The 144,179-nt window shown below is 38.4% G+C and overlaps 1 protein-coding gene across 1 annotated transcript; it reads left to right on the forward strand.

Moving 5' to 3' along the window:
• Positions 1-26,733: 26,733 nt before the first annotated feature.
• LOC129248800 (protein dachsous-like) lies at positions 26,734-108,873 on the forward strand. The gene is made up of 3 exons (XM_054888415.1): positions 26,734-27,363; positions 88,249-90,399; positions 108,844-108,873. Exons 2-3 carry the CDS (start codon positions 88,423-88,425, stop codon positions 108,871-108,873), a joined length of 2,007 nt encoding a protein of 668 aa, XP_054744390.1. The 5' UTR covers positions 26,734-27,363; positions 88,249-88,422.
• The last annotated feature ends 35,306 nt before the right edge of the window (positions 108,874-144,179 follow it).

Raw genomic sequence — 144,179 nt, forward strand, 5'->3', positions numbered from 1 at the left:
TACCCATTCTACTATTTGCTATCCCAAATACTCATAATTAAAATATCGTTGACATCATAGTCAAATTAGTAAAACATCTGAATGTATCTGAACACTTTCCAAATGCCATTGCTCACAGCCGATGTTACATGGTCCATTTTTTGACTACTTATTCCAATAAATTTGGCCGTATGGCGTCAATGCTGGCTTGAATATTGCAATAAATCGATTGTAAAGTGTGCTGTATGACAAGTGCCGCCTTCTTGTTAGAACCAAATACCGGCGGTGTTTGCCTGATAATTTTTGGAAACAAAAATTCGTTGTTCTGGCGTTAAACGATTCATGACGACTTGCCAAACCTTACTGAACAAAATTATCAAACAGTTTGCCATTCTCAGCTCTCAAACCATAATTATCGATATCGATAGTCCTCATGTAGCTAGAAAAACACCCTTTATATTATATTAACTCACGTTTATTAAATATTTGTTAGGAAATGATATTATTTTGTAGCATTGAACTAATGAAAATCTTTCGTATCTGTGATGTTGCACTATAAATCAACAACTTTGGCATTTTTTCTAATAGCCCGATAAGTCTGACGGCACATGCTTATGTACCTACATACATATATTGTATGTATATGTATATATCTCTTTGTTAGATCCGTCGACGTAGGCGTAAGGCAAATATAATTGCAAATCAATAAGTCAACTACAGAACAAACAACAACAATAACTGCTGATGCAGATAACCAAGAACATCGAATCAAACAGAGACAAATACACGCATACATATGTATGTATGTATGCAAGTATGCATGTATGAACGTAGGTACGTATAGAATTATTTGCGCTTAGATGAAACTCGTACCAAAAGTGCGAGATCTCAAGGAGAAAGAAAGAAACGCAGCATAGCAAGAAAAATGATTTGTGAATTGCTGACATTGCGAGATGACGTTCTGGAAACAAAACGAAGTATTGCCAGTAAAAAAGACAAAAACAAAGAAAAACATTAGCTTCACAACAAAAGCCACAACAAAGCAGATTTTATAAGCAGTAAAATATCAACATTATGAATGCAGCGACGAGTAAAAAAATAGGCGAATGTATAAATGCGGCAAGACACCGATCACAACAACAACATTCAACAATAAATACCAGCGAAAAACAGCAACAAACACAATAAAAGTAATCAAATATGGTAGAAACAACATGCAACGCCCAACCACGCGATTTGTATGCGACCAATGGGCAATGCATAGCTCGAAGTGGAGGGAAGGCCACTGAAGGCCATGGAGAGCGCGGAGAGTGAGTAAACAAAGGGAAAATGCAAAGAAGCTGCCATGAAGGGTAACTGCAATGGCAAGAACAACAGCAAAGCCAACAACAACCGCCGGTGAGGCATAACAGCAGAGTCTGCGCAGCTCAACAACAGCATCAATACACCACTAAGCAAATATGTACATATATCAGCAACAACAAATCAACGAAAACATGTTGCAATAACAATTTATGATGTTGTCGAAGACAGGCGAGGACGTCACAACAACAACAGCAGCAAACAAGCAATGCAAAGCATTCAATGTTTAGATGTATGTGTGTCCGTATGCGTGTGTGTGTGTGTGTGTAAAGGCGGAACATTTTCAGGATGTTGCCGCCAAGGACCAGCAGGCAGCGGCCAGATTGAGGGCACAGCTTACCGATGACGCAATGTTGCAGCTACGATTCTCTGGTTTAGAGTTTTTATGTGAAACACATTTTTGGCAACCACTGTGAAGCAACAACATGTCAACTATTTTTTCCCCCAGATTTTCTGTCTTTGAGTGATTTCCTTGAGTTGGCGATCATTTAAATTGTTGCAACAAACCATATTTATGCAATCGCCATATGACATTTCTAATTAAATATGCAACTCTACAACAACAACTATTAGGTAGAATATTTCACAGCGCAGCTGTCAGTACGGCCAAGAGTTGTGTGTCAGTGGTGGGCGTCTCCAATAAAAACAAAACAAAGAACAAAGATCTTATAGTGTACTGGTTGTTGCTTTGATTACATGGTTGCACAAACAACAACAATAAACAACTCCAACAATGCCAAAAAGGAGAACCATAAATTTTTATTTGCGGCATGGGTAATTTTCGGCGAGGCGGTCATGGTCACCATGCAGCGCTTGTGTTGTTGGCAGCTAAGGTGGTAGCAATGGTGGCAATTACTTGCATTTCAACAACAATTGCAAGTTGCGCGCTGATCCATCAAATTGCTGCAAAATTATGTCAGCATGTTGGAGATATTTTCCACCAAAGCCACATATGAATTTGCTCGAGGACGGTCTACACCTTTGCATACTCATTGCATACCCATATGTATGTATGCATGTATGTACCTATACGTATATATGTTTGCGCGCATTTTGCGGATTGGGCGTTACAGTTTGGTTGGTCGTCTATCCGTCCGGTAGGGTGATCGGTTATTTGGCCACACATATTCGATTGTGTGTGGGTGGTGATTGCCATTATTTGTTCGTAGCCAATATGACGACGTGCAGTGTAACAAATTGAACATTACACCACTGAAATATTTTACTAAAACATATAGCTATTTCCCCTCATCATGTGTTGTTTGATAGGTAAGGTTGACTTACTGGCGCGTACATAGAAATTTCAATATTGAAAATCGGAAGTCCAAACTAGTACTTATTCCATTGTTGAGATTTAAAAAATTCATCCGAATTATCGAAGAAATTATAAAAGTACCTTCGTAATAATAAGCATTTCTTTTTATTGACTCCATTATTTATGGACTCTGTTAATTAACATTTACAATATTTGAAAACTTATTTTAAAATATTTTTTTTGCTGTTTACAATCCATATTTTTACAAGTTAAAGGCCTTACAAAATGTTTGATATTTTTTATTGTTTTCTAACTTAAAACCAGAGCTGGCCTACATTAAACAATCCAATACAGTTATTTATTGTATAGAATATAGATAATACAAAGAAAATTGTATATTGTAAAGTGGACAAAAAGTAAGGTGAATTTATTTGTCAAACTTCGCGGGATTAAAATTTCGCTCTAGTTATTTTTTTCTTGAGTTAGCAGCACTGTTAATAATATCTGGGCCAACTTTCATGTGATGTCATTATCAGTAATATATTTACGCTTGTGTTTACCAAACGACCAAGAGTGCATTTTTCGATTTTTACAATGTCTGATGTGATTGAGTAGAGAAGTGCCATCAAATTTTGCTTGCGGAATGAAATTTCGGCTGCGGAAACGTTTAGTATGTTGCAGAAGGCATTTGGTGATTCGACCATGTCGCAGAAAAATATTTATAAGTGGTACAAAGACTTCAAAGAGGGTCGAGAACGTGTTGATGACTTGGAGTGCTCCGACGACCATCGACGCCAACAGATGACCAACACGTCAATGAAGTGAAGGAGATAGTGCTCAAAAATCGTCGGTTGACTGTTAAAGACCTTACTGATATATATATGATCGGAATATCAGAAGGATCTGTGAAAACCATTTTGAAAGACCATTTGGGCCTACGAAAAGTCAAATCTCGTTTGGTACCGAAAACTCTCAATTTCTTGGAAAAAAGTCGTCGTGTTGATGTGTGTGACACAATGCTTTCAGACTATCAGAACAAGCTCAAATGCATCATTACGGGAGATGAGACTTGGATTTATGCTAACGACCCTGAAACAACCGACCAATCAAGCGAATATCGTGCTAAAGGCGAGGCCAGACCGAAAAGAGCACGTCAAAGTCGTTCAAAAATAAAGGTCATGATGACAGTTTTTTTCGATTTTCGTGGTGTGGTGCACTATGAATTCTTTCCACCTGGACAAATTGTTAATAAGGAATATTATTTGAGCGTTATGCGTCATTTACGTGAAGCAATTCGTCAAAAAAGACCAGAATTAGGGGCCAACTATTCTTGGTTTTTGCATCACAATAATGCACCGTCTCACACTCGTTCTTCATTACCATTTCGCCAAAAATTCCACGCATATCGTTCCGCAACCACCGTATTCGCCTGATTTGGCTCCGTGTGACTTCTGGTTATTCCCAGAACTCAAGATACCACTCCGGAACGCGTTTCGAGTCGATTGAGGAGATAAAAGCTGAATCGAAGAAGGTGCCGATGGCTATACCGGAAATGGACTATTTGGCATATTTCGGGGATTGGAAAAATCGTTGGCATAAGTGTATTTCATCGAGAGGGGATTACTTTGAAGGGGATGGAATTAATTTACAAGAATAAATAAAGATTTTTCATTTTACAACCAAATTCACCTTACTTTTTGCCCACAGACCACCACGTCTCGATCGCAAACAAGTTAAATTAAGCAGCGTCACTGTTCAATTTGGCAAACATTGTCGAGGCCAAGCTGACGCAATTGGTGAATCCCACCATATCTAGAGTTTGCCTTAAAAGTCATGGAACAAAAAACCTAACTATTACATTTATATATTTTATTTTTAAGAGGAAAGTTGGAGTCACAATTAGCACACCGATTAATTGCAATTTCAATCCCAAAATAAAATCTTTGGAGAAATTGAAAAATGTCTTCGTACTGATAATTATTATATAAAACCCTTTACAATTTCAGTCTCACTTAAATGTTTCTTCCATACTTTGGCAGTTGTTGCCTGACTTACTTCTTCTATAGCATTCCACAGCCACAAGACGCAAAGAAGCTGTGAAATTTTATTCCGAAAATAACTCTTCGAATATCTTAACTCAGTGTGCGTAAAGACGAAAATACCACAATCGCCAATTGCTATTAACCCTGCGTCGCTACTTAGTAAAAAATACCACAGAGGTAATAAAACCACTTCTAATTTTCTTTCTACAAAATATGGTGACCTGCCGCTTCAAGTATCTTTCTGCATAGAAACAAATGACGCGCTCCCGACGTAAAATAAATATTTAATTAATTATATACACCTATATATTATGTGGTAATTTTTACCCGGCTGCGAACGTTTGTGTTTGCATTTGCCTAGCGACAAGCCCCGGGTTAAGAAAATCAATTAAAGGATTATTGGAATTATGAATTTCGATAGGTGGATAATTGGCACGTACATCCTTTGTTAGGTGTTTGGCTGAGCTTCTCTTCCAATTTGAGTCGAGTGTCTTAACGTTTTATGCCGTCTTTGAATGACATATAGGATGATGAAAAGATTTTTCTTGGAATTATTAATTTATTGAAGGTAATATTCCCGCAGCCGCCGTATCCAAACATTTTGGAGTGTCACGTACCATTTGGAAGTGCATAGCTTCGAGTCTCCCTGCATGAAACACGAAATGATAGAAACGTTTTTTCTAATTTTCCGAGTGTATTTCTGGCATGACAAAGGGCCTAACAAAAAAATATCTGCCGTTTGGAATTGATTTAAAACTATAGGTTATTTCATTGGTGAAACAACATCAAGACGCACACTAACGAGAGAGAGCTCGGTCAAACATCCAATAAAAGGTGTAATTTTCCCTCGGTGGCTCATTTCTAAGAACCGCAATTTCGACTAATCCTTCGCTCGACCGATTTGACCGCACCGTGCTTTTTTGTAATGCTACAAACGGGTGGGCCATATAGCGTTTGCTTTTTGAACCACCTTTTTTTTGAGAATGGTAACACAAATGACATGTCAAATGTCTTCAATATTTACGAAATGGGACGCTATACGCTTGAACAAAATTGGGAAATATTGAAAACCTATTTCCAAAGTGGTGAGTCTTGTTCTTCTTTTCTGATTTTCACATCGTGGCTACGTCAATAAGCAAAATTGTCGAACTTGGGTCTCAGAAAATCCACACGTTACTGTAGAGAAGCAAATGCATCCACAACGAGTCACTGTTTGGTGAGGTTTTTGGTCTGGCGGCATCATCGGGCCATTTTTTTTTTCGAAAATGAGCGAGGAGCCACGGTTACAGTAAATGGCGAGCGTTACCATGACATGCTCAACGAGTTGTTTCCAAAAATTGAAGAGGATGACATGGATGACATTTGGTTTCAACAGGTCGGTGCAACTTGCCACACTGCCAAAGTTACACTCGAACTTTTGGCTACCGTTTTTGAAAACCGAATAATCAGTCGAAATTCCGATATCAATTGGCCGCCTCGGAGCTGTGATTTAAGCCCGTTGGACTATTTTTTGTGGGGGCCATTAAGGACAAATGCTATGCGAACCAGCCAGAGACGATTGATGCTTTAAAACACGAAATCGAAGTTGCCATTCAAGAAATTGGAGTCCAAACAATCGAAAATGTGCTTAAAAATTGATCAAATGGCCTACTGTAAAGCCAGTCGTGGCAGTCATTTGAACGATATTATTTTTCATTCATAAATGACAATGTTCAATCTTCAAAATAAGAAAACAAGTTTGAAAAACTATTGATTGGTTTTTTTATAGCCGATTCAAAAAGCAAATTTTACATGGCCCACCCTATATAAGAAAAGGTATACACCAATAAATTCAAGGAATCGACTTTCTGATGGCCAATATCCGTAATAATATCTGATGGCCAATATCCGTCGTCACTGGAAATGGCGACTATTTGTTCGACTTTGAATCGAATGAATTGAATTGCATCACACAAAAAATGTAACCCCAGAATATTGAAATTGAAGAATTTCTCACTTAGTTATTCATAGTTTTCACGTGCGAAATATATGTGGATGAAATAGCCTTTACATATTTTATTAATAACCCTTATAAATAAAAGCAGGCTTGCGTATATTCAGTTAAGGTTTTTTTATTATTTTCTCCTTACTACACAAACGTCTCCTTCGGCACTTCAATCGCTACTGACTCACTTCGCTCGAACAATGAGTTATTGTTAAAGAATTTTAATTTGCGTTCAATGCCACTTTTGATTTGGATTAATTAGTATTACCATATATAATAATATATTATATGTATGAATATTAACTCATGTGTAATAATTTAAGCTCCTCCTGTCATGTGCGTCCTAATATTTATCACAAATGCGGTCTGTGTCAAAAAAAAATGGACCCTATTTTGTATTTTGGTTAAAAATGCTTACAGTTCGATATTAATTAATCCCTTCGTTTAATTTTTCTTCACATATGAACTTCTTCAAAAAATGATACCCTATGCCTTAAAAAAAGACAATTACTGAAACTATTTTATAACTATACTCAGATCCATGCAATTACTTTTTTCCTAAGTGAGGGGTCAACAGTTAGAAGAAAATATAAGATGTTAATAAAAAATAGATCCTTGATTATTTTGCTCAGCAAGTGTGGATAAAAATAACCATAGAAATACGTTAGAGGCTAGACTTGATAACATATAAAAACTCCCATGAAATTATTGAAATAGTCTGGAATGCAATAAAATTAATTAAATGAATGCCTGGATTATCCGAGTCATTTATGAGAAAAGGGTCGCTATTGGTTATTGATGACACCATTCGGGAGGGCATAGGATCAAGTCTCCGTGCATGAAATAGCAAAATGAACAACAAAAAATTTCCTAATAGCGATCATCCCCCGGTAGGCAAAGGCAAACGCCTGAATGTATTTCTGACATGAAAAAGCTTCTCATAAAAAATCATTTGCCGTTCGAAGTCGGCTTAAAACTGAAGACTCCTCCACATATGGAACAACATCAAGACGCACGCCACAAATAGGAGGAGGAGGTCGGCCAAACGCCTCCAATTAATTTTTTATTTCTTAAAAGGCTTATTAAAATCAAAGGGCGTGTTAAAAAATGCCTGCCGAACTTTGAGTGGGTCATCGCAACTTTAAGAGCGCATACTTCAATATGCAGCCCTAGTAATCGCCCCACAAAATAGGCAGTGTGCACTATAGTAGATGAATTCGAGTCAGTATTTTCACTATTGCAAGTGTGACCACACTTGGCTCAAAGTATCGAAAATATAGATGCCCTAAATGCTCCTGCCAAAAGTGGGAATCTCTCAGCCTACATTACAGCCCAAACTTTTATAAAACATTTTGAACATTTGAGGTTCTGAAACTTCTACAAATAAATGTCGTAAGTCGTAAAAATACTCTCAAGTTATTTGAAACATAGTATCATGTATGAAAAGAATTCTAGGAACTATGACTACAATGTTTTACGAAGCATCGCGGCACTAAGAAGATTTGAGCAGCTCCGATTTTTGCGGATTTTGGAAAATTTTCATGTGGTTATGTCTAATGCCAGAGTGAATCGTGCATCCCGTCCCCTCTATAATAATAAGAAACAGCACCAGCTGAATGTTTACCTCCATGTTCCTGAACCACAAGAGACTCCAGACATCCATAGGAATCTTAGAATTAATGAAGCTTCTTTACTCCCGCATTCTGCACATTTCCATCTTCATATCCGCCAATCAAAGACATTTTTTATTTATTTTTATTATTTATACTTTTTCCGAAGTGCGCACTCATTTGTGGATATCTCGTGTCAAAAGTGAGGTAAAAACGAATATGCTTGTGACATGCTTAAAATTATTTAGTTAAAAAGTTAAGCGTTCTGGTTGTGATCTGTAAAATAATTTTTGAGTTCACCTACTCATTACATTAGTAAAACATTTGTTGCACTCTATCGCACGACTGTCCCACTGTTCTTCATAGCGTGGCGGTTTGCTAAGTAATTTTTCGTGATTTTTGACATTTTCTGATTTTCGCTGCTAACATTTTTTAGATGCATTCAATCTTATTCTAACAGCGCTGCCATGATGTTGGCGCATTCGTTTGGGAACATATTGTTGTCAATATGTGATTTCATTGTAATTGCTATTGTTGTTGTTGTCAGTTTTGTCTACTTTGCATACGACCGCCAACAACAGCCGAAAATGCAAATTATCGCTGACAAGATAAATGGCCAACGTGGCGCATTGTTGGCTAATGCCAACATAATAGGATTAACCACGTCTTAAGCGACGTTTAACGCAAAGCGAGGCTCAAGTTAGCACTGACTTGCCATATTCCGAGATGCCCAGATGCATTTGTGCGTGTGGGTATACTTTGTTTGCGTGGAAGACATACCTACATATGCACTTATATACGAATGCACGTACATACATATAAAGTGCGAGTACTTTATGCGAAAATGTTCTTTCCAATCACATCAAAATACTCATAGTTTACAATATTATTGACAGCATATTTTTTGTTAAAACCAAGTTGTTTGCCATTCAAATAATTCATTTGTAACCTATGGGTGTGTGCGTTAGTGTGTGTTTATGCGTATGTTCTTTGTGTGTTTGTTGTATTTATTTCCTTTTGGCATATTTTTAAGACCGTTCAAGCGCAGCTGTCATTTCTCACTAATTTCGCTACAAATTTGAAAAATTAGCAGCAGCAACAAGAGTAAGTGGAATAGCGACGACAACAACAATAACAACCATATGGGCAGCGCCAGCAGTTGGATCGAAGGCTGCATCTAAGCTGAAGTTTAGCATTTGGCTTGCTATTACCTCTTTGCCCTACGAGTATTCTTTTCCTGCTGACGCTGCTACTACCGTTTGCTGGGTATGGAAAATTCAATGTGTGTATATCAGGTAAACTTTGTGTAAGTATATGTGCGTGTTTCGCATGCTGAACGCACTTTCTGTGCCATCCCCGCAGTAAGTCGGCCTGATTCTATATGGCGAAATCACTGGGTGTGAAAAGTTCACCGCTCTATGTCTATTTTAAAACAAATTTAGGTTCGATGCTTACGGAAAAATTAAACCCTTTAGACAATATAATACTGTACGTTGTGCCGCAGCTCGTCGAATGTCTAAAGAGCAGTGCAATGCCCCATAACGGCCTCACATTCGACTATTCATAAGAAAAAAGTTTTCCTTTCTTAAAATATTGGAAGGCTGAACCTATATTGTGGCTTGAAACCCATCCCTTACTTTCATTCATAATTCCTGTCAGCCCAAATACCTAGTTCGATTGATTTTGGCCTAGTGCTCGATGGCTATAAAGCGCGCGATGAGGCTTAATACGCCTCTTAACAATAATATTTGTTGACAATTTTTTAAACGGTGTTTTTCGCATAAGACGCACAGTACTTCACTTGAATGAAGTTGGGTAGAAAAAGTCAAAATTAATCGAAAATCATTTTGCTTTTCCTCCAGTAGCGAGCACCCGTTGAAATTGTGTTAGGAAAAGGTTTCGGATTGTTCTGACGTATTAGCTAAGGTTGGGTAAAAAATTTATTATTGCTTTTTTTCTGTACGGCTTCTGCTTTTCACTATCAAAAGCTTTTAAAAATTGCAAAGGTATAGATTTTCTCATTTCACTCATTCGCGTGAATGGTAGGAATTTCAAGAGTACTATTGGTTTGGGTTTTATGCACCATTCTTCAACATCCACAGTTTCTTTTACTTATTTCTTTCGTTTAATAAATTCGTGCAAAGAATACAAATTAAGTTTTCGGAATACCGAGAAGTTATATCGCGTAAGTTCAACGAAAAAATGATTATAGCTCCTAATGAAAGCGAAAACAAGGATTTTTTCCAAAATCATCGAAATACCAAAAAAATATTGGTCATTCCAGGTTGTGAGTTAGTTTTATACCTTAATATCAAACGTCGGTCACAGTTACTATGAAGTAGTTCACACCGGAAAACACTCCACTGATTGGGGGTTTAGGACTTATTTTCTACATTGAGTGATCACTTATTACCTCACGCTTCACTTCGCATATATTTGAAGACACTCATCAAACTAGTCATTCGATGAGGTTATCTTAAATGTTTTCTATATGGATGTGTCATCGGTGGTGGCCAAAGCTTGTTTGTGTGCTGGTGTATACATTTCACTCTTGGCCTCGTGGTTGCAAGTTGTGAATTCCTTTTAAGTTCGTAATTTGCACTACGATTCACCTTATTTAGACAACAACAACAACTGGAAGAGCCACTAGTTACTAGTCGCCCTTTGTTGCGGCTGATATTTCTGCATTAGTCCAGTCATTATAGTAAGTTCACCTCGGACTTGGAGATACCCAGCGAATTAGATTAAGATAAATTATTTTTAACGAAACATGGAGAGCTAAGTAGCCCGGGATTATTAGGTGGTGCATACAAAAAATAAGCGGAAAAAGAAGAAAGATCTAGACGAGTACGACGACTGGAAGAAGAGGAAAGGATTGTAAGAGAAAGAAAATTCCTGGCTGTTGCATCTACTTCCACCACAAATAACTTAGAAAGTTTAGCAGATTCAGAGGAAGAACAGATCTTGAATTCTGAACTCAGCTTGCAGGACGTTCCCTGCCATGAACAAAGTTCAAAAAGATGTAGAAAGAATCTCATAACACCTAAACTAGTTGCAGCTTTAGATCGATGCCAGTTAAGCATTACAGACTCCGTTTACATTCTTAATGCGGTGTTAGAAGCGCTTGGTCTGAATAGCGATGGTTTCCCCATTAACAAAACCTCGATTCAGCGAATTTGTATTGAAACTAGAAAATCAAATCAATAATGTACCCGAAGTAGTCACAGTCCATTGGGGTAGAAAACTATTACCCACTGAATCTACGAAGTTCAAAAGAAAAACGCTTGTCAATTATTGCTTCGTTTGATGATAGAAAACAGCTTCTTGCAGTGCCAAAACACTGTTTGATGAATATGATGATGATAACCAAACTAAAAAGAAAATAATTGCCAATTACAACAGGGATAAAACCTCAGATTTGAACCAACGGTATGACCCATCGAAGGAAGAACTGACTCAAAAATTGTTAAGTTAAATGACTTTTTGTGATTTTTTTTAATCTTTTGTTCATTGTTTTTTTATTGTTATTTAACTTATTTTTCTATTTTTTAGACAAAACACTGGATGATTTCGTATCGGAGAAGAGCATACACTTTCCATCACGACTGCAGACCGAGGACAGTTTTCTAAAGGGAGATGTATCTTCTTGGGATATTAATACTGCTTTTCTGGAAGCTAAAAGAAGAATAAGTTATTTGATAGTTGTGAATGATACTACTGAAGGGGCTGTTAAGCTAATGCAAGATTTTAACGGACTTATCACGGTCGAAGTGAACAAAAACAGTTCTTGCTACGCTGTGTCCAGGAACATAGGAAATTGTATCCGGACTGTTAAGAAGTTACCCTGACTAATTGTTATTACATATGTTTTTAATTAAATATTAATGCTCATCTCATTTAATTTTTACTTTCATTCCCTTAATTTATTGCATTAATAATGATTTTGTAGCAGACCGAAATATCGGGACGAAATACGATTTTTACTAAACTTTGAAGCTCGATCGGTACTGGTTGCAATTATGCTAGAACGATGAAATTCTGTATTTGAAAATCTTACATCATTAGTAAAAAATTTAGAGGGACTGCATTTCGAAATTAGCAAAAAAAATGTTGTATAAGGGACATCCTAATAAATATGTATGCATGTCTAGCATAAAGGGTTTTCCAATAACAGGTGTTATTTTGATTAGCCCGTCACTCTTGAAGCTGTAATTTTTTCATATTTGACAAGTAGAAACTACACCATTAATAAAAATGGAACGATACACGCTTAAACAACATATTGAAATTATTAAAATTCACTATAAAAATGGTGAAAATTTGGCAGAGACGGTTCGTAAAACTCGAACATTTTTGGGTCATCGTCGGACCGCAATACAGAAATTGCTGAAAAAATTCGAGCTGTTGGGACAAGTTAGTGATGTGAAGAATAAAACTCGTGCACGTTGCTCAAGAACAGCCGAAAATATTGCTGTTGTCGCCGAAAGTGTTGAAGAAAAAACAGGTTTGTCCATTCCTTGTCGCTCTTTGGAATTAGGCATTGCACAAACGTCATTACACCGTATTTTGCATAAAGATTTGGGTCTTATGGCTTATAAAGTTCAGTTAACACAAGAACTCAAGCGGGCCGATCATCATCAACGCCGTGTCTTTGCTGATTGGGTCGTTGAAATGCATGAAAATGATCCGGAATTCCGTAGAAAAAGCTTCTTGAGTGATGAAGCCCATTTCCACCTCGGTGGCTTAGGTGAGATAAGGTTTCATTATAAGCTGCCATCATGTATAGCTCAGGTGGGAAACTCACTAAGCCCAATGGACTAAACGGTAATACCAAGTTTGAAGATCGTTTAACTCAATTTATTAATTATTGATTTATTTATATTGTATATGTATTAGGACGGGTCGATTTAAAAATCGCTCATTGCTCTAAGAAAATCGTATTCTAGGGATCAAATTAAGAAACTTTGCCGAAGGAACCATACCTCTAAAACGAATTCTGATGTCCCCCAATTTGGGTCGAACGAAAAATCCCACTTTGACCCATTTAGAGTTCTCCAATCGAGTCCAAATGTATGACCGACCCCCACTAACTTTGGACAGCCGATCCACCCATGCCAGTGGCACACCCCCTGGAACTCCCCTGGGGGTTCCCCATACAATCATTTCAAAATATCACCATTTTTGGCCTTTACATGAGAAAAGAAACTAAAAAGTTCGACCCAAATTGGGGGACATCAGAATTCGTTTTAGAGGTATGGTTCCTTCTGCAAAGTTTCTTATTTTGATCCCTAGAATATGATTTTCACAAAGCAATGGGCGATTTTTTTGCCTCCCCACAAATCGACCCGTATGTATAAAATATTATATGTAATTTTTAAAACTATTTTTATTTTTAATGGACTTTTTATTTTTATTTTTACTTTTTATCTTAATGTTATGTCAGTTTTAATTTTTACTTTTATTTTAATTTTAATTTTAATTCCAATTGCAATTTCAATTTTAATTTCCATTTCACTTTCTATTTAAATTTCAATTTTAATTTCAACTTTAATTTAAATTTTATTTTTAATTTTATTCCTAATTTTAATTTAATTTTTCACTTTATTTTAGTTTTAAATAAATTATATAATATTTGCAAATTATTTTTAAATTAACAAGGTATTATTTTAATTTTTATTTTTTTTCATTGTTACTATTACTTTTTTCTTTATTTTCATTAATTCTTTTATTCTTAGCTCTATTTTTATTTCCTTTTATTTTTATTTTTACTATTTCTATAATTTTAAATTTAATCAATTTAGTTAAATTTATTCCATTTTAGTTTTAATTTTAATTTTATTTTAATTTTAATTTTAATTTTAATTTTAATTTTATTTTAATTTTGGTTGTAACAATAATAATTTTATTTTAATTTTTTATCTTACTTTTTCTTTAGGTTTTTCCTTACTATTATTTTAAATTATAGTTTTTCTTATAATATAATTTCTAATTTTACTCAGTCTATTACTCCGGCCGCCGTAGCCGAATGGGTTGGTGCGTGATTACCATTCGGAATTCACAGAGAGATCGTTGGTTCAGATCGTTGGTGAAAGCAAAATTAATAAAAACATTTTTCTAATAGCGGTCGCCCCTCGGCAGGCAATGGCAAACCTCCGAGTGAATTTCTGCCATGAAAAAGCTCCTCATAAAATATCTGCCGTTCGGAGTCGGCTTGAAACTGTAGATCCCTCCATTTGTGGAACAACATCAAGACGTACACCACAAATAGGGGGAGGAGCTCGGCCAAACACCTAACAGAAGTGTACGCGCCAGTTATTTATTTATTATTCTTACCTCTATTTCAATTTTTCTTTTTTGCTTTTAGCCTTACTTGTTTTCTATTTTTATATTAATTTCTACTTGTATTATTTTTGTATGTAAAGTACATATTAGCTATAATATATATTATATTATTATTGGTAAAGGAATTGAAAGTAATGTTTACATTTACTTTCTTAAACAACATTTCATCAGAATTTACATTCATCGATACCTCAGGATAAATCCTTATTTGCTTGGCTGATATGCATATTTGGATTTCAATAAATAACCGCAGTGACAGCGAAATTTTCAGCGACGCCAATCATAAACTTACTCGCATTGGTCTTTCTTAGGGAACTGCGCAGCCTTTGTAAAACGCGTCACTGTGCGCCACTGTTTCTGCCTGTTTGCAAATTTTCGTCGTGCTCCCCCTTTGTGTCCCACGACTGTACTGCCGAATTACCCCACTTTTTAACCGGGTTTTAACTTGTGCATTTGTGTGTATTCATTCGTGCATGTGCGAAGGAATTTGAATTTCACACACGTCAATTTTGTTTTTTGGGATCGTGCTGCAACATGCCACACTACCAATCAAGTGCCGAGCAAATCATGTTGGACGAAAGCGGGTGTTAAGGGAGCAGATGACCCTAAATTGGGAATGAAAGGAGTCGAAATTTGTTGATGTTGGAATCAACAGTACAATCGCATTTCAAAACCATGCTTTTTTCCTACCACTGCTACTCATTCTAAGCCATTTGTTGCTGTTGTTTTTGGATTCTGTTATTTCTTATGAATGTATGCTGTTGGTTGTTTTTGTTTGCGCTGTGGTTCAGTGCAGCATGCAGCGGCAAACTGGTTGGTTGTTTGTGGTGCTACCAAACTTTTTTCTTTTTCCCATCCATTCCCACTTCTTCGTTTCGTGGCATCCAAATGGGCATGTCATCGCAGACAAGACGCGCGAAAAAACATAACGACATACACACTAAGTCATTGCAACAATATATGTATGTCCTTATACAGATATACATGCTTGCACTTATATACGTTTTCGATATAAAACAAAACAAACTCAAAAACAATCAGAAGAAGAATCAGCAGCAAAAGCAGAAAAGCAACAACAGCACGATCGATGTGAAACAACAGCCACTGTGCCGGTTATAGCAACAAATCAGTGCCGCGCACAAAACAGTGGCAGCCAAGACTTTGTCTCTGATGGTGGTGGTGGCTGTGACGGCCACGGTGACGGTGGCGGCAGTCGAGCCTATTGTATTGGAAGTGTGATTTGTTTTTAGCGCACGGCAACTATTGCAAAGTCGCAACCATTTAACAACAACAATAGAATAATTATTTTCTTTTAAGAGCATCCGAAAACCGTTGGCGATTCGGAAACACTCATCAACAGTAGTGAAAAGCTGTTTTTTGGAATTTATTTGTTTGATTATTGCCATTTTTTATTTGTTTTGAAGGAAATATATATACGAGTATAATTTATGCAATATCTTTTAGTTGGAATACGGTTTTTATAGTATACACCTGGATTTTTATTCACCAAATTCAACAAGGAAATCGCTTTTATTAAAACAGAAATTTTCAGAAAATGTATGCAATTGGCGCAGCGACGCTACGCCATAACCTTCAAATCATTTTACTAAGAAAATGGCCGTAAATGTATAAGAAATCTTAACAACGGCAAAAAGGAAGGAAGAAAGATTCTAAAAGGTGATAAGTGGTCGTAAATGGCGATGGATCGGGCACACTCTCAGAAAGGACAAGGAAAACATTTGCAGAACAGCATTGGAATGGAACTCACAAGGGTACAGACGACCCGGTCGTCTACGAAATACTTGGAGACGTACTAACCTTCATGAACTAGAAACAGTTAACCAAACGTGGGATCTCGTACAGAGAACAGTACACAATAAGATTTAAATGTTTTGTTGAAGCCCTAGTGGAACAATAAAGAATAAAAAAATAATAATAACTCGGTAAAATCTTAAATAGCGCCAACTTGATCTCAACGGTTTGATGCATTCTTAATCAATAAACCGCGAGTTGAGCGCTTAGAAATCATTTCCTTTTTTTATTGTCATTCGGAAACAATTCTTTCGTCGCGACTATAATCGATTAGCTTTCTTGCCATTTCCATGGCAGCCGGTTTTACGTTATCGGAATGACTCGGGTTTTTCCCGATCAAGGGCTGCCGTCCTACTAAACTAGCCCTGTCTAGTGTACCTTAACCCACCCCCCGCCTATCGTCACATGAGCAATCCTACGCAGCATGCCTGCTTCTCTTCAGAGCTGGTATCGAACCCAATCTTGGACCAGAGGTATTCTATTGCTGCATTTGCCACAAACGGCTCCACCCAAACTCCACCTCGGTTAGGTGTAATAAGAGCAAAGGGTGGTGCCATCTTAAGACCTGCTCAGGCTTTAAGACTCATAGGGAGGTGTCCACACGGTTTGTAGCCACGTGTTGCTCCCGCTACCAGGTAGCTCCTGCCTCAACAGCTTCAGCATCAAATGTGGCGGCCCTTCAAACTGCCGCCACTAATTGAACCTTAACGGTTAGGTGCAGCACAACTCCCTCTCTGTACCCTCCTGCTCCAATCAGACAATCCCAGTGCGGGGACAAACCAGCAGCTCTTGGTCCTCCGCACAGTCTGTCCCGTGTGTCAGACCAGGGTTCCCCGGAACCTGACATCAGTCAATTGCAATTCTTGCAATGGTTGGTGCCAATTTCGGAGGCGCTCTGGCCTGCTCCTCCCTGATGGCTACAACGTGCACAGAAAGGATAGCGAGAGAGATAACGGTAGAGGCCTAGCGTTTATAGTCCACCATACAGTGCAGTATTGTCTCATCGATAAAGACATCGACCGCAGTGACAGCATTTTAGAATGTCAAGGTATAGCGATGCCGAGCTCGGAATCTTTAATATTTATATACCGCTGTCACCAGCTTCATATTTACTGGAAGGATCGGGGACATACGTCCCAATTTCCCAGCTGAAGCAGCTTTCAGGCAAACGAGCGTGAGCACCTACGACAGGCCGATCACGGAGATCCTCGCATAAAGGATCTCAATTTGGAGATCAGGTAACTGGTAATCCAACACAAGCGCACTAAAGGGGATGAACAATTGAAGTCCTGCAACTTTACCTCTAGTGTATGTAAGCTCTGGTCCACCATAAGGTCCGTGTCGAACCCGACGTTGTTTTTGTTTATATTTGTGTTGCCTATGCTGCATGGGCCCCACAGCCCCTACCTCAGCGCGTGTACGTAGTTACCATAAGTCCCATGGTTATATTTGTACACAGGGCGCGCCATGCGAGGTTGACACTGGCCCTTATGGGGTCTAGTGTTCAGCGTCAGACTTCAAGTCGAATTAAAGGAGATTCATTTCAACCCAACCTAGGTGGTTATTTAAGACTACGCCCTTTGTGAGACCTGTCAGGTTTTAACCTGCTCGGAAAAGGCGATGAACCCTTCTGAAACCATTTTTGCATGATTCCACTCCGCATACTCAGGTAACAGAGGCTCATAGCTCCAGTATTTGCGAATTACGCGATTAGTACAGCCGCTCTTTACATGGAGAACAGACCCCGACCAGGGAGCCGCTCAGCCTGAGGCAGACGCTTCTGGGGTTTAGTTTTTTTTGGGTAAGTAGGTTGCTAGCCTTCATACTCTAGCTTGGTGATAGTGGAACTATCCGCAGTTCCAAACAGGTGTTTGTCTGTTTTGGTCCGCGAGTGGTATTTTATTTCCCACTTACCCTGCATGATGCCGAGTCTTCTCCGATTCGCCACCTGGGGACGCGTCTGATGAGAGACAGACAGACAACTCCACACGGAATAGCTACATATATTGGAAGTATGTATGCATATGTATGTGTGTATGGTATACATATTCATCCACATGCAAGTCAATCCAAATAACTTTATTTTTATAAAAACCCATTTGCGTACACCATATTTGTAGTCCGGCTTAAATATATTTGTATATATGAATATGTATGTATGTATGTGTCTTGACCCTCTGGTAAGCAAACCAAATTATGCCTTCTTTTAGGCGAGTTTGTTATTGTTTTATCATTTTTATTTTTATTTGTATTTGTACTTTTTACTTCAGATACGTTTTCCTGCTTGATTGTCGTTGTTGTTGTCATTGTTTTGTTCTACATCAACGCAGCAATTGGAGGTGCATAAAAACGAAAAGCATAAGGCAAACATAATTTTTGGGCAGGCATTCTTATACGCTCGATAACACACCTCAAGCAAACGGCGAAATACCACAAGACGTACCTCTGTCCGTCCACATACCAATATCGCAATGCAAAATGCAACAGTGACGGTGGCGTAGTAGGAAAGTGGGCAAGGCTCAGGAGGGATCAAAATTGTGAAGAGAAACTATCAGAGAGAAAAGCAGAGAGAGAGAGGGAGAGAGAGAGAAAGTGCAAGCCTTTTATAGAAAAAGGACATACCACACTTTTTGCTGCTCCGTGTGGTAAGAAAATTGGTAGAAAAATGCGAAAACGCAACTTCAATTCGACAATTGTTGCTGTAAACGCCTGCCAGTAGTGGTAGTAAAGGGTGATTTTTTAGCTATTATCTTTTTAAATAGTTGGTTTAAACAGCTGACCACGTTTCGTGTTTTGTTTCACTGTCAAGCATCTTCTTGGTCTATAATTTAACCATGAATTGTCTTACAAACGAACAACGCTTGCAGATTATTGAATTTTATTATAAAAATGCGTGCGCTGTTAAGAAAGTTTATCGCGCGCTTCTTCCATTTTATGATCAGCTTAATCGACCCACTGAAGCGGCTATTCGAGCTATTGTGACTAAATTTAGAACCAAATTTACATTATTGGACATCAAACCACCAACACGCTTACGTAGAGTGCGAACTGAAGAAAATATCGCAGCTGTATCGGCCAGTGTTAATGATGACCATCAATTATCGATTCGTCGCCGTTCGCAACAATTGGGCCTCTGTTACTCAACAATGTGGAAAATTTTGCGAAAGGATTTATATAGGTGTAAAGCCTTTCAAAATACAGCTGGTGCAAGAATTGAAGCCGAACGATCTCGTTGCGGTAGAATTTTTGGTGAATGGGCTCTTGGAAAGTTGGCCGATCCACTTTTTTTATCGAAAAATTGTGTTCAGCGACGAAGCTCATTTTTGGATCAATGGGTACGTAAATAAGTAGAATTGTCGATTTTGGAGTGAAGATCAGCCAGAATAATTGCAAGAGCTACCAATGTATCCAGAAAAGGTCACAGTATGGTGCGGTTTATGGGCTGGAGGTATTATTGGACCGTACTTCTTCAAAGATGCTGCGAATTGTAACGTAACTGTGAATGGTGAGCGCTACCGTGATATGAAATCCAACGTTTTTTTTGCCCAAAATGCAAGAGCTTGACTTGCATGACATGTGGTTTCAGCAAGACGGTGCCACATGCCACACAGCACGCGTAACAATGGACTTGTTGAGAGGCGAGTTCGGTGAACATTTTATTTCACGTTCGGGACCTGTCAATTGGCCACCCAAATCGAGCGATATAACGCCTTTGGATTATTTTTTGTGGGGCTATGTTAAAGCTCATGTCTATTCAGACAAGCCTGCTTCAATTAACGCATTGGAAGGCAAAATTAAGGCATTTATATGTGAGATATCGGCCGAAACATTGGAAAGAGTATGCCAAAAGTGGTCTAAGCGGATGGACCATTTGAAGCGCAGTCGCGGTCAACATTTGCATGAAATAATCTTCAAACATTAAATTATATGGACTGTACTATCGATTCAAATAAACATTTCATGCATTTTTCTGAATTTTACGTGTGTTTCTTGGAAAAACTTTCCTATAGCTCTTAAGAAATCACCCTTTAGTAGAAGTAATTGTAGTAGTACTTGCTGTTGTTGTTGTTTCGCTCCTGCTGATGCGGCGCTTACTTGCCACATGTCGTTCGCTGCAGCGTGCTGCCTCCTCAGAGCTACTGCTGGCTCGGCTTCATCTTCAGCCCGTTCTGTCGGAACAGTGATAGCAAAAGCCGCTGATCAAGCACCGTTCAGCACCCATCACACAGTTTCCACTAGCCAGCGGTAGTGTAATATACGAATATGCTTTAGTGCATACCAATAACTACTGACAACTTCGGCAGGCAGCATACTCGAGACACCAACTCTGCGTCCATTAGTTTGCCTTTGGTGCTATTAGCACTGCTTGTTGTTGCTGGTGGCGTTGCTACCGACGCCAACGCTTTTATAGGCGCTCTTGTTGGCTTTGCTATTACCGGTACTATGGTGCTTGCTTGTCCAAATTTATATGAAAACCAGTTTTCGTGTTGTAATTTTTTTTTATGGTGCTGGCTCAGTTGTTGGTTCCAACTGAACGGGCAAGTACTTCAGCTCTCTTTCTCTCCATTTGTATATCTATACGGCTTCTTGTGAGCCCTTGTGTTCCTAAGTTCTCACTCTCTCGCTCTCAAGATTCAACTGTATGTTTTAAGAGTTATTTTTCAGGCGTAGTGCAGTAACACCAATTGGACGTTTAATGTGTTAAAATGGTTTGACTTGTTAGGAAAATTACATTGTTCGCCAATAAATATCGACCGAACCGTACTTAGATTTTTCTGTCATACGAAGTTTTTTCGCAGGTTTTCATAATAGAAGCTTAGTATTAATTAAGCTGCAATTAGTGGAGCCGTAGCCATACCGCCATAGCCGTAACCATAGCCATGGCAGCAACATTACAGCATTTGTCGATTAGTCATGCCGTAACCATAAACAGTTGATATTGAAGTATTAATGATAACAATGAATGAATTAATGACAACATTTGCATTTTGCCAGAAAAATACCGATAATTTTCCACTGAGTCAATTAATTTTTCGTCGTTTATTTCTAATATCTAAAGTTTTATCGCAAATATCAAAACAAGTGTAAAGAATTTCACAGCTGCTGTCGGTTACGAGGAGAAACCAAAATTCAATAAATACATACTGCTACGGTTATGGCGGTACGGTGCGGCACCTATAATCGTATACATTGATGCCTATGTTTGTATGAATAGCTGATTGCTTTGGGTACAGTTATGGGTTCGGTTCGGCAACAGTAATTGCAACTTTACATCGTGCTACAGTAATTTTCTACTTGTTCCAGTACAACAAAAAACCATATTTCATGTTTCATTCTCTATATTCCACCATAATCTTTTTTTTTTTTTTGGTACCAAAAAAAACAAAAACTAGGCTTTCGGTATTTGTTACACTAAGAAAGTTATAACTTTGTTCTCTTCAACCGATTTAAGATTTTAAGGCTCAATCAATACAAGCTTACAAACAGCTGTACACAAAAGAAAAAAGTTTTGTACCAGATGCAGATTAACTCAATAACAAATTTATTATATCGTTCACATGAAGAAGTATCCATCAGCCAAAGAACGAATTTCACAGCGCAATGTTGCAGATGACAATAACCAAACTCTTGTATTTGAAATATGGGCATCAAATAATAACTCCGATGAGGGCAGTATATATAAGTTTAAGTATATCTAAATTATCTTTTTTTTTGAACCAGTGTTTTAAATTTTTTTGGTTTTATAAATTTTCCAGCATATTTTCTGAAGCTTAAATTGTGCTTAAATTAATTTTGTGTGCCCTTTTTGATATTTCTATGAACCTGCTTTTATTGAACTAAGAAAATAGGGTGATGAAAACCTTATGAAATTCTAAGCAAATATTGTTCCAAATTTTGGAGCCTAAAAAATGAAATTTAACACACACATATGCACGCAATTCTGCGAATTTTCAGTATCTACTCACTTACAATACAGATGATCTATGACATAGTAAATCCAGAAAAACGTAAAATTTACACTGTACCGAGGTGAAGTGAGTACCGAGTTATGCGTTCAGCCATGTGTGCTAGTTTGAGTGAGCGCTATGCTGGTGAGAGAAGGTACCGTGGGTACGCGAATACTCAGCACTCGTAGTAGAAGACTTTTTTTCGAAAATAAGTATTAAATAATTAAAAATCACAAAATCGAATTAATTCAATAGAAAACGAGCATCTCGGTATGAAAATAGTTACTTAGACCTGAAGCATATACAAGTAGTACATACAAATACATAGCTTGCAAACACTATCCTGGTCCATATCACAACCAAAAGATAATTAAGTGCACAGTTATCAGCGTTTGCCAGCAAATGCATTGCATTCTGGTGCACAACCCTAATTAGATAGTCAGCATGCGTTTGCCGTTTACTTTGTGCGCATTTTAGTGAGCACCAACAAAAGCGCACTCATAGCGATATTGGCCGAATCCGTTTGTTCCACTAGATGGCTTTCAAACTATTCGTTCTTATTAATACATGGCAAAGCGCATAGTTAAGTCTGTTCTAATCAACCGCGTAATTCTCTCCACCACCAATCGAAAAGCTCACTCTGTCGTGCATACATTCACACATACTTACATCCATGCATACAAATCCATGACACATGCGAACATACACGGCGACCTTTTCGAGTCATCATTCTTCGGCTGCTTGGCTGCTTTACTGCTGTGGCTCTGGTGGCACCGGTGGCCGCTGTGGCGCGCTATCAGCAAAGCCAAACCGAAACCGAACTAAAAACCTCGGCACATTTTGTAAGCAATCATTAAAATATCACAACAATAAATGCCAGCGAAAACTTGCGCACTTATATGTGTGGGTGCACCAACACACTAATGCACCGCCACGGAAGCAAACACACTTAAATAGCGATAGGGAGAGCATATGCAGCTCAATAAAAATTCTATACTCTGTCTTGTTTTTTTTTTTGTTTTTGTGTTTTTTATTTCTTTTATTTTTTAAGTTTACAATTTTTCATACGACGTGATATGCACAAACATACTTACTTATATACTCATTTGTGTTTGGCAGCGTGTAGTAGGCAAATAATCATCAGCAGCAACCCACCATGCACCATTCACCAGTTAATATTTACCATTCACCACAATTTTGTATGCGATAGTGAGGATTTTAGATTCTTGGCATGGCATCGCTGCTGCTGCCACTGCACAACGGGAATTGTTGTTGTGCCTCAGCTTGCTCATACTCACACTCGTACGGCCGTATGTATTCGGTGGTATCGCTTATATCGCGCCGTTGCTAATGCCTGTGTGCGCGTGTATATGTGTGGCTAATTGTGGACCTGTCGTCAATTCTTTTTGTATTTTAAAGCACTTTTTGTGCATTTTAAAATTCTTATGCTTATGTGTTCGTGTGTTCGTCCGGCTGGATGGTCGAATGGTTAGCTAGATTGCTGGCTCCTTTGGCCGTTTGATTGTTTGTTGGTTGGTATGGTTTGGTTGTTTGACTGGCTGACTAGCTCGCTGAATGCCTGGTTGACTAGTTGGCTTGGCTTTAGCTTTATGCTTTGTGAGATTTCGGTATCCATTTTGTTTGAATGCAACATAACAATAAGATGAGCAGCAGGAACATTGGCATCACGCTGTGTTTGCTTACATGGTAAAAAAATTTCAGGATATTGATGAATATGATGTATCTTGATAGAAGATGCAAAGGATTTGTTTAAGCAAAAGTAGTTGGTCTATGATGATGGAGAATTAAACAGTCAATTGTTATATCTAGAAAGAAAATAGTAGTGACTATCACAAAACATAAAAACTAAATAAAAAGGAAACAAAAATTAAGCAAAATTAGTCAATCAACCACTCTTCAACTGAGAGATGTTCGCTCCGAAAGCGCCACTCCACAGGAGAGACAACCTAAAATTAATGTTCGAAGTTCAAACAGCGTAAAGGTGCTAACAGTAAAGGTGCACAGCTTTTAAAGTAATTATTTGTACTGATATGAAGTCTAGTCGAATAACAGCTCACAAGACAGTGTCCTGCTATGACTCCCACCAATATTGAGTTTCATGACTTCATTAACCTCAAAATCTTTGCTACATAATTATCCAGAAGCATTCCGTTGGCATCCATGAAGCACTTACTCAGATATTTAGCTCAATTCGCAAAAATATGCCCACGTCTAGAAGAAAGGAGACTTTCTGCATTTCAATAGGCATGCCTAGATGTTGTTTTAAAATATATGTAACTCGTACAAATTTACATTATTTCAGGTTTTAATACTTTTATTCAAAATATTTGCTCTCAACAATTCTTCGATTTCGGCCGAACAAAGCGCGCTAGTCGTTTCTTTCTCGTGCTAACCGGCGCCAGTTGGACACACCAAATGAAGCCTAGTCCTTCTCCACCTGACCTTTACAACGTAGAGGATCTGTCCCCTTCCTCTGCTACCACCAGCTTTTAGAGCCGGAGCGTTTGTATTCATTCGGACGACATGACGCAGCCAACGAAGCGGCTGGATCTTTATCCGCTGCGCTATGTGTATGTTGTCGTAAAGCTCATACAGCTCATCGTTCCATCGCCTACGATACTCGCCGTCGCTAAGAGGCAGTGTTCCCAAATCTACCACAGAATCTTCTCTCAAACACTCCAAGGGACGCCTCATAGGATATTGTTATCGTTAAAGCTTCTGTACCATACGTTAGGATGGTCAAGTTGAGAGCCTTATAGAGTGTTTGGTTTTTTCGTCGAGAGAGGACTTGGCAATAATATGTGAAAAATTACATAATTTAAATGCCCCCCGTAATCACTAAAAGTTAAATCCACTAAACAGTCGATTCATGAATGCCTACTTGTTGAGAGCGTCGACATATCAACAATATTCGCCCAAATTTTGGTCTGGCAGTCCTTTTTCCATTCTCTACAGAACCAGCTTCTAGAAATTTGTCCATCACGAATTTTCCGATTTTTTGTTCTTAAAGATCGACATTTTTCATAATAAGTTTCAATAACATTAACGTGTTGTTCTTTGAGGAAAAGTGTACATCTGTGTTTTAAAAAAGGTCAAATATGACATAAAAAAAGGAAAAAGGCATTGTCGACTAGTCCCGGAATATTCGGAATTATTATAGAAAAATGGATACCGGGGTCCTGGTATTGAAATTCCTAGTTTTTGCATGCCAGTATTTTGCTGAACAGTAATAACTAATCATGGCCTCCTGTATAGATGTTTATTTATTTTAAATATCGTTAAAAGCTGTACATTTCATAAACTTTTAATTTTTGAACTATTTTTTGTTTTTACTTTTCATTACATAGAAATCGTACCATTTTTAAATTTATTTAGTTCACACATATGAAGACATACATACCAATTAATATTTCGCGCAGTGGAGTACCACAGTTGTTGTTGGCACCATTGTTGCATTGAGAGATTTTTTAACAATTCTAAATTCTTTTATAAAAACACACATTCATATTACACATACTCCCCGCTTGCTGTCATTCGGTATTCGAGTGTGTACATGAATGCACTTTGCTTCATATGCGTGTGTCCGTATGAACTCGTAAGTACATCTCATATGTACGAGCATATCAATGCTGCTGTTCTGATCATCCAGAAGAGCAATATAGCAGTTAGCTCAGTTCACTGGGATACAACCATACATCTACTCAACACCACAACAACACTCGGCCCACTGAGCTTGGACTCGTCACACAAATGGTCACGGGTTGCACTCTTTTGGGCTACTTCTTATCCTCGCACTCAGTGGTACATTGTATACATTTACACCAATGCCCACTATTGCTGGAACGTCTAAAGAGCAGTGCTACAACAAAAGCAACCACACACTTGTATTATGCGCGACGGTACACCGGTTGTTTTGCGTTTGAACCTTTTGTGAGGCAGCATTACTTCGGCTAGGTTTGTGATTGTGTCTGTCAGTTTGTGTCTTCATCTTGGAATTTCACTTGATCTTTGTCTACTCGTCGCGAGTGTGGTGAATTCTTCTTATGTTTACTCGTTTACATTTATGCTGCGATGGCTACTTTGACTCTGAGCCTTTTATTGTTGTTTTTCTGGCTCTCTGCTAAGTTCGGCCGTATGGCTAGTTGTTGGTACTGCTGCGCTTACTTTGTGGCTTTGCTGTTGAATGCCACCACACTTGCTCGAAGCATTTTGTCCAGGTATGGTATGCTCAGGTAGAAAAGAAAAACTCCGATTCAGTTCTTCGTGTATTTTCGTTGTAAAATTAATGAACGTTTTTCGTGCGCGGAAGGTTTTTGCGCGTAGTTCGTTTATTCGGTGTAAATTCTTATTATCTACATACAATATACCGATTTATGTGAACAAGTTAAGTGCGGAAATATTGGTTTGAAAATTGGAAATTAAATTTCGTTTCGTTGCAATCAAGTACACGGAACAATCTAGGCCAAATAGTTGGGATTATATAAGTATCTACCTTTCGATTTTGTGAAGAAAACGCGCGGTTTTGCAACTATCGGATATGATGTGAATTTGGAATATTGAATAAGTTAATGGTGTGCTCCAAGATGTACGCAGTTCGTTCAAGTGACACAAGAAAAATGCAGAGAAATAATTCTGAAATTCGGAAAATTGTGCAATTGTAAGAAGTTTAATCAAATCTCTGTATACGAAATTGTGTTTGAAAGAGAGCTGATTTTTTACACTCTTTGTGTTACTTATAAGAATTTGAAAAATATGTGCCCAAAGTCTTCCAAAATGTGCAAAGATAAATAACAGTTTGCAACGCAATGTTATTGGCAGTTTTTGGCTGCTGCTTGTGCGCATGTGTTGGTGAAATCAAATAACAAGTTGCAATTTGATGTTACAAATATTTTCAGCGCTTTTAAGTGATCCGAGAGCAAGTGCTGAGGCAAAGTGCCGCAGGATCCTGCTGTTCCACTGAGTTAAATCAATTACTACAAAGGAATACTCTACGCTGTTATTTGGAAAAGTAAGCATTCAAGTCATTTCTATCATATCCAAGGGTAAAAAACTCAAGCAAGCACCAAGATTGTGTAAAACTTTTTTCGATTTTCGATTTTCCATATTGAATATTGTGTATACTCGTATTCCCCAGTTAAAAGCACTTCGCGTACCACATGCTCGGTGCTGGAACTTGAGCAGACAACACTCTGCCGCTGTCGCGTAGTGTGTGCAGGAAAAAATACAGCAACAAACAAAATACAATAATACAAAAACATAACAAACTAAAAGCAAAAAATCGGAAACTAAACAGAAAAAAATGAAACAAAGTGAAAAGAAATATTTTTCAACAAGTCAAACGGGTTCTTTGCGCTCCAACGCATCAGATGTTGTTGTTAGTGCTGCGGCTGTCGCTGCTGCTGCCGTTGGTGGTGCTCTCTAGCAAGTTTGTCCGTTTGTTTGTGGTGTCGGGTAGTGGCAGTGGCGGTAACAGCAGTAAATGCGGCAGAAATGCTATTATGGCCAACCTCTTATTGAAATAATTTTAATTTTCTCGCTTAACTTATATGCAGAAAACGTTTTCCAATGGTTCACATTCACATTTGCAGGCCATGATTAAGAAAAATGTTTGTGAAAAATTTTGACAGCGAATACGGTGAATGTTGCTGGTCGATTTGGTGTGGCGTAAATGTGTTGTCTTGAAGAAATATGTGTGTGTGTGTGTGTATAGGCAAAGTTATTCAAGTGATTGGCGTCTTTATGAAGACGCACTTGTGAGCAGCAGGTGATGTGTGACGAAAGGTCAGTTGCGATATGCGAATTAAGGAAAAAAATTTAATAAATACATATATTTACTTTTCTTCATTGTTTCACATTTTTAAACCTAGTGCTTCGTCAGCGCAAGAATGCGAAATTTAAACAATCTAATGCTTTTGTGAAGCAAAGGATTATAGCAGCATATCCGATAGGTCTTCATTAGTGTTACTTTCAAAACAAAAAAATACTTGCAGATACTGATCACAACTGAAGAACTGAGCAAAAAATTAAATCAGCAGGGAAATTCGTGCTGCATAACAATTTCACGCTTAATGTAAATGAAGTTTCGTGCTGAAATTCGGTGGCACTTATTTGTCACAGAAAGGAAATTTACCAAAGAAGTAAATTTTGTGAAAGGGATGACACACAATCATTGGAACTTTCAACTACAAAAATGTTTGCAACAGCTTAGATATGAAATATAACATATATTAATATTTCGAACAGAGTGAATTGAAACATCTTTAGTGTAGCAAACTTGCTAAAGAAAAATGTAAAAAATAATCGCAGAACTTTCATAATCGGAGTGCATGAATTAGAAAATGTGAATGGTTAATTACTGAAAAAATAGATGTGCACATACGTACTCTTGCATTTACTTACTTACTTGCATCTGTATCTTATACACATTTGCCTAAGCGACAAAAAAGCATCGCCTTTTATATCGCCCTATCTGCTTTAAAGAGTCGTACATATTTGCAATCTGAAGGGATCAAAAATCTTACGTTCAACTATCTATGTAGTTATCACCTGTCAGAAATTATAAACACTGTGCGAAACAAAGGACTTGACGTGAATTAAACATTAAATCGTACATGCATGTTTGGGGCGTGTTCCCAAACTGTTTACGAATATTGTAACTGTGCAAATTTTGGTACTCATATCAAACATTTGAAGTCAAACAAAGCCTATAACTGTTGAATACAATTTAAATTTACTTGATTTTCATCTACCATACTTTACTTACTTTAAGTGAGATTTATTTACGGGCCGATTAATTATACGTAACTTTAAAGTGCCCTTTAACCCTTTTTAAGTGAGCACCTCAGAGACTGGAAAAAATAAGGGTATCAAAAACTTATCGTTAAAAGTACTCAAATTCTTATGAATCCAAACAGTTTTCAAATATCGAAAATAAGACCTTTTTGGATTCGAAATTAATTACCATTTTTTACCCGGGTAGTATTAAGTGGTTTTGTTAGAATCAAAGCTTCTTTGAATGAAGTAATGTTTTAAAAGCAACCAGAAATAAATTAGTTAGTATATACGTAAAGTGTTATTGGGGCATACACTATATGCAGGGTCTTCATATTGTTCTATGCAGGGCCCTACAGTTTTAAGCCGACTCCAAACGGCAGATATTTTTTATAATATGAGGAGTTTTTTCATGGAGAAATACACTCGGAGGTTTGCCATTGTTTTCTATCAATTTGTGGTTTCATTCTCTTAGCAGATTTCAAACCCGACCAGTACCGAATGATAGAGACGCGCAAATCTATTCGGCTACGGTGGCCGCCTAACGGTAGCGGCTTTCTATATATTTAAAAATAAATACAAAGGGTTAACGCGTTCTAAAGAAATTAGCTGCGCAGTGCTTAATATATCTTATACTTCAAATGAAAGCATCTTGTGACTTCGCTTACTGTTTCGTTCGAAAAAAGGGGTAAACTTCAATACTCCCTAAAAATATTCAGACATAGTATTTTTCACTAAAAAAAAAAGGAAAAACTAATTTTGACCAAAAGTTTCACGGGATATTAAACTTAAAAAAAAAGGTAATAAAAGATTTTCGGATATTGATACAATAAAAGTCTTCATTACGGACACTACATATAATCGGAAAAATGGCTCACACATTTTTCGTTAATTTTTCCATACAAAATAGCATCTCAATAACCGGACACGGAGCTTATGTTTTAAACCATTTTGATAAACCAAATTTTGCATAGAAGGAGAAAATTCAAAAAATCTCGAGAAAGCGACATAAATGAAATCCCAGAAACAAAAAATTATGTTGTTTTTGGACGACGCGACATTCCATTCAAGAAAATTAAACTTAACCAACATAAACATTTTTTTATTGCCTCAAAACACAATGGCAGTAGGCCACCTCATGGTGAATATATGTTATTGTAAAATCCAATATTTTATATTTTTTTATAATACGAGGTGGGGCAAAAGTAACCTTGCGATGTTTTTTGGCTGTAATTTAAAAAAAAAAATTAAAAACTTTGATTCTTCTTGTGGATTATTTTTATTTGGTCTTTGAATTTTTTTTACATCAAGTCGAGAATATGATGTCATGTAAATGGCCGCCGCCACAGTTGATTGCCATTTGAGCCCTTTTTATGGCATTTTCCATCACTTTGGCCAAAACTTCCGGGGATAGGTCCTCACATTCTTGACGGATATTGTCTTTAAGAGCTGCAAGAGTCTGAGGCTTGTTGACATAAACCCGCGACTTCAAAAAGCCCCACAAAAAGAAATCAGGCGATCTTGTTGGCCAGTGCAAATCGACAAAACGGGAGATTAGGCGTCCGGGAAATGCATCCTTCAGCATATCGGTTGGGGCACGTGCAGTGTGAGCCGTTGCACCGTCCTGTTGGAACCACATGTTTTCCAATCCCCATTCATCAAGTTGCAGCAAAAAGAACTCGTTGATCATTGCTCTGTAGCACTCACTATTCACAGTAACCGTTTGGCCCGCGAGGTCTTCGAAGAAAAAAGGTCCGATGACTCCTCCAGCGAAAACAGCACACCATACAGTGACTTTAAGCGGGTGTAATGGCTCTTCGTGGGTTACACGCGGATTTTTAGTGCCCCAGAAGCGTAAATTTTGCTTATTTACGTACCCGCTAAGATGGAAATGGGCCTCATCATTCATGACTATTTTTGATGAAAAATCATCTTCCTCTTGGTGGTGATTAAGGATGGCTTGAGCGTATGTTAGACGCGATTGGCGGTCAGCAACAAACAGCTGATGCACCGTCTGGACTTTGTACGGAAACATCTTGAAATCTTGTACCAAAATTCGCTGTAAAGACCGTCGACTGATACCCATTTGCGTGGCACGTCGTCTGGTCGATGTCGACGGCGCTTCCATGACATCCTCGACTACAGCAGCAATATTCTCTGCAGAATGGCTACTCCGGAGTCTGCCACGTTTGGAAGCATCTCGTGTTGTGCCAGTCTCTTCGAGGCGAGTAATGTTTCACCAGTGAGCGTTGGACGGCGAGGAAATCTGCGACGAAATTCACGTTGTGCCAAAGTCAACGACCGATTATTGGTCAAATAAACAGTCAGCAATATTCCGCGTTCTGGAGCAGTGTAGCGTAACATTGTTTATTAACGTGTATTTCGCATGTGTTTACTAGACAAATGTCAAAACAGAACTGGCATTAGGGGCCAATCGCAAAATGTATAGCATTTTCTGATAGGAGGATTACTTTAGCGCCACCTGTTACCTGACCATAAGAGCACTTGTTACTTAATATTGACATTGCAGCCTCAACGTCAGAGCTGTTAAAATCTATTAATGAACCTGAAGTTATGTATTAAACATTGAAACAGCTTGGGATAAAGTTGAAGCAACATTAATTCAAAGATGCTTCAATAAAGCAAAAAAGGTCTTCTAAATTTTGATCCCGAAGATCTCTGCTAAATTTCAGGAAGAACTCCATGTGGAGAATGATTTCGACGATGATATAAAATAAAAGGATATTATGGATATAAGGGAATCAGAAGAAGAATCCAATGAAGATATAAGAGGGGTAGTATGATTAGGCAATACAACTTGGTATGCGGTTGTAATAATTTGCTAAAAACAGCTTTGTCGCTTTTAGGTTGATGTGGGATCCTCGCTTATACAAAGAATCAAATTCGTTCATTGTTATACTATACAGAGGAAAAATAGAGAGGGAAAAACCAAATGGGGGAAAAAAGGAAGAGGGCGCTTAAGATTAGTGAAGGATGACGACCAAACCAATACATATTCAATTATGTACAGGAACTACTGAAAAACCAGTGCAAAATACTGCACTATCGGAGTGCTAGCACCCGCACTGTATAAGTCCGTTTGCCAATCGCTCGAAGTTTAATCAAATAACCAGGATTTATGTAATATTCACGGGATGGATTTTTGAAAAAATTTAAATTTCTTTACTTACCTTTAACTTACTTACTTTTTACCATGGCACGTTGTCAGAGCCTTGATATTTTATTTTGGTATTGTACGGGGTAATTGATCTCAATTGATCTCCGTAAACGACAGAATTAAAGTTATGTCAATGCAATGCAAACAATGAACTTAGTTGAATGGTGATCGTAGCTCTTAGTGCCGGATATATTATATGTAAAGGGTATTTTAAAAGACGAGCTAAGATGTTGTTTTAAACTAAAACATGAATGATTTACATTCCTTTAGGGTCACTAGTTTTATTCAAAACACGGCTCTTAACAAGTATAGGTAAAAAATTGCATCATTTAAATGTGCACGTCTTCCAACCATGTGCACGTCATTAGGTAAAATCCGCCAAACAGGAGACAGAAGATATTGAATTTGCAGTATTGCAATATTGTCAACAGAACCGTGTCAACAGATTCTTTCACCAACCTTTGAATTGCCGACTCATTTGTATTATTATTTCATTCGGAATTTCGCGATATGTTGTTCTTAAAGATCGACACTTCATAATAAGTTTCAATAACTTTTAACCGTTGTTCTATCGTGTAAAACTGCTCATCTGTCCACTTCATAAATGTCAACGATGACATAGAAAAAGAAAAAGGTACAATCTAGGAACTATTCAGTACTATATTATTCACTATTACATTTCGAACTTTGTGCTAAAGAGAATGTGACTTTTTTAAATCGCCAATAAATAAATATTCCTGGTGAATGAGAGTTAATAAATAAATTTCACATGAGTCAAGAATTTTTGTTGTAATTTAGTGGATTCTGCATAAATTTGCTCTTTCTTTTCTAAAAAATGCAAATACTTCAATCTAAAGAGTACTTTAATTATGACCTTCACAGCTTTAGACTTAGGTTTTTTGGAATCAAGTTTTTTCGTCGCTTACCATCATTTGAAACCTCTTTAGCAGTATCGGCTCTATATTTAACGACTGATTATTAAATCATACATGCAATAATATTCAAATCTGAGTTAGTTCAGGTATTTATCAAGGAAATTAATTTTTTAATATGTACGTGAACTCACTGATCTTTGCTGATAAACCAGCTGCAAGTGGTGCTGAAAAAGTGTGACCAGATGGTTGAATAAGTCGAGTTAACCATACAAGTATAAGAGAGATTCCTTATAAACACCATATAATTTTCGAACTAGAATTTATATCTGAAAAAATACGGCGGACGCCGTAGCCGAATGGGTTGGTGCGTGACTACCATTCGGAATTCACAGAGAGAACGTTGGTTCGAATCTCGGTGAAACACCAAAATTGAGAAAAACATTTTTCTAATAGCGGTCGCCCCTCGGCAGGCAATGGCAAACCTCCGAGTGTATTTCTGCCATGAAAAGGCTCCTCATAAAAATATCTTCCGTTCGGAGTCGGCTCAAAACTGTAGGTCCCTCCATTTGTGGAACGATATCAAGACGCACACCACAAATAGGAGTAGGAGCTCGGCCAAACACCCAAAAAGGGTGTACGCGCCAATTATATATTGGTTTGGGGAAAAGGAAATGTCGTATTTGTGTCGAAATTTAACGCTTTATTTAACGTACTTAGAATTATTCGATTCAAGTCAAATATGCCCCGTTTTGTTCGCAAGCTTGCTGCCATTTAGAAGTCAACTTCATTATGTCTCTTTTATAAAACCGCCCTCCTTATTTGCAAAAAACTCAGACAACCAGTTTTCGCAAGCCTCTTTTGAGGCCAACTTGATATAACCAAGGGCGTTTTGCGTGGACCGTACGAGATGATAGTCACTTGGTGCCAGGTCCGGACTATATGGTGGGTGCGATAGGACATCCCATCCGAGCTCCCGTAGCTTCTGGCGGGTCATCAAAGATGTGTGAGGACGAGCGTTGTCTTGGTGGAACACAACACCATTCCTATTGATCAATTCTTGCCGCTTCTGGTCAATCGCCTGCTTCAAACGGTCAAGTTGCTCACAGTAGAGGACCGAATTAAGGGTCTGGCCATATTTGAGCAGCTCATAGTGGATAATTCCCTTCCAATCCTACAAACCACACAGCAAAACCTTCCTGGCGGACAATCCGGGCTTGGTGATGGTTTCGGCCGGCTCGCCGCTTCTCGACCACGATCTTTTTCACTTGGCTTTGTCGTACGTGATCCACTTTTCATCGCCAGTCACCATCCGCTTGAAAAATGGGTCAAGTTCGTTCCGGTTTAGCAGAGAATCGGAAGCGTTGATTCGGTCCAAGAGATTTTTTTGCGTCAACACGTGTGGCACCCAAACATCCAGCTTTTTTTCGAATCCAATTTCCTGCAAATGGTTCCAAACGGTTTTGTGGTCTACACCTAGTTCCTGATTAATCGAGCGAATGCTCACATGCCGGTCTCTTTGGATAATTTCAACGATTTTATCAGTCTCTACGACGATTGGCCTACCAGTACGGGGTGCATCTTCGACATGTACTACACCAGAACGAAATCGATCGAACCAACGCTGTGCTGTGCGAATCGTTACAGTATTAGGCCCATAAACTTCACAAATTTTTGCCGCCGCCTTCATTGCATTTTTACCTCTACGGTAGCAGAAACGTAGAATATGACGAATTTCTTGCTTGGTGGACTCCAGCTTTGACGCGCTATAACTTAAGACTGAAACGTGCGATCGCAGTACTGTCAAAGAGACACTTGTAGTACAGATTATCGTCTTCAAATCGCCGTTTAGTGTGACCCGATGCAATAAGTACAACGCAAGATATGTTTAAATGTCGCGCTCAATTGACAAAATACGACATTACTTTTTCCCCAACCCAATATATATATGTCCATCTCCCTCACTTACTATGTACGTCTTTGTCGAAATGAAAAAATAAAATCGAAATAAACAAAGAGTTAAAAAAAATAAAAATAAAAACAGTGACTGAGTGCATCATGAACTTAAAGATTTGAGCGTGTTTGGAAGTGAATGAATGCAGCCAGCAGATCAACAATTCTACACAGATACTATATAATATACAATGTTTGCAAGTGTGAATGTGTCTTTATTTGCTGCAGTTATGTGAAAGGAAGAAAAATCTTGCATTGTATTTTTTATGAACTTCATGGAATTCATTGTATGATTTTTGGGTATTTTAATCGACAGCTACAATGCATTATGTAAGCACTATGAGTAACATGCACATACACAGAAAGTTACCTAAAAATGTATGCATGCTCTTATACATACATAAATGTTTTGTGTTGCGTGAAAATCTAATCGCACGATCGCGACGTGCTTGCCGCAATGTTTTGAAATAAATGCGTTTTTCTTAGAATTTTTTTACTCTTAAAGGTTTTTGGTATTATCTGCTAGTAAGACAGTAATTGAAGCATGTGGAAGAACTTCTAGACCTGATTGTCTATATGGAAGCTTGGTCTTCTTGTTGGCACTTATTTTCGTGCATTTATTTTTACTTCAACTTATTTTAGATTCCGTGCTGGTTTCTTTTCCACAGGTTATTTTAAAAATTACTCGCAAAATGCTTTGGCATTCCATCACATTCTTTTATAAAAAAATAGGAAAACCTAATATTTGGAGGCTATTAAAATGCTTTAAATTATGTGAAAATAAAACTCTGAAGCAAGGAAATGTTTATTGCTCGCCTCAATGCAAGTGGTTCATTTGGTTTCTTGTGCAAGATAATGCGGAAAAGATGAAATCATTTACAAAAAAATTAATTATGTGTTCGTAGTGAACTTTTGGAGGCGGTGCAAGCAAGGCAAGCTCAGTTTGGCCCGAACTTTATATGAATAAAAAATAAAACAAAAAAAAATAAAACAAACAAAAAATTTGTGGTGTGCGTCTTGACGTTGGTCCACAAATGGAGGGACCTACAGTTTTAAACCGACTCCGAACGGCAGATATTTTTTATGAGGAGTTTTTAATGGCAGAAATACATTGCGAGGTTTGTCATTGCCTACCAATCGGCAAATTGATGTTCAAGCACATAGATTCGAACCTACGCACAGCCGAATAGTAGTCACCCACGGCGGGTTGAATACCTGCGTATATTTTAGTAATATTTCACTTGAGTTGGTGGTAATTTTTAGAATCCATCCACTCGAAGATTCACCACTTTAAGTAGATAATTTTTTAATGAGTTGCAAACCTAACTTAATTTTTGGAATCAAGTAAATCCACCGACAATGAAAGTTATAGCTTGCAGCATCAGAAGAAGATGCCAGGCTATACTCGACAACGATGAAGACTATACGGCTTATTGAGTAATTTCGACTCGTAGTTTTGTACATACTCTAATGTAAAAAATTTTAAATATATATCTTTTATACTTCATGAATAATCGCGGTTCCTTTTTCCTAACACAGACTGTAAGTCTTGAAATAATAAGTTGATTATGTGAGCACAACTGCTCTAGTCCTCCGCTGCCATGGCCGGTTGCGCTAGCCAATCAGCTGATTCTTTCAAATTCGCTGAGAGCCAGATAACAGTTTGTTTTTTGGCCACATTTATATTTTTGTAATGGAGAAATTATAATATCATTGGTGATTGAAAATAGTTTTATTGTTTTTCAAAATATTCTCCATGACGATTTGGATACACATTTGCTCTCGTTTGAAAAATTGTTTGAAGCATTTTGTCCAGTCGCGTATCCAGGCCATCAAGCAAAACTTGATTGATGCTTTTGGCCAAAGTGATTGAGCACTTTGCGTACAGTACTGCTATCTTCTGACACAACCACTGATTTCGAACGACCTTCCCCGAATTCGCCGGTGAGCGAACAACGACCACGAGCAAATTCGAGTAGAAGCGCCCAAGACCAAAAATAGAAATGTGAAACCTACCATATTAGATCAGTTAAAAAGTTCTTAGCTTAGTTTTCGTTCTTATAAAGGGTGATTTTCTAAGAGCTATAGGAAAGTTTTTCAAAAAAACACACGTAAAATTCAGAAAAATGCATGACATTTTTATTTAAGTCGATAGTATATATACATATATAATTGGCGCGTACACCCTTTTTGGGTGTTTGGCCGAGCTCCTCCTCCTATTTGTGGTGTGCCTCTTGATGTTGTTCCACAAATGGAGCGACCTACAGTTTCAAGCCGACTCCGAATGGCAGATATTTTTATGAGAACCTTTTTCATGGCACAAATACACTCGGAGGTTTGCCATTGCCTGCCGAGGGGCGACCGCTATTAGAAAAATGTTTTTCTTAATTTTGGTGTTTCACCGAGATTCGAACCAACGTTCTCTCTGTGAATTCCTAATGGTAGTCACGCACCAACCCATTCGGCTACGGCGGCAGTACGATAGTACAGTCCATATAATTTAATGTTTGAAGATTATTTCATGCAAATGTTGTCCGCGACTGCGCTTCAAATGGTCCATCCACTTAGCCCCATTTTGGCATACTTTTTCGAATGTTTCGGCCGGTACCTCACATATAAATGCATTAATGTTGTCTTCCAATGCGTTAGTTCAAGCAGGCTTGTTTGAATAGACATGAGCTTTAACATAGCGCTCAATTCCACTTATCGAAAGTTGGTCGTAAGGTCTCCAAATGATAACAGCGTACTTTAAACTATTTCGTAAAAAAATTAGTTAATAAAAACTTGTAAAGCGTTAAAGCCGGGTGCAGAAAAATACACAAACTAAATTAACATTACACATTTTCTGTTTAAAAATTTTTTTTATTTCTCATTTTGGCCACTCACTCGAGTCTTCTGGCTTACAATGTCCCGGAGTGATAATCTTAGGTTTAGATGAAGTCCCAGTGAACGAGAAGTTGAGCGTCATCATATCAAGAGGTATGTTTGCGTAAGCAAGTCAAAAGGTTCTCGAACATTTCACCTCGGTAAAGTGAACAAGAAGGAAAAAAATAGCAACGAGATGCACGCGGATGTGGTTTGGTAAATTCTTGGGACTGCTTTCTAGTGGCTACCAAGAAATATAAATATTAAAACACTAAGTTGTATTACTTTTAATTAACACTTGACATCAGCATGCTGGCTTCTCTGCACTAAAAGCCGTAACAACAACCGCGGCTGGGGCATTTACCCCCCGTCCCGCTTCGACGGCTAGTTAACGCGTTTTAAGTAGCAAATGCGGGGCACAGAAAAAACTTAGCAACAAAATAGTAAGAAATAGTTGACTGTGTGAATGAGTATAATATAAAGTATATTTTTATGCATTTTTATATTGCTCTCTAAATTATACTTTGGGATTTTTTGCTAGAAATATTTTTGGTGTAATCATAAAAATTATATGTTACATTCTGGTTGGCAGGTTGCTGGGTTTTTTCAGTTTGATGGAAGGAGATGATTCTATTAATTAGAAAAAGACCTGCATACGCGTTTATTTTTATGCGTTTGTATGCTGTTGAAAATGTTTTTTACTTCATGGTCGGACGATTATAGTGAAATGTTGGGGAAAAGAGGCTGACCCATTTTATAGTTTTAATTTTAGGTTTGTTGGGATGATGAGAAAATTTTGGAGCACGAATATTTCGGAAAGATATGACGGTGCAATAATCCAGTTAAAATATTTTTATGAAATGCCGGTACAAATTCTAGTACAAAGGCCACTTTGGAAATAGGTTTTCAATATTTCCCAATTTTGTTCAAGCGTATAGCGTCCCATTTCGTAAATGTCAAACCTTTAAGTAAATTATGAACACATTTGACATGTCATTTGTGTTGCCATTCTCAGAAAAATAGGTGGTTCAAAAAGCAAACGCTATATGGCCCACCCTTATCAGGTATTGTAGGATAAAGGGAAAGTTTGTTGAATTTGTCTTTGAAATTCGGGAAAAATATTATACTCGCTTGAAACACTTCATTTAAAATTTGTTCAATTATCGATGACCTCCCACATTTGTATGTATGTAACTCAAACTTTGTATCGAGTCAGTTTGTCATATTTAAAAAGGCCAAATTCGGAAGATATTTTGGATGAGAAAGCTATTCGTAAACTAATAGAGGCAGATTCGCCATTGGCTGTCCTGGTGGACGAGAACTTGTTCCATTACAAAGTGTGTTCGTATATGCTTCATAACATTTCTCGATGATAATTTTACCATTTTCATGCCTACTGGCGTATGACGTTGCGCGCCCATTTTATAAAAACTTTGTTTTCTTCCGGTTTCAACTCACTACTGTCCCGACTTGGTCTCTAGTTTATTGTGCTCAATACATGCGTAGTCAGAGGCTGCGGTGCAATGTAAAAACTCGCTAAACTGTTTATCCGGGAGATACCTCCAAATATTTATGCCAAAATGAAACCACAAATTCATGTGATAAGCCTGTAATCGATCCTCCAATATCGAGGATTTTATTGACAATTTTTGGTGGGAGCGACTATAAGGTTCTACGAAAATTCTCATTTGTATTGGGCTCATCTATCAAATATTTCGGTGCGTAATTTTGAAAACTCAAAAAAAAAAAAAAAAAATTTAGGAAAAATATTGGTCTTAAGGTACAACTACTGGTATACCTTCAGTCTCTAAAACTAAGAAAATTTGGTGATAATCTAACGTCGTAAGTTAAGTTATGGAGTGGTGATCTACCCATCGAGTCTTCAACCCTTTCCAGTTAAATATAAATATATTTAACACAAACTGCTTATAATAGGTGGCACAAATTTAATCATCCAATATTTTTTTGAGGGAGGATGGTTCCATGTGTAGAAGTCCACGCAAGTGGGGAAAGTTACTGATCGCCATTCACTTGGGAGTGGCCAGGACGATTCTTCTACATATGGTTCAAGCAGCTCACAACGTCCGGGATTAGCCCACGTATCCTCTGGTTAGCTTCCGAACACCCGTCCGGGAGTGAGCTAAAGTGAGAAGGCGAAGCATCCCAGCATAGCTGGTTGTGCGCTGGATTTGGGACCCGCCACTTAAAAAGCCCCCCCAATGAAAACAGCAACAAAGCCTCGGATGAGAACTTCCAACACTGATGACGACCCCTGCAAACGAAATAAGGAATACGATTTGAGGGCATGCACCTGGAATGTCCGGTCCCTTAATGGGGAAGGTGCCTCTGCCCGGCTGGTTGATGTCCTCGTGAGAGTAAAGGCTGACATCACTGCCATCCAAGAGATGCGATGGACGGGGCAAGGTAAGAAAAACATAGGACCTTGCGACGTCTACTACAGCTGCCATGTAAAGGAGCGCAAATTCGGTGTCGGATTTGTTGTGGGAGAGAGACTTCGTCGCCAAGTACTGTCGTTCACTCCGGTGGACGAGCGTCTCGCAACAATCCGCATCAAAGCGCGATTTTTTAACATCTCGCTAATTTGCGCCCACGCCCCGACGGAAGAGAAGGACGATGCGACCAAGGATTCTTTCTATGAGCGCTTGGAACGTTCCTATGAGCGCTGCCCCCGCCACGACATAAAAGTCGTGCTTGGCGACTTCAACGCCAGGGTGGGCAAGGAGGGAATTTTTGGTCCCACAGTTGGAAAATTCAGCCTGCACAACGAAACATCCGGTAACGGACAGAGGCTGACCGACTTCGCCGGGGCCCGAAACATGGTAGTCTGTAGCACCAGATTCCAGCATAAGAAAATACACCAAGCTACCTGGCTGCCTCCTTGTTTCCTGATCGAAAAACGCATGATAGATGGAAGACACGCTTCTAGTGTATTAGATGTACGCACGATCCGAGGACCCAACATCGACTCGGATCATTACCTTGTTGCAGCCAAGCTGCGCACCCGCCTCTGTGCAGCAAAAAGCGTACATCTACCTACGCAAAGAATGTTCGACATCGAAAAGCTGCAATCACAACAGACCGCCAGAAGATTCGCCACTCGACTCTCACTCCTGCTCTCGGAGAGCACTGCCCAACACACCGGCATGCGCGAGCAATGGAGCAACATTTCTCGTTCCCTACGTACCGCCGCCGAAGAAGAAATCGGATTCCGGCGAGCCCGAAAAAACAATTGGTACGACGAGGAATGTCATGCTGCCGCCGAAAGAAAAGATGCCGCCTATAGAGCCACGCTGCGATCGGGCGCAACGCGAGCCATGTGGGATCGCTACAGAGAGCTAAAAAAGGAAGAGAGACGTATTATCCGACAGAAGAAACGAGAGGCCGAAATACGTGAGTGCGAGGAGCTTGAGATGCTGGCCAATAGGAACAACGCCCGAAAATTTTACCAGAAAGTTCGGCGGCTTACAGAAGGTTTTAAGACCGGGGCGTTGTCCTGTAAGAACAAAGACGGCGATCTGGTGACTGCGGTACAGAGCAATCTTAAATTATGGAGGGAACACTTCTCGAACCTGTTAAACGGTGACAGCTGCGCATGTCATAGAGAATGTGAAGATCCCGATACCCCAATCGTTGACGACGGAATTGTCGTTCCGTTACCCGACCATGACGAGGTGAGAATAGCAATATCACGGCTAAAGAACAACAAAGCCGCGGGCGCCGACGGACTGCCGGCTGAGCTATTCAAACATGGCGGCGAGGAGCTGGTAAGGTGCATGCATCAGCTCCTATGCAGAATATGGTCGGATGAAAGCATGCCTGCCGATTGGAATTTAAGTGTGCTCTGCCCAATCCATAAGAAGGGCGATCCTGCAATTTGTGCTAATTACCGCGGGATTAGCCTTCTAAATATCGCCTATAAGGTTCTAGCGAGCGTATTGTGTGAAAGGCTGAAGCCCACCGTCAACCAAGTGATTGGACCTTATCAGTGTGGCTTCAGACCTGGAAAGTCTACCATCGACCAACTATTCACAATACGCCAAATCTTGGAAAAGACCCATGAAAGGAGAATCGACACACACCATCTTTTCGTCGACTTCAAAGCTGCATTCGACAGTACGGAAAGGAGTTACCTGTATGCCGCTATGTCTGAATTTGGTATCCCCGCAAAACTAATACGGCTATGTAAGATGACGTTGCTCAACACCAGCAGCGCCGTCAGAATTGGGAAGGACCTCTCCGAGCCGTTTGATACCAAACGAGGTTTCAGACAGGGTGACTCGCTGTCGTGTGACTTCTTTAACCTGATGTTGGAGAGCATCGTACGAGCCGCAGAACTTAATCGCTCAGGCACAATTTTTTATAAGAGCGTACAATTGCTGGCGTATGCCGATGATATTGACATCATCGGCCTTAACAACCGCGCTGTTAGTTCTGCCTTCTCCAAACTGGATAAAGAGGCAAAGCGAATGGGTTTGGTGGTGAACGAGGACAAAACGAAGTACCTCCTGTCTTCAAACAAACAGTCGGCGCACTCGCGTATCGGCACCCACGTCACTGTTGACAGTTATAATTTTGAGGTTGTAAAAGACTTCGTGTATTTAGGAACCAGCATTAACACCGATAACAATGTCAGCCTTGAAATCCAACGTAGAATCTCTCTTGCCAACAAGTGCTACTTTGGACTAAGTAGGCAATTGAGTAGTAAAGTCCTCTCTCGACGAACAAAAGTAACACTCTACAAGACTCTCATCATGCCCGTCCTAACGTATGGCGCAGAAGCTTGGACGATGACAACATCCGATGAAGCGACGCTTGGAGTGTTCGAGAGAAAGATTCTGCGTAAGATTTTTGGACCTTTGCACGTTGGCAACGGCGAATATCGCAGACGATGGAACGATGAGCTGTATGAGCTTTACGACGACATAGGCATAGCGCAGCGAATAAAGATCCAGCGGCTTCGTTGGCTGGGTCATGTCGTCCGAATGGATACAAACGCTCCGGCTTTGAAAGTATTCGATGCGGTACCAGCTGGTGGTAGCAGAGGAAGAGGAAGGCCTCCTCTGCGTTGGAAAGATCAGGTGGAGAAGGACTTGGCTTCACTTGGTGTGTCCAATTGGCGCCGGTTAGCACGAAAAAGAAACGACTGGCGCGCTTTGTTAATCTCGGCCAAAATCGCGGAAGCGGTTATCGCGCCAATTAAGAAGAAGAAGAATATTTTTTTGAATACATTGTTTACTAGATAAAAAAATGATTTTAAGTGTTGAAAATCTTTATTTTGACGTTCATACGACGCCATTTGCAAAAATAGTTATTCTTCAGATATCACCCTATTTTGCGGCACGTTGTGTATTCTAGAATCTCATTTATTTTCTATGTAGAAAATTCCCTGCAGGGTATTTTTTCCATCAATTTTGACTGAGGTTTGTTACGCTTTTTGCCGCTTAAACTCGTTGTTTGGTCTACTGAGTGCGCCTAATGTCATTTAAATTGCCACCTAGAGTAGAAGAGTTCAGTCGGACGGGCAATCTTTAGTTGCTTGAGACTTTTCTGCGCAGCTATTAAGATTAACAAATAATAAAAGTTGTATACTGCATTTACGTTAAAATAAACAGTTGTATGTATGTATATAAGAGACGCAGGTTTGCTCGTAAGCGAAAGAGCAGTTCAAGATTATCAATGTTGCATGCTCAATGCGGAAACTGATGGCGCACGCACGACTTCAGTCGATCGCCATATCTCTTGCACTGGCGCTCTTTCATGCCTGTAAGCTGTTCCTATGCGTCAATGGTTATGGACATGGTGTGGTGGAACCTTTTTTTGGAGCGGTGGACCACACACATGCAACGTGCAACGTGCATTGCACGCAAATTGTACAAACCTTTATAAGTCTGTAGAAATATTATATATACACATCTGTATGTAAGTTAGTGCAAAATATGCTCGTACGACTTGCAGATAAAGCCCATATTGGACTCATGACTGAATCATTGCTGGGAATTGCTTCCTTTCTATTTCACTTTTTCTATAGTTGCGAAAAGAAAACGGAAAATTATTCATAAATGCTTAGATTTATTTAATTATGATGAGATAAGTCAGTGTATGTGTGTATGTGCCGCAGGTACTTGGGCGTTAATTGGAGTTTAATTGAAGTGTATGACTCAATCGTGGGCGCCAACTATGACATTCTCCCTCAATAAAGACATCATAAACTCTTCTGTATATTTTTTCGATATTTAACAATAATACAAAAATTCACATATACACATGCACATACCTATGTGAGTGTTTATTGCATTTGAATCGATAATTGTTTTTAAGTTTACGCCATTATTTTGTTTATGGCGGAGCGTTTGAAAAATTGCGAATAAAATTTGATTATAGGCGTTTATTAGCGAAATAATGGGTAGATGGATTGACTGTCCTCCACCTTGAATGGTCTAAATATAATAAAAAAAATAAAGTAAATAAAACTAATTTTTTCTATATAGCGAAATGTTTCGTGCTGCCTCGGTCAACTGCGCAGTTAAGTCTACTTTCCAAGATCTTATTGACGGTTTGAGTCCACATAACTATGTATGTTGTGTTTATAATACTGTAACACTCTGTGACGAAAAAACATTTTTTGGATAGACTGTTTCCCAGGCCCAGTCTAGTAGAAAATAACTGCATTTTCTAAATTTTGAATTAACCCTCAAAATTGGACTTTGTTTCTATTTAGTCGGCTAAAGTGCTCTTGGAATGCATGCATCTGTGTTTCAAGCGGAGGTGTATGCGGTTCAAGAAGCGCTGAACTTTGGTGTGGAAACAATGGAGAGGCAGATCTATTTGTGTCTGCAGCGACAGCCCTTAGACAGCCCTCCAACCACATCAGGGGTAGTCAAGTCCTGTAAATCCAGGCTGAACTATGTCGGTAGGCATAATAGCCTGATGCTAACATGGGCCCCGGGACACGTGGGTATCGCGGGTAACGAGACCTCTGACTCCTTAGCTAAGAGCTAAGAAGTTGGCCTCAGAACCCGTTTTGCCACTCCCTTCTGCGGCCATCACAGCCACGGTTAGCAAATGGGTAACTACCACCCACAAGCGAGCTTGGCAGGCTGAGAGAGGTTGCTGATGGACTAAAGTGATGTTACCTGTCATGTCCGATCGACTGTCGCAAACCCTTCTGTCATTAAGCAGAGGGGAGTGCAGACGGCTGGTTGGGCTGATGACGGGCCACTTTCAGTGGGCAAAACACATGGAAAGGCTGGGCATCTCAGACAGTGTACTCTGCCTAGCCTGTGAAGAGGAGGTTGACGGCGGACCACTTTCTGTGTGTCTGCCCCGTCTTCGCTCGAATCAGGTTTGAGGTCTTTGGCACTGATGTGTTAAGAAGCGGCCAACTTGGCATCACAAGATCTACTCAGATTTCTTCGGAGATCGGGTAGATTTAAAGAAAATTAAAAGGGAATCCAAGTGTAGTACAATGGACTTAATTAATGTCTGAATGCTGCACTTGCTAGTTGTCCCGACAAAAAAAAAAAAAAAAAAAAACGGAGGCCGCCGTAGCCGAATGGGTGCGCGAATTCACAGAGAGAACGTTCGGTTCGAATCTCGGTGAAAACACCAAATTAAGAAAGACATTTTTCTAATAGCGGTCGCCCCTCGGCAGGCCATGGCAAACCTCCGAGTGTATTTTTGCCATGAAAAAGCTCCTCATAAAAATATCTGCCGTTCGGAGTCGGCTTGAAACTGTAGGTCCCTCCATTTGTGGAACAACATCAAGGAACACACCACAAATACGAGGAGGAGCTCGGCCAAACACCCAAAAAGGGTGTACGCGCCAATTATATATATATATATAAACGGTTTTGTATGTCGTTCAAAGTAAAATATTTAGCTGGTTGCATATATATAAACTGTATTATATTTTGAGGAATGCCAAAGCAAGAAGGTAAACAAATTGTAAATTGTAAAATATCTACCTTCGTTTTGGATAGCGTTTCAAACGTATTCAGATGGTGTGGCCAACATGAGACCGCTAATGGGCTATCTGTAATTTTGAGGGAATCAGCTGTATTCATTGCTCTCATGAATACGTCAAGGATCATAGATTTACCAGGTTTGATCATAAACAATGGGGAAAAACAAAGTTAAGTTAAGCGAGCAATTTCGGCTGCCATGTCATAAGGCATTCTGCAGCCGAATTATGCACGATTTCTTCAGATGTATTCACACACTCGTTCAATTAGTCGTTGTTATGATGGCAACATTAGACTGTGTTGATAGTTTTCTATATTACTAGCACAATCTTTGTTTTTGCGTAAACCAACTGTTCAGCCTCGCAGCTGACAAAATTCTGCTGCTGAGTCCCCTATGATGTGGCAGCCAAAGTTATTGCATTGAGTTATTACTAGACATCGGATTCTTATGCAAGTGCATATTTTGTTTAACATCACATGAAGTTCGCACCTAGGTAGAAACTCATCATAATAAAATATTCAATTTGCATAAAAATCCGATCTCTAGTTATTACTTATTTATTGCGTTGTTACTTAGCCAATGGTTACCTTCTTTGGTTCTGATGGTTTGTGAATCTTGCGATCTAGCATCCTTGATAACAACATAATGAAACATACACTATTTATTTAGCTCTGCTTTTTACATGGACGAAAACTATCTTTATTCAATATTTCTAAAAAAATTCTCGTGGGCGGCGAGATGCTCTTTTCGCGGGCACTCTAAGTTAAGTATTGTCCACCTCTAAGCAGTAGGATATACTCTCAGCGCTCAGATGTGACGTGGCAAAACGTTTTTTCCACTGAGAAAGGATTTTCTGGAAGCCTCTACGATCTTGACCAGAGTCGTAAGCACCTCAGTTTGCCATCAGTTTAGTGAGCGCCACTATGAAATACTTTCCGATTTTCACTTACTGTTTGAATGTATATTTTCTAATGATAGCCTGGTATCAATTATCACACTTAAGTATTGTACTTAACCGCCGGAGCGTTGCTGAGTATACATCCAGTTTCTGTTCTCTTTCTACTGGCGCAAGTCAATTTTCCATATTGCTAACTATAAATTTCTGCCACAAATAAATTTCTTCTTAATATTCTTTGCCAAAAAAACTAGTGTAATATCAATAGCGTTTTCTTCCGTTTGTGGTGCAAGTTTTAATTTGTTTAAAAAATTGAAAATAATTTTGAAAATAAAGTTTTTAAAGTAAAGTTTGTGGTGTTGGAGCTGGTATATATTCTCATACTCTTAAAATTGAAAGATCTGTGCGTCTCCCTGATACTTGCAGTATCTTTCAGGCGGAAGTACTAGCAATTGGGGAAGCTTGTAGGCGACTAATCGCAGATCCCTCTTTTAAGGGCAGTATCGCTATTCTTTCGGATAGCCAAGCTGCAATCCAGGCACTGGGTTCAGCTACAACAACCTCTAAAGTGGTGGAGCAAAGCAGGAATAGCCTCACCACCTTGAGCGAAAACCATAAAGTTACCTTTATCTGGGTTCCGGGACATCGGAGCATCGAAGGTAATGAAAAAGCGGATGAACTGGCAACAAGGGGTTCTGCCATGAATAACGCTCTTGCAGAATCTGCACTAGGTGCAGTCAAGAGTGCAATTTTCCCTAAAATACCTTCGAATCTCAGATTGTAGATGGAGAGACCAGACAAAATGCAAAATTAGCAGAACGTTATGGCCCACCTACAACCTTAAGCAATAGTCAACATTGATCAACATGAAACGTCGGGACGCCTGGAGACTAACGGCAGTCATACCTGGCTTTCGGTCTGTGGGAGAACAAGTAGCCAAAATGGGCATCCCTCACAATACATACTGTCACAGTTGTAAACAACCGGAGAAAAAGGAAACAATCTTCCATTTCCTCTGCGAATGCCCTGCCCTATGGAAGGACAAAAAAAGTTAAAATAAGAAAACCAAAAAAAAGTTCAAGCCCCCAAAAACAGTTTAAATCACAAGATACACAATTTGTGAGGACCAAATCGCGGTTAAGTGTCTGAATATAATTGCTCAATTTCGGTCCGTAAATATTTTTTTTAATATCTGGATACCAACGCTACTTAGTGGGTACGTTTTTGGTAAAAATATTTTTCATTGGGTACTAAAATAAAACCTCTAATAGAATCCGACCATGATTTTTTGAAACATCGCCACTTCAGCGCTATCTTTCTAGTCTATAGTTGGAAAACTACTCATTTCACATATTATGAATTCTGAATATGAACCAAATCGGGCCATAAATTCGTATCCAAATCTTCATTACTAAGTTAACCAATGACCAGGATATTGCGCTAAGTTCTTGATCTGGATTTCGAGAACATGTCACTAGACTGATTTCCAAATTCTCGCTGGTAGATTTATCATATAAAAGGGGTAAGAACTATGAACACTCTATTTAGGAACCTTAAAGCTAGGCCCTTTCAAAGAGATACGGCCAGACAATAACTCTGTTAATACCATTAAAAGTGCAAGAAAAACCTTTTAAATACTTGCAATCCTTATTATAGGGTACCCAAATAAAAGCTATGTACTCCAGATGTAAACATGTAAATAGTATTTTTAATAATAATAATGAGTTATTTCTTAACAGAAAATGACTTAACAGAATGTTTCTAATGTTATTTAAGAGAATAAAAGAAGTATTACTGAGAGCGACGGTGTTAATATATTGCAATAGAAGGATTTTAATTCAATTAATAGAGAAACCAGAGAGTAGAATAGTAAAGCATAAAAGAAGGAGGAGAGATGCGAGAGAGTAAGGTGGATAAATAAACTGATATATGAGAGAAACGTGAGTGTTGTTGGTAGTGGAAGTGTTGGTATGTCACTATATGATTTTGTAATAATGGCCACTCTTTACATACTTTTACAATACATTTGTGCTTGACATTTCGCTAGATTGGCCTGGTTTGATCCTAGTGCTATAGTTATTAGTCTGTAAGGAATGTTTGTTTCCTTAAGAAAAAATTGCCTTGGAGGTGGCCCCATATCGCAAATTGCAGAAGCATACCGGCCTAAAATTTTGCTAAGAATATATGAGTAGATATGCATGGACCTTTTTACATAGTCATATTACGAGTATTTAGACACAAAGTAAGACTTGCTTGGAAAAGAAAGAAATGCGAGAAAATGAAAGACAGCTAATTTCAGAAGTAAAGTAATTATAAAACTCAATAATTCTAAGTTGTTGCAGTTCCACTTTGTCTCATTAAATTATGATATAATACTTTTAAATACAAACAAACACGTACATATATGTACACACATATCTAAACAAAATTTGTAAAAGTAGATGGCTGAATATCAGCTTAAATTATTTATTTATATTTATTTGTGTGCTCTGCTCTTTGGCGACTATTTGTCAGCTAGTCATCGATCAGTTGCATCCGTACGCCAAACCCAAGTACAATTTTTTTGCGAAACACGGGTACAGCGCAGGACAGAGAGAGAGCAGTGCAGTGGACAGTGTGGGGCACTGTCTTAAGAGCAACGCTTGTTCGCTTCGTTGCCTGCCTGCCTGCATTTCGCTTCGAATTATGTATTATCACCGGCAGCCACAACAACCGGCCGATTGCGGGAAAGCAACAAGTGAATTGGTATTGTGAAGAGCCCGTGGACGCCGTGGTAGTGTGTTACCTAATGCTTCGTGTACTCACCACGTAAGAGTTTGAAGTGGCATGCCACAATGGGCTCGGCACTCGATCATTCCGTTCTGTTCGCTGCATTGCCCGACAGTCTCTCGGTCAGTACAATTGTCTATTGGTTGGATTCGATATTTCGATTTTCGCTCTATTGCAAATATAGTTCTGCGCATTTGTATAAATCGATATGTGTGTATGTATGTACAATATGTATGTATGTATGTATGTGCGCATACCAATTCAAAGGCGAACGTAGTTTACATTTTCGGCTTTAAATCTCCTCAACATTTTGTGGATGCATAAATGTACCAAGTGATTTGCGCAGCGGTGGAGTTGTGGAGCCCTTTGAGGTTGTGCGTATGCACGATCAAACTGAGGCGCTGCCAGCTATTGCATTCGTCGCATTACTACTAAATTTGAAAGTGCTGTTGTTGCTTTTATTGTGTGTGCGAGTGTACCGACTGAATGGTCTAATTCTTATACCTACCTCGATGTGTGTGTATGTACAGGGTGGGCCATATAGCGTTTGCTTTTTGAACCACCTATTTTTTTGAGAATGGTAACACAAATGACATGTCAAATGTGTTCATAATTTACTTAAAGGTTCGACATTTACGAAATGGGACGCTACACGCTTGAACAAAATTGGGAAATATTGAAAACCTATTTCCAAAGTGGTGAGTCTTCTTCTTCTTTTCTGATTTTCACATCGGTGGCTACGTCAATAAGCAAAATTGTCGGATTTGGAGCTCAGAAAATCCACACGTTACTGTAGAGAAGCAAATGCATCCACAACGAGTCACTGTTTGGTGCGGTTCTTGGTCTGGCGGCATCATCGGGCCATTTTTTTCTCGAAAATGAGCGAGTAGCCGCGGTTACAGTAAATGGCGAGCGTTACCGTGACATGCTCAACGAGTGTTTGTTTCCAAAAATTGAAGAGGATGTCGTCCATACATTTGGTTTCAACAGGATGGTGCAACTTGTAACACTGCCGAAGTTACACTCGAACTTTTGGCTACCGTTTTTGAAAACCGAATAATCAGCCGAAATTCCGATATCAATTGACCGTCTCGGAGCTGTGATTTAAGCCTGTTGAACTATTTTTTGTGGGGAACCGTTAAGGACAAATGCTATGCGAACCATCCAGAGACGATTGATGCTTTAAAACACGAAATCGAAGTTGCCATTCATGAAATTGGAGCCCAAACAATCGAAAATGTGCTTAAAAATTGGGTTGATCGAATGGCCTACTGTTAAGCCAGTCGTGGCAGTCATTTGAACGATATTATTTTTCATTCATAAATGGCAATGTTCAATTTTCAAAATAGAAAAAAAAAGTTTGAAAAAATATTGATTAGTTTTTTTTTTTATAGCCTATTCAAAAAGCACATTTTACATGGCCCACCCTATATATATGTTTATAAGTTTGTGCGTATATGTGGATGAAAGTACAAATATGCGGTATTTGCCGCGTGTGCGAATGACTTGCAACAAGTGCAGCATTTCTGGTTTCATTTGCTTGCTTGCAACAATAATAATAACATTTTATTCAGCTATGTATGTATGTGTGTATATGATTTACCATTTTTCTTGTTGTGCTGTTGATTTAATTGCTTTACCTACATATAAGTGTGTTTTATTGTACATTTTTTTTGTGGTTTGCTTATTTGAATTTTTTGAGAGATATTGTTGCACGTCGCCGTCATACCAGTCAACTGCATCTCTTCCGCGGATATGGCGGCGAATGCTGTAGTCGTTATGTGGCTATTTATATTCATCACGTTGCTTTGATTGTTGCTTATTTTTCTATTTGGCAAGTTGCTGTTGCAAGTTGCAAGAGTGATAAGATATGAGCATGCAGTCAGTTGGTCTTGAGGCTAAGCATGGTCTGGTTGCTCGGTTGTTGGCTGTCTGGCATTGACCTTTGCTTACTACTCATCATCCGGAATAGTTTCCTGGCATTCTGCTTCATATGCTATCGAAAACGAAGGAAACGAGGAAAAAGAGAAAAGAACACAAACCAAGCGTCAAGCCAGTGATATGACGGCCATCGCAATTATGATGCGCAGAAATTGAACTAATTAAGATTATTAAAAGACGATTTTTGTATTTGAGATATCTGACTTTAGAAGTTTTCCTGTTTCATTATTGCCATTGTTGTTGTTGTTGACGTCGCTGATTGCCAGTTTCCTTCACCAAGAAGCAATCCAATCGTTGGCGTATAGCTGTTCAGCGCTTCAGGTTATATTTGCATACATAAACATTCATACTTGCTTATGTATGACACATACACCCATACATATTTTGCTCCTTAAACTGATGTGCGTGCTTTTTGCATACACATTAGGGTGGCTCAAAAAAAAAATATTCCAGGTTTTCCACCAGAAAACTGTCTTATTATTTGAGAGTTTAATCAAAACATTCTGGAGAAATATTTAAATTTATGTGAGCTTAAAAATCGAGGAAAAGGCCAAATTATATAAACTATTGAAAACAATTGTTTCGATATAAACTAACAAAGTTGACCCTTACTCGTTTTGATTTATTTCTAGTGTTTATGTGGAATTTTGAGTTTTAAGAGATTTGTAATAGAATTCTATGACAGATATTTCAGTGGTATATTTTAGCTCCAGCTATTCCTCTTTTATGAGTATTTTCGGCATTTTCTCACAAAAGAGACAAACAAATCTTTATATTGAAGCGATCACGAGAATGCCACTGGACTGGAACCCGCAAGGGAGCAGAAATTGCGGTCCGTCTAAGATTACTTGGAAAAGGTCCATGTTGCGCGAGTTACCAGATACCGAAATAACATGGGGCGCAAAAAGCCCAGAACCGTGTTTGTCGAGGCGCTATGCTCCCGAGCGGAGTAAATAAGGACATAAAAAATATTCAAGATATAGAGAGTTAAAATGTTCCAGCTGAAAGTTTTCTGTTCCATTTTACAGATAACTGCTGAGCACATCATGTATCCAAAATGTAAGGATCAGATTGTTTCTTGAGGCGATTTACATTAAAAAAGATCTAAAGGGTGAAAAATTTGACCTCCTTAAAAAATTCAGACGCAAACTTTAAAAGCGCCGTTCGCGCATATATTTTTTATACTCGTATATTATCTACCACCGCCTGCATTTTCTAAAAAGCGTATAATGCGTATGATCGCTGGAGTGTTGGAGTTATGCATTCTTGTAGCACTTCTACTACTTTTTCGAATCTCACTACTGCAATAGTTTTTGACTGCTTCTCGTGCAGATCAATGACTGCAAATAGTAAAATGAAACGACAGATACATGAATGTAAATGTTTTGTGGTGTGGTTCAAATGTTGGTGAAAATCTCAACACCAAAAATCATTTCTTTCAAATCAATAGCCTCACGTGCGGTATGGCGTGCATCACCGTGCTACTGAAACCAGTAGATATACAGGGTTGCCCATATTCGACGGACCCGACGGATTTTGATGACTCTTTGGGCCCATTCCAATCGACGAGGCTTGTCCGCAGGCAACAATCTTTGCGTCAATTGAATCTTATACGGGAATAAATGCAAATCAGTGCGGATAATTCGTTGTAAAGTGATCCGAGCAATGCCCAACTGCTGAGAACGGCGATTTTGGGATGTCCTAGGCGACACCTTGGTCGGTTTTGATTTGGCCTCTTTGGATTAGAAAGAGCATCGACAGTCGGAAACCTTTCGTACAAACGTTGGGTGTTCTTAGAAGGCGCACTTTTCACATTATTTAATTTTTTATACGCACATTGAGTTTTCACAATTGACTTCTTGTGTTGAATGTAAATTTCAACAATTTGGGAGCGCTCTCGTGGCGCGTACTCTTCCATGGTAAAAATCTGCTTGGACTGACGCTTTCAACGCGGTATGTCATTAAGCGATCTGACGTCTTTGTCAAAAGATACAGAGTCTCCAGATGGGTCCGTCGAATATTGGCAACCCTGTAGAATATGGAAATAACTGCTTATACTTTGTATGTGCTGCTCTATAAAGACTTTGTTGTCAAATATTATATATATTAACTAATAATAAATTTGGTATGACTAAATGATAGTCACGTACCAACCCATTCGGCTACGGCGGCCGAAGATAATTAATCTCAATGCCATTGCAAGCTGTCGAGAATTCGGGCTTCTTAGAATAACACGGATTGTTGTGTGTTCTAATAAAAAAAATAGTAAAAAGTGTAAAATTACGTGCATTTTAAATATGACTAGCACATTAAAATAATTAGAAGAATTGCTGTGCTAGGATTTAAATCAAAAATAAATAAATTGTTGTATGTGAGCTCATTTTATTAATTTAAAGAATTCAAATTAAAAAAATAATATTAATTCATTGGGATAAACATTGCAAAATAATTCAAAATATACCAAAGGAAATCAGCTTACGCTAAGTTTGTTATTTATACAGCCCTCGTCCCAAGTTAGGCACTTATACTTTATAAATTTATCCTTTTTTCAAACGCTTGTTTTTTACTCTTGTAGCATAGCTTACAAAAGTCGGTAGAGGACAGTTTTCCTTCAAAGCATTTGGCAAAGGTGTGCCCTATTCAATAGAATTGAGGTGATCATTTATTAAGAATTCCATTCGGTTTAACTGACAATAAGTCTACATAGAAACTGTGATACGAATTATTTCATTCAAGAGTTCAGTTCAACTAGCTTTGAAACTATACTTCGGCTACTTAGGCCTCAATTGCTACTGCTCAAGTGGCAAATTCAGATCGATATGAAGCGATCGGGATTAGGTATATTTCAGCTCAATTCCATTGCATACGCCCCACGTTTTTCATTTTTAATCCCATAACTTGTCTAAAACGAGTATTGATAAAATTTTTAAATCAAAACTTACCAAAATTAATGGTGTGAGTTTTGTAAAAATTATTTCCTATGTTTGGTCCATATGGAAACGTGGTACACAAAAAACCAAAAAAAAATATTTTCATACTTTGTATGCGAAAAAAAAAGATTTTATTTTTTTATGACAAAAGGTTTGCCATTAGTAGAAGAGAGCCTCATTCTTTCTAACACTTCGTTGTGACCAGTAGATGTTCGTTTTGGATTTGTAGCAGCATGTACACTTATAAGTATGTATATTTCCTCAACTTATATTAGCAACTCATGCATAAATTATTGTATTTCCTGTTTAGAAGCAAACATTTATACAAGCAAACTTTTTCTTTAAACTTTAATCTATTTTTAATTGATTATCGTTTTTCAACTTATTCGCGCTTAACAAGAAACGAAAAAAGGAAAAAAAGAAAAATAACTCAAGTTGATGGCCTACGGATGAATGCAAATGGACAAACAAAAAGCCCAGCCAATTAAAATGTAATTTAAAAAATTGCCATGAAAATGTTGCTATTGATGGAAATATCCACAATTACAAATGAATAAATACATATGTATATAAATATATACGCATACATTCACAACATATATAAGTATGTATGTACAAACACAGCTGTACTACTGTGGGCAAAACGTAAGGTGAATTTATTTGTCAAACTTCGCGGGATTAAAATTTTCCTGAGTTGGCAGCGCTGTTAATAACATCTGGACCAACTTTCATGTGAATGTCATTATCAGTAATATATTTACGCTTATGTTTACCAAACGACCAATAGTGCATTTTTCGATTTTTACAATGTCTGATTTGATTGAGCAGTGAAGTGCCATCAAATTTTGTTTGCGGAATGAAATTTCGGCTGCGGAAACGCTTAGCATGTTGCAGAAGACATTTGGTGATTCGACCATGTCGCAGAAAAATTTTTATAAGTGGTATTTACAAAGACTTCAAAGAGGGTCGAGAACGTGTTGATGACCAACACGTCGGATCTGTGAAAACCATTTTGAAAGACCATTTGGGCCTGCGAAAAGTCAAATCTCGTTTGGTACCGAAAACTCTCAATTTATTGGAAAAAAGTCGTCGCGTTGATGTGTGTGAAACAATGCTTTCAGACTATCAGGACAAGCTCAGATGCATCATGAATTCCTTCCACCTGGCCAAACTGCAATATTATTTGAGCGTTATGCGTCGTTTATGTGAAGCAATTCGTCTAAAAAGACCAGAATTATGGGCCAACAACTCTTGGTTTTTGCATCACGATAGCATTACCGTCTCACACTGCACTCGTTCTTCGTGACCATTTCCCCAAAAAATCCACACATATCGTTCCGCAACCACCGTATTCGCCTGATTTGGCTCCGTGTGACTTCTGGCTATTCCCAAAACTCAAGGGACAACTCCGGGGAACGCGTTTCGAGTCGATTGAGGAGATAAAAGCTGAATCGAAGAAGGTGCTGATGGCCATACCGGAAATGGACTATTTGGCATGTTTCGGGGATTGGAAAAATCGTTGGCATAAGTGTATTTCATCGAGAGGGGATTATTTTGAAGGGGATGAAATTGATTTACAAGAATAAATACAAATTTTTCAGCTTAGGTACAACCAAATTCACCTTACTTTTTGTCCACAACTCAAATATTTGCCACTCAAACGTTCATATGCATACATACATACAAGTACTTACATACATAAATTCATACACACGTTCACACACAAGTCGAATTTTTGACTTCAACTCTTCCGCCACTGACATTTTACTGTCAAAATAATTGATAAAAATAATTAGCAAATGTGTTGACACCGAAAAGTGTTCGCTGCTGCAGACACCGTAGACAAATAAAGACAACGCCCCACCACTTTGCTTTGCCGCCTCTGTTGTATTGACGATTTTTTTCAAAATATAATAATTAGTTGCGTCTTTCTAAAATTATGATGCGATGCGAAAAACTTGTTTGGCAGCTTCTGCGATCGCCACTGTTCAGTTCAATTCGAGCTGACTTTTCTGCTACGTTTACATCCATGCACTATTGCCAAAGCTGTTGCTGTCACCGTCGTTGTTGTTGCCGCTGTCTTATGCAAGATTGTTGTTGTTTGAGTTTTTTTTTTGTCCTTATTTAATTGACAGTGACTTTGTTTCTGGTTTTCACCAGATTGCCACATGGAACACATTTACATTTTTGTCATTGTTGCAAGTGATAAGAGTAACACATCGATATGTATGTTCGGTTGGCTAGTTGACTTGTTGACTGGCTGATGGGATGAGTGGCTGAGTGAGTGTCTGCTGGCGGAATGTACGCATTCCCACCTTATGCAGTGCTGCAGAATGTAACCCGCTTATTACTCGTAATGTTTGTCATAGCTGCCAATTGCACTGCCTTTTGTATTGTGTGTATGGGTTTGTACTTGTTGCGGTGGTAGAAGTGTCGCGTTCGAGTTGAATTTGTCAACTTACTTCTGCCTATGGCTATCGTCAACTTGTGTAGGTCGATTTTGACATGCGGCATTTGATTTTTGAGAGCATCAATGACACAGGAATGGCTCATCAAAAAAATATTGGGAAATGCGAGCCCAAGGCATATATCGTGTAATGTTATTGTAATATAGAATTGCACAAGGTGGCGCAAAAAGTAGGGTATTTCATCGTCTTTCGGACGATTGCTTCCACCAAAAAGTCACTAATTTTGCGATATTTTGTTCTTAAAGATCGATCATTTTCATAACAAGTTTCAATAATTTTAACGTTTTGTTCTATAGTGTAAAATTGTACATCTGTCTAATTGATAAATGTCAAAGATGACATAAAAAAGAAAAAGGAACTGTCCAGTAATTATTCACTATTGACATGTAGGCGTCACTTTTGAAACACCATTTCTAACCCTAAAAAGTATTTCATTTTATGGTTAACAAACATTTTCTTATAGTTGAAAGGAGAAAATAAATTTATTGTGTTTCAAAATGATGACATATTCGCTACCGGACTGCGGAAAAAAGTTTACAATGTTTTTTCAGAATAATTCGTGAGAGGTTTTAACACAACTTGAACTTCGGATCAGATATCCGAACCGTGTGCCACTTACTGTACAAACACTTTTATGTCTGGTGGCTGGACTTGAAAATACTGCAACAACCTTAGGTCATAAGACCATTGGACAGTCTCGAGTAACAGTTTTGAGATCATTCAAGCTACGAGGGACAGTAGGTAGGAGAAATAAACGCAATTGGTAATTTCTCGGCGAGCATGACATAATCTAGGAAACATTCACAAAATGTAGCACTAAACATATCAGTCTACCTAAGCGTACAAATGCGTGAAAGATTTAGATTTACAGCTTATTAAAAAAACTAATCTTTTCTAAATGAGCATAATACTTCTTGTACAAAGATTACACATTGTTCATATTTAACAAATTGTAAGAAATAAAGTGAGAATGTTTCCCTACAATATGCACATACTTCAGGTTCTAGTACTACCTGATCGTAAAATTCGTGTAGGATGCAGTCAGAGGTTACAATAAATGAATAAAGAAATGATTTTTTTGAGGCATTGATGACGAAAGATGAGACCCATTTTTACCTCTCAAGACATGTAAGCGAACAAAAAGTCAGTTTTCGACAAACGACAATCATTGTGATCTACATCCACAAAATGTGAACATATGAATGGGTAATGAAGACGTCAATGGAAACGCGATAAAAGTCCCTGGTGAACGCTCGACGTTGAATGAGTTCTTAATACAAAAAATTGCTGAGTTAAAGTAGGGGGATATGTCCAGCAAAATGGAACAACGCCTTACATAGCCTGCGATAATATGAAGATTTTAAGAAACAATTTTCCCCGCCGTTCGATTTCTCGATCGAGTGATTTAGTTTAGCAATCCAGATCTTACTGAAAGACACTCAAAAGTTATTCTTCGGCTGGATTTCGATCACAGGCAAACGTTGCTTCACCTGTCTTCTTAGAAAACTTTTATAAACCTTACGTTAATATAGTATGTTAAACATTCTTTCGTCAGAGCACATATGGGATACTTCCATAGGCGTGGGCTTCGGAAGTGTTGTGTTCCAAAAACTGTATAGCATTTCTCCAGCCTGAGGGTTTTTAGATAAGATTGATAATCACTCTATACGGTATATGAGTCTATGATTTTTAATATATGCGCAATCACGTGAGATATGTTTTCGCGTTTTCTTAGTAAGCAACAAAGCCTGTAGGGAATTTTTAGAGAAAGCGCAACCTAGCCGAGTTGGTATCTTAACCTTCATTGTTCTGTCAGATAACCAGTAAAAGTTTCTAGATTATTCCGCTTAAGTTTAAGAAGTCGCTCAGAGAATGGAGCAAAAGGAGTCAAGCACCTATTTAATTGAATTTTTTTCTTTATCTTGGGCAAGTGGGAGGAACACAGAGATTCCTGTCATATTCCTAAGTATAAGAAGTTTATTTCTTAAATATTTCTTATGAACTATACCCCTTGGCGGCTGCCGTAGCCGAATAGGTTGGTACGGGATTACCATTTGGCATTCACAGAGAGAACGTTGGTTCGAATCTGGGTGAAACACCAAAATTAAGAAAAACATTTTTCTAATAGCGGTCGCCCCTCGGCAGGCAATGGCGAACCTCTGAGTGTATTTCTGCCATGAAAAAAGCTCCTCATAAAAATGTTTACCGTTCAGAGTCGGCTTAAACTGTAAGTCCCTCCATTTGTGGAACAACATCAAGACGCACGGCACAAATAGGAGGAGGAGCTCGGTCAAACACCCAAAAAGGGTGTGCGCGCCAATTATTATATTATATATATATATATACCCTTTACGCCATGCGGACGTTAGTAAGATCTACGATTTGAGATAGCGTCAGTCCTTTTGTTGGTTTTGTCAGTTATTTTGGGTTCCCAATCGGTTCAGAAAAGTCGCACTGTAGTCCACAAGCCTCGGTGTTGTTTTATTAAAATCTAAAGTCTTGTAGGTAGCCCGAATATTTGACATGGTATGTAGTCTGGAACCCATTTGTCTTTCTAGGAAGGCATTTGTGGACACAGCTTTAAACATAGAAAAGCATGACTTTAATCTCGACAAAATTAAGACGCGGAGGCGAAAGTTGGAAAATAAACTAGTTAATTGCAAAACAATTAAATAGTTCTTAAAAATAAAGTTATGTAGAAATTGCTTTTAAGAAAAAGTTATTGGATGTGACTTTATAGAAAGCGAACTGTTAAACAAAAGTAAGAGAATATACAAAAACAAAACATGACGTGTTGATTACTCCTTGCCAATTTCTTAAGTTACAATACGTTTCCACCAAATACCAATCTTGAGTTTGCAGATTTTGGATTTGAGAGAAATGTAAACTGCCTCCACTGCGCGTTCGATGGAAATTGTGTTTAAACAGGAATTTCATGGTGGAAGTTTGCGCTTTGCTTTGTGGAATAGAATAGAAGTTTGTGCTGAAACAGGCCAGCTGAAAAGGAAGCTGAGGTGGAACTAACTAACTGAGTCTTTAATAGAGTTTGCCACACAGCAAACACGCACACAAATATAATTTTTTTCACGTTTCTTTTGTTTTCAAAATTTTATTAGTAATAGGAAGAGGTTGATAAATTTGCTTAATGTAGAGTGATAGGGAGAATTCCAAATTGGTTCAGTCATTTTTGATTTGATACAGTTTGAAAATAAATTTTACGATTTTTCACATTTCGGTTATGGACACGCCTCTTTTGTAAGTTTAAGCAATTTATATTATCGAAAACTTTCCAAGAGAGATCAGCTTCAAAATACAAAAATTCTGTGCAAATCGAGGCATTATATGAATGATTATTAACGTACACACATATTTTGGGACTTAAATTTATAAGACGTGTATGTAGATATGTATTTAAAATGAGCAGCTCTGCGTAAAATCACTGAAAATTAATTTTTGTAAATCTACTTTTAGCACGCCAATTTTAACGATTTACACTTTTATTTGGAAATTAGAAAAGCGGAGATATTTTCAGCACAGCTGAAGCGTTTCTTTACGCTACAATTGCTTTCAGTAGCTCACGCATACACAGAGCTATCGTGCTTGTACTTTCGATACTAGAGAGGGGAAAACATATTCACCTGAATATATGGATACACGTATGTGTGAAAGTATGTCGGCATTTCGGATCTGCAAGTGTGTGTGTATGAACGTCATCAGAACGTAACGAATGTGTTAATATGGTTATCCTAATATTTATTTGAGAAGACGGGCAACAGTACTGTGAGTATATCAAAATATATTTCTCCATACTCGTAAATATATACCTACATATATACATATGTACGCCTATGTATAGCGATAGCAACTTTTTAAATGAAAGTGAATTGCAGCAGTTTTCACCAAAATCGGTATAACATGGCATTCAATTGGGATTCAAGACTCATTGCCATGAGAAGCAGCAATACTGATCTCCACGCACGAAATACTGTTTTTTTTTTGTTGGGCCAACTAGCAATTACAGCACTCAGACACAATTAAGTCCATTGTACTGCACTCGGATTGTCTTATAATTTTCTTTAAATCTACTCGACCTCCGAAGAAATCTGAGTAGATCTTGTGATGCCAAGGAGCCAAGCTGGTTGGTTCTTAACACATCAGTGCCAAAGCCCTCAAACCTGACTCGAGCGAAGGCGGAAGTGGTCCGCCGTCTCATCCTCTTCTTCACAAGCTGGGTAAAGTTCACTGGCTGAGATGCCCACCTTTTCCATGTGCTTCGCCCACAGAATGTGGCCCGTCATCAATCCAACCAGCTGTCTGTAGTCCCTTCTGCTTAATGACAGTCAGTCGGACATGTCAGGTAACATCAGTTTAGTCCATTTGCAGCCTCTCTTAGCTTACCAAGCTCGCTTGTGGGTTGCGATAACCCATTTGCTAACCGTGGCTTTGATGGCTGCGTGCCAAAGAAGTTGGCCTCAGAGCCCATTCTAGCTAAGGAGTCAGAGGTCTCGTTACCCACGTGTCCCGGGACCCATATTAGCATCAGGCTATTATGTCTACCTACATAGTTCAGCTTGGATTTACAGGACTCGGCTGCCCTGATGTGGTTGGGAGGCTGTCTAAGGCCATGAGCGCAGCTCGGCTGTCGCTGCAGACACATATAACTAGATCTATTTGTTTTCCATAACAAAGTTCATTGCTTCTTGAACAGCATACACCTCCGCTTGAAACATAGATGCACATATTCCAAGAGCAAAGTGCAGTTTTTTCCCACTGTATTCCACGTAGACCCCAGAGTTGGAGCCATGCTCTGTCCTGGAGCCAACCGGGAATATGTGAAAACAGTGTTTGTCGGGCTCATTTTCAGTTTGACCACAACGGAGCCTCTGACAGCACAACACTGTATCTCTTTTCAAGTACGACTCTTGATGGCGTGGAGTCAAGGGGCATGGAGAGAACCGTTGGATCGATGTCCATGCCTTCACTGTTAGTTAGGATCGATCACCATGCACCAGAGACAGCAACCGAATTGAATAGCATTGAACGAATCCAATTCACTAGCACCCGGTCTACTGGCATAGCTACACATATTGTGAAAAGTGGTATTATCAAAAGTTCCTTCTATACCCAAAAAGATGACCATAGCATATTCCCTCCTGTCGATGGCCTGCTCTACCCTAGCAACAAGGTTTTGCAATGCCGACTCGTAGGATTTTCCGCTTTGATAGGCATGCTGAAATGGAGAGAGTGGGTGAACCTTCAGCGACTTCTGACTCATATGCAACTCCACTAGCCGTTCGAGACTTTTCAGCATGAAAGAGTTCATGCCGATGGGTCTAAGGCTTTTGCGGCTGGTGTAGTCATCTCTCCCAACCTTAGGGATTAAAGCGACCCTCACCATCCTCCACGAGCATGGTATATAAGCCAGCACCAAGCATGCAGTGAAGATTTTCTTCAAGGCTGCAGTCACGGACTCTATGCTTTCCTTCAGCATAACAGGATAAGTGCTATCTGGTCCGAGGGACTTGTAGCTGCCAAAAGATTCGGTGGCAAATCGAATCGAATGGCGACTTCATTCACCACAGATCTAGCAACGGACCAGTCACGCCGAGACAACGGAGCAGCTTTCACAACAGTACCTTACGTTTAGGACTACTGCCGGCCAATGCTTATCTGATTACCTGGAAAGTGAGAGTCCATCAACAAGCTGAGTGCCCCACATTGCTTCTCCGCGAAGGAGTCATCAGATTTCCTAAGTGACCCCAGCTTTGCGTTTGGATTCCTTTTCAGGATTCTATCCAATTTCGCCGTGTCACTCAGAGAATGAATACCGCCGCAAAATTCTCTAAAAGAAGCCCCGGACTAGCTTCTTGTAGTTCCTCTGAACATGACGGTATCGCTCCCAGTTCCCAGCAAGATTAGTCTTAGTTTTCTCGACTCTCGCCTCATTGTATGGAGCTCTCAATTCCACCACGGAACGGGGGTTCGATCAAGGAGAGGTCGAATTGGACTGGCTGACTCAAAACATTCAACTAAGGCAGCGCTGAGTTTTTCAACTGCTACCTCAATACCCTGTTCTTTCCGAAGTCTTGGTGACGTCACGTCAAAGACCCGCAACGCCCTCATAAACTTCTGCCAGTCTGCTTCTCTGGGGTTTCTAGAGGGCAATGGCACTTGTGCCTCCTCGCCACACTGAAACTCAATAAACCCGAGGTCCGAGCACGAATCTTCGGCAAGGACTCTCCAGTTCCTGATTGACCACCCAAGACTTGAGCAACAAACTACAACGGATGGTTAAATAAAATATAATGCGTGTTTGCTTTGTATTAGGTTTGTTTGAATATTTTGCAATTACTTTACACCAATTAAATGTTCAATTCCACATACTCAATCATAGTTGTAATGCGGCATGTACTTACAATATTTTATGGGCACGACTAATGATTAGAAATTAGCGCACTCAGCATTTATGAACATATGCACATACATACTATGTGTATGCATGAGGAGCTGCCAAGTTCATATGCGAATAGTTACTTATGAGTAATTAAACGCTTTGTATGCGAATATTTAGTCGTCATTAGTTATTTATGTATAAGTAGTTGCTAGCGCGGTTTTCAGGGTAATAGGACAATCTGGAAAAGACAATCAAGACACTGACTAAATGTCAAACTGTCTGTTTGGCAACCGTTGAATGGTTGAATAATATTGGTGAAGTAATTGCCTTCTGCCACAACTGGGATTGGTGTGAATGGCGAACGGTAAATGACAGCATGTATTCAGTAGATTTATGCAAAGTTGGTTATTATGTATTAAAAGGAAAGAAACGTATCTGTGCTGGTTTCGTTCAGTTGCACAGTAGCGGTAGGATAAACACATTTCTCTCAAAATTACTAGTTAGCGCGGATATCCAACCGACGGTAATTTATTCAAAGAGGTTGGTATTTTGTGTTTCAGCAATTTGCTCTCGTATTAATGACTAGTTTTAAATACATTGTAGTCCGTAATTGTTAACAGAAAATTTTCACCCAGGTAGTCATTTTTCCTAGTGCAGACATGCGCATGCGCTGACGACACATGGGGCTTTTTCTTCATTTTAGTGTTTCACCGAGATTCGAACCTACATCCTCTCTGAATTCCGAATGGTAGTCACGCACCAACCCATTCGACTACGGCCACCGCCGAAATAGGAGTAATAAATAATCAAGTCTCGAAAGCCAAAAGGGTCCCCAAAGACCTTGAAAGGGGGTTATGAAAATGGGAAATCAGCATAAACTATACACGAACGTTACATTCCTCAATATTGGAGAAGAAAATATTGAAAATGTATATGTTTTTCAATATCTCGGAAGACAATTCACCATGAATAAACCCTATTTTGGTAGCAAGTGAAAACTGATACCAGGAACCGTGCAGAATAGAAAAACTGGATGAAAAATGGATATCCGCAACGGAGATCAATGATGAAATATGTTCTAATATTGCCATTATAGAATGTACAATTGAATTCCTGCTGCCTAATTGACGCTTATGTTCTTTCTGGGTGTTTGGCCCGAGTTCCTTTTGCTATCCTCCACAGATGGAGGTACCTCCAGTTTCACGCTGCCTTAGAACGGCAGTTGGTTTTTCGGTGCCGGTATTTCGTGCCCGATGTTTCGACTCTGAGCACTTCCGAATGGTAATCACGCGCTAACCCAAGTTTGCTTGCTCTCTCTACTTCATTTCTTAACCCTTAAATGACCGACTTTTTCTGTTTTGTTAGTGTACCCCCTTTGTGAGTGTTTGGCCGAGCTGCTCCTCCTATTTGTGGTGAGCATCTTGCTGCTGTTCCTCAAATGGAGGGACCTACAGTTTCAAGCCGACTCCGAACGGAATAAATTTTTTTATGAGGAGCTTTTTGCATGGCAGAAATACACTCGGAGGCATAAAAAAAGCCATTTTACCATTTTTGGACTTTTATTTAGCGCGGAAATGGTAGTGAACAACAATGAAAATTGTAATAAAATACTTCGAAATGTTAATTTAGTACTTGCGAAAATATTTATATATAAGTCGTAGAAGCATTTCACTGCCTTTTAAAGTGACGACTGCATTTTAAAATAGGTACATTCAACAATGTTGAATTCGTAAAAGACTATCAAGTTTATAGGATTTTTGGCGTTATTTCAATCAAAATAGTAGAATAGCACAAGTTTGCATTTTCTTTGTCGGGAACTCACTGTTCAGTCAGTTCTTATGAAAATGTTGTAGATATACTAATATATTTCTGGGGTGATTACTTGAAAAACTGTGAGAAAAATCAGATCTACCGACCCCCTTAATCAGAATACCTAAACCAATATTTTGATCGCAGAAGAATCAGAGGAGTAGAATCCTCACTTATGAATTCATTGAAATTACTACCTTCTTATATGCTTTAAGCGCCTAGATCTAAAAAAATAGTTTTCAACTTGTCGTGGTTCGTATAGACAGTGCGCTGATATTCGTTCGTGTTACGAAATCATTTGCCATTTATACAATATTAAAGTAATTAAATTATTAAAGTAATTATGATATGATTTTCTCAAAACATTCTTCATTTAACTTGATTCTCCATATATAACTGGTGTCATACCAGAGGATTAAAATAATTTTCAGCGCGACACATCATCATTATCATCCAGCCGATCGCGTCTACTATTGAACATAAACCTCTTCTATTGATTTCTAATTCAAATTTGTCGTTAGAAAATGTTTCTAATTTTTTATTATCATTAAAATTAAAGATTAAAAAAGCATACAATTTGAACAAAAGCTTAAAACTTAAACTACCAAGTCAAACGACCACAGACATATTGCCTTAATGGCCGAGAAGAGCATACCGGGTATTTGCAGGAATACATCGCACGAGTATGATATTTATTCGTTATAATAGCTGCTTCCGATTCACCAATGACTTGCTCTGAATCAAACATTTCATATGGCTTGGCAGCACTGCATTATTTTAGTTTTGACAAAGTATTATGTAATAGCTTGGGTTTTCAAAGCTCCCGACACGAAAGTATGCGAAATGGTTTGATTCCTTCGTAGGACGGTCAAAAGGCAAGTGTCCTGCTTCTCAACACATGTCGCTCAAATCGCTGTAGAATTCCGTTGCATTTCAAATAATACAATTTTTTTTCCACTTTTACTTGACAGCACTGGCCTAAGCATATCGCTTGTGAGCTAAGCGGCTATAAACAAACTAGCTTAATAATCGCCAAATTGTGGTTGCTTTCATGTACACTTCAATTAGCGAGCAGAAAAGTGGTGAAACGAAAGCGGCAAATATAATTTATGTCGATCAGCTTGCGTTTGCACATAAGCAGTTTTTAGTAAATTAGAGCGTTTGGACTTTTCAGCACTCCGATTAATGGGTTCAGTTCTTTTGAGGACTATTTGTTTGGGGATCGTGTTATATATTGCGAGATCCAAGTTCAGTAATAAAATAAGCAGAACTCTTAACAATTAATTTATTAAATTTCGAGTTAATATTACACCACAAAAGTTTCCAGACTGGCGCAAAATTAAGAAAATTGTAGAAGACTTTGGCAAAATTCATAATTTTATTTAAAATAATTCCCTTCGGCCTCTATACATCTCTTTGCATGATCGAGAATTATATCAAAGGACTTACTTAACACGTTCTGAGAAATCATGTACAGAATCGCGGTGGTCGACATTTGAACCGCTTTTATATCTGCATGGCACTTTTCTCTCATAGCCAAATGTAAGTTTCCAAAAAGAGCGAAGTCTCAAAGTTAGGTTAGGTTAAATGGCTGCCCTAGCTAAAGGGCTCACTTGGACAAATGTTAGGAAATTCGTCCGTTGTGGTGCCATACATGGGAGAGCAGGAAGGAGATGGGAAGGAATAAGGAGCCTTGGGATTAGAAACGATGATGACCATACATTTTTACGACGGCGCCGACGGGGGCTGATTTGCGTTCGTAGTTAGCCGTAACAAGCTACTGGTGAACTTCACCAAATTTATGATATCTACACCGGCTATATCCGCAGGCGTAGCGAAAAAGTGAGAGTCCAGATTTCTAAGTCTTTGCCAGACGAAAGCAGGGCAGCTGAGAAGAAGGTGTTGAGATGATTCCACCTCGTCCTCCAGACAGTTTCTGCAGAACGGACTTGAGGCAATCCCAAGTCTTACGGCGTGAACACCTAACGGACAATGTCCGGTAAGTCAGGCGAAATTAATTTTTGAAGCAGAAAAATTGGTCAGCGCATTATCGGGCAACAAGCGCCACCCTCCATTTTCACGACATTCTGTTCGATTGCGATATATTTGCGACATCAATGGCTTCATAACACCGATATAGCAAGTAAGGTAAGTTGCTTGTTCCCCCGACAGTTGGTTATACTTAACCGGAATGACCCGAATTTACTATATATCCGGCCAAGGACTCTACTCCAGCAGCACTCCTGGCACATGTATGGGGAATGCGTTTGCTGCTACAACAACAACAAAAAACCGATGCAGCAAGGCATTCTGAAAAGCAATTAAAATTCTGGCTCGTTTTTTAGTGAATTCATGCCCGACTTCGGTATTTTTTTTATTCACAGAAGTTATTGGACGAGCAGGACGAGCGTCGTTTTCCAAAAAGACCGATGTGAAAATATAAAAAAAGCTAGTTTTTTTTAAATGAAATTAGTTTTTAAAACTATTTTTTCCAAAAAATCCCGTCATGGGATATATTAGTTTATTCTATAAGATTTTTGGAGACTCTTTCAAATCGGTACAGTTTACGTAAATTTTGATAGTTTTCTGAAGTATTTTGGAGAAAGTCTTAAAGTATAACCATTTTATAATTCCAATTTGATTGATAGGGGGTGATGTACATATAGAGTGCGCGTACATCCTTCATTTGTTTGTTCGCGCTTCTTCTCTGATTTATGTTGGATGATGCGTCTATATTCCATTGGCCATAGCCTGGAGAGGGTTGCACGCCTGACCTTTTTTTAACAAACCTCGTATAAAGAGAAGCTATAATACCAATCAGATCGCAGAATCGATTCTCTTATATGGTTTGTTTTGAATTTGGAAATAATTTGTACTAGTTTTCGAAGATGAAACAAATCAAAGTACTTGCAACTTCCATTACGTAGATGTATTATAAAAGACTTAGGGCCCTGCATATACACCAGATAAATAAACACAAATAAAATTAAAAAAATTAGCTAAAAATTTTGCAACTAAGAGCTTGTTGTCATTTTCCATATAAGTAGGCTATGCACAAAAGATCAAAATATGTGTATGAGGAATCTCCTGCAGGTTCAAGGTACGATAGATAGCATGTGAAGCGCGCTATATAAATAAAATAGCTTCGCGTAGGCCTATCAACGGTTTAAACACCAATTTTTGCGGGAGACCTTTCGTATCCTTTGATTTGTGCGACTACGTGGTTCTAGGTCTACTGAAATTTGGCCATTGGGCTACTTATTTCATTTGGATAAACTTATAATTTAACAAATTCCAAATAAAAATAAAAGCATTAAGGCGCACAAGAATATTTCCACTTTTTCGGCAACATTGTCCCACTGTTTGTCACCTCAAAACCGTAGTAATTAGAATTGCGCTACTCGTCGTGAATACAAATGCAACTATTAATTATTGTTTATGTCTCTACATACAGCTGACATAATTTACATATAGTCTTATAAGAATTTGTGCCCACAACGGTTTTCCATTCAAAGTGAGTAGTTGAATGCATGCGGGCGGTTGACTTATGCAATGAGCTCTTTATATAGTTGGTTAGTGCAGCGACTTTAAAATTACTATATACACAAATATGCGTATATGTATTTATAAACATTAGGGCGGGCCATTTTTTTTATTTTTTTTGACATTCCCTTAGATCACAGGTGTAAAGTCAATTTCGAGTCTCTCAAATTTTAAAATAAACAATCTTCCGAGTGTATTTCTGCCATGAAAAAGCTCCTCATTTGCCGTTAGGAGTCGGCTTAAAATTGTAGGTACCTCCATTTGTGGAACAACATTCAGACACACGCCATAAATAGGAGGAGGAGCTCGGCCAAGCAACAAGCAGAAGTGTGCACGCCAATTATTTATTTATTTTTTTTTATTATGAAGATTAATAGTATACGTTATTAACCAAAGTATTATGAATACTATTTTTTATTAGAAGTTTGAGTTTGGGGATATTTTCCTAGGAAGTTTTGATTTATTAAATCTATTTCTTATTTTAAAGAACCCAAAGAACACGTAGTTTTTTTTTAAGGAGGTTGAAATCAAAATGTCAGAAACATCTCAAAGGTGCGTCACACCAATGGTATGTGGGACACGCTCCACTAATACTATAACAATCCTCCACCTCGGCTAATTCTACCCTGGGACCACAAGAGTATAACTTCTGAGTAGAGCCGCGTTTATGTCCGAAGACATAGGCGTATGAAGGCTATACACCGTCGATAGTCCCTATTACTCCCACTATGTTTATAGGTGGTTGCAAAGTAAAGGAGGCATCGGAAAGCTTGCAGTAGTGTTATCTTAACTCACTGCCGTCTTGCCTTCTGTATGATACTGTATTGAGTGTTTCACTCAAACGTCTGTGCTTGTTGTCGGTTCGTCAGAGACTGTCCGCCTTCTCTGTTGCTGAAACGCTTTGCGTTCCCAATCAATATGGCGAAGTCGCGTTATAATCTTACCTGCAAACGTTTGCGCTGCCTCCCACTTACCGCTGGTTGCGCACATATCTCGTATGAGTGTGCTGGAGGACGGTTGATGACTCAGGGCTTGCTCCAATATAGCTCGTTCCTCTCTAAAGCGGTCGCAATAAAACATGACGTGTTCTGCGTTTTCGTCTGTATTCGGGCAGTTTGGATAGAAAGGGCTGTCTGCCAGCTTAAAGCGGTGCAGGTATTCTTGAAAACAGCCATGTCCGCTGAGCAAATGTGAAAGGTGATAGTCGGTGTCTCCATGTTTTCTCATTAACCACTCATCAACACGTGGTATGAGTTTGTAGGTCCAACGTCCCACCGCTGCTGCCACCGGCCTATTGTCAGCAGTCGCTCCGCTGCTTTTTCTCCTGGTGTGGGCCGCGTTCCCTGTATGTTATAGAGCCGAAACATTTCATCTGCCAAGAGGTTTAGGGGTATCTTTCTCGCTATTACGCAGATTGCATCATCAGACACCGTTCTATACGTGCAAGCTACACGCAGCGCGCCTTGCCTGTATGGCTGGGTGACTTCCCGTAGATTAGACTTTTTGGTCCCCGCCCAGATAGGTGCTGCATACAGAATTGTAAATTCAGCAAAACTAGTTTCAGTAGTGTTTCCCCTACAGGAAGCAGGGGACTCACAAAATGGCGTAATAACAGAAATTGCAATGGTTCCACAAGTTACGGAAGAAAACGTTCTTAAGACCTTAACGAGGATAAAGGATAGCAAAGCCCCCAGGCCTGACGGGATTCCCAATATAGCGTTAAAAGAAGCAATACGGTCAACTCCGGAAATTTTTTCAGACCTATACACGGCATGCCTTACCGAAGGAAAGTTCCCAGCGAGATGGAAAATACAACGTCTGGTTCTCCTGCTTAAACCAGGTAAACAACCCGATCTACGTCTGTCATACAGACCCCTATGTCTGCTGGACACAGTACGAAAGGTACTGGAACGCATTATCTGCGAACGACTTCAGAATCATCTGGAAGTCTCGACAGGTCTCTCAGACAACCAATTCGGCTTCCGGAAAGCTAGGCCTACGGTGGATGCAATAAGAACGGTGGTGGAAATAGCACACAGGGCTATAAGTGCAGGAAGATCGGCAAGAAAGTTCTGCGCTGTGTTCACACCTTATGTTAGAAATGCTTTTAACTCGGCAAACTGGCCTAGCATTAACACGGCCCTCAAAGGTTTCAATGTACCAGCCTACTTTGTCCGCATTATCTAAGTGACCGCATTCTGCGATATGAAACTGAAAACGGACAAACCACGTACAAGGTCTCCGGTGGTGTACCACAAGGTTCAGTGCTGGGACCAACTTTGTGGAACATCATGTACGATGCAGTCCTGAAGGTGAAGCTCCCGCCAAACGCCGAAATTGTGGGATACACCGATGATATTGCCCTGGTGGAAGTTGATAGGAAACTTGACCACTTAAAGGAAGAGTGCAACGATGCTGCAGCGAGAGTGCAACGATGGCTTAACGAGGGTAAGTTAGATTTCTCTGGTAACAAAACCGAGGCAGTCCTAATAAGTGCTGGAGGGCGAAAGTCCTTTGAGCTAAACATAGGTACACACCGTATAGTCTCGAAAAAGACGATCAAATATTTTGGGGTCCTGATCGACACAAGACTTTGTTTCAGGCAGCATTTAATAAATGTAAGTTCCAAGGCGGCCTCTATCAATGGTGCCCTAACACGACTGCTCCCTAATATAGGAGGGCCCCAGGGAAACCGCAGACGGCTACTGTAGGGGAAACACTACTGAAACTAGTTTTTCCATTAGTACCGGACAGGTCGGCTGTGGCGCTCATGGTCCTTTAATTTTGCTCATAACTATCTCGTAAGCTAATCCCCAAGGATCATTGTCGGCTTGCTCTCGCAGCTCCTTAAAGCAACGATTTTTGCTTTTTTGTATTGCGTTTTTAAGCCACAATTTTCGGCATTTATAATCATCCTGAAGTTCATCGTAGTTTGTACGACCTCGCGCTCTTTGAGCTTTTCTTCTAGCAGAGTTACTATCTTTACGCAGTTTAGCTATTTCATCTGTCCACCAATATGCTGCCTTTCGGTTTCCCCGGTATCTGGATCTTGGCATCGTTGCGTCGCAAGCTTTTTCTAATCGCACGGTTATTTCTTCTGTCATCTCCCCTACTGGTTTGCGGAAGATGTAAGTGTCTGCCCATACTTGTCCAAAAGCCACTGCGTTAAAATCTTTTTGTTTCCATCTTTTCTTGACTGTCTTAGATGCAGTCCTCGGCATTACAGTGCAAACGTCCATTACAGGAAGACGTAGTTATATGTATGTATTTGCTAAACAACCCTACGGTATGCAAATGTTTTTTATATGTAAATTAAACTAGAACTTGCAAAAACCCAAAAACAATTACATTTTAAAATTTTTCGAAAATTAATTTTTAATGTGTTTTTTTTTTCAAATTATTTTTTTTTCTACAATTAACAACATATTCACAATTATTTTAGTCTTACATCATTTTTACTTTCTACTTTCCACTTTCATAGCTAAAAATAGTTTCTTGTGAGTGGTTCGAAATTAACTTTAGATCTTCACTCTACTGGACTTTCTTCCTAATAATTTTATGTGGAATTCCATATGATGACCCGCCCTAATGCACATTTACAAATTTATAAATATGCTTACCTGTGCATCTAGACAGGTAAAGGAATTTTTAATATTACTAATTACTAAACTTACAATAAGAAAAAGCAAAAAACTGAATTGAGGAAGAAAGATGCACACAGCAAAAGCAAGGAAAAAATGTGCAAATGAAAACGAGCCACGAAAAGAAAACAATCATTTAGAAGAAATTGATTTCGTTGTTTAGCACTTTTCGCTGTAAGCTTTTTAGTCCTTTTCTTCTATCTCCTCCTCTAACTGCAACAAATTGAACTGGAAGCCGCGTTGAGCAAGTGCGCCATACTGTGTGCCTGTAAACGTTTATTTGTATGTGTGTAATTATTACTTTCTTGAGTTAATAGTTGGTCTTACTACGTGTCTCATACTCTTGTTGGTGCCATTATCTTGCAGCTATGCAACTAATTTCCTGCCGCAACTGCGGTTTTATAGCAAATGTTCTACGATTTTTACAGCTTTGCAGCAGTCAACCACCGTTTAAGAGTGGCCAAGTGATGGTAGTGCGGCATTGGCAAATGAATTTCGGCCACTGCTGCAATTGTGCTATTAAAGATATATGCACGTATGTGTGTGTACAGTGCTTTATTACTGCCGTTGTTGCTGACCCTTCGGCTGTTAAGATTTTGGCGAAAACGACAAACAGTTTGCAGGCAAAAACTGTAATAATAACAGACACCGAAACCAACTGTGACTTGAGTTAGTCAGGCAGTCGGGGAGAAAAAGACGCCAGTCAAGCAATCAACAACTTGGCAGCCGTACGCTTTTCGCGCGAGCAAGCATAAATGTGAAGACTTCTTAGCGAAGATTTATGTCCCTGACGCCGAAAAACATTCCTACGTATCATATATGAATGTGTGTATGTATTATGCAAGGGTGCATGCACACATGTGGTGAGCAAACGACACTCAGCCAGTCGTCAGCCAGTCAGTTAGTAAATTTGCTGTTGGTTAATGTTAGTTAGTTGTTTGTTTGCTGGCTTGTTGGTCCACTGCTGTTTAGTTTCATATTTCTTTGGCCATTGTGCGATAAGCATGTACTTAGCATTGTAATTAAGAGTTTGGTCGTAAATTTTGTTTGCGAAATGAAAAATTTTCACCTAATGAATTTGACTGGGCGACTAGCGCAGTCTACTAGCCTAACAGCTGGTCACTCGTCTGCCAAGCAACCGAACATAAGCAGTGGTTCGCAAAAGTTTGTTGCCAGTGGAGTAACATAATTTTCAGCATCAACAGTCAAGCCGACCCGCAACCCTGCAGTCATCAGCAGCATTAGTGAAATGTTTTTTTGCTTTACATTTCATTTTAATTCCCTTGCTTTTATTTTCTCTTGCTGGTTCGTGTTTATGCCCAATGCTCATTTGTGCATTGATACTAGAACTTTATCCACGTAAATGCATTTTAAAACAACCAATACGAACTGTCCGAATACACTCGTATACGAAAACTAGCATGACCACAGTGCCGAGAGCTCATGGTACTACTGCCAATTCGTGGAGACATTAACCGTCAAAGCAGTTTTTAAATTTTACCTGACAAAGCTCGGCGATGAGTCCATAAAAAATTGTATATCAACCGCTAACTCGAATAGAGATACCAAGATAAGGGTAGGTTAGGTTATGGTGGTAGTCGGCCTGTACGATCAACTCACTTAGACCTTACAGGTCCGTTGTGCTACCACTGTGCGACACGGAAACCTCATTTATTTTGCTTCGTGAAACCATTTGAGAATTAAAGATGTGTGATAAATAATACCTTCGATTCTAGCTAAATTTTATGGTAACTCTGATCTTGAGCTCTTGAAAGTCCAACAAAAGCAGATGCAACCGGCCTAAGAAGCCTTCTCTTATATAATTCTATGTACCTTGCATGCATTGGGTAAAGAACAGTTTCACCCGAACTCAAGTTTCTTGAATTATTTGTTGTTTTTGTTGGTTTTGCGGCTCTTTAAATGCAGATTGGAAGCTTCAAGCATAACTTTTAACTATTTCAGGCGTTTTAAATGCAAACTTCTACTTGACTGGTGTATGCACTGCTGCCGCCGCTGAGCCTTTGGCATATCTCATTTAGCTTTTGTTATTCTTCATAAAAATTTTATGCAAATTCGAAATGTGTATCGAAATGAAGTTGTTATTAAATGTATTTTACATTTTACTTACATCTGTGTGTATGATCCGTTAAATTAATCAGCACACTCGAATATTTAACATAATTGTAGTAAGAACAGTTTTCTCCTGTGAAGAGGGTGACGACGGAATGCTGGCCGAATTACATCTATGTTAACCGTTTCAAGTTACTGAAGAAATTAACCAGGTGTGTGATATCTAAACCTGCAATATCCGCAGGTGTGGAAAAAAGTGGGGGCTAAGTTGTGAGAATCTCAGCTCAGCGAGAGCTGGACAGCTGAGAAGAGTGTGCTGAAATGTTTTCACCTTCAGCTTATGCAAAAAAGACTCGAAGAAAAACCAAATTTCATCGCATGGATTTGAGACTAATTGAGAGGGCTTCGGAAAATATTCCTCCACCATCCCTTTCGTCGAACTGCGAGGAACTTCGAGTGCCGTTCTGACCCTGCTAAAAATGTTTGCTTTGTTTAGAGTAGAGGCGCAAATATGATTACTGGACTTGTCACTTTTGACTGATTCAGAAGGTTGTTGAGGGACCCAATCCGCATGAAGTTCGGATGATTTTTGTTTTGCTGCTAGGGGGAAAAAAGCTGCAGATTGTAAGGCGTTTAGATTTTAAAGTATTCAGCGACAAAAAAAAAAATTCATTAGCTGAAAAAAAAGTTAGAGGCATACCATCGATAATCGTTTATTAAGAGAGAGTATATTGTTTTCCTGTTGGTAAAAAGCGGGTCCGATAGATCAAAAGTACGGCAATGTGCGTTAAAATCATGGCTCAAGGTCGAAATGATTAATTAAGGTCATTCATCAAAGTCAATGATTCATTAAATGCTTAAAGTGCCTTGGAACATTTGACAAGGGTGGGAGGAGTAATCCGTTTTAGGTGACTATCGTATGGGGGAATATCAATATCAGGCAAAAAATAGTGAGTTTTAAAAAGTTGTCGCAAGAATAGTCCCTCAAAGCATTAAGTGCTCACTTCACAGCAATCATACGATTAATTGCATGATTACACCAAAGAGTTCAAGCTAATACAGGGCAATAAGAAGATGACTTGAACTTGAGTATAAATCATCATATCGATGGTTTTCGAGAAAAGTGACATAATTCAAAAATACAAAATACTGAGTTGGGTCAGTTTTCTAGATAAGTGACGCGCCAATTCGATCCCCTGACAAAACGACACTAACGCCATCTCTCAGAATTGCTTCAAGATTCGCTTATGACGCTTTTCCAGATAAAAATATATAAACTCTGTAGATGATTTTTGCTTTTAGCGGCAAAACTCCGAATTTTGAGTGGTTTCGCTTTTCTCGAAAATCATCGATATCTTTATACCATGTAGTTTTCTCAAGGAATACAGTTTATTGGGATACGCTACCCAAGAGGCAGAGCTTAACAAATATTACCAAGCTATCCACAACTTGCTGTTGCTTGCTTTCGAAATGCTGCAAGCGTGTAAAAATATACTACTTATGCGTGTGAGGCGAGGTTACTAAACAGGGATACTGACGCTGCTACAGAAGAAATATGCATCCCCTTAATATCTATCACCGCCACACAGCTAATTACCGTGAAGCCTATCTTTCGAATGTAATACCTCTGGCTGCTGTGAACAAATCAGTATGGCCATAGGTGTATTTCATACTAAATTTTTTTTGTTTCGCCGGCTTTGCTTATTCTGCTTTATCTGTCACAGAAAATAATTTGAAATATAAAGTTTTGCTTTCATTGAAGCTGTCGTCTTCTGTTCTGACTGTTTCGAGCATAAAGCATTAGAAGGATGAAGGTGTAAGGCATTGAAGGTGATATAATAAAAAAAATAAAAGACGAAACTAGAAGAAAATGTTGTATAGCTTCAGTATAGTTTGTAGTAGCTAGAACTCGTACCGGGATGGTGGTCCCAACTGTGGCCTACTTTTCTTAGTAAGAACTACCAGGAGTTCAATAGCTGCACAGGCTGACTTTTTTGTTTCAATATTTGTTAAAGTAGATGTTATGAGAGCGCAGGATGTTGGTGGTTTATTATTGGCAGCATCATTGGGGCTGGTTTGCACCCCAGTGCCGTTCAGTTTGGTTTTTGGCCTGTCAAAATGTTATCATATTCAGATTACATAGTTCATGATTTAGTCTTATATTGATGACATGAACATTTATGCCAGGAACTATGCCGTTCCAAGTTTATTCTCGCTTACAGTAAAATTTCTTTGAGACCGTGACTGCAATGCGAACGGGCGAAACATTCTTTCCTACTTGATAATATTTTACCTGCTCCAGAATGAACCGCGATCTATCCTTACTGAGAGTGTTTGTTCACAGCATGACGGATTTTTGGAAGCCAAGTGTTTTAAGCTTAAATAAAAAAAGTAATAATAATTATCTCAAATTTGCAACCTTTAAAAAATTAAATTTAAAAAGATTTTTGTAAAAAAACAACTTTTGTTCATATTAGCTGCTGATTCATCTTCATTTGAAAAAATCATATAAATACAGTATATTTTCCCAGCCATGAATACTTAAATAAAAGTTGAAGAAGAAATTGAAAAATAATTTTATTGGACATAACCCAGGATATTCCCCTTGCGAGAAATTTATCGAAATTCTAATTAATGATTTTACCATTTTTTATTTTTTTTTATTTCTTGTATCAATATAATTGGGATCGAAATAGGAAAAGTATATTTATAAGCGATGTGTGGCAGCGTAGTATCTTAGCTAAAACAAACTTCTAAAAACAAGACAAAGAAAGTTTTGAAAATACTGGGTTATACGCGGAAGTTTTTCAACACACAACGCATAAATTAGTTGTGAATGAGGATTACAAACTCGCGTACTTGAAACACTTATATTAGAATATAACAACATAAAAAAAAGCTTGATACTAACTTACGTACATACATTCAAACGCAGAGTTTTTGCATGCAATGGAGGAATTTTTGCCACGGAAATGCACGTTCATATTTGTCTTGGCTCCTCTTACTGCACTCAAGTCCATGTGGTTGCTGTTACTGTTGTTCTGACCGCAGTTAGCTCTAATCATTCAAGCCGTTGTACTATAGCAGAGATGTGAGATTACTATTGGCTTTCTTTAATGATTAGAACACGTTGTACGTGCGTGCGTACTTAAGGCCGAAAAAATACGCAGAAGATGCATTATTTTGTTGCTGCACTTTTGTTTTTCATCTTTTACTCATAAATGCTGCCATTAACTCGCTAGTTGGGCACATGGGCTACACAAATGCACATAAAGTAAAAATTGTTACATAATCAATAGAAGAGTAGTTCCATTCTATCCCATTCGTGACTATTCACAAACAAATGCAAAATGGGTACCAAGTAAGACAGTGGAACTTTTTTTATAATTTTGTATATTTTCTCTTTGTACTACAGCTTAACATGGGCACTCGCTACGCCCATTTAGAACAGTCATTGACACATACGCCCATATTGCGACGAAAAGGCAGATAGTTATAGCATAAGCGCAGATGGTTACTGCCTGCATGAAACCTACTCTAATTGTGGAACAGTCCAGTTTACTGCAGGGTAGCTACATTTACCACATACATAGCAGTATAAAGTTTTGCAAAACATACATGTTAGTGATCAACCAACAATAACAACCGCATGTCCATGCGTGCGCTGATTACCATTATTTCACTGAGACTTCAAATTCCTTCATTCTACTTATACTTAGCCGCTAACCGTATGAGGCTGAGGATTTGCATGTGCCGCTCCTATTTCACTTCTATTGCTTTTGCCATAACTTACAAATGGTTGTAGAAAAGCAGCTGCAAACAAAATTATCCAATCATTGGAGTTATGACAACATTTCCACTGACATTTCCGCACTCTTTCATGCCTAATGTTCACAACAAATTCTGAATAATGACAAATTAAAAATAAAATAAAAACGGTAGAACAGAGGAAAAATAGGTTCTTTTCTTAAACAGTTTAAAAATTTGTATTTTTTCACCTTTTTAATTAGTGCCATCTATGCTCAGTACAGAATTAGCTAAATTTTTTGGTGAAAAATATTTGGATATAATATAAACAAACATAATTTTATATCTGCAGAAAATATCAAATGGGATTTGTTTGAAGTTGTACCATGCAAGTGACTGAAATGGAATTGTGGATAGTAGATATTCTCCCAAGCACTCGTGCATATTGCACTGTTAAGGAAAATTAAGGTACAGGGAGATACAGGTAAGATGGGGATTAAATAATCCTTTGTTAACTTCCTAGGTTTTTTAAGAGTCTTAGCTCTTTGTCGAGGGAAAGAAATTGTGTTTCTGCCATTCTCAGCGAAAGCCAAATAGCGGAGGAGGAAATGTTCTGTACTATCTGTACATCCACCATGCAAAGTGTACACACTGGATCATCAATGATGCCTATGGTCCCCATATATTGGTTTTCACTATAGATCCTGATTTTAAGTCCTCGCCACAATACGCCAATTCTAAAATTTAAACAGCTCAAGAATTTTCCAATGAAATACTGTTGTTACCGTGATAACATAAAGCAGTAAAGCATCTAGTTACTTTACGATTCCCAGCCAGCTCGAGTAACGTTTTTAGTCTTGTAGCTGTTGGTGCAAAAATTTTCTACCGAGCTCACCAAGAGAGAGTGTATGGATGTCTCCATTGCTCAACCCAAGGGTTTTCCAATAAGAGGTGTTATTTTGATATTCACAGAAAAATGCTACGTTTAATATAAATTATCGGCTGTTTATTTCATTATAAAGAGTTAGGTATGCCGTTAATAGTGGAAAATAACATCAGGCAAATGACCACCACGACCACGCTTACAGGACAATATCCTTTTCATGAAAATTTCCATAACCGAATTGCAAAGTGGCTGCCGCAATAGCCTCACGAATCGTTGAGGTCTTGAATCGACCCTGGGCTGTTGGCGTTTACGTTCTCTTTCACGTGTCCGCAAAGAAAAAAAGTCACAAGGTGTTAAATCACAAGATCTCTGTGGCCAATTGTGATCACTTCTTGGAGAGATAACACGGTCCGGAAACTTTTCCCGAAAAAAGATCAATGGTTTCGTTGCTTGTGTGGCACGTAGCGCCGTGTTGTTGAAAATAAAGGTTAATATCGCCCAATTCCGGCCATAAAAAATCGTTAATCATCTCTCGATAGCGCAATCCACTCATTCATAACACCTGTTATTGGAAACCCCTTTATCAGCTTTGTTATTGTACCGAAGGAAAGAAAGAAAAACAGAAGGAGGCGAAAAAAAAAATTAAAACCTTATAATTTTTCATTTACTCGCGTCTTTGTAGTTTTGATTACCCTCGAGAATAAGGAGATGTTATTGACGACCATAGCTCTTTGATAGTGAACAACTCTGATATATTAATATATATATATATAATTGGCGCGTACACCCTTTTTGGGTGTTTAGCCGAGCTCCTCCTCCTATTTGTGGTGTGCGTTTTGTTGTTGTTCCACAAATGGAGGGACCTACAGTTTCGAGCCGACTCCGAACGGCAGATATATTTATGAGGAGGTTTTTCATAGCAGAAATACACTCGGAAGTGTGTATTGCCATTGCCTGCCGAGGGGCAACCGCTATTAGAAAAATGCTTTTATTAATTTTGGTTTCACCGAGATTCGAACCAACGTTCTCTTTGTGAATTCCGAATGGTAATCACGCACCAACCCATTCGGCTACGGCGGCCGCCAATTCTGGTATACTTAATATTATTCTAAGCAGAACTTGCAGCCAACAGTAAGCAAACTCCTGACAAAATATTACTAGCATTTAGTAGTGAAAGTATGGATAGCACAAATCATCATAGAAATATCAAAGGCATACAAAATATGGAGGCATAATTCTGCCATGAGGAGGCACAAACCCATGGATTTTTTCTGTTTTTATGTATATTTATCTATTATTAATATTTACCGTTTATATGTACTGCGGCTATTAAGTACCTATTTCCTTCAAAAGAGTATTGGAAGTCTTTTTCTGCCACCTTCTGTGCGATGTGCGCTGCTTTCTTTATCAAAACTTCAACGGACTCAAATATTGTTCTTGAAAACATTTTTTGCTAGACATTGCGTAATGATCCGGATTTGTTTTTCTTTATTTAATCCTTCGCAATTCAGGACGTTATTCTCTTATTATTTCTTAGTTTACTAGAGGTGCCACATCTGAAAGAGCAGGACTCGCATTAAAAAGCTAGTCGTCGCTGACGCTTAATGCACACGCGCTTCCTCTATAAGACCGTTAGTCTCACTATTTAATCATCGCACCTCGTATGTGTGTTTGGCTAGGAAAATTCTTTTTAATACTAATATACTTTCGACAGGTTAAGTAGAGTTAGTGGAACTCCAAATCATCTAAATCTTTCAGCAAATGTTAACCATCTTTCGCGTGATCCAAGAAGTGGTCTACAAGAGTTTGAAATGTATCCTTCGATATATGTAAGATATTTGTATAGAAGCTGTTGAATGAACCTTGAATCTATCACAATTTTACATGCCCCCATAAAGCATTGTGAGAAGCATTGTGGCGAGTTTTATGGTCGAGATGTGATACTTTGTAAGTGATAGGGCCTGCTGTTAGTAGCTCTTCAGCGTTGCAGATTCTTTAAATAACTCGTAATTTGGGAAAAGTGTTTTGTGCATAAAATATTCGAAGATTCGAGCAGCTAACGACCTCAGAAAGTAAAACTAAAAAAATAAATAAATTTCGTGTTTCCATTACGCTTTTCTACTGGAATGCCTTTAGTGTTTGAAATAACTCCTTAGTGCAATTATTTCCCAGCACAACTTTCTCTGATGTTATCGGCCAAGTCGGTGGTTGATTGTCTTGAATAAAAAATTTAATTTTCTCGCAATGCTTTTACAAGCATCTGATTAAATCGAACAGCTCGCATACATGCATACATACATCACTACATACACTGTGCCGCAATTATACACAGTGGAATAGAAAAAGTAGTTTGTACTTATTCTGTTGGTTGGCTGCTCGAGTAACTGACTAACAGCCTACCAGTTTGAACAGTGCAGCCGCCTGTGGTGACGAAAAACTCATTTATCAATTATAGAAATCAACAGTCGGACAGTTGGACAGTCGGACAGGGACAGGAGGTAACGGTGACGGTGGCATTGCATTTTTATTCTATTATTTTTAATTTGTTTTCAATTTGTATACATAAACTCACACATGCACAGAAAATGCATTAAACTAGCCATGACCATGACTTTTCGAAACTATTTTAATTTTGAGTTCTTTTTTTGGCCTTTGTCTGCAAAGTTGTACATACATATTGCATTTGTAGTTTTAACACATACTACATACAGGGTGGTTCAAAGATAATTTATTAAAAAAAAATTGGATAGAAAACTTAATTTATTTTATTATATTTCTTTTCATTCCGTTATTGATAGGACACAACTTCTTTCTTGTGACCGCCTAGCAATATCGTGTGTGAACGCTATTTTCGAAGACTCTATTGGCGATTACTGACTTTGGTATTTACGAATAGCCCGAACGATATTTGTGCTGGTGGATTATTTTTCAATTGCCTGCTAAACATGGATCTTTAGAGTACGCAGTTATCATTTGGAGACCTTACGACCATCTTACGATTAAGGAAATAAAACGCGTTCAAAATTTTTTTCTCAAGCAGGTTTTACGTTCCCTACGATTTGAGTCACCTGTTCCATCCTATAATTCTCGGCTAAAGCTAATTAATCTAGAATCTCTAGAAAGGAGAACGAAGTCCGCTTACTTTTGCTTATTTTCAGTGTTGTTAATGGCATCGTCGAATGTCCTGATCTGCTTGAGCGGATTGGCTTTAATGTTCCGCAAACAAGTTTCCGATATTTTTAATTTAACATGAAATTTGCGAGTAGTACACTGCGAGACTATAATTCATTATCTAGTACCAGTCCGCTTGATTTTTCTTTATCTAAATCTAAGTTTGTAAAAATTTAAATTTAGTCACTTAATATTGTATATTAGGCCGGGTCGATTTGTGGGGAGGCAAAAAAATCGCCCATTGCTCTGTGAAAATCATATTCTAGGGATCAAAATAAGAAACTTTGTCGAAGGAACCATACCTCTAAAACGAATTCTGATGTCCCCCAATTTGGGTCGAACTTTTTAGTTTCTTTTCTCATGTAAAGGTCAAAAATGGTGATATTTTGAAATGATTGTATGGGGAACCCCCCATGGGAGTTCCAGGGAGTGGGCCACTGGCATGCGTGGATCGGCCGTCCAAAGTTAGTGGGGGTCGGTCATACATTTGGACTCGATTGCAGCACTCTAAATGGGTCAAAGTGGGATTTTTCGTTCGACCCAAATTGGGGGACATCAGAATTCGTTTTAGAGGTATGGTTCCTTCGGCAAAGTTTCTTATTTTGATCCCTAGAATACGATTTTCACAGAGCAATGAGCTATTTTTAAATCGACCCGCCCTATTGTATATATATTGATTGCTAATATTATAGTTGCCAAATTTAATTGGCTTTTCCTTACAATTGTGTCGAGTCTGTAAAGTAATTTGTACTGTAGATTATTAAAATAAAATAAAGAAATAAATCACATCTCGAGGTAGCCAATTCAAATTTCCAAAACAGCTAAAAACAGGATTACTGAACGTTGTGTGCAGAAAGTCAATTATGTGAGGAACTGTTACGGAACAATTAACTGAGGAACACTATTCTATTGATCTCAATGTAATCAAAGATACTCCATTCTCGTGTCCTCAATTTTATTCAACTCAAGCCGAGGCGAGGCAGTAGCCGAAAAGGCAAGACTGCGGGCAACGCTTGCACATTGTATAAGGCAGTCTAACCAGTTATGCAACAATTTGGGCAAAAAGTAAGGTGAATTTGGTTGTAAAATGAAAAATCTTTATTTATTCTTGTAAATCAATTTCATCCCCTTCAAAATAATCCCCTCTCGATGAAATACACTTATGCCAACGATTTTTCCAATCCCCAAAACATGCCACATAGTCCATTTCCGGTATAGCCATCAGCACCTTCTTCGATTCAGCTTTTATCTCCTCAATCGACTCGAAACGCGTTCCACGGAGTGGTCTCTTGAGTTTTGGGAATAGCTAGAAGTTACACGGAGCCAAATCAGGCGAACACGGTGGTTGCGGAACGATATGCGTGGAATTTTTGGCGAAATGGTCACGAAGAACGAGTGCAGTGTGAGACGGTGCATTATCGTGATGCAAAAACCAAGAGTTGTTGGCCCATAATTCTGGTCATTTTAGACGAATTACTTCACGTAAACGACGCATAACGCTCAAATAATATTCCTTATTAATAGTTTGGCCAGGTGGAAGGAATTCATAGTGCACCACACCACGAAAATCGAAAAATACTGTCATCGTGACCTTTATTTTTGAACGACTTTGACGTGCTCTTTTCAGTCTGGCCTCGCCCCTAGCACGATATTCGCTTGATTGGTCGGTTGTTTCAGGGTCGTAAGCATAAATCCAAGTCTCATCTCCCGTAATGATGCATTTGAGCTTGTCCTGATAATATGAAAGCATTGTTTCACACACATCAACGCGACGACTTTTTTCCAAAAATTGAGAGTTATCGGTACCAAACTAGATTTGACTTTTCGTAGGCCCAAATGGTCTTTCAAAATGGTTTTCACAGATCCTTCTGATATTCCGATCATATCAGTAAGGTCTTTAACAGTCAACCGACGATTTTTGAGCACTAACTCCTTCACTTTATTGACGTGTTGGTCATCTGTTGTCGTCGATGGTCGTCCGTAGCGCTCCAAGTCATCAACACGTTCTCGACCCTCTTTGAAATCTTTGTACCACTTATAAACATTTTTCTGCGACATGGTCGAATCACCAAATGTCTTCTGCATGCTAAACGTTTCCGCAGCCGAAATTTCATTCCGCAAACAAAATTTGATGGCACTTCTCTGCTCAATCAAATCAGACATTGTAAAAATCGAAAAATGCACTCTTGGTCGTTTGGTAAACACAAGCGTAAATATATTACTGATAATGACATTCACATGAAAGTTGGCTCAGATATTATTAATAGTGCTGCCAACTCATGAAAAAAATAACTAGAGCGAAATTTTAATCCCGCGAAGTTTGACAAATAAATTCACCTTACTTTTTGCCCGCAGTAGTATATTCTCTAACTCACGAGAGACTTTCAAACCAAAACTTAATCTGGAGATACACTTTTTGAATTGTGACTAATGTATCTCACAGTATTGTTTACCATATGTTATATTTAAGCTTTAGTATTAGTAATTTATTTGAGTTGTACTTTAATTGATGAAAGAATAAGTAAATAAATAAAAATACACCATTAATTTGATGCTAATACTTTTGGGTGTTTTTTTAGCTGCTTGAAAACAATCGATAACTATGGTTGGCCACTGTTAATGGCAAACTGTGTCGTGGAAAATTTTAAGTGTCTATAAAATACCGCTCGTGCAAGAATGAAGCTTAATGGCCATTGCTTGCGGCATTTAGATTTATTATTCAGATTTATTGGAAAAAGTAGCCAAAAATTGGAATATTCAGAAAACAAATGCAATGCAATTATCTACTAGATTATAATACAAAAATTTCTTCTAACAATATTTAAGTTTTGTATTAGCATTTTAAGTTTTCTAGCTCTTAAGAAAACGCCTGACATTAGGCCAATCGCGTTCACTACCTTCTCCCATGAATCACAGTAAGGTACATCACCGTCCTTACAAAACGATATCGGTACTGTTTTAAACAAATTTTACTCCCAGATTTTAAAAGAGTTTAAGCTTAAAAATTTACATAAAAATATTAAAAAATTGTATGAAGGAACTCAAAATAATGATATTTGCCAACTAGAACTAGGACGTGTGTTAAATGGGTTGGTGGTCTAACAGATGAAAGGGTTGTGAAAATACCTTTCCAATGATATCTTACAAGTCGAAATCTGTCACGATTTGGTTGAGTTATTCGCGTTATTATTTTGATCCCGTCTCATTAATTTTAATGCAAATCTTTTCGGCTTAAATTCTTCTATAATAGAAGAGAAATTGGCGATTTTTTGGAAAAATATTTTAAACACAAATTTATTTAAAAAAAACTCGATTTTTTAAGTATTTTCACCCCTCCTGATCACAGAAATCTTGCTAACTTTCCGAAATATTTTCGCGGAAATTATTACATTTTAAAATTCCAGTGGAAAAAACTGACGCACACTGTTATACATACCTACATATGTGAATCTGTTTAAAACACTTCTAGCACCATATTAATTTCATATTTTGCGAAGTTGGACGAATTCCGAAAAAAATGAATAAAAGTGTTACCAGCTACAATTTTGAAAATTTGTGCCAGTGATGCCACCACTTCTAATTACTATATACCAAACTGTCATTATCTGCGCATGCACTGCTCCAAAACCAGGTGTTGGCTCTCTGACTGGATATTTTTTATGACACGCTAAAATTTGTATTTTAATAAACTCCGTCGCCGCAGCCGGAAGTGCACAGGTTCGAAACCCTGGGAATGAAACACCAGTTGATAGAAACAAGTTTCCTCTAGTAGCGGTCGTTTCTCGACAGTGCTTCCGGGAGTACTTCTACTATTAAAAAGCTATAAAAAACCATATGCCGTTCGCAGTCGGCTTAAAACTGTAGCTCCGTTCATTTGTGGAACAACAACTATATGTACCTATGCATATAGTTTTCAATTTGTAAATGAATTAGTGAAACGTTTTTGGGCATACTGTAATCATAAAGTGACTTATGTTGTTCAGCAGAGGAATGATACTGACGGACAGTCAACGGTTTTGATATAAAAAAATACCTGATTTCGGAGCACCGTTTATGCACTCGTATATATGTACATACGTTAAAGGTCCAAAAGCAAAAGTCATCATCATCATAGCTTGTGTTGTACATTTCTTCCATTCTGAGATCTTTATCAGCACAAGCGCCAATGCCAACAGAAAATTATCTAAATCAACATCAACAATAACAACAAGAACTAAGCGCCGAACTTCTAGTTGCAGGAATAAATGACTACAAGAGTGTTGAAACAGATCTCCAGAGATTTTTGTAAATACATAGTAATCGAAAAGTGTTTACAAGCTATTTCAGATACACGAAAAAAAAATAAATTGATATGCTGTTGTTGTAAAGGTGCGTGGGAGATGAATACAAAGGGAAAATTCTCAAAAAATGTGTATTATTATTATTATTATTTCATTGGCTTCTTTGCTCGATATTTTAAAATGGTAAATTCACCAGTAAATGTGTGATCGATGAGTGTAATGTATTTAGCTTAGTTAAAGTTGGGCTCACGTGCCAGTTTATCTTAGATTAGTTATTACAATTTGCGCTTGCCAATTTTTGCAGCTTTCAGTCTTTAATGGTAGTAGGACATTTAGGCAACATTACAACTCTTTACTAAATTTTACTATTTTCCTTCTTTCCTTTCAATTCCTTTTCCACTCAACCTACTCTCGTTTACTTACTTGCTGACTATTTTATATACATATATATGTATGTATGTACCATATATATGTAGTTATTTAACGAGTAGGGTTCAAAGTAGGTTTCAAGAGTAGGTTTCGCTTCTTTTGATATTAAAACAACTCACTTCTTCTATGACAACCGAAAAGGTTTTGGTGTCACTTTCCTAACTCTTCTTCCGCTCCGTCCAACCACATGACCTGCGTTGCTTTTGCTCTGTGTAACATTCTTCTGTTATGTTGATCGTTCTGTTTTTGCTCTGGTATTTGCATAACCATCTCCATTGGTTATGGTTTGACTTCAGTATACCAGTTGCTACTTTTTTATTTGAAAAATTTTCTTATTTTTTGGGAATGTTTGATGACAAAGAGACACAAACATGTAACCAACATCAACTAAGGTTCCAAAAGTCTAGCAGAACAATGTGCACTAAATAGTCAGGAAATGGAGAGTAATAATTTTGTGGCACGCACATACAATTAAGAAAGACTTGGAGGAAACTACTTTTAAAATTATACCTAAACATATTAGAAAAGAGTTTTTGGAAGAAGTGCAGTGGGATGGCATGCGCAGCTCTGCCATGAAGCCAAAGTATATTCCAAAGAGTAGTGTGAAACGCAATAATAATAACAACAGCAATTCAGAAATCAGGGAGCATCAAATTTTCATCTTTGCTTTGGCTGCTTATTCCCGCCTATCGTGTTTGGCACTAATAACCGATCATACACTCAAACAGGAATTTTTTTTTTTTAATCTCGTTTTGTTTTAAAGATTTTAATAGTATCAGAAAACAATTCAGAAATTTTATTAATGTAGAGTTAAAGCAAGCATTTCTAAGTAGGTATGAAATTCTAATAGAAAAACTGCTGTAAAAGTAAACATGCAAATTTATTATTGGTCAACTATACGAACAAATCGCAGACAAGAGTAGGTTCAGGTAATATACCTTAGTGCAAAAAATTTAGTACATTATTCTTTTCTTATGATGTCCACAATCAGAAACGCAAGCACGAAAAGAGGTGGTCTAAGTTAATCTCTCCTAATAACTGTTGTTTACTAGAAATAAAATTTTGCAAACGCATCGTATCATACTTACTTCCACTTAGAATGGGTACGAATGGTGACAGTATGCGAACCAAAGGGCCAGTTTTTACGTAAATTTATCTAAGGGCCTAAACAAAGATTTATAAAAATGTGTATTAGCTAAATACAGCTTAATATCTTCATCATTTCCATGTTTGTATATTGAAATTGATTCCAAAAATATCAGCACTTAATAATAAAAATTTTTAAATTTTTCTTCCAGGTTAAATCCGCCGAGATTAATTTCATCATAATGAAGGCATACAATAAAAATAATCGCCGACAAATATTAAAACTTCACTAGTCCCCAATAGAAGTTTTGGCCATTCACTAACGAGTTTTATTCGGGCTGCTCCTCGGAGAGCAGCGTACAGGCATTTAAAAAAATTATCTCAAAATGGTCAAATATAAAGATAATAAGAAAATGCATAATAGGCCACAACTTGCACAAAAGCCTGATAATGTAACTTTCGCGTGCAGTACACACCAACGGCAAAGTGTATCGCTACGGAGCACAGCAGTGCATATAAGCCACAGCGAACGAATATTACCGGCTTGCACTTGCTCAAGTTTAAACAATCAAACCAGTACCCGCGCTCAAATACAGTCCTTGCACTGGTACTCTAATCCGCACAGACGGTTGTTTCACGCGTTCGTTTTAGCTTCATTGCTTTGTATCCTCTTCTGCTCGGGTGTCACGGGCGAACATGTTCGCGAACTCGAAATATCCGAAGGTGTACCCATTGGACATCAGATTGGTTTTATTGGTGAATTTTCTCATAGCGTGGATAGCGGTCCACCGTATTTGATCGTACCGGTACCGGGTAGTGGGGTGGACACTGATCTCGCCATCGACCATACGACCGGTGAGATACGGACTAAAGTGTATTTGGATCGTGAGACCCGTGCGTCATATAGCTTGGTTGCTATCCCATTGAGTGGTGAAAATGTGCGGGTGGTGGTGCGTGTGTTGGACGAGAATGATAATGCGCCGACCTTTCCACAACCGGTAATGAATATCGAGTTTCCTGAAAATACGCCGCGTGATGTGAAAAGAACGTTGAATCCTGCACGTGATCTAGACCTAGGCCAATACAATACACAGCGTTATAATATCGTATCGGGTAATGTGAATAATGCGTTCCGCCTGTCGTCCCATCGCGAGCGCGACGGTGTGCTGTACTTGGACTTGCAGATTAATGGATTCCTTGATCGCGAAACGACACCGGGATACAGTTTGGTGATTGAAGCCTTGGATGGTGGTAGTCCACCTTTGCGTGGACAGATGACTGTAAACATTACCATACAAGACGTCAACGACAACCAGCCAATTTTCAATCAGAGTCGGTACTTTGCAACTGTCCCAGAAAATGCCACCGTTGGCACTAGCGTATTGCAGGTATATGCAACGGACACAGATGCTGATGAAAATGGACTGGTGGAGTATTCCATAAATCGGCGACAGAGTGACAAGGAACAAATGTTTCGCATCGATTCACAAACTGGTTTGATTTCGGTGAATAAACCATTGGATTTTGAAACTAAGGAATTACACGAGCTCGTTGTGGTGGCCAAAGATCATGGCGAGCAACCACTAGAGACCACCGCATTTGTGTCCATACGCGTAACAGATATCAATGATAATCTGCCGACGATTAATGTCATTTTCCTCAGCGATGACGCAACGCCCAAGATCTCTGAGTCGGCGAAACCCGGTGAGATTGTGGCACGTATTTCCGTCAATGATCCCGATTCAAAGGCTGAATATTCGAATGTAAATGTTACACTCAATGGTGGCGATGGACACTTTGGACTTAACACCCGTGACAACATCATATATTTAGTAATCGTTTCACAGCCACTTGATCGTGAGTCTCAGTCAAACTATACGCTCAGCGTTGTGGCCACAGATAATGGCACACCACCATTGCATGCCTCAAAAACTATTTATTTGCGCGTAACGGACATCAATGATAATGCGCCAGAGTTCGAGCATGAAGTGTACCATGCCAATGTGATGGAAGTTGCTGATCCGGGCACATCTGTTTTGCAGGTGGCTGCTTTCGATCGCGACGAGGGTAATAATTCGGCGGTGATTTACGCACTAGCCGATACCCCAGAAACGCATGCCGAATGGTTTCAAATTGATCCACACACGGGCTTGATAACCACGCGCGCGCACATCGATTGCGAAACCGAACCGGTGCCACAGCTGACTGTCATTGCCAAAGACAATGGCCATCCACCGCTCTCGTCAACCGCCACAGTGCTCGTCACAATACATGATGTCAACGATAATGAACCGATTTTTGATCAAAGCTTCTACAATGTTTCAGTTGCAGAAAATGAACCGGTTGGACGCTGCATTCTAAAGGTAAGTGCACTGGTACTCATCCTACAGATGGTGAGCTCATTGCAGATTTTCTGCGGTTGCGGTAGTCATTTAACAGTTAGTACTAATTGCAAAAGTGAAATAAGGAAGTAACGAAACTGGACGGGGCAACAGACTGACACTCGCCAATATAGTTAAACCCACCACGGTGGCATCTCTCGTCAAAGTGGCACTACTCTAGAGCTGGGTATTAACACTCACATTTTGAGTGGTTAGTTGGAATAGGAATGAGTGTCCGTATGTGTGTCGTGTCAAAAAAGGCAAAATAGATTCTGCACATTTCAACAAATATGCTTTTCAAAGTATTTAGCGGCCGCTTAGTCGATCTACCGGGACGGTTCCTGGCTGGACATTTACACATTTCTCATTATTTCCACTTAATTAGCTCTGGGCGTAATAAAACTCGGACTTACCACTTAAAGCCGCTTAAGCCGCCAAGTAGTAAAGTGTCGAAAAACAAAAGCAAATTTCAAGCAAAGGAAATAAGAGACTAAAATGAGTAATTTAGAAATAAAAATATAAAGCCGCCCATGCATGTGACCCTCGGTATTCAAACAGACATCTAAACCAAGTTGATGTGGGAACATAGTGCGCTATCTCGTGAGATATCTGCCACTAATCCTACATGTTCGGGACAACTGAACTGAATGGTGTGACAAGCAAATGGCGTTTAGTTGTAATGTTTTCCTTTCTAAACAATCACTTGTATGCGTATGTGGATATGAGTGCAAGGGGACGTTTACAGAAGAATGCACTCAGCGGATATCAAGCAGATAAATTCGTAATTTGAAATACTTTAAGTGCTTGACAGCCATCAGTCTGTTGGAGCAGCTCTTTTTTTTTGCTATTTGGTTTGAAATCAACAAATGTTACTGTGTCTCAATCCATTATCATTACATGATTTTTGCTGGTATTAGGCAACAATAACTTTGTTGTTGTTCGGTATGTGACCCTTCACCTGAACCGCACGCTATGCTTTCATTCTGTGAAGTTCAATGAGGGATATGGTTGAGCAGGCGTCAAAATTGTTAGTTCAAATGGATCTTCAGCCAAAACATCAAAAATTAGAAAACAGGCGTGAAGTAATTATAATTCATTTTGCTTCAAAAATTGAGCGCTTGTTTATTTTGCTACGGTTGCACACTACTACGACTACATTGCGCAGTGGTTCCACTTGTATGGACTTGATAAGTCAAGTGAATTTCAAGAAACCAAATTGTATAAATAATCAGCCCCACTTATGAGGAAATATTAACCGATTTCATCTAAATTTAGTGCACTTATTGTTATTATATTAGATCCAATTAAAAACTCTTTCCAACGAATCAAATCATACAATTACTACAGTATCATCTTCCATATAACGGTATTTCCGAGAGATGTATGTTCGGCGGTTTTTATTCAAATTCTTAAAATAATTATTAGTGGTATTTAAGAAAAAGGTTTATATTTCAAAGCCCACCAAAAATTGGTAAAACGTAAAAGAAGATGAAGACAGGACTTTAAACTAGGTGCCTAGCCAAGATATAATCTAAATGCTTAAAACCCCCACTTGGTTTTAATAGGAAGATTCAGGCTGTAACATCTTTGCGACTATTCTCACGAAAACCAAAAAAATACCAGTCTAATGGTTAGACGCGATAGAAGTGAAACCTTCCGTAAAACAAACTGAGAGAGAATGAGACGAAAGCAGCATTAGGAGAGGGATAATTATAGGTTCATTATAATATTGCTATAAAGTTCATATTTTATTTTCTTCATTTTATTATTATTCATCCTCAGTGTTTTAAATTTCAACAAATGATACGAGTGGCTGATGATAGCTAAAATATGATACAAATGCTTTGGTTTTGATGTTGTCAACATATCTCTGAAATACCGCGTCAATTGTTGTTTTTGATCGTGTTGTCGATTCAGTGCGATTGTTACACATTTTTAAATTGAATGTTGTATTGAGAAAGTCAATTAAAGGAACCACTGTGTCCAATGCAAAATTTACGTTAAAATCGCCACTTAAAATCATTGGAACTTTATCGTAATCTTTTCTAAGTATCCGCGATACTTCTGGTGTATACTTTATTAAATTTTCGTGAATGAATTCCGTGATGCTATTTATTGATTGATTCGGTGAAATATAAATTGCCACAATTAAAACTGTTTTAGTTTTATTTCCTTTTTGTTTTTTCTGTCGATATTCACGACACTTTTCTGCAATATTTTTCGCCATAATTGCGGTAAATATTTAAAAATGAAAATATTTACGAATATAAAAATACGGACGCAATACAGCACACGCTTGGTCTAAGTAAGTATTAGGTAGTGTAGTATAGGTATACATAATGCCTTCTCGCTCACCGTGGCTCCGTAATACGCAGGCGCGCACACATACGTACTAGCATACATACAAACATACATACATATGACGCTTGAACTAAACACCAAAGGAAGTAATAGGCAGTGTAGTATACATACTACAATACTCACTATACTAGCGTGGCTCAGCAGTACGCAGCCACACACATATACATACGTATATCAACATATAACGCTTCGTAGTGTCGCTTTTTCGTTTCATCGAGTCTCAAATCACTCCCAGGGATTCTAAAGAAGTTTTCACTTAAAAAAAAAAAAATAAACGAAGGCAATCCGCGCACTTTGTAGCAGTTAATTCGGAGTAAGAATTTCGATGTAAAATTTTCATATTTGTTTGCAGATTTTTTCTTTTATATATTAGATTTCTTGTTAATTTGTGGCCTTTAATAAATAAGTATGATTTATTTTTTATTTGACTTATTTACTTGAAATATAATCGTGCTACAAAATCAAAGCAACTAGCAGCTGAGGTTATCGACCAAACATTTTTTTCGTATCTTTATAAATATAGTACACTGGAAACGTGCAATTTTAATGAGAACTACTTACTGCTTGATTTTATTATTTTTAATTTGATGTATCGTGTAGTTTAATCAGTTAACGGATTATCCAGACATTAGAAATTTTAGTAATATACATTTTTTACACGGCTAGGTCTACGTACTACGCGTTCCTTCCCGGTTCTGGCTTGTGGGGACTTGTTCAATATAGAAAAATGAGTTTAACAAATCTCGCCAGTTGAAAACACCAAGTAAAACCAATTCTTTCTCCACCTGATCTTTCAAACGCAGAGGAGCCCTTCCTCTTGCTTGAATATTTTCAGAGCCGGAGCGCTTGCATCTATTTGGACGGCATGATCCGGGAAGCGGAGTTGCTGGATCTTTATTCGCTGCACTATGTCTATGTCGTCGTAAAGCTCATACAGCTCATTGTTCCATCACCTGCGATACTCGCCGTCACCAACGTACAAAGATCCAAAAATCTTACGCAGAATCTTTCACGCAAACACTCCAAGTAACGCCTCATCCGATATTGTCATCGCCCAAGCTTCTGCGCCATGCGTTAGGACGGACATGATGAGAGCGTTATAGAGTGCTAGTTGTGTTCGTGGGGAGAGGGGTTTAGTACTCAATGGTCTACTTATTCCAAGGTTTCTGTTTACGATACTTAAATGCAAATTTCGAACTCGCGATGGCTTTAATTTTTTATTTTTCACATTTGGGAGGAACAATTGTGCATTGGGGTATTGTGCAGTTGCGTCTAAGAAATAGATACTTGTATGTGTAACGAGCGTTAAAATCACAGTTTCAATTTTCAAATCCATAAAGAATTTCCAAATTTTACAAGCACGGCAGGGTGATTTAATATGCCCGTTCAAGTTTCAAACTTTGTGCAAATTAAAATAAAAAAAAAAAAAAAGAATGAACAAATTTTCATCCGAATTTTGTATGAGACAATAAAGGCCAAGTTTGAAGTAATTGAAAAATCGCAAACAAACTGTCGGTGACACTTTGAGTGTAACAAAACCGCAGCTCTCAAATTTTGTGGTTCCGTTAGGTTCCAAACGGTATTATAGTACATCGAGAGGTTTCTGCAGCAGCTGTCTGGAGGATGAGGTGGAATCATCTTATCTTTTCTAAACTTAATATTAATAGCGTATATAACAGGTTTATATTTCTCACACATCTGCGATGAATTTCATCAGGGGTATGAAACCTTTCGGCCGCCGTAGCCGAATGGGTTTGTGCGTGACTACCATTTGGAATTCAGAAAGAGAACGTAGGTTCGAATCTCGGCGAAACACCAAAATTAAGAAAAACATTTTTCCTATAGCAGTCGCCCCTCGGCAGGCAATGGCAAACCTCTGAGTGTATTTCTGCCATGCTCCTCATAAAAATATCTGCGTTCGGAATCGGCTCGAAACTGCAGGTCCCTCCATTTCAAGACGCACGCGACGACTACGTAAACCAAAATCGATATTTTAACTGAAACAAATTTTAAAAGTTCAGCGTAATTTTTTGGAAATTCGAACCTTGCACTTCATTATCCTAGAATTTAATAAGCTAAAAACTGAATACCAAAAAATTTTTCTAGAAATTCGAATTAAAAGCTGAAGATTTGAAGTAGAAAGTTTGTACGATTTTTCTAATTTTTGTATAAAGTTTGAGACCTTTAGAGAATGAGCTAAAGTTTTATAACTGGTAACTTTCACTATACTGGTAAAAATATTGTTGGGCTATTTATGGATATTGGTTGGGCTATTTGTGGATATTTATACATTTTTAACGACTTGGGTTAATTGGGTCTGATTCAGCAGTACTTTGTTTAGCTCATGCTGTTATTGTTGTTATTTGTAGCTTGGAGTCGGAAACCATCAGCCATCGTAGTCAATATAATCCGACTGAAGGTTCCTGTGTTTTCGACAAGTTTTACCTAATCTTTGTTAGCTTTATATTTGAACTTTAAAACCTCTACCTGCTGCTTTGATAGATTTCGTGTTATATTGGGTAGTCGAAAAAGTCTTTTCGTATTTCTAATCAAACTTCAACTCATTTTTTTTTTATATTTATAATGAACTTTATTAAACTAAACTTTATTAAACTATTTTGGTCGACCACCTTTTGCCAATTTTCTTTTAGAGACATTATTCCATTAGTGTAAAACTTTTGTGGTTTCTCGGCGAAAAACTGCGACAAGTAATTTTCACAGGCTTCTCTTGAAGCCAACTTTACTCCATTAAGGGAGTTCTGCATTTATCGAAACAAATGGTAGTCCGATGGTGCAAAGTCAGGGCTATATGGTGGATGCATCAAAACTTCCCAGCCAAGCTCTCCCAGTTTTTGCCGAGTCATCAAAGATGTGTGTGGCCTAGCGTTGTCCGGATGGAAGATGATGCCCTTTCTGCTGATCAGTTCTGGCCGTTTTTTTTTCGATTGCTTGCTTCAATCTCATCAGTTGTTGACAGTAAAGTGTAGAATCAATCGTTCGAGCAGGCTGGAGCAGCTCATAGTGGTTGATTCCTTTCCAATCCCACCAAACACACAGCATAACCTTTCGAGGCGTCAATCCTGGCTTTGCGACCATTTGTTGAGCTTCACCACCCTTGCACCATGATCTTTTTCGCACATTATTGTCGTATTTGATCCACTTTTCGTCTCCTGTTACCATTCGCTTCAGAAATGGTTCGATTTCATTTCGTTTCAGCAAAGAATCGCAGATGTTAATTCTGTCCATTAAATTTTTCACAGACAATTCATTGGTGCCCAAACATCGAGCTTCTTTTTGTAACCAGCCTTTTTTAAATGGTTCAGAGCCGTTTGATGATGAATGTTTAGTGCCTTGGTGATGTCATGGCAGCTTATGTGATGGCCCTGGTCAATCTTTTCCATAATTTCATTGACTTTTTCAACGATAGGTCGACCGGAGCGAGGTGCATCTTTCACATCGAAATTTCCAGAACGGAAGTGAGCGAACCATTGTTGTGCTACACGAACTGATACAGCATCGTCTCCGTAAACTTCACAAATTTCATTGGTGGCTTGCGTGGCATTCTTCCCTTTTTTATACAAAAATTTCGAAATATAGCGAATTTCTTCATTATTTTCACTCATTTTTGAACAGCTATCACTCTATTTCAACTTCTCCGAATTTAATTTTTTTTTTGGTTAAATGAAACTTAAAATGTCACCTTTCTAACACCATATGATATGACACAATGTGATTGGTAGCACTGGAGATAGATGACTCCAACGACATCTATTGACAAAAAACGAAAAGACTTTTTCGACTACCCAATATATCACATTTTTCCTTCACATCATCCTTCGCTATAAACATTTCATTATTGCAAGAACCGACACCCAACTGGGGTTATTTTACGTTTCCAAACGAGTTTTTTTACATTTCGCACAACCCTAAAAACCGCCTTTTTTATGTCCTTGGCAAAAAAACACACTTTGGGACAACATCGAAATATTAAAATTCAAACAATAAAAGACGGGAAAGTAAGTTAGGAGTCCATAGACTTATATAGTCATAAAGAAAGCAAAGTATATTGAAAAGTTAATACAAAATAAAAAAATACATTCATTCCGCTTCACATTTTTCGCACAAAATAAAGCGATGTTGTGGATTAACTTTTTTGCATTTTGAAATAGTGGCAAATTGACATATGGGGCGGATGAGTATCGACATAAATATATTACAAAATATGCCCACTTTTATTTACTTCTACGAACAATGCTGAAGTCAATTTGCATTCCGTTAACACCTTTCCAGTTTTGTTCTTTAGTCTATTTTCGTTACTAATTTAAGCAGAGTACACAGATGAGTTCGATTAGTTTACTACTTCAAAGGCCTGGGTGCGTCCTTCTGATGACTTAACTATGAGTAAAGTTTAGTTGAGCCAGATATAATTAAACTTATTCTTCCCTAGAATTCATAATACAGAACTGCAAATAATAATTTCTTAACTTCACCCTTGACGTTTCATTAAATATGTTTTTTTTAAATAGAGCAGCACTCATAATGGAATGCGTAAAAGTCACAGATTTTTTCGAATAAATACCAGACGATATAAAATTTATTCAAGCATTGGCAATAATAATACTGGTAATAATAATGGCATCAGTGTGAATACAAAAGGCATAATTGACTCACGCAAAGGGTGGTTGATTGGCCAAGTAGCAGACCAAGAGAAGTAAAAAACAATTCAAGAAATATTAAAACAACTAAGAAGATAAAGAAACGATTCCAAAAAAGCTGCGTTGAGAGTGCTGATTAGCATTCGGTCACAACATCAAGTAAAACGTGCGGCAGACTGACAAGAATAAGAACAATAGGGTAATCACAATAATACACCCAATTTTCATTATGACTCCCCGCTGCGGTCGTGCAAACAATAAATACCACGACATACACACGCAAAATTTCTGATGGAATTTTTATATTTGAAACCGTAACAAAGACGCATAAAATCGAGCAAAATTCGATGAAAAGAAATTAAGATCAAATGTCAGATGGAACAAGTTAGAACGTTCAGTTTCATGCCCTATTCCATTACAACTAATATGCGTGAATGATGATTTCGACTATTCCGCTTGGGTATATCAGCCTGAGTAAGAAAGGGAAGATGACCAGTAGAGAAGTGAAAACGTTTGCAGCTCTTTTTGAGTAATTTTCGATCTGTGGACGTAGGTTAATTAGTTAGTTTAATTTAATGCCCGAATTCTGTAAGCACTCTCAAGTCACTAATTGAGACTTTTCGTGGTGAAATTTGATTTTGAGACTAGTTGCAATTCAGTAAGCAATCTCACGTCATTAATCTGAAAAAAAGTCACTAACTAGTGATCTACTTCTGAGGATGAGGAATTAATTATTTTATAATATATATATTGCAAAAAAAGCGCGAAAATGAAGCGAAGTAATATGTTTTGGGTAAAAATTTCTTAAGAAAACGAATAATTGTGTATTTATTGACGTTTTAGAAACATGCGTAAACGGATTCTGGCAAGTTTACGCAGCACGGAAGACCCATTCCTTCTGGAAGAAGACGTTTTCAGGAGGTCTTTAAGATTCCCGAAATCCTTCTGCAGATAAAGATGCAATTCAACATTTATCGATTACTAATTTTGTTTGTCTCAATTGAATTGTTGATAAACCGATTCAGGTAAAAGGTTTATAAAACAGAAATTAAAAACGTTATTTTGTATGAGCTTAGTAATATTCATATTCTTTATGTTTTTGATGAAGAATTTTTCTTGATAAATGAGTTTAAAAAATTCCATTACATATGGAATCGATAAGGGAATTTTTGCTAAACTTTTTGACTATCTCTAGCCGATACGTGCCATCAGCTGGCTGTCTCTATTTATTTTCACCATGATATTTGGTGAAATTCTTGTGACTTTCCCTTACTGAATAGCAAAATCGTCTCAAGTCACAAAAACAGTCACTAATTTATAATCTCAATTTTAGTGACTTGAGATGAGATTCGCTTACAGAATTCGGGCATAAGTATTATTATTAATTTACTACTACCTGTGATCCATTGTGCCTGGCCACAATCTATAATTGAAAGTTTCTTATTAATTTGATCATTTCCACTAACACATGGGTTGGTCAAAGCAGTATACAAATGGGCTGAGAGGAAACTTGAAGACTGCCTACATTAGGACCTCATACTCATATCAGATCATCGGGGCCGCGCCCATTTGGATGTTTCTATTTTCGTATCGAGGTGCAGAAATGGCTAGTTGCGGCTAGAAGGTTGTGAAAACGGGTCTGAGTAATTAAAACCGGTACTCGTTTTGTATGTGGCGCTTTTAAAGGCGCAGCCAGACATAAAAACAAATCTACCGACTTCTTCAGTTCTGCTCAGTTCGTTGTGGACTTATTTAAGATAACCTTTTGGTTAGCTTCTTTCCAACGGAACAAATATTATCACGGAGGGGAGATGTCATTTATTTAATTCATCCTAAATAGTAGAAATTAATAGACCCTCAAAACAGTACAACAAATAAAGTTTCGAAGAACAGAATTATTGAAATTTTGTTGTGAACTTATTTTTATAAAAATGCATTGAGCAAAAACTGAATACAGCCGGGTGAGAATAAAAGACATATTTCAACTGCTTGTCATTGCGGACAATTTTTGCAGTGGCTTTGTTTTTTGGTATTTTTGTGCTTTGGTTGATTTGTTGTCGACTTGCTGCCATCAAGTCATGCATTGCTGTGAGAAGAAGTGATAAAAAGTATGCTCAGATCAAAAACCAATACTGACATACACACATGCACAGACATACTAATACTTCCAAACAGATACAGAATACAAAATCGCATTTTATAAAAGAACAAAACGCTACCGTTTATGCCCTATACATTTTTTGTTGTTGCTGTTGTTGTTAGAATTATATGTTATTGTTGTGACTGTGGTTGCTACCAAAGCGGTGCATCACTATGATGACCTGACGAGTAGGCAACCGACATCACGTTGGCATTGGACCGCCAACCATTGCCGATTACCGTTTGGCGCTTGGCCATGGGCTGTTCGTTGCTATTCAAAGGCTGAGGGACGCGAAAATTACGCTCACATTTTGGGCAGCTGCGAATGGAATTTCGGCGAACGAGGATAATTGGCATCAAGTGCTGTTATTCATTGTTTCTTAGTTGTGTTTGTTCTTGTTGTTGCATTGCTACGTGCAGACATTTCTTATTTTCATTGCTGATCTCTGCAGGCAGCTTGTTGATTTCTTTCGTGGCAAATTCATTTGTTTTTTCATTGTACGTCTGTCTTTTGCGTTAATTTCAACAAATTCAAAGGATAATTGATCCCGTTGATTATGGCTTCCGCCATATATTTTTGAATTTTCTACTATTCAACTGTAATTCACGTGTTCGTATAAGTATTTATTTTATATTTGTTTGGCAGCCTCTAGCGAATGCTGCTTATTATTATACTTATTACTTACACTCATCACATATCGAGATATATTTTAGGATTGTCTGTAGAGACTGGTGAGATCTGCGATTTGCATAAACGATTTTATTTTTTATAGGCTAGGTTAGATTAGCCTGGTTGGCAATAAGCCACGCATAGACCTTTTGGTCCCTAACGATACCAGATGGAGACCGACCTCTATGAATACCGAGAGTAGACATCATGTAGGGTGTCAGCGCTTTTGGCGAATTTAAGCAGAACTCGGAGATCCGCTTTTGAGACGTCCTCCAGACCCTCAAACACTGGGGCTCCCAGGCATTTTAGATGCGTTTTTAATAATGCCGGACAAACGCACAGAAGGTGTTCTAAAGTTTCCTCAACATCCTCTCTGCATTTCCTGCATTTGTCCGTGTTAGCAATCCCTATCTTGTACGCATGTGCAGCCAATAGATTATGACCTGTTAGCATACCTATGATAGTTCTGCAGTCCTTTCGCGAGAGCGTAAGTACGAATTGAGTCAGTTTTTTGTCGATAGTTCTACACATGAATTTTGCTGTTTTGCATGTGGTCAGACCACCTAGTTTCCACTCGCCTTTTCATGTAGTTGTCCATTTCATTGTACATTGTATGTTTTAGTATGTCGTTCTCTTGTTCAAATGGTAGTATAACAGCACTTTTTGCTATCTCATCTACTATTTCGTTCCCCATAATGCCTTTGTGACCAAGTACCCAATAGATATGTAGTCTACTGTTTGCGGCTAGCCTTTCTATGGCCTTCTTGCTCCGTCGAACATGTTTGGACTTAATACAATATGAGCTTATTGCTTTTATTGCTACTTGACTGTCCACGTATATTATATATTAATTGTTGAGTTCTTTCTTGTTCTAGTGTAGGCTAGCTCTGCGGCTTTCCCCACAGCAAAAACTTGGAAAATATTGCTGTGGTCTGGCAGCTTGATAGGCTGCCTTATCCCTAGTTTTGAGCAATAAATACCCGCTCCCACTTCGTCTAAAGTTTCAGAGCCGTCTGTATAGATGTGAACAGTTCTATGGCCAGGTTTCATGCCCTTGTGCCATTCCTCCTCTTCCATTGTGGCGCCGAACCTTCTCTCCCAATTAAAGTACGGAGTCATGTAGTCTGTGTAACTTGAGCTCCACTTTCCTATTGAGCTGTGTCCGAAGATTCTGCAGGTGAATACCCCAGCAGCCACTAGCCTCCTCGCGGATTTCACTGCCAGGTTTTCCGCCATAAGGTCAATCGGTGGCATGCTGAGTATCATTTCCTGCGCCGCCGTTGGAGTGGTTTTCATCGCTCCTGTTATGCACAGAACAGCGCGTAGTTGAGTACTTTCCAGTGGCATTAAGTATGTCAGTTTTCTTGTCGCAGTCCACCATACTAAGGCCCCATACAGCAATATTGGTCTAACTACTGCCGTGTAGTACCAATACATCAGAGAGGGTGATAGACCCCAAGTAACGCCCAGCATTCTTTTACATGCGTACAACACATTACTGACCTTTTTCACCCTTTCCTCAACATTGTGCTTCCACAGCAATTTCCTGTCTAGTATTACTCTGAGGTACATTGCATGATCTTTGAGAAGTAGTTCGTTGTTGCTCAGCTTCGGGAGGTTCTACGTCGGGACCTTGTACTTCCTGGTAAAAAGTACCATGTCCGTTTTTTCGGCGTTTATCCCTAGCCCTGCGCGAGATGTCCATTGGTGTACCATTTTAAGTGTGTTATGCATCACATTACTGATGGTGTCCAGGTACTTTCCCGTAACTACTGTATGTAACTATGTCATCTGCATATGCCACTAGTTTTGGTGCCCTTCCGTCAAATTTCTTGAGCAGTTCGTTTGCTACAAGTAACCATAATAGCTACGATAGTACCCCACCTTGCAGAGTGCCTCTGCATGCATATTTGGTGAAGCTCGTATCGTTCCATTCCGCTCATATCTTCCTGCTAGCTAATAGCTGCCATAGATAAATCGCGGGTTGCACATTAAGTGACTCTATGCTATTTAAAATATCATCTTTCGTCACGTTGTTAAAGGCCCCTGACATATCTAGAAATACTACTAGAGCACTGCCGTCACTGGGGGTGTGTTTAGAAAAAAAAAATAAGATGTGTTGATGATATACGAAAAAAATTAACCAATGATTCTTCGTTGTCGTGTGTTTGTACGTGTTGGTGAATATGTGTGAAATTATTGCGCACAGTTCGGCTGCCGAATATCTCAAGTGACGTGGCAGCCAAAGTTCGCCTTACAATTTTCTTTTTCACCGTAGCTAAATAGTAAATCTGGATATCTATCATTCTTGGGCTACACCAGTAAAAATCTTTTCACCATGGAATACATAGTGAATATATTTGAAGTAAGAGGATTCTCTGCTTCTCTGGATTGTGCGTCGTGATATTTTTCCACAAATGGAGGAACCTACAGTTTTAAGCCGACTCCGAACGGCATATATATTTTTATGAGGAGTTTCTTCTTGGCATAACTACGCGTTGAGGTTTTGCCATTGCCTGCCGAGGGGCGGCCACTATTAGAAACACTTTTTCTATTATTTGATGTTCATGCACGGAGATTCGAACCTGTGTATTACCGAATTGTACTCACGCACCAACTCATTCGGCTATAGCGGGCAATTTATTGCTTATAATTTCGGAGCGTGAATTCAAAGGGCTTACGTCAATTTATATCACTTTCTTCAAGCTCATTTTCATTCTTGTCTAAGCCGAGCCATCGTTGTTGATTTTATAACCAGGGCAAATTTGCCCATAGAAACTTGGTTTAACGATTGACAGAATGAGTGAAATGCACTCTTTATTTTACTTCATGGGTTGCTTGAATTCCACCAATTGTTGTTTTAATTTTTCACTGTGATTGCTTCGCAAATCAAACAAAAGGCTTAAGTGAGTTACTCCACTTGCAATTCATTCAGATTCGCTTTACATACAGACTTCTTTAAAAGGAAGTGGATAATTCTCCAAGCCAGAATTAAAAACAAATTATGCAAATTTCGAAAGAAGGCCATTTGATGGTGAAACATTTTAATCAACAGCAACTAAAGCAACAACAAATACCACCAATAATACTACAGCATTGTCTTACCAAGCTGCTATGCAATTCGGTTTAGAACAGTCCAGTTCAATTTGGTTCAGTGCAGTTCGCAAAATTCCATGGAATTACATGTTGCGGCGCTTGCCCTGTAAAGCACGCCACCCCACCGCCAAATGCTGCCGCAGCTATGCACGACTATGCTTGCTGTATATATGCTTACTAATATTGTTGCTGTCATTCTACTGGATTGCTGGAGTTGCTAGCAGTTGATGTTGTTGCAGTTGCATTTGACGCATTTCAAAACATTTTTGTTGTTGTATTTAAGTAAACCTATTGAAAAAAAGAAATTGTGGGAAGCATTCATGGGCGTAGGCATACTAAAAATACGTGTGTGTGTGTGTTTGCGTGCCAGTGTTGCTGGCATTGATGTTGCTACGCGCATTGTTTGGCCAATTTGTAATTTACTCCCACAACAATGAGTGGAAAATAGTGGAGGTTTAATTCCCACTTACAGATTACATGGCAATGCCGCTCAAACATTCTTACTCACAACTGAACGTGCAGTGCCTTAAAGGTAAAAATGCATACATACGAACAAATAACAGCGTTTAAATACACTTGAAGGGCAGTACAGAACTTGCCTGCTGATATATTACTATCTGCTGCCGTTTACTAGCTATCTCAATGTTGTTCTTGCCTCAAATAAATTCCAGACGCACTGATACTCGTATTACAATAAAAAGAAACATATTTTTGTTTGCTTCTTTTTCATACACATCCATATGCACTCATATGTACGGACAATAACAACTGCCGTCGGCCAAGCGAGAGAACTGGCGAGTAGCCCAGCATTCGATTCTATTCTAGAACTGAGTAGATCTGAATAGAGTTACTCAAACGCTGACCAAGTGAAAGAAATAATTTGAATGGATTAGAAAATGAGAAACGGCAATAAAATCATAAAACAGAAAATAATAAAAATAATGGGTAGAAGCGAATAAAAAGCCAAACGTAAAGACAAAAACAAAAACATTATTATTGTTATTCAATCCAAATGACGTTTGCAGGTTTGAAGGATTCTTTTGCCACAAGTAGTAAGTGAAGCTACTTAAATTATATAAAAAAAATCTGGCAAAAGTAGTTTTTTCTTAGTGCTATCAGAAGGAAAACCTAATAAGTATAAATGGAATAGAACAGGAAAGAAAAAAGATGTATCTTAATTTAAGGATAATGCTATACGTGGTTAGCAAACAGGTAGCATCTAATTATGTCTCCCAATTTATTTTATAGTTCCATTTAATTTAGTAAAAGACCTTCTACATACATATTTTCATACAACACTTTTCCATAGTTTGGCTTAGCACAGAAATTCACCACACCTTTAGCCCATAACGATATGCAAACACTCTCTCTCCCTCTCTCTTTCAGACACATACATCTACTCTCTTCACTCTATTAGACTCTCATTGCCTTCTACTCGTTTACTATGTGATCAATTCCTTTTGCGCTAGGTGCTTTACCAAATACAGCAACGAACAGGTTGGTTGCTCCGTCGCTAAGCTCGTGTTTCCCCATTCCCCATACGAATCGTCTGTATGCCCGTTCCAATCGCTTGTATACAACATGCGTTGTTGGTCTGCCACATTTTTTGGTATTTCGTATTTTTCTTTTCTTCATTTCCCTTTTACTTTTTCCTCCGAATAACCATAATATGGCTCTGCAACCCCTTCTCTCAACCGCTTTCAGTCTTCACTACACTCAACTCAACTCATTTCCAACTCCAACTTAAACTTGTATTTGTTGTTTAAAGCAAAACGTCAGCAAAACTCATGGCTGACTGGCTGACCGGCGGGCTAACGGAGTGGCCGCGTTGTTTCGCTGCTGGCACACAAGTAAAAAAGCCGGTTTTAGTTAATACTTTATTATTGTTTCGTTTATTTTGTTCACTAGCAGCGCCTTGGCGGCAAAGGTAGGCCTGCCGTAAAGCTCAAATCAAAATGAGCCAACGTGCTGAGCTGTGAGTATTAGATTTGGCAGGTAGCTCGCCACTAACCTACACTTTGAATCTACCAAATGTTGGGAAAATTAGTTTTTTGTATCAAAGTTTATTTTTAAGGTCTTTGCGTATAAATTTGTTTAAATTTTTTACTATTAAATTTAACAAATTTGAGTTGCATTAAGGCCCAAAAAGTCCATTAAACGCCTCAAAAAAATGTATGTTTCTAGTTTCGGAATAGATCTAAGATCAGAGAATACTTTATGTCGCAAAAAAATTTAGAGAAAAAAGAGGAAGTTGTTAGTAGTTGAAAAGTTTTTCTTAGCTTCATGAAAAATATAGTTGAGGAAAATTCACTCTTTACTTTTTAAATACCATTCATTATCAATGTCTATTTTCACATTAAAATATTACTAAAAACTACCGTTTAAAGCCTTGCCAGTACCCAACGATACGATTGACGGCAGGCAGGCAGAGATCATATCAAATCGCTTGCACTTAGACGCTTGTCTCTTTTACATTGGCAAAGGGACATAGGGCTTCAACTGCCTTTCCTAATTATAAAAGTTTAACACTAAAATTTTTTCTGAAGAAAAAATTGCGGAACATTTAATTTAAAAACTTATCCTTGAGTATCCTTGAAGTAACCTCAAATATTTTCGCCTACAAAAATCAACCAAAAAACAAAACACTTCAATAGCAGCAATTTTTTTCTCGTACACGCAATTATACCAATTTCGGCCGATTATTAGTTCGGTTTAAAACAAAATTTTTGATAACGCTTTCAAAGAGAACAAAGAGGTGCAATCTATTTTATGATTTCAGAAATATAAAAGCCGCTAGAAAATGTTCACTGCTGGGCAAAAATTAGCGTATGGTGATTTTTTTTTTTTGATATTATATTTACAATATTTTTCGAGCTAATATTTTTAGATATAATTTTTAAATAGTTTTTTATTCAATCTTCAAAATTCAACAAATTTTCGTCTAAGTTTTTAATTTTCTAGTATGTATTGTATTTTTACAAAACTTTTCAGAGCGAAATTTGATTAAAACAAGTGCAAGTTTCAAACGGCTAAAAAATCACGTTTTTCGTTGTTTTTTTGCTCATGGCTATTCTTTCATTGCATAAATCGCATGGACTCTTCGGCTAGCATGGTGAACCACAACATAAAAACAACCACAATTTCCACACAGAGACCATCGTCGCATAGAATATTCATGTTGTTGGACCTCAGCAGTTCTCAATTTTTATGTTGAGTGCCTTCACCGTGATTTATTTATTTATTTATATCGATAGTACAGAGTAAGACTAAGGTCTTTTAATAGTATGAACTGCAACATGAGTATATTCTCGTACAACTAGAATGATTTTAACATGAAAGTTTCCTAATCTAAATTTTTACACCAGAAGGATTTAGAAAAAAAGTAGTAATTATAAAATATAGAGAGAAATTTAATGTCCTAATTCTATGGAGTCAAACACTTTTAAAGTAATTATAGACTTGTGTCCTGTAGTTAAATCTGTTAAGTCCAGCCTTGGTGGATAAGCTAAGTTTGCACATAAATATGCAATTTCCAGCAGACAAATAACTGTTAAGGTAACATCCCAGTAACCTTGTTCGCCTGGCATCGATATGACCATATCTACCAATCCCATATATGTACATACCGCGTGGCATTATTAAATGCCACATTAAGTTTATGGCAGGATGTAGAGTCAAGCTTGATATATACCACCAGAGAGTATGTAATGAGAGGCATAATTAGCTGGAGAACTAATTTGCGCCTCGTTTTCTCTGGCGTGAATGTTGCAGAGACTCTCAGCTTACGCAATGTTGCTTATGCAATGTAGCAATATTCTCCACAACCCTATTTATATATATGGTCAGCACTGGTTTTGTGTTAAGGATAGACCCCAAATTGTTTACCTTATCCGTAAAGGTAAGGGAGGCGGCCGCCGTGGACGAATGAGTTGTTGTGTGAGTACCATTCAGAATGCAGAGAGAGAATGTCGGTTCGAGTCTCGGTGAAACACCAAAATTAAGAAAAAGTTTTTTCTAATAACGGTCGCCCCTCGGCAGGCAATGGCAAACCTCCGAGTGTATTTCTGCCATGAAAAAGCTCCTCATAAAAAATATCTGCCATTCGGAGTCGGCTTGAAACTGTAGGTCCCTCCATTTGTGGAACAACATCAAGACACACACCACTAATAGGAGGAGGAGCTTGGCCAAACACGCAAAAAGGGTGTACGCGCCAATTATATTATATATATAATTGGATGACTATATGGATGAATTTAAGCGAGATGGCATTATCGCCTACAGCATTAGACTTTATTTCGGATAGAGCTTTCAGGACATCTACCTCATAAATTGAAACTGTCCCTTTAGAGTAGTACAAGATAAGGAATCTTTTAAAATAGGAGCACAATTTGTTTTCTTACCAACATTAATAAAATAGTCATTAAGTTCATCAATGTCAATCTCATATTTGGGACTTTCCTTGCTATGAATTTTAATTAGGTTGCGCTACAGTTTTTTTTTTGAAAGTGACGTATCAAGTTTTGAGTAACTGTACCAACGTTTTGCTCTCGTATTATTGCAGTGGTTCCATTTCGGATTTCCTTGTACCAGCGCCAAGAAGTATTCGTCAAGTTTTTTCTGCACTTAGCATAAAACTTATTGGGTTTTCTAAGGGCAGCTCGATCTTTAGAGTTGTACCAAGGACATGAACTATTCAAAACAATTACAGAACGAAGCGGAACATGCATGTTAAATAACGGGGATAAGTTACGGTTGAGGAAGTCAAGTTTATTATCAACAGTACTAAGAAACCAACAATTATTCCAATTTATAAAACCCATGTCTGAATACAGAGAATTAACATTCAATGATTTAAAATCACGATACTCGTAGGTGGCACCTAAATCTGGACGGTTCATCACAACATCTGAAGTACAAAATATTAAGTCATGGTCAGTGATAAAATCAGCTTGGTCGAATTTAAGAATATGTGACAAGTCACATATTTGAGATACGTTTCTCTTTTTTTGCATCATGGTTGAGAGAGTGGTGCTCATCTGGTTTGCAAAGAACGATGCATTCGGTCACTCCTCTGCTATCACTTACTGATAGCGAGTGAAAGGGCAGAGCATGCGCGCTGTAGGGATCTTGTGATTTTGTGGTTGTTTTTTACAAAACTAAATAAGCTTGCGCGTCTTTATGAGGACTTTAGAAGAACACTCTCCTACTAACTCGTTAGAAAATATCGTATTAGGGGTTATTGTGATAACCGGGACTGCAAGTTTACCGAGAGCTGATCATTAGGAATCAACTTTATTTAATCAGCCACGATTTGGTTGCAAAAGATGTCAAAATACTATAATACCACGACTAACTAAGAAAATACGGGCATGCTTGCTAAAATCATAACGGAAATATGATATGAGCTACTATGTTTCACACGGCGTCACCCTTCGCCCTTAGAAACACTGCTTACCCCCAGGAAGTCCTTATAAACTCTAATACTAATCTTACATTCCATTTCAGTATCTTAATCATCATCCGATTGCCATGTAATTTTGGTGAGTTTGGCGATTTCGTTCATACTCGTGACTTATATTTACTATTTAAAAAATGTATTTCAAAACTGAGTCCGGTGGGTGATATAATCAAATTCAAGAGATTGGTTGAAACATTTAAATGTCACGCATAGCGTCTCTGACTGGTTGGGGGGCTGTAGCCTTAGCCAGATATTTATATACTTGTCCAATCAATCTTCCTCTAAATTTGGAACAGCAAATACAAGGTGTTAAACCTATAATTGACACATGAGAACTTTGAATAACTTTGGCGCAGTACAATTTTTACCATTTCGCGGGACACAGTCACAGAACGCGCAGAAATCGTAAACTTTTTTTTTAGAAAAACTCTACGAATATCTTAACACAGCCTCAAGAATGATGGAGAACATTTCATTTTCAGCGGAGGGGTAAATTAATAAAATTGTCGGTTCGGGGATACTGAAAATCGGTGAATCGGTCATTAACAACTTCTGAATGATGACTAAAGTCACTTTAGCCTGAGCGCTACAAGCATAATTATTTTATATTCTTAAGTTACTACTTACAGCATTTGTTTGTTCTACATTAGAATATGCCGTGTTTATTTGGAGGTCTTACCAGCAATTCTCTATCGACAGAATTGAACAAGTTCAAAAAGATTTTCTTGAATATCCCCTCTCTTCCCTAAATTTCTCTGATCCTGATCTCGAATACTATTGAATTTGATTTTACTTTATCTAAGCTATGCTTTTCCGCTCAACTAAACCAGTTAATGTAATTTAATTTTCGTTATAAGTAGTCAGTGCTTTTTGATTTCAGAATAAATAATTGGGCTATTATATTTCGAGGATGATGGATACCGTACTAACATCGATCCGTAATCATCGAAATATGGCAGCCATTTAGCGTGGAAAATCCATATTGGTTCCGAGAGGATGGCGCAACATGCCACATAGTGCGGTATACCATGAATTTACTCAAAATAATTTGCTCATGGCGGCTCATCTCCAAATACGGTGATTTTGACTTGCCACCTCTTTCGCCCAAATGACACCGCCGGCTTTCCCTGTGAGGCCACTGAAATTTCAAACATTTAACTTTCTGAAGGCCAGTATTCGCAAGAAAATCCCAGAAATACTCCGAGGTATTATGAAAAATGCAGATATAAGAGCTCAAATGTGCGTCATTGGAAATTGGTGCTACCTCTTCGGTGTTGCTTTTTGATATTTTTCGTAGTTATGATTGAGGAGGAGATTTTGAGGAAGTTTAGACGAAATTGATCCTTTGGTATGAAATAATATGAACTCCTCCTCCTATTTGTGGTATGCGTCTTGATGTTGTTCCACAAATGGAGGGACCTACAGTTTCAAGCCGACTCCGAATGGCAGATATTTTTATGAGGTGCTTTTTCATGGCAGAAATACACTCGGAGGTTTGCCTTTGCCTACCGAGGGCCGACCGCTATTAGAAAAACTTTTTCTTAATTTTGGTGTTTCACTGAGAACGAACCTACGTTCTCTCTGTGAATTCCGAATGGTAGTCACGCACCAATCCATTCGGCTACGGCGGCCGATACTTGTATCAAAATTTTATCGTACCGGGCACGCACACAAGTAAACGCATACATACATACTTCTACGTACACTCATTACCGTACGCTTTGTGAGTGAGTTGTTCGTATATGTCTGTCGCTTTTGCGGGAAAGCCGCAATAGCCACAAGCATTGATTTCAATCAAAACATCAATAAACTTTACTGATATGTACAGCAGCAACAACAAGAATGCAAAACATAGCAACAAGGCGCAACTGCGCGTACTGCTGCAAACAGAGCGCCACAAGTCAAGGAGCGGTTATAAGCAACCTACTTACACATACTCAAGATGGTTGCAATTTATGCACCCACATATACATACGTTCTGTGGTGATAAATTTGCAAATGAATTCGTAAAAGTTGTACTCTTCACAAGTGCATTACGTTAGGGGTATTGTTGGGTGATGCGACGGGGGTGCAAGAAAAATGCGGCTACTGTTGCCACTGACACTGCAACTGCAACACCTTCATAGACATTAATGAACCTAATGAAAATAATTCTAAAGTATTAGTGTAGCAGGAAAATGGCATTGCACCAAAGAAAGCCACCACTTTGGCGGCTAAAACGGGTCGGCACACACACGCACACATATGCATGGGTATATGATAGCGCACACATACATATGGTTATGGCTATTTGTTTCTACTTACAATACTACTGTCACTGTGGTCATTATATGCAACCATTTTTCTCTCCGTCGATCTATTGACGTGGCTGTTATTGAGGTAAATGCATACGCGTGCGCGCTTTGCCGCCATTCTAGACCATCGAACCGTCCAAACTGACAAGTGATCATGCCGAAGCAAACCGGATCGGATCGATATGCATACGCAACGGTGCAATGCTAACTACATTGATTATGGTATGTATGTATGAGGGCACCAACATATATTTTAGTAGTTTAGCCTTTGTGTGTGTGGAAGAGTAAAAATGTAGCGCATCACAACAACCGCAGGGCATTGGCTACTGCATTTACATAACAGCTGAAGGAAAATTAAAGAAGAAGGGCCAAGAAGACGCATATTGATATGCACGACGCTGTGTTCATGTGGAAGCAAAGGCAAGAATTGCGCGTGATTTAAAATAACAATATCAATATGGAATTACCACCTAATGTCGAATGCAACGCTAGTTGTATGTATATAAAGGGGCTTTGTAATACCGGGGGTCATAAAACCTGACAACATTTGTAGGTTCTGTATATTAGTTAAGAACTCTGGGTGGCAAATTCACGTCCGTTTCTAAAGAGCTAAAGTGAATAAGCGAAACTTGGCGGACTTAAGCGCGTCTACGATGTAAATAATTCTTCTTCTTAGTGACGAAGAAACCGCTTAAGATATTTGGGGCGGCTCAGCAAAGCGTGAAAACCGTTAATCCTTCCACCGAGTGAAGTTCAGTTCTCTAACATTTATCTTACTAATGCAATAGTCCCTAAATCCTTCTCCTCTTGAGCACTTCAAAGTCTATCTAGTCGATCTTTCCTCTGCCCAACCTTCTATGCGCCTGATGAGTAATTATCAAGGATGATAGATTATCAGGTTTGACCATCAGCTATGGTGAAAAACGAAATTATGAGAGTATCTACGACTGCCACGTCATAAGGGAGACTCGGCAGCCGAATTCTGCACGACCATTTCTCATGTACTCACACACTCGTCCAATCAGACGTTGTTCAGATGGCAACGAAGTAACATAAGCGTAGGCTGTATTGATTTTTTTCTATTTTTTTTTTCGTAAAAAACCGTTGTCATCACCTGTGTTAAGTCAGTCTATCAGCTGATTCTTTTAAATCCAGCTCTCAGGTTTACGGTCAGATCTGGCCATACCTCTAAAAATCCTTTCATCATGAGTAATTTTAATGAAAAAAAATACTAACTCCAGACGTTTTTGAAAAAAATTGGTGCTTAGGCAATTGATCTTTCACACCATCAGGTCTACTAGTTTTGTGAGTAGTGGTGCATTATTTGCAAATGCCTCCTCTGATACAGGCACAATCCAGCTAAATGAAGAACTCCACTCTCGCGGAATTGTTAGGAGGTAATGGCGATTAGTCCTTGTTCACTACAGAACTGCTACAGCGGTTAATCGTCGCTCCTACGGCGCTGTTTTTCTTGAATCCTAAGCTGTATTGAAATTCTAGCTTCTGTGCTACGTCATCCCCTCACCAACTCTTCCAGCAGGTCATTTAAAACAACAACCCCGAGGAATGGTGAGAGAACCCCACCTTGCGGAGTGCCTTTACTCACCTGCTGGTGGATGGAGATACCGCCCCACTCTGCCGCGACCGTTCTGTCGCTAAGGATTTTGTGGATAAATCTTATAAGGTCGGTTCCGACTCCCAGTTTACCTAGAGACCTGGTAATTGCCTCCGGGAGGATATTGTTAAAAGCCCCCTCAATGTCGAGGAAGGCCCCACCGCAAACTCCTTCTGAAAAAGAGACTCCTCAATCTCTTTGACAATTGTATGCATGGCAGATTCCACCGATCTACCCTTGCAATAAGCATGTTGGGTATGCCACAACCGACCCCGAGAAATTTCGCTTCTTATGTGCAGGTCAATCAAACTCCCAAGGGTTTTCAGTGAGAAAGATGAGAGACTGATAGGCCTGCCTTAGGGCAGACATGCGAGCTCTTGCCTTCTTCTTCTTCTTAATTGGCGCGATAACCGCTTACGCGATTTTGGCCGAGTTTAACAAAGCGCGCCAGTCGTTTCTTTCTCGTGCTAACCGGCGCCAATTGGACACACCAAGTGAAGCCAAGTCCTTCTCCACCTGATCTTTCCAACGCAGAGGAGGCCTTCCTCTTCCTCTACTACCACCAGCTGGTACCGCATCGAATACTTTCAAAGCCGGAGCGTTTGTATCCATTCGGACGACATGACCCAGCCAACGTAGCCGCTGGATCTTTATTCGCTGCGCTATGTCTATGTCGTCGTAAAGCTCATACAGCTCATCGTTCCATCGTCTGCGATATTCGCCGTTGCCAACGTGCAAAGGTCCAAAAATCTTACGCAGAATCTTTCTCTCGAACACTCCAAGCGTCGCTTCATCGGATGTTGTCATCGTCCAAGCTTCTGCGCCATACGTCAGGACGGGCATGATGAGAGTCTTGTAGAGTGTTAGTTTTGTTCGTCGAGAGAGGACTTTACTGCTCAGTTGCCTACTTAGTCCGAAGTAGCACTTGTTGGCAAGAGAGATTCTACGTTGGATTTCAAGGCTGACATTGTTATCGGTGTTAATGCTGGTTCCTAAATAGACGAAGTCCTTTACAACCTCAAAATTATAACTGTCAACGGTGACGTGGGTGCCGATACGCGAGTGCGCCGACTGTTTGTTTGAAGACAGGAGGTACTTCGTTTTGTCCTCGTTCGCCACCAGACCCATTCGCTTTGCCTCTTTATCCAGTTTGGAGAAGGCAGAACTAACAGCGCGGTTGTTAAGGCCAATGATGTCAATATCATCGGCATACGCCAACAATTGTACGCTCTTATAAAAAATTGTGCCTGAGCGATTAAGTTCTGCGGCTCGTACGATGCTCTCCAACATCAGGTTAAAGAAGTCACACGACAGCGAGTCACCCTGTCTGAAACCTCGTTTGGTATCAAACGGCTCGGAGAGGTCCTTCCCAATTCTGACGGCGCTGCTGGTGTTGAGCAACGTCATCTTACATAGCCGTATTAGTTTTGCGGGGATACCAAATTCAGACATCGCGGCATACAGGTAACTCCTTTCCGTACTGTCGAATGCAGCTTTGAAGTCGACGAAAAGGTGGTGTGTGTCGATTCTCCTTTCATGGGTCTTTTCCAAGATTTGGCGTATTGAGAATATTTGGTCGATGGTTGACTTTCCAGGTCTGAAGCCACACTGATAAGGTCCAATCAGTTGGTTGACGGTGGGCTTCAGCCTTTCACACAATACGCTCGCTAGAACCTTATAGGCGATATTTAGAAGACTAATCCCGCGGTAATTGGCACAAATTGCAGGATCACCCTTCTTATGGATTGGGCAGAGCACACTTAAATTCCAATCGGCAGGCATGCTTTCATCCGACCATATTATGCATAGGAGCTGATGCATGCACCTTACCAGCTCCTCGCCGCCATGTTTGAATAGCTCAGCCGGCAGTCCGTCGGCGCCCGCGGCTTTTTTGTTCTTTAGCCGCGTTATCGCTATTCTCACCTCGTCATGATCGGGTAGCGGAACGACAATTCCGTCGTCAACGATTGGGGTATCGGGATCTTCACTTTCTCGGTGATATGCGCAGTTGTCACTGTTTAATAGGTTCGAGAAGTGTTCCCTCCATAATTTAAGCATGCTCTGTACGTCAGTCACCAGTTCGCCGTCTTTGTTCTTACAGGAAAACGCCCCGGTCTTGAAACCTTCTGTAAGCCGCCGAACTTTCTGGTAGAATTTTCGGGCGTTGTTCCTGTTGGCCAGCATCTCAAGCTCTTCGCACTCACGTATTTCGGCCTCTCGTTTCTTCTTTCGGATAATACGTCTCTCTTCCTTTTTCAGCTCTCTGTAGCGATCCCACATGGCTCGCGTTGCGCCCGATCGCAGCGTGGCTCTATAAGCGGCATCTTTTCTTTCTGCGGCAGCATGACATTCCTCGTCGTACCAATTGTTTTTTCGGGCTCGCCGGAATCCGATTTCTTCTTCGGCGGCGGTACGTAGGGAACGAGAAATGTTGCTCCATTGCTCGCGCATGCCGATTTGTTGGGCAGTGCTTTCGGAGAGCAGGAGTGAGAGTCGAGTGGCGAATCTTCTGGCTGTCTGTTGTGATTGCAGCTTTTCGATGTCGAACATTCTTTGCGTAGGTAGATGTACGTTTTTTGCTGCACAGAGGCGGGTGCGCAGCTTGGCTGCAACAAGGTAATGATCCGAGTCGATGTTGGGTCCTCGGATCGTGCGTACATCTAATACACTAGAAGCGTGTCTTCCATCTATCACAACATGATCGATCTGGTTTCGCGTTTTTCGATCAGGAGACAGCCAGGTAGCTTGGTGTATCTTTTTATGCTGGAATCTGGTGCTGCAGACTACCATGTCTCGGGCCCCGGCGAAGTCGATCAGCCTCTGTCCGTTACCGGATGTTTCGTTGTGCAGGCTGAATTTTCCGACTGTGGGACCAAAAATTCCCTCCTTGCCCACCCTGGCGTTGAAGTCGCCAAGCACGACTTTTATGTCGTGGCGGGGGCAGCGCTCATAGGAACGTTCCAGGCGCTCAAAGAAGGAATCTTTGGTCGCATCGTCCTTCTCTTCCGTCGGGGCGTGGGCGCAAATTAGCGATATGTTGAAAAAACGGGCTTTGATGCGGATTGTTGCGAGACGCTCGTCCACCGGAGTGAACGACAGTACTTGGCGACGAAGTCTCTCTCCCACAACAAATCCGACACCGAATTTGCGCTCCTTTACATGGCAGCTGTAGTAGACGTCGCAAGGTCCTATGGTTTTCTTTCCTTGCCCCGTCCATCGCATCTCTTGGATGGCAGTGATGTCAGCCTTTACTCTCACGAGGACATCAACCAGCCGGGCAGAGGCACCTTCCCCATTAAGGGACCGGACATTCCAGGTGCATGCCCTCAAATCATAATCCTTAGTTCGTTTGCAGGGGTCGTCATCAGTATAGGGAGGTCTCATCCGAGGCTTTTTTACACTTTTCATTGGGGGCGATTTTTAAGTGGCGGGTCCCAAACCCAACGCACAACCAGCTATGCTGGAATGTTTCGCCTTCTCACGTTAGCTCACTCCCGAACGGATGTTCGGAAGCTACCCAGAGGATACGTGGGCTAATCCCGGCCGTTGTGAGCTGCTTGAACCATATGCAGAAGAATCGTCCTGGCCATTCCCAAGTGAATGGCGATCAGTAACTTTCCCCACTTGCGTGGACTTCTACACATGGAACCATCCTCCGCGAGCTCTTGCCTGCCTTGGGTATAAAGACAACCTTCACGACCCTCCATGATCTCGATATGTAGCCCTTGGCTACGCAGCTTGCATAGATAGGCCTCAACCAACGGCATGATATATCCACAAATTTCTGCAGTTGGGCAGGAATGATCCCGTCAGGACCAGGCGACTTTAAGGCCCTAAAGGAGTCAATGGCCCAAGCCAGGCGATGCTTATCCAGCAACCAGCCCTGGTCCGGAATGCAAGTTCAAATGCTTTCCAGGCCGGTGCTGCTATGTGCTGGACTCGTCGGAAAATGGGCGTCGAGAAGTAACTTCAGTGACTCTTCGCCGCTCATCGCTTAACGTCCCAATTCGTCTCTTAAGTACCCCAAGAGAGTGAAATTCTTCGTGAGTACTCGTCTAAACATGGAGGACTCATGGCAGTCTTCTACGCTCTCGCAGAAGCTTCTCCAAGAGTCCTTCTTAGCCTTCCTAATTCGGACTTATATATTCCTAGCCCTGCTTTACACAGATCCCATCCCGAGGGAGACCTAATTCTTTTAGCCCTGTTAAAAAGGTGTCTGCATGAGGCCCTAAGCTCAGATAGCTCCGTTGTCCACCAAGGCGGTTTTTCCTTCCTGGAAAAAGCTTTTATTGAACAAGACGTTTCCAAGGCATTTTTGCCAGTTCGTCGATCGCTTCTTCCGATAGATCTAGATCTTCTCCCGGTGCTTTGGGGAGTAGGTTCAGCAGATTTATGTAATATGCATCCCAGTCCGTCCTCCTCAGGTTCCTATAGGGGGATCTTATTGGACGAGTTTTAGTGAGAGAGAACTGAATATACCTATGGTCCGAGAAGGAGTGAGTGTTTAGCACCCTCCAATCGGAGATTCGGTTTATCAGTGAAGAAGAAGCCAGAGTGTCCTCGTTTAAAATATAATCAAAAAGTGACTCACCTCGTGCGTTGAAGTCCGATCTTCGCCAGCAGGTGTGATGGGAGTTTGCGTCAGTGCCTATAATAACGCCGATTTTCCTGCGTTTTCCTTCAGCCAGGGTTTCCCTTAGCAGCGTCGTCATGTGCCATATAGAGGGACATCAGCCATAGCTTTCCAGCAGGGACCTCCAGGCTCACCGTCACAATGTCTTCATTGCTGGAATCAGGCAAAATAAATGCATTAAGTTCCTTCCTGATGAGTATACAGGATCTTGGTTTACCTGTCCTGCTATACGCCACTAGTTTGTAGCTATCGTCCTGATTCAGAAATGCCGTTGCTGCTCAGCCACGGCTCCTGGATCAGGACTATATCAGCTCCATCTTGCTCAAGGGGGATAAGTAGGTTGGCGGACACCGCCTCAGAGTTCTGAAGATTTATCTGAAGAATATTCATCCTCCAAGATCCTCTCCATCGCCCCAAGGACGGCGTCCTCGCTCTCCGAGGCCAGAAGCCTCTCCTCCTCCGCCCTATCGAAAAACGACCCGATGCTTATGGCGGACCCCTGTAAAGAGCGGACGTCATCGGCACTGTCACCCTCCGACGTGACGGATTTCACTTCCATGTCCACAGGAGCTTCCTCTACTGTGGGCCTTACTCCTCCCAGCGCTTCCGGATATGCAGGGGCATCTCCTCTGGCATCGGTTTGGTAGACCTTAAGAACTACCTTCTCTAAGCCATAGTTGATGACCCCCTTTGCTTCAGCGAGAGTACTGAGAGACTCAGCATTCAGCAGAATCAGCGCTTGCCGATAGGGTCCCTCAGTCTTCTCCACCTAAACCACCCTCCAGTTGTGAACAAAAACAAAATTATGAGAAAATTTAAAAAAGAATGGTGGCCGCCGTAGCCGAATGGATTGGTGGATGACTACCATTCGAGAGTGCGTAGGTTCGAGTCTCTGTGCATGAAAGAGCAAACAGAAAAAAGTTTTTTTTAATATAGGTTGCCCCGCGGCAGGCAATGGCAAACCTCGGAGTGTATTTCTGCCATGAAAAAGCTCCTCATAAAAACCATTTGCCGGGACTTCAGGCCCCTCCATTCGTGGAATAACAGCAAGATACACACCACAAATAGGACGAGTAGCTCGAGCAAATATCTAACAGAAGTATACGCGCCAATTATATACAGGTAACCCTCCTATAACGCGGTAGACCGTATTGTATGAGACCCAGAGCCAGTACAAAAAAGAGCTTATATTCCGAAAACTTATTAAAAACAAAACATTTTTTATTCTACATAAGTCACTTAATTTTTATTAAAAATATAAATATAGGTTGAACCCAAAAAAAAAAACATTTATTTTAATTTAACACAATTCCAATTCAATAAATTTTTTCGTTGTTACCGGCCAGTATAGTCAACCAAGAATGCTATTTCGGTGGAATGATATCGCCTTCACTTTCACAAATTTTTCTGCATTTAAAGCCCTTGCATCTCCATTCTCTCTTTAAAAAATCTGTAATTGTACTTTGATAGCTGCTTCCTACCAGGTAATTGTAAATTTTCTCGAAACCGTGTTATAAGATGCCGTGTTGAAGAAGGGCTACCTGTATTTATTTTTATATACGGCTCAAGCCGTCAAAATTTCAGAGTTCTTGCGACAAATGCTCTAATCCTATACAAATCGATGTTTTTACATACTCGCTTACTCAGCTGTCTCACTAATCATAAAATCAACTATACAAAAATTTGTCTAAATCAATTTAGCGCAGCAGATCATTAACTCCTTGACGAATTTGGTAGTACTCCAACATTTTTGCAGTCTTCGGTTTTTGTTTTTTTTTTTCATTTGGCGACAGCAGTCGTAGCCTTCAGACTTCGGCGGCAGCTATGGGCATCATTTAAAATTATCGGTCGGCAAAAATCAATCAAACTCATACAACACTCGCATACCCACTACAATAGCCATACAGGAAAAGAAAATAACATTAATAATTATGTGCGAGCGATTGAGTATTTTCAAGAAGTAAGCAACCGTAACGGCGGCGCGCACCCATACCAGCGAACCTCATTAACCTATGTGTGTAGTGTTTGCTTTGCTTTGCTTTGATTTGGTTTCTGGCGTAATCGAAGTGATATCTACAAACTGCGCTTAACATGTGCATATATATGTATATGTGTGTCTGAGCATGTACCAACAGTCATAATACCCTTATATTAAAAGGGAAACTGAAAGTGTAATGATTGATGATATTGCTGACGAGTCAACTTGTTTTGAATAAAAGACTTTTGCTGCGAACCCGCGCTTTGACGTACCACTTGCACGTATTTACATATATCTAGCATATATCCCTTTAGCAATTTTCTTTTTTTCTATTGGCAATCAAATACATTAAAATGAGTTTAAGGAAATCTAGTCATACGGCATCTTATTTTAGTCGTCTGAAAGCAATACTTGCTTAATAAATTCTTTATGAAAATTTTTAATTTTTTTAATTTTCTTTACCATCAGCCATTAAAATTTTTAATCATTTGCATACTAAAACTCATTTAATCTTCACTCTCCAAACTTGGCATGAGTTCTTAGTGAAAAAATATTTATTGTTTGGCTGGTGACCGTACTGACCATTTGTTTTATTGATCAAAGTTATAAAAAAATGCACAAACAAAGTCCACAGCAAAGTCGAAACGTTTTAAGAATTTCCGTTGAAAAACGTGCAACTCTAAAATGAACCTCTCTCTCCAAATATTTGCTACAGCCACACAAAATACCGTAGAGCAAAATCTGCTGGCCTGCAAAATCAACATCAAGCAATGGACAACATGTGGGTTACGGGGGCGTATGCAACATATATATATGCTATAAAAACTGGAAGCCAAAAAGGACACACTTTTGAAATAAAAACAAAAAAGCAAGACACAATTGAGGAAACAATAAAAATAGTCGCTGCCACTAGTATTGCCAAATGCTCAGAATGCAAAAGCTGATCTTTGCTTATGTGAATGTTAGTATGTTTATATACTGAATGCACCGAATTCACTGTATTCAGTGACCAAGCATTCAAACTGCGGCTGAGCTAGAAGTGGCGGCTATTGCTAAGACTGCCTGAAACTGAGGTTGTTTCTGCCACTAGTCATATGCACAAGATTGCGACGATATGGACGAACAAGCGGTTCGCCATTTCTCAGGTTCGGCATACCAGTTTTAGAAATCGTATTAGTATAAGTGCATACTTACGACGTTCCCGTGACTTTAAGTTAGATAATTGAATGCAGATGTCATAAAATTTATTTAGCTGTGGTGATTACGAAAGTCGCATATAAATTGTAAAGCAAAATCAGTTCCAATATTATTACTAATGTTTAATTATATGATTATGTTTTGAAAACTGCTACAATTCTTGCACTATTTAAAACAAATTTTCAATATTTCGGTGGCGTAGTTTTCAGCTGCACTGTTGGTGTATAATTTTACTCCGTTTTGCGCTGTTACCTTTAATTGTGAAAGGGCTGCCCTAGTTTGGTTAATAGGCAACCAAAAAAATTAAGAAAAATATGTAAATAAAATAAAAATATATTGGTTATACCAAAAAAAAGGAAGTCAAACTTTTATATATACTTGGAACACAATAATCCACTAATTTTCTTAATGTAATTCAATCTTGTGCAGACAGTGACAAGGGACACAGTGAACTATAGAGAGTCAATGGTATTTTATAAAACGTATCTTAAATTTTAATAATATATATAAAAACACAGCGCAAACTTATGTGGCAATAATATTATTTTTAGGATTTTTTTTATAATGGATTGAAATTAAACCTTTTGTTTACATTTTTATTATTATCCGGCCAATCCATAATAAATGTAAAAAAAGTGGTGATTTCGCTCACATTTTGCATTTTTACTGCGTCTTTTCCAAAAAAGTGTTTGAAAATAACGGAGCTCATTTTGTTCTATGGTAATTTATTGGTTCAGATTTTATAATTCGGATATTACTTTTACTTGCTTGGTAATTTAAAGGCGTATTTTTTATTTTTATTTTATTGAGTCAGTTTTCAGTTTAGTTGGAAAAGTCATGTGAATACGGTACGAAATTTTGAAAATTAAAAAATGTATGCTTTTAAGAAAATATTTTGTGAAAAGAATTATAAAGATCATCAAAGTGAGCAACTATCTGACTTATAACCATTCCAACAAAATCGAATTTATGCAAATTTTGACTTTGTCGCAAAATAATTATCTAATTTTGTTTTTGTATAGCCCTTTAATAAATAAAAAGAAAAATGATTTTGAGTATTGGAAATCGTTAATTTGTACTTTTCACACTCCATTGCTTGTTTGACTGTGGGCAAAAAGTAAGGTGAATTTGGTTGTAAAATGAAAAATCTTTATTTACTCTTGTAAATCAATTTCATCCCCTTCAAAATAATTCCTTCTCGCGTTCCCCGGAGTGGTCTCTTGAGTTTTGGGAATAGCCAGAAGTCGCACGGAGCCACATCAGGCGAATACGATGGTTGTGGAACGATATGCGTGGAATTTTTGGCGAAATGGTCACGAAGAACGAGTGCAGTGTGAGACGGTGCATTATCGTGATGCAAAAACCAAGAGTTGTTGGCCCATAATTCTGGTCTTTTTAGACGAATTGCTTCACGTAAACGACCCATAACGCTCAAATAATATTCCTTATTAACAGTTTGGCCAGGTGGAAGGAATTCATAGTGCACCACACCACGAAAATCGAAAGAAACTGTCATCATGACCTTTATTTTTGAACGACTTTGACGTGCTCTTTTCGGTCTGGCCTCGCCTTTAGCACGATATTTGCTTGATTGGTCGGTTGTTTCAGGGTCGTAAGCATAAATCCAAGTCTCATCTCCCGTAATGATGCATTTGAGATTGTCCTGATAATCTGAAAGCATTGTTTCACACACATCAACGCGACGACTTTTTTTCCAAGAAATTGAGAGTTTTCGGTACCAAACGAGATTTGACTTTTCGTAGGCCCAAATGGTCTTTCAAAATGGTTTTCACAGATCCTTCTGATATTCCGATCATATCAGTAAGGTCTTTAACAGTCAACCGACGATTTTTGAGCACTAACTCCTTCACTTTATTGACGTGTTGGTCATCTGTTGACGTCGATGGTCGTCCGGAGCGCTCCAAGTCATCAACACGTTCTCGACCCTCTTTGAAGTCTTTGTACCACTTATAAACATGGTCGAATCACCAAATGCCTTCTGCAACATACTAAACGTTTCCGCAGCCGAAATTTCATTCCGCAAACAAAATTTGATGGCACTTCTCTGCTCAATCAAAGACATTGAAAAAATCGAAAAATGCACTCTTGGTCGTTTGGTAAACACAAGCGTAAATAATATATATTACTGATAATGACATTTACATGAAAGTTGGCCCAGATATTATTAACAGTGCTGCCAACACATGAATAAATAACTAGAGCGAAATTTTAATCCCGCGAAGTTTGACAAATAAATTCACCTTACTTTTTGCCCATGATTGGCGTACGATGCCATTTGCAAAAAACATAAATCTTCCGATAGATTGATTCATTTTACGCCATATTTTATAAGGTCTTAAAACCTCTTGTCAGAGACTTTTCTAATATTTGCCACTTGCATCTGCGAAAAAAATTTCAAAATTTGTTTAAGTCTATTTCCATCGATTTGAGCATGAATTTTGCTATGTGCAATATTTCACCGAAATCCAAGTAATGAGCCGAAAGCTTGTTGCATATAAATTAGAATGTCTGCATATGTAAAGCTTATTTCATTTGTTTCTTTTAATAACAAATGCTCACAACTTTATATGAAAAGGTAGCCATAACACCGAAAGCCGTGGAAATTGTTATTATTCAACTTAAAAATGAAAAAGAGGAAGATTAATTCGTGCTCCACTGCTAAACATTTCCTTGTTGATTCGAATGTTGCTGAAATTTAATCAGGAGTGAACTTTACAATCGGATTCTGAAAAACTTCAATCAGATTTTAAATTTTTTACTGCATAGTAATTCTGCCGGAATTCGTAATAGAATTTATTTTGTTGCAAAAAATATTTTTTTGACTCCTTGTAAATAAAAAATATAAATAAGCGATACTTCATTGCTTTTAATGAAATGCTTAAATTCATTGTATTACATTTTTTCACTTCCTCTTGAATCTCATAAACGAGAACACTTCAAATGAATACTTTACGCTTTACTCCATATTTTGAACACTTCATTGAAATTAAGATTTATATTTTCTATTAAAATTAACAACATAGTAATTTTTTTACTCTTTGTTGAACAAGATCAGGACGCACACTAGAAATGGGAGGAGGTGCTCGGCGAAACGCCGAATAAAGGTTGTAAGCGCCAATATACTATATATTAATTTGGGGAAAAAGAGATTCATTATTTTCTCGGTATATGGCAGTAGGGATCGATATCACGTAAAGTATCTATCAAACAAATAAAAATGTATCCTCTTTATCAAGGTAACATTTCGCACTAAAAAGATCATTTGCTGCTTTTTGTTTGTTCCATTCAGCTGTGAAGTATAGGATGTTACCAAGGAAAGTCAATAAAGAGAAAATTAAAGTAATTTTACAGTTTTTCTTTGATAAAGGTAAAAATGCAAGGCAGGCCCCGGAAATTGTGAATGGTGTTTATGTTGGCGGTACTGTAACAGCTTATTACGTGCAATTTTGGTTTCGGCGATTCCGTTAGGGAATTTTTGATGTTATAGGAAATGTTGATAATGTGGATAAAATCACAAAAATTACCTCAACGTCGAGATGTTAGAAATCGTAGCGTTGCCCAGAATCTAAAGATCGACCATGAAACAGCCAATTGCGCAAACATTTTACGGTTAATGGATTTCTTTTTCACCATACTATAAGTTTTTTTTGTTTTTATATTTAACCCTTTATTATTGTTTCTATTTCAACTTAAAATATTTACAGTTTTTCTTTCTTTTTGGGTTTCAACAGTATTTAGAATCCAATACCACTATATACATTTATTAAAAAAAATTAACTCGTTATTTTATTAATTTAATTATTTAATGAATAAATATTTTCATAAAATTGTGACTCCATTTACAACTGCAGGTCAGTTGGTCGTTTGCGCTTAAGCCTCCTCGTCTCGGTTTCCTCTTTTAATGGAAGTTGTCGAATTTCCCTGTTAGAATGTTCTAATAGTCGGTTTGTGTGTCTTAAGCTGTTGTTGCGTATTTCTTCATGGGCGGTTTTTACTTTAAGTTCTCGATGGATATTATCATTTAGTATATACCACTCTGCTTTTGATATTATACGGAGTATCTAATTTTGCGTTTGTTGTATAATTTTTATATTTGTACTGCTCGCAGTTCCCCAAAGCTCTGAGCCATATTTCCATATTGGTGTTATAATTACTTTGTACAATATATTAATATCTTATTTTCTAGTGATGGCGTTGAATTTTTTCCCAAAAGCCAATGAAGTTGTTTAAACCTAGTCTTGATTTCGCGTCGTTTTTGTCCAATGTGCTACTTCCAGTTAAGTTTATTGTCTATAATCATACCCAAGTATTTTGCCCTTGTGTCGTAGTGGATTTGTTTATTCTTTATGAATATTGGATTGTATTGTTTTTTTCTCTCGTTAGTGTATGTGACGTGGGCGGTTTTATCTTCGTTTATTTTGATTCCCCATTTCTCGAACCATTGAGTGGTGTTGTCAAGTAATTCCTGAAGTTTATAAGCAGCCATTCTTGGATCTTTGTCTGATGCTAGCAAGACAGTGTCGTCTGCAAATGTTGCTATTAGAGAATTCTTAGTTGCCGGTGTAGGGATATGAGCTGTGTAAAGAAGGTAAAGAAGCGGCCCAAGGACATTACCTTGCGGTACACCTGCTTCCATTGTTAGTATATCAGTATACTTATCTTCGAATTTTACATAAAATTGTCTTCCAGTTATATAACTTTTCATTAATTCGTAGTAGTCTGTTGGTAAATAAGTCAAGAGTTTTTGTAGAAGTCCTGCATGCCATACTGTGTCAAAAGCTTTGGCTACGTCGAGATATACTGCTTCACACGTTCGTTTTTTATCGATGTCTTCAAAAATTTTGTTTGAAACTCTGTGAACTTGTTGGATGGCGGAATGTTTTTGCCTGAATTCGAATTGGTGGCAAGGTATTATTTTGTCTTTTGTATAATGGGATCGATTCTGTCAAAAAGTAGCTTTTCAAAAATTTTTGATAATACTGGTAGTAGACTTATAGGTCTGTACGAAGTTACTTGCGTAGGATCTTTGCATGGTTTTGGTATTGCGATAATTTGAGCAATTCTCCATACTTTTGGGAAATATTTCAAGTTCAAGATTTGATTGAACAAGTTCCTTATATAGATAAGCCCCTTCTCTGGGAGTTCTCTTAAAATTTTTCCAGTTATTAGGTCGTATCCTGGCGACTTCTTAGGATCAGTTCTCTTACATATGCATTGTTTTATTTCTTCTAATGTAACATTTTTTGGTTTGCATGCATCTTTTTTTGCGTGGGTCGGGAAAAGGTTTACATTAGGCGTATTGTTCGTAAAAGTACTTTTCAAGTGTTTTGCGAGAACTTCAGCCTTGTCAAGATTTGTTCTAGTCCAACTGCCATCAAATTTTCTGATAGGTGGTTTGTATATAATAAAATTTTATTTTCGATTTTATTTGTAGCTTTCCATAGTGAATAGTTCGTCGTTATAGTTTCATATTTTTATGGTCGAATAGCATTTGCTTGATTTCCTTTGTAGCTGCGTTTAGCTTGCTTTTGTCAAGTGGCAGCCTTGTTATTTGCCAACGTTTACGTAAGCGGTTTTTGATTTTGATTTTTTCTTGGATGTGTGCAGGTATATTGTAGCTCGAGAAACAGATAGTTTCTTGTGAAGTTGATTTTATAGTGGCGTTCATTATTGTGTGATTAAAATATATATATGTATATTGTGTGATTAAAAAATAAATATAAGTAATATGATTTCTTTACTTAGCCTTTGGTAGATGGCGTTTAGATTGCGCCACATTCATATCGAGAACTTACCTATTATTCCACTTATTTTCCTTAATAGGATGTCCTGTCAACCTTAAAATTCACTTTACAGTTCGCTCACTTCCTACATAGTTTATTTTAAAATACCAAGACTGTATTATTTCATTTCAACTCACTCCAATTCTTTTAATTCCATTTCATGTAACTTCATTTTATTTTATTTTTTTTTTCTTTGATTTGTTTTTTCATCTCATTCATCGCTTCATTGAATTTAATTTAATTTTGTTTCATTTTATTTAATCTTTCTTTGTTTTGTGTTATTTAATTTTTCCTTGTTTTGTTTTATCTAGTTCATTTTTTATTTAATTTATTTTTCTTTGTTTTATTTTATTATATTTTCTTATTTCACTTCATTTTATTTTACCTTACTTCATTGCATTTCAATTAGTTTCATTTCAGTTAAGTTAATATTTTTTTTTTATTTTTATTTTTTTATTTTTTTTTCACCTCATTTCATTTCCATATTTTCTCAGTATTTTACATCATTTCATTTTGTTTCATGGCATTTTATTTCAGTTTAGTTCCTTTTGTAATTTATTTAATATTTTTAATTCATTATATTTTATTCTATTTCTTTTTTCATTTCACGTCATTTTAATTCATTTCATTACGTTTCCTTCCATTTTGGTTCGTTTCATTTCATTGTATTATATTACATTTTGTAAAATATATTATATTTAATTTCGATTCGTTTCATTTTATTTAATTTCAAGTTATCTGGTTTTATTTAATTTAATTTAATGTAATTTTCTTCGTATTATTTCATTTTATTTCTTGCCATATTATTACATATCATTTCAAATCGTTCAAATTATTTCATTTCACCTCATTTGGTGTCCTTTCTTTTTATGTTATATCATTTCATTTAATTTCATCTTGTTTTGACTTCCTTTATTTTCTATATATTTTTTTTATATCCTTTCTCTTCACATTCTATTTTTTTTCGTTTTATTTTATTCCATTCCAATTTATTCCGTTTAATTTCATTTCATTACATACATTAATGTGTGGAATTCATCTTCTTTATATTTATTTTCTTGAGGTTTTCACGTATTTTGCATTGTTTCCAATTTCTTTCTTCCTTTATTCATCCGTATTTTTACTCATCCTCATTACCATTTTACCAAACGAAAAATTCACTTATTACTCTGCTATGATTTCCTGCTAGCGAACTCCTGCTGCTCGCAATTCTCACTGGCCGACTCGTTATTTGTTTTTGTTTTTATTAATTTAGCTCTTTCGTTCTCTTTTGCGAAGCTTTTGAGGTCTGATGCACTTTTTTAATTAGTTAATTATTATTTTGTTTTATTTACACCCCGGGTCCTTACATTCAAACACACTTGCACACATGCACACATGTATTACATCCATATGAGTGTGTAGTATACGGATGCGATCACAATAACAAGATCGATAATGACGTTTCTGTGAAACACTTGTCTTGACTTTTTGTGGAAATTCTTCATTACCTGATATTTTGCATCTTTCTTTGGCATTATCTTTGGCAGTTGCACAGTTTTCGGCGCATGTCGTCGTCACCAAGCTGATTGTTGCTGAATTTGAAGTTGCGCGATTTGCTGTAGCTACTCCTGTAGAGCTGCATTGCTCGGCTCCAGCCGCAACAATCTCAGTCCATTGTGCCACGTCGTTAAGGCACTGCTAAGGGGCCACACCAAATCAACATACGTGCATCTTGGAAATTCTGTTTGCGTATTTGTCGTTTTTGGGCACAAACGTTGTAGTTGGTGGCAGCCTTCGTAGCCATAGCAGCCAAAACAACTTACACAACTGTCAGTGGGCTGTTTCTTACTCTTACTTGTGTTTAACAAATCCCGTGCCACATATTTGTACTAAAGTTTCAGTGATTATTTTTCTATGCACAACGTTTGGACCCATTTCGTGGAATTTTCGTATGCAACTACATGTATGCACATATACATTTTTAATTTTGACCACTTCAAATAGCAAACAAAATATGCACTTGCACATACATACATACATATGTACTTAATATACATATCATCAACAACCAAAAGGCTTTGTACGCCAATGCTCTGCTTCAACTCGGTTACTTTAGTTTTTTCGTAAACCAATTTCGGTCTCAATATCAGAATTATTTTGCATAAATACGAATATGCCACTCAAATGTCGCTGCTGTATTAAAAATGTGAAATTATTCGTGTGTAGGACGACTATTATAGGTGAGAGCGTAAAACACAAAAAATAAATCATTGAAATTAGCAAATAACCGAAAAAATCGTAAAAATCAAAACATCGAAAAACCTGCAAACCACTTCGCATGCAAATGTGCCAAATTGAAACTCTTATAGACGCTTTTGAATCGCCCACAATTGTGAGCTTTTATGTAGGTATCCGTAAAAAATAAAATCATTGATGCTGTCTCGCATACACCACAATTTTTTTATACCAACATGACTATTAATATCCGTTGGTATGCACCAATGTTAACAGCATCAGCAATACCAACAATCACTTGACAACAACAATGTTGAAAATGGCAAAGAAATCTTCATAAGCTCATTTTGATGTTAAATCTTTTTGGCCACTTATGTTGCGCATTCGTTTAATTTTCGTTTAATATTGCTTTTGTTATGTGCTATTAATCCCTTGTAGCTTTATTGTTGTTTTCTGTTTCTTATTTGATGCTTCAAAAATTTTATTTCCAACTTCGATTTGCATAAATTTCGTCGTACATTGTAGGAATATTTCTTTTGAGTGGTTTTTTCTTGTTGTATTAAAATTTCATTTCAAATGAATCTGAGTTGTCGTGAGCCATTGTTGCGCATTTTTGGCTAAAAATTAAATTGTCAATCATTTTTATGACATGCACAAAACATATGTTTTCGTTGCTTCTGCAGTTTAAGACAAAATTTATTATAATTGGATTCTCTTTTTTTGGACATTGTGTTAGGCAAATTATTGTATATGTGCGTATATATGTGCGTATGTGTGTACATATTTATGCTTATTTAAGTCCACAAGCAGTCAAATTAAGTCTATAATGAAAGTGGGTAACTTTGTTCAGTTACCCGTTTGATTGAAATATTTCATTTTTTTTAATAATAGGGTGGTTCTATTTAATTTGGACACCCATACTATTGGGGTCAAGAGTTTAGAAACTTGGGCGTAGTTTTCAAATGCTTGACTATCGTCCACTAATTGGTACTTTGAGAAACCAAAGTAAGAAAATCAAATGTACAGGTATACAGCACGACTAACTTTACAAAACTCAAGTGTTCGAAATAACCTCTAAGTGAAAGTGTGTAGGTTTCTATGCTATATATGCTTCTATTTGTATTTAACTAACTAAATGTTAGAGAATGACCCAATATCGAATTTGAAGGCCGAAGCCGAATTGAAACCTTTGAAATAATAAAAAATCTCGTACTCTTTCATAATATGTGACCTGGTTTATGAAAAGGTACCTTACGTGTCAAAAAATCATTTTTCACTTTTTTGTTGATTCGAAAGGTTCGAAAGATTCGATGGTGAAAACCAAAAAGTCATAATTTGTTTAAAAGCTTGTTAAAAGTAAAAAAAGAAAAGTACAAATACGAAAAAGACTGATTTTTTTTGTCATGATAAAAAAAAAAAAAAATAAATAATTGGCGCGTACACTTCTGTTAGGTGTTTGGCCGAACTCCTCCTCCTATTTCTGGTGTGCGTCTTGATGTTGTTCCACAAATGGAGGGACCTACAGTTTCAAGCCGACTCCGAACGGCAGATATTTTTATGAGGAGCTTTTTCATGGCAGAAATACACTCGGAGGTTTGCCATTGACTGCCGAGGGGCGACCGTTATTAGAAAAATGTTTTTATTAATTTTGCTTTCACCGAGATTCGAACCAACGATCTCTCAGTGAGTTCCGAATGGTAATCACGCACCAACCCATTCGGCTACCGCGTCATGATACAAATTAGAATAACGAATACAATAATTTGTGCAAATTAAAAACTGAACCTGGACCCGGAACCTGGATTCCTGGACAGTCTGAGGTGTAATGAATACGATACTGAAGTCTGTTTTCAAAAAATTTGTTGCAAAAAATGTATTCATAACTTTATAAATGGTGGTTTTTAAGGGTTTTCTAAAATTTTTGTCACGAATTATGGGATTGTTTCAACATCAAAAGTTAATTAAAATATTTAAAAACTGTTATTCGGGGGTTTGCGAGGTCGCTGAATATGAATATGAAGTGAGATTATTTAAAATCAAAATGGCGGATCCAATATGTCGGACATGTTTTTTTAAATTTAACGGATCCTCTTAGATTCAATACACGGGGGTTTTTGGCGTTGCTGATTAGGAATCCGATATCAGATTTCAGAAATTCAATATGGCGGATCCAATATGGCGGACATACTTTTTCAAAATTCATCAGATCCGCTTGAAACTTTCACTCGGGGGTTTTGGCTCTCTCTTGGCTCTTACTTCTTTGCTACGCCTGCTGATATAGCTGGGGTTGACATTCAACATCTGATGAATTTGATCAGCAGCACAAAGCGGTTGACGCAAACGCAGCACAGTCATCGTTCGTAATCTACACACCCACCCGCCTAACCGAAGAAAAAAAAACATAATAGCATACATAAATCACTGCTACCTAATTAACCACAAATGCTCATTCAATCAATATGACCTCCTAATTAGCTTCCTAAAAATTTCAATAGAGACCCAGTGGACCAAAACTCATTTTCACAGTATTTGAACATAGCACTGTCTGACCTATATATTTGCATGCACAGAAAAAAGCAAAACAATTTAATGCTGGTAGGAAAATTTTCAATTAAAACGTGCTCGTTTCCCCTTTTTGAAATGAGTTATTAAAAATAAATAAAACCTACAAACTTGGGGAAAACCCATTTTGTTAGGAATTCGTCAATACCGTACAGACTTGTACATGCTAACGTAGAGAGCGTAGTTCACATACGTATATATATGTATTAGGGCGGGTCGATTTAAAAATCGCTCATTGCTCTGTGAAAATCGTATTCTAGGGATCAAAATAAGAAACTTTGCCGAAGGAACCATACCTCTAAAACGAATTCTGATGTCCCCCAATTTAAAAATATCACCACTTTTGGCCTTTACATGAAAAAATCAGTTAAATGGCTATGTTTTTTCTTTATTTTTATTTATTTATTGTATAATAACATTAATTATTTATTTATAATAATATCTATTTTTTCTCTTAAGAAATTTATTTAGTCAGAACATATCGCACTTGTTACGTTAAAGCGTAACAACTCAAAATCTGAACATTTTCAGTAGAGACGAAAAACTGTTTCCGTAAATATTAATAATATAGGTATTACAAGGAAAAAAATATGTAATTGCACGAAAATATCATTAAAAACAATATAACGGTTGTTTCATTCTTATTTGTTTAGTAGTTGCGCTAAAATAACAAATTTTTGACTAAAAAGTTCGACCCAAATTGGGGGACATCAGAATTCGTTTTAGGGGTATGGTTCCTTCGGCAAAGTTTCTTATTTTGAACCCTAGAATACGATTTTTACAGAGCAATGAGCGATTTTTTCGCCTCCCCACAAATCGACCCGGCCTAGTATATATCTATACACGTATGTATGTATGTTTGTTTATGTGTTACTAATAAAACCCCTTCATTTTGTTGCTATTTAATTTACCTACTTGCATCACATCGTTACGCCCATACATATGCCGTTTGTATTTGTGGGCAGCGATGGCTGCCTCTCCGACGCCAATCAATTAATAAGAAAGCTACAGATTTTACGGTTAATCCATCAATCGTCTTGCGCATACCGTTTGGTGATTTACTGCGCGCCAGTGAAAGTTCAGCAAATTTGGGGTACATTAAGCCCCTACATTTGAGAGACCAATGAGTGTTGGCATTGACATTTCCACATAGGTACACAAATGTATGTATGAGTAAACATCTATATGTGGGCGTCTGTAAAATTAGCTGTGTGATTGGTTAAGTTCTTTTTGCTGTAAGCGCGCTCTGATGTGGGTACATTCTGAAAGCAAAAACAAAACAACAAAAATTCTATTGAACATAAAAAAGCACTTATGCGTAGCTTTCAGTACAAAAGTATTTACTAAACTGTCTGGTCACTATTCTGCTTACTCCAATCAAGCTTAAAAATGACTTGAGGTAATTTGTATGATTACGAGTATTACAGTTGTCATTGCATATTTCTATCGCTGTTATATTTACATACCTATGACTGTTATTTACATTGAAAGCCATGCGGTATGCGATGTGTACAACTAAGAGCCGACAGCAATTCAGCGCCAGCCCACACACATACCTTTAAGTACTTGTATACTTAAATATTTCCACTTTTTATATCACAGTTATCAAAGCCAACCAGAGATGCAGGAAATTAAACTGAGGGGCGAGGTGTAACAAAGTGCACAAAATCTCACATATTCTTGTAATCAAAATTAGATGTGCCGGCATACATAGACGAAAACAATTTGTCTGATTTTGTATTTCATCTTGTTTTTGGATGCTTAGTTGTTTTTTATGTTTTTTCCCACCTATGTGCAAATGCGTCATTTTGTCTCTGACACATTCCCCAAACTCACATTCACATAATTACACGAACTATGTAGAAATACGCGTACATGTTTGTGTGCAGGTTTTTCAAAAATTTATGCTGTACGAAGGAAATATTCGAAATAATCCGTAAAACAATTAGGCTTACAAATTTTATACGCTCGCCGTACACACCTAATTCCTAAGTGTTTACTTGTATTTGTTATTATTGTTGTTGTTTCTATTCGCCCATTGCCGTCTTTGATGATTATGATGATGCCTCTTCCACCTCAGCTTGACTTTGAAGTGTTTGCCGCTGCTGTGGTGCCGCTAAGCGTACAACAACAAAATTAAACATCAAAATTTAATTGTTACACGAGCTTACTTTATATCGTTGAGTTGACAACAACTCCATATTTCGCTTTTTTTATATTTCTTTTACAAAGGCTACAAAAAATTACCCAGCTTGACCACACTAAGCCGTTAATGTGTTGGTATCTGCGCAGCTATGCCTTGCTGCATACTCGTATTATGACTCAAGGTTATTTCTTTGGCGCTGCTGACCACTTCAGCGTTTATTGCTTGGTATTTTTGAAGACAAGCTATTTACGCCAGATACTGAAGCATATTTCATTTGATAGTTTTCTGTTTTGATTTTTTTCATTTTTTCGCAGAGGATTATTAATACGTCAAAAATGGCGAATATTATAATATTACTGCTGTTATAAGTTCTTGTGAATTATTCACACCTATTATTATTATTATTATTAGAAGGCCATTACGCACTGCGACCAGAGCTGATCTATTGTGAAAGGCCTATTTTGTAACCATAGAGTTTTAGGCTTTTTAAAAATTTTAGCACAATTTTGGGTTTGTTGTTCCAAAGATTGCATGGAGATACTACAATACCACCAAGGTGATGAAGTCTATGTCTGCCCAACGCAGGACATTCACAAAGCACATGTTCTGAGCTTTCTATGTCCATTTCGCAAAAGCGGCAGACATTGGTCTCAAATAGACCAATATTATTTAGATGATACCTCAGGCTGCAGTGACCTGTAAGGTATCCTGTTAAAAGACGCAGATCTACTCTGTTTAGTGAGAGAAGTTTGTCAGATATCCCTTTGTTGGGACTTAGGAATAGTTTGGCTTGCTGCTGACCGGCACAGTGTAGCCAGTGTGCAGCAAGTTTTTTTTCTTCCCATTTCCTGAGGAATTCATTAATGTGGCCTTTTGGGAGTCCAAAGAAAGGCTCAGGACCAGTAAGCTGTATATTTGCTCTTTGTTTTGCAAGGTCATCAGCCATTTCATTTCCCTCATGTCCTTCATGTCCCGGAATCCAGCCTAGTGTAACTATGTTGAGGTTTCCTAACGTGTTGAGAAGGTTTAGGCAATCATTTACCAATTTAGAGGTGATAGTTGTTGATAGAAGGGCTTTTAGAGCCGCTTCGCTATCTGAAAGTATGTAGATGTGAGTACCTCTCATTTTCCTGCTAAGGCATTGTCTCACACATATTTCGCTGGCATGTATTTCTGGGTAGAATCCCATCGGAATTGATTTTTTGATTCCTTGACCTGTTCTACCATTTTCCAATTTGGACCCATCAGTAAACCATAGCTGGGAGCCAGGTTTGAAAGTGATAGAGTTAGTTCTCCAGTCTGTTCATTCATTAATTATAACTTGGAAGTTCCTGAAGAGTATTGGTTTGGATGATAGTATATCATCTCTATGAAGAATGGGACTATGTAGCAAGTCCTCTAAGATATTTAAATGTCCTCACTTTTAAGTTCAGATATACCTTTTAATCTTAAGGCACTCGAGCGAGCTTCCCCTTTAATTAAGATTGGAAGCGACGGTATGTTCAGGAGCACACCCAATGCATCCGTGGGACATGTTTTCATAGCCCCTGTAATACCAACACATATCAGGCGATGCAGTTTGTTTAATTCGTTTGCTGCCTTTCTTTGCTTGACCGTGGGCCACCATGCTAAGGATGCATAAGTGACTATGGGTTTCACAACTGTGGTGAATGTCCAGAAGGTCATTCTAGTCCCCATGTCTTACCAAAAAGCATTGTGCAGGCAAAGAATGCCCTTGTGGCTTTTGAAGTAACTCTCTCAATATGGGAATTCCACGTAAGCGTTTTGTCAAGACTGTCGCCAAGATAGTTCGTTTCTGTCGAGAGTTGAAGTGTTGTTCCATTAAGGGTCGGACACATCTAACTCTACATGAAAGGAAATCACTTACCTTGGTACCATAGTTGAGTATTTTGATGAAAAAAGCTTTCAAATAGAAAACGCAATAATGCAATTTCAGTACTAATGGAGTTGATTATATAAGCAAAAGAGAATTTCTGAAGTTAAGCCAATTGAAGAGAATAAACTCAAATACATAAAAATATTTTAAAACGGATGAATTCTTACTTATGGCTTAGTTTATGCTTGACAATTTGATTGCGATACTCTGCTTTCTCCTGCATATCCAGCCTACGCCAAAACTGGACCTCGTCCAAGTATCTCTCCGCAAGGTGATTTTAAACGAGTAAAAAATAATTTATGGTACAGCATTACGAGTAGAATTAAGAGCCAACAGTTTCACGCATATTTCGACTGTCTTTAAAGTGCAGAGTGGCAGCTGAAAAATAAAGGCACAAATTTGCTGTTTTCACAAATTATTATTGGAAACTCGTAACTCGTTGACTACGGCCTGTAATGCGGAATGTGTGTCAACCGGAAAGGGCACATAATTTTTTATGCATTTTCATGCAGTTTATGTAATTTAGTTAAAAGATGCTTAAAAATGATAGAGTTTAAAAGGACATTCCAGGTCATTCCACCTGTAGACACAATTGTTCAATAAGTTTTGCGGTACGATAAGGACAACACAATTTTATTGTTTGAAATATAATATATATATATATAATTGGCGCGTACACCTTATTTGGGTGTTTGGCCGAGCTCCTCTTCCTATTTGTGGTGTGCGTCTTGATGTTGGGAGGGACCTACAGTTTCAAGCCGACTCCGAACGGCAGATATTTTTTATGAGGAGTTTTTTCATGGCAGAAATACACTCGATATGATAGCTCAGAGGTTAAATCCATCGCATGGAACAGTTCACAGGTACCTGGTTCAGTTGGGAAAGGTTTCAAAGCTGGGAAAATGGGTTCCGCATAGACTTTCCGTCGTCAACCTTGAGCAGAGAGTGAATGTGTGTTCTCAGCTGCTGCAACGGCTTGAAAATGAAAGTTTTTTCAACCGTATCGTTACTGGAAATGAAAAATGGGTCCTTTACAATAATCCTGTTCGGAAACGTCAATGGTTAGATAAAGATGAAACACCAGAACCGACCCCTGGAGATGGCCTTCACCCCAAGACGATTCTCTTGTCTATTTGGTGGGATGTGGCCGGTATTGTTTATTATGAACTTTTGGAACCAAACCAGACGATAACTGCTGATTATTATTCCCATCAGCTAACAAACCTGAATGAGGCACTTAAAAAATCGACCGTCTTTAGTGAATAGACGTAAAGTTTTGTTTCACCACGACAACGCAAGACCTCATACCGCAAGGCAAACATTAGGCAAGCTGAACGAGCTGGAATGGGAGCTATTGCCGCATCCACCATACTCTCCGGATATTGCGCCTCGTGATTATCACCTTTTCCGTGGACTTCAATCCCATATGAGTAACAAGAACTACTCCTCAAAAGAAGCTATAAAACGGGTTATCGAAGCGTATTATTGCTCCAAGGACATACAATTTTTTGAGCAGGGAATTAAAAATTTGCCTAAACGTTGGGAAGACATTGTAAATAATGAAGGAAAATATATTATTGATTAATAAATACTTTAAACATCTTTTTTAATAATTTTAAAACCACTTTTAAAAAACGCACTAACTTATGGGCTGACCTGATATTTCTTCAGCTGGTCTAAAAGGTTACAATAAAATTTAGAATTTTGTGTTTTACCAGTTTCCAAGTATTCCAAAAACAAAATTCCTTTCACATACCAAAACAACTTACGATTCCTGGACACGAACTCATTTCCGAGCCGAAGAACCAGTTTCGAACCACTCTTTAGCCTCTTGTTTTGATTTAAAGTCATGGTGATAGACCAAAGTCTCCCCATAGTGATCAATCGAGACACAAAAGAAAGTTGATCTTTCCTAAAATACTCTAAATATTGCTGAGAAAGTCGCATTCGAATGTGTTTTTGCTCCATTGTTAGCGAATGCGGCACCCAATACTTCGGTCAAAATTTTGCTTACACTGCCCAATGACATGCCTAGGGGTTCCAAATCTCTTTCAGTCACTACAGGGGGTTTTCCAATACGATATCTGGTATTTACATATTTTGCGATTTCTGGTGTTGTTGCTGTTTTTGGACGTCCTTGACGTGGATGATTTTCAAGGTTTGTACGACAACGTTTAAATTCAGCAACCCATTTTTCTACTGTGCTCATTGATGGCGAAAAGTCCTTATCTACTTTCGACATTCGTTCATAAATTTCCTTTGCTTTTAAACCTTACAAAACCAAAAAGTCAATCACTGCACGATACTTGATTTTTTCCATCGAAGAAAATAATTTGACATGTCGATACTAAATGGCTTGTAAACAAAGAATAAATTAACAGATTTAAATAAAGGTTCACATGCCCTCATATTAGGAGTGGACCAATATAACAAAAAAAAAAAAAAAAACAAACGTCCTCTCTTATCGAACCGTGAAACTTATTGAACAACCTAGTATAACTGAAATGCTACGCAGCTATGAGTGCCCTAGAGCTAAAGGCGTCTAATAGGCTGCGGATTGCTGGAAAAGGTTATGCCTCCATTTTAGATAGAACTGGAGATCGACTATGATTTCTGTTTTGATGTTCAAATCGCAAAACGCTCATTGAAACAGTATCTGGCATATTCATCCAGCAATTCTAAGTTATGTTGAATTCTGAGGTGCCGCTTCTCTCGAAGACTGGTCAGCTTGCGTTGAGCTTGTGAAATATCTTGAAATAATTTTATGACGAATATTTAGCTGCAACTGTGCCATAACTGACCTGGTTATAAATATGTGAAATTATACAGATTTGAAAACAGATTTCTTACCACGACTTTTTTCAAAAGGAACAACTTATTTATTTGTTTTAAATAATCGTCTCAAATAGCCGATGAATTGAGACAGTTTTCTTTAAAAAATTATAGACTCATAATGCAGTTTGATGAAACTTTAGTTAGATGCGGTTTAACTTCATGGTAGGCTTTGAAGACAAGGCTTGGAAAAGACCGATGAAAGGAGAACCGACACACACCAATTTTTCGTCGACTTCAAAGCTGCATTCAACAGCACGAAAATGAGTTACCTGTATGCCGCTATGTCTGAATTTGGTATCCCTGCAAAACTAATACGGCTATGCAAAATGACGTTGCTCAATACCAGCAGCGCCATCAGAATTGAGAAGGACGTCTCCGAGCTGTTTGATGCCAAACGAGGTTTCAGGCAGGGTGACTCGCTGTCATGGGACTTTTTTAACCTATTGCTGGAAAAGATCGTGCGAGCCGCAGAACTTAACCGCTCAGGCACAATTTCTTATAAGAGTGCACAATTGTATAGTAAGTTCTTGCAATATTGTGTTAATTTTCTTGCCTTCAAAATTTTCTTTATTCCCGGTTTCTTGTGCTTTGAAAAATTTCCTGCTTCATACCTAATTATATGCTGCATATTCCCAGCAATATTTGGTTGCAGTGGTTATTAGTTTGGCACTTATTTCTGTTGAAATTTATTGTTGTTGTTATCGTTGGTGTTATTTTTGATGTATTTTTATATTTTCTGCTGCCGTTGCTGCTATTTTCGTTAATGGCGTTCCATGTAATTTTTGCATTCATTGATTATTGGCCATGTTATTGACCTTAATCAGCAACTTTGCGGCGCAATATTACTGGTGTTCTTGTTGTTGTTCCCCCTACTTTCTGAATTTTGTTGTTCTTTTTCGTCTGAATTAATTTGTAGTTTTTATCGTTCCTTTTCGTTTATTTCTTCGCGTTTTCTTTGCCAGATTACTACTTTGTGTTATGGTTTTAGTTTTTTCTTTTGTTTGAAACTTTGAGTCATAGGGTTCTTTTGTGATGTGGACTATATTTTTCATAAAAAATAAATAAAATAAATAAAAAGAGTAAATAGTTAATACTCGGCAACCCAGCGACTGCACATACATCAAAAATAGGCTTCCATATCCGATGGTCGCTGCCACCATTACGATACACCTACTTCGAAAAAAGGCGAACAGACACTTAAACGTTTCGAATTAAATTAAATTTATAAAAATTGCAGTAAGCCGTGAATGAGAGTTGTGTTGAACGGGGTGCAAGGCACCAGTGACAGGAGATTTTTCATATTTGTCAATACTCCCTTTGGTTCCCTGTCAGCAGCGTTTCCGCACAACATGCAGTTATACCCACACAACATGAATTTGTGCGCGTGCGTGTGAACGGTTGAATGCGCGTATTTGCTTGGGCGGTACCTCTGCGGTCTGGCGCAATAAACAATCAGCCACCTTTTATTGCAGTTGATTGCTAATTTGTGAACTGATATCGGCGGGCGGCACAGCAGTCGAGCAAAAGCGATTGCTTCGCAGACTATTCGCACATTTGGCCACAGGACACTCACACATGCATACATGCCCAAGCATGCGTATCTATGTATGTATATAAGTACGTGTACGTATGTAGTCATCTTGCAGAATCGGGGCGAATTTTATGTCACACGCAAAGGGGCGTTGTGCACAAACGAATGTAATGCAGTCAAGGAAGAAAAAAATAATAAAAAAGGTGCACAGAACTCCTATAAGCAGCGTTGTTGGTATTACTGGTGTGCCATTTTCTGCTCCGACCGTAAAAAATACGTCTGCACGCAAATCAGTACTAAATTCTGCTGCTAGTATCTTTTCATTTTTGGTTTTTTCATTTTGGTGAAATGCTGAATTACGAGTATGCGCCACCAACAACCTATTGCCGCTTGCGGTGGTGTATTTGTTGGTGCAGCTGAAGGTGCAATGGCGATTGACGTGAAAATGTGCGTTGTACGCACCAAATGCTTAGTGGCCAAATGATTGTTGTTGCAACACCTCGGTCGACCAGGACAAATAAGTGTGGCCATTCACAGGCTCATTTTGTTGTTTGTGTTTGGTGTTGCTAAGTTCTTTGTGGTGTTGCGTTTAAGAAGTGTTGCCACAAACGACATGACAAATGTGCCTGGCTAACAGCCACTGCAACGTCAGTGGCAATGGCAGTGACTCCGCCAGTGGAAGCAAAAGCATGCCGAGCATCACTCGGCACTAGCCGCAACTGCTCTTACTGCAGCAAGCGTTTCATGGATTCTCCAAACATTTCTGCGCCCAACTTGGGTCCTCAGCTTTTGCCTGCATTGTTTTTTATTTTATTCTCTTTTAAGATTTCCTTTGGCATTTTCTCATTGCTCATTGGCATTTAACGCTCTTCCCCTCCCCTCCTTCTGCTACATTACATTTGGCGTGCTTTGGGTTGTTGCATTCAATTTATTGCCGAAAGTTCGTAGTTGAAAGAACATGTTAATTTGGAGTTTTTTATTGGCCACAAAGCAAGGGTGAGTGAGCGAAAGAGCGAACGAGCGCCCCAAAAGCATAAAACCATAAACGGACTGGGCCAAAATCGCAACTTGCCCGCCTGGCTGCCGATATTTACGGTTGCAAGTCTTCAGTCAACAGAAGGGTCTGCTGGCCAGTCGCCTGCTATTCATCCATCCTAGCAGCTAAACAGTTGAATAAAGAGGCACTTTTTTGGCAATTATTTTTTTTTTAAAGGAGTATGGCCACCAAAAGCCGATTAAAAGATAACTGTTTCACTTTCCGCCAAACAAATGCCACAAAAACAACTTGCCTTGCAACCGTATCGCCAGTCGAACTCCTTTGCCTGCAGAACTGATCAAATGTTATGAGCAGTTTTGAGGTTTACAAATATTTATGAATACTAACTTTGCATTCGAATTTGGCTCTTGGTTCATATATATTTTAGTTCCTTTTTTATTCTACAGTTGCGAGTTGTTTTGTTTTTGGTACTTATTTAGGTAGGTACTTAATTTGTATTCGGATATAAGAATGCAAACCGCTGCTGCACTTTTTATTTTTATTCGCAATTTGCATATCAGTTCCCAAGTCCACCAACAGTGCATTCTTATTTTCGAAACTCAGCTCTCTTGTCGCCAATGTCATACCGCTCAATAAATATGCTGTCGCAGTTTGCGGTAATCCTCTTGATCATGTAGATATGTCTGTGTTTATGATGTTGCATTCGCAACACACAAATGTTTGTATGTACTATACATGAAGTAGTATTCGTGTATATTGCGGAGACTTTTTAGTATACAAGCTCTGAATCTACTAAACTCACCTCATCTGCCTTCGGTTGTGCTCGAATTGTGTGCTTGATGACATTTTTGCTGTTGTTGTTTTATTTGCAGTTGTTGCTTTTGCTAATACAGTAATTAATACATGTTAACAAAACTGCGCCTGCTCACAAGTTAGTAAATTTGTGCACATGTTTCATTAAACACAAAAAATATCAAATTTCAGCAGTGAAATAATCGTAAAACCAACGCAGCTTTCATATACTTCGCCACACACTCATACATACTGAATGAAAGTATATGAATTTTCGATGAAAAAAAAGCGTACATTGTCATTTATGCTACATACACACAAACACTTTACGGCCGAGAGTATTGCATAAATTTACTCAAACTGTACCTCCTGTGGAATCAGAAAGTCGGATATGATTTTTTTGGCAGCGAAACTGTGCATAAACTTGATGGACATGGAAGTGTATTCAGGTTGACATGCTGGACATTTTATATATACCGATAAAATTTTATGTGTCTACCTATACGAGAACAGAAGTATGTAATTTAAATCTGAATACTAGTAAATTTTGTTAATTTATAACGAGAAACGTTTGGCCAGTTGAACTGATATCATTGGCTTTAGATTCGATGAAGTGTGGAGCGATATACCTACCTTCGATTTTAATTATTAGTGAAAAATTTGTATTTAAAATATTTTGTTTTCAATTCTACCAACTTAATATGCTAATTGTAATCAAATTGTAAAACCTTTATTTTCTTCTTCGTTTTGCAGGTAAGGCCCATTCCGGCAAGCGCCATTTAATTAAACCAAAGCACAACCCCAAGAATAAAGGTATTTATTTAATTAAAACTATTCTGTTTATGCCGTTGTTAAAAGTAATTTATTTATACGATTATTACGGATCGTCGATGGAAAGAGTCCAAAGCGGATCGCAACTCTCAACGCAATCATCGACATGTTAAGAAAATGGTACTCGAAGTTTGTCTTCAGAGAGAAGGCAGACGATTTTGGTGTCTCTCTCGAATTGCTGTGTTATGCCTCACGTATAAGGACGATGAAATTACCAATCTACTATGGTGAAAAACAAAATTGTACGAGCAACAAGAATGACAGATTTATAACAAGGATGTTAGATACCAGGTTTGCTCGTTAGGTATGGTAAAAAAAATTTGTTTGAGAGGAACTTTGGATTCTACGTCATTCGTTTTGTGTTTTTTACAAAATTTAGCTTTAGCTTATTGCTAAGTTAGGTAGTACAACTCTAAAAGTCTTTGCACCATGGATTTATAAGGCTTGGCCAATAACTGTGATGAAAACAGACATTTTTTAGTGGAGCTTCGGCTGCCACGTCACGGGGGATGCAGCAGTCGAATTCTTCACGATCAGTTCACATGTATTCATACACTTGTTGAATCAATCATCTTAGTTTTTTCGTAAATAAACCGCTTCGTGGCCCCAGTTATATCAGCGTACTTGTGACAAATGCGCTGAGAGCCTTCTAAATTCACATAGCGATGACGAGAGTAGTTGAATATCCGTAAAATTGTGAAATTTTAATAGACAATGTTTGAGTAACATTATATTCAGCCAGTTTCGAAATGGCACGAATACACAAGCTCAAACGTTTCAAAAAATTTTGGGCTATATGCCGTAGTTCGTCTACCGTTATGCGATCCCACTCTCGACGGAACGCTTGCTTCAGGGACTCCAAAGTTTTGTGGCGTTTTGCATAGGCTCTTGCTTCCAAAGTCGACCATACGCTGCTTATTCTAGCTTATTCAGATCCGGTGAGTAGGGTGGCCATTCTTGGGAAGTAATGAAAGAGGGGAAATTGGCTTTGCACCACTCTTGGATTGTTTTTGCTCTGTGGGCTGGATTTTGACGATCTTCAACAATGGACGAAGGTCCAGGGGCTTCTGTACACCAATTTTGGTCGTTTTGATGATTGTGAGCTTGTTCAACGGTAAACAGCTTCTCATCCGTAAAGACGATTTTTTCCCAGCCCGTACCTGCGGCCCGATGTTGGAGCGAGCGACGTCTTTCCAGTCTTACTCTCTTGTTTTCATCCGGGAGCCGCTGGCATTTTTTATAAGGCTGAAGTCCAAGTTCTTTTTTTGCTATAAGGTGAACTGATTCACGATTGATGCCTGTCTCACGAGCAATTTTCCTCATCGAGAACATATAATTTCGTTGAACTCTTTTTTTTAATAATTTTTCGGTTGTTCGAAGTGTTAACAGTTCGTTTTCTTCCTCTTCCAGGACGGTCACCTTCATTACTAAGCTCCTTAAATAATTTGATTGCACGAGAAACCAATGAACGTGCAATTCCAAGCTTCCGTGCTATCTCCCAGTTGCGTGCTCCTAGCTGATATATATATATATATATATATAATTGGTGCGTACACCCTTTTTTTGGGAGTTTGGCCGAGCTCCTCCTCGTATTTGTGGTGCGCGTCTTGATGTTGTTTCAAAAATGGAGGGACCTACAGTTTCAAGCCGACTCCGAACGGCAAATATTTTTATGAAGAGCTTTTTCATAGCAGAAATACACTCAGAGGTTTGCCATTGCCTGCCGAGGGACGACCGCTATTAGAAAAATGTTTTTCTTAATTTTGGTGTTTCACTGATATTCGAACCGACGTTCTCTCTGTGAATTCCGAATGGTAATCACGGACCAACTCATTCGGCTACGGCGGCCGCCTAGCTGATGCAGGGCGGTAATAGCTGAGCGACTACTTGACATCGTTACACAAAGTATTTAAAAAGAGCTGGAACAAAAACGAATACTTTTGTGTGTGTTCTGAAGTACAAAGAACACACACAACATTCACAAAATAAGAGCATTCGCTAAAAAAATTTTACATTCATATAATTGTTCAGGAAAGTTTGTATACAGTTATTTT

Source organism: Anastrepha obliqua, chromosome 5 (assembly GCF_027943255.1).
Source record: "Anastrepha obliqua isolate idAnaObli1 chromosome 5, idAnaObli1_1.0, whole genome shotgun sequence".
NCBI lineage: Eukaryota > Metazoa > Arthropoda > Insecta > Diptera > Tephritidae > Anastrepha > Anastrepha obliqua.

Coding starts and splice junctions, on each gene's coding strand:
- LOC129248800 (XM_054888415.1), top strand. CDS start 88,423: ATGGTCAAATATAAAGATAATAAGAAAATGCATAATAGGCCACAACTT. Junction 90,400..108,843: donor TTGGACGCTGCATTCTAAAG/GTAAGTGCACTG, acceptor ATTCCATTTCAG/TATCTTAATCATCATCCGAT.